General features: G+C 40.6%; 1 protein-coding gene across 2 annotated transcripts; it reads right to left on the bottom strand.

The window, feature by feature from the left end:
- Positions 1 to 56,772: 56,772 nt before the first annotated feature.
- LOC116730206 (leucine-rich repeat transmembrane neuronal protein 4) lies at positions 56,773 to 137,815 on the bottom strand. 2 transcript variants are annotated; one of them, XM_032579229.1, is made up of 3 exons: positions 136,990 to 137,815; positions 132,942 to 134,482; positions 56,773 to 58,166 (listed from the first exon to the last, which is right to left on the bottom strand). In XM_032579229.1, exons 1-3 carry the CDS (start codon positions 137,018 to 137,020, stop codon positions 57,948 to 57,950), a joined length of 1,791 nt encoding a protein of 596 aa, XP_032435120.1. In that variant the 5' UTR covers positions 137,021 to 137,815; the 3' UTR covers positions 56,773 to 57,947. The 2 variants fall into 2 exon arrangements, with proteins under 2 accessions (XP_032435120.1, XP_032435121.1); XM_032579230.1 differs by having other exon boundaries at positions 58,047 to 58,166; positions 132,893 to 134,482; positions 136,990 to 137,780.
- Positions 137,816 to 141,870: the final 4,055 nt, after the last annotated feature.

Genomic DNA, 141,870 nt, shown 5'->3' with positions numbered 1-141,870 from the left:
AAAAATTGTTTCGCTTTGGGGAGTCTTTTGCCTTTGTTTTCTCAAACTTGCCACTCACAGTATGGCGCCACCTGGACACTAATGCGCCTCTTTTATGTACATGAATATCTTAAGCAGACAGACATCAATAAGAAATAATAACTATTAGACTCATGAATGCTCTGTTCTGTTTACAGCTCATAAGATTGTACCCTCATCATGATGTTAAACTTTTCCTAAATTTTCTTTATCTGAGCAACTCGCTATTCATTAGTATATACTGCCCTCCAGTGGTTAAAATAAACACGCACCAATTTGAGATAATTACAAATTGTAACCGCTGGAGGGCGGTGTGGAGGCAACATAAGATTTCCCTTCAGATCACCTGAAACCCAACTTAAACAGCGGGGTTTGAATTTTCATCTTCAGAGCTGTACATTCAACAGACAACAATACCGAATCTTCTATTAATTTCAAGCATAACAAATACCGTTTCTATTACCAAGAGTGACACATGACCGATCTAATTGGAAATTGATGCGATGTGATATGTTTCTTTGGAAAAAAAGTGAATCTAGGTCAAAGGAGACGTCTGAAGGTATATAAAATTTTAATTGCATTCTTCATCTTTATGGTGGATCTGCCACTTTGAGGAAAAAAAAAAATTCTCTGCACATATTCATGGGATGCATATTATAGAACATAACTTAACCCATGACTTTCAGAACATGAACAGGGTTGCACTGACAATGTTAAACTTTATCTGATCAGACTTTAAGATTTGTACTTAGAAAGAAAAAAAAAAGTCTAAATACTCGTGCAGTTGTGTACGACAGACTCTCTGTCTAGCTTGGGCAGATTTAAGTGATTCAAAAGATCCCTGTTTATATCACAGTGTTGATGTTTTCTCATTTGACAGATGGCTTCGGCCGTCCTGGGAACACTGGAGCGGGCTATTGGCTCAATAGCCATGCAGCAGGCTTCTGTGCCTGTTGCTTCACACATGCTCCAACAATATGTTGGTCCTCGAGTACCGCTGGACTTGCTGGTAATTAAAAAGGACTCCGACTTCCATCAAGGTAAACGAGCATTTTTAATGTTGTCTTAGTTTTTCTTAAGAGGATAAACGTGTATTTTATGGGCCGAGAACCGTGTAAATAAACAGATGCGTGTTCGGCCTTGACTGCACATATGTTCCCATCAGCTGCATTTCTTTAGGTTTCATATTGCATCCATTCTCATTCGCATACCGATTTGTTATTCACTTTCATTATATGTTTCACCGTGAGACTCTCTCTTCCTTTTCCAAAGTCTTACATAAATCCACCTCATGCAGAAAAAAAAAAAGAAATTATGTTAAATTGACATTTGAGTAAGTTAGGGGGAAGAAAAAAAAAGTGACGTGACTTTACCCAGAAGATGGCACTATTTGATTTTCATACATTGCAGGCGGGTTCCTGTTGCCCCTCGTGAGGAGGCAGCACCAGGAATCCTCTCATCTCTCTCTGTCACGTTCTTGCTGGTGTGAAGTCAGCAGACAGACAGACAATAATTCCCATCTTAGCTGATATTTTTCTGAAAAGCTTCAATAAATTTACCATGAATGCCTCTGTCAAGACATGAGTCATCGTGAGCTAACATTACCAGCTGAATGACTTTGGAGTTTTCGGGGGATGTTTGATGTTCGGGGAAAGCACAAACCCAATAGCGATTTTTCACATCCACTTTTGCATAAATCTGTCAATCTGTTACCCGCCTAAAAAAAGAAAAAACGTGTTTGTTCGTTCCGTTTATAATTGCCTTTAATACATGCAAAGCCATACAGTCGTTGTGTCTTCATGACACAAACTGATGACCCTGTTTTGGGCTTTTACACAGCAACAGCAAGGTTTTCATGGTGATGCTTATTCAAATCTAATGGTGATGAAGGTGAATGCAGCCAATGGCTCTGAAATGTGAAGGTCACAAGGGAGGGCTCTGATGTGCAGTCCCACTGATGGCCTCCAAAATGGCTCCAACATTCACTCAAAAACCCACATTTCTCAGGAAACAGACTATAGTTTTACAGTATATCCCTCCGGTGCTGTTGGACATTTAAACATGTGTACATGCAGAGTTTTGATGTTCTACCAACAGGATGTCAAGCTGGAAGAAGAATCTGATTTTTGCTGCCTTTGCTGTGTGTGCATTCAGTTTTTATTTGCATTTTCTGAAGCACATAAATGGTATGGGGTTTGATGGTTTTCCCACAATTCCCACATATTCCGCATTTAATCCTTATTAGTCTTTTATATCCATCAGTCCCAGCTGAATCAATTGATCAATCAAGAATTTCCTTTTTGCACTTGGGATTCATTACTTTATTTAGGGATACTTTTCTATGTTTTGTTCATGAAATTATACATTTTCTGTATATTGTTCCATATCGTGTCTGAAAAACTCTGTGTTTTTTTGACAGTTTTCTGGCCGACTGGTGACTACCGACCTGTCAAAAGCCTGACCAGCTGATTCCAATTTTAGCTGATACAATTTTATTTTTTATCTGAAATGTTGCTAAGCAAGAAAATTGCTGAGTTGACAACAGTGGGTTGACTGTTGTAAACTGTAACTGTGCAGACATGACCTGTTGGGGTGGTGTATCAGCCAAACCTTCCTCACTGCAGAGCAAAAGAGGACAGTGGCTGATCTCTGGACCTCTAGACCCGAGGAAGATAAGATCGGTGGATAAGATCGGCTTCACATGTACTGTAAGTATCGGCCGATCTCCCAAAATCTCCCAAGCAATTACATTTTGTTGCCAAATTCCCTGTCATGTCTCAGTGCAATGACAATAAAGTAAGTCTAAATCTGCAAGTGTAAGTCTATGTATAAGTCTGACTTGAAATAAATTAAACTTTGAAATTTGGCGCCTTCAAATAGGGCGTCTGTCTCTTTAAGAAGCTCCTACTCTTTCCGACACCCCGCCTCCAGCTCGTCGGCGCGACAATGTTTCTCCATTATGCCGTCACTCAGAAGTAGAGTAGATTGTATGATGAGCTCAGACCTGCGGTTCCACCAGCTGTTTCATACCATTATAAAACATAAAATAAAGCTAAAACAAAATCAAACTATTGCTATTCACTTTCATTATATGTTTCACCATATAATGTTAGACCTCTTTAGAATTGAACAGATTCTAACAGAGGTCCTCTTCAGTTTCTCTGTTGAATCAGACCGTATGGGGGGAGTTTTTCCTGAATGTTGTCTGTTTCTGACTCTTAAAAGTCTGTGGAATATGGATTGCCAAAGATAAACTTATTGCCCCCGAGAAATGACAGACCTCTGTGTATGCTGACCCTGAGTCAGCCTCCTGCTGCTTACTTAGTGACTCTAAATGGATTAAGTTGTCAGCTGGACGGCTCATCCGAGATTTTTAATATCCAGGCTGAGGTATATCAAGCCACCGTCTGCCAAGTGGTATCAGAGGGATTTACTTTGGCTTTATTGCTACTTTCTCCCTCCACCTTTCTTATCGGCAGTAAGGTATGGTCGTGCCCTCTGCGATTCCTTCAGGATGTTTCCACTGTACGTCAATAAGACTCTGAGAGGAGAGAATAAAATCCTGAAACTCTAGAGGGAGGATGATGTGTTTTAATTTCAGCTCATAAGTGCAGAAAGTAAAAAAAAAAAAAAAAAGAAGAAGCCACTCCTGGATTTATTACGTTCTAATCCAGTTAATCCAGTTTTCCGTAAGGTACACCATCACCTCCACCAAAGATCCCAACCCAGAACAAATTCTGCAGCAGAGGTCGCGTTAACAGAATATTTTCCGTATTTGACCGGTTATTTTTTTAAACGACGGGAAAATGTCATTTGAAAGGTTATAATTAACACCTTGACTGGTGCACAGACAGTATAGACTTTACGCAAAGAGTTCATCGCAGAGGCAGCTAAACTCAATTACTAAAAAAAATCATTTCTGAATATCATCTCATGGACTCTGAACTAAATGCGTCTTTCCGACCGCGAGCTGACGGCGCGGACCGGACGCTTTGGCGCGCGTCCGGTTCAGAAGCGCAATCCAAACCTTTGGTAGAAATGGCGCGTTTAATTCAAGTCTAAATTACATACAGACCAGAGAAAACTTAAAAAAAAATGCAACATTGAGTTAATCCATTTATAGTCTAAACAGAGGATCCGTTTATCTTGAGGAAATAAATAAAGGTGCAGAAGTTAATTAGACCGTAACATGCGCAGTGAGCTGCGCAACCAATGCGAAGAATTAAACTGAACTCATCCTGCGGTTTTAACAAATGGAGCCGGAAGACGTTACCCTGCCGGCCCAGAAGGAGAGCGGCGCTCAGAAGCGCGGCAAACGTAACATCTGTCGTTTCGGGGAAGCGAAACCACGCAACAACAAAAAAATCCTCGTAAAAGCTCATGCCCGGACCGCGCAGTGGGTAAAAAAAAAAAGAAAAAAAAGTTGAGTTTGGATGAGACAGATCCAACTGACCGAAGAACAAGCGCAGATTTCTCTGCAGTGGACCAGGATGAATTTGTGAGGTAGGCTACTGTGCATTCAGACCCCAGCAGGTGAAGTGCTGGTCATTTAAGTGGATTCGTTTAATTTAATTTATTATAAATTATTGGGGCCTCAGTCAGTGGTTGTTGTCACTAGAAAAAGTTAATGCGTTCATCTGCTTTATGTGTGATGGGATCTGGATTCACGGTGAATATTAACTAAACCGCATAAAAACGCGGCTAAATGGCCCAATGTTAATGTGATTATAATTTGACGGGTAAAAATAATACATAACCGATTTTATTTCATGCTGCCGGTCAAAATGACTGAGAACAACAACAAAAAAAGTCTAGCGCGACCTCTGCTCTGCAGTCTTACAGAAAGTGATCCAGATACCAAAACATTGATGTTTTTTATTTTAGTTTCTTCCTTTTTCTCCGGCGGGTTTCTCGAGGTTTGCCTAGGGACGGCTGTGTATTCAACAAGCAGACAAACAAACTGTTGGATCTCTGATCTCAGCCTGCTCCCCGTCTTGGCCGAGCCAAGAAGGCAAACACAAACACAGACGAATCAAGACGGTTTAATGGCTTTCCGAAGAGCCACAAAACTGGTCAGAATATTGCCAACCTTATGCGAGAGAACATATTACACCATAAATGACCCACACATCTCTACCTAACCATTCATTTCAACCCCAGATTCCCAGATTTCGGGGCTATTCCTCTCTCATTTTGTTCAAGAATCGAAGGGAAGAGTTGAAATGTGGGAGGAGTGTGTGTGTGTGTGTGTGTGTGTTCTCCACAGAGAGAAACATGTCTGGGTGTGCTTGTGCATTATTGCTCTCCAGCCAAATGTGTTTGGTTTGTTCAGCCTGTTTTGTTTGTGCCTGTGTGTGTGTGTGGGTGTGTGTCTGAGCCGCCGCTGAAATATCTTCTTTTTCTTTTGGAAGCATAAAAACATAATTAGGCTTTTAATAGCCAGTTATTGGTTTCTTTTTTTTTTTACACAGTTTATTATTATTATTATTATTATTATTATTATTATTTTTGTAAATGTAGAGAAACAAACCACACATTCCCAAAACACTTTATCACCAGAGAGAGGAGGGGAGGATTCCTGATGCCGAGTGGAAACGCATGAATTAATTTGAGGTTTAATGTCCGGAAGTGTCGAGAGAAATCTGTAAATCCAGACTTTTATGTTTTTAACATGCCTACAAAAAGTCTTCACATCCCTCGAACTCTATCAAAGCGCGACAGATTTGAACCCACAAATGTCAAATGCGTGTTTTTCTTTTAGGTGTGATGGATCAAAACAGAATAAAACTAATAAATTCACGCCCTGGCAGATTTAGGGTTAAAGTAATGTTTAGATTTAACCAATATTTTTCTCCCTACTGAAGGTCATACTAGCTTTTCTAAGCGAGTCCCAACCTGAATCTGAAAGAGAATCTGTGGAGGAAGCCAAAAATCAGGGCGATGGCAACCAGCGACACTCTTCAGTCAGAGGTCTGCACGGGCTTGTTGCGAGACTGACTGCTACCGGAGATCCTTCTTGGTAGGAACAATTTTGGGTTTTAACAGTACCTGTGAAGTGGAAGAAAATATATTTTTTCTAAAAATGTTGAACAAATATATAAATATATTCTTTTCATATATGATTCTGACTTAATAGTTTGTGAAAACAGTCTTTTGCCACAATTACAGCTTTAATTCTTCACCTAGATAGTGACATTTTTATCTTTTCTTCTTTGCAGAAAAGCTCGAGCTCAGTCAGATTCAATAGGCTCTGTCTGAGATCATCAATTTACAAGTTTTACCACAGATTCCCAAATATTACTGGGCTTTGACTGGGCCTTTCGCGTACATAAGTATGCGTTTATCTGAACCTGGGGTCCCCAGCCGTTGCCCTTTAACCTTTATACATGTCCCTGCTTCAACACCTGCATCAGATAACTAGCCCGTTAGCAGAACTATAGAAGTAGTCCCACCATTTCAGTCGGGTCAAGGTGGGTCAGGGACACATTTAAAAGTCGCATCGGCACACAAGGACTAGATTTTGAGACGCCTGATTGAAACCAGTCCACTACTCTGGCTGTGTGTTTTAATCTCCTGCTGGAAGGAAAACCTGAGCTTCAGTCTGAAGCTGTTTGGCGTCTCTAACAGATTTTTTTTTCATTATTGTTCACCTCTTCAAGTCCAACAACTCTGACCCTATCCCCAATAAATAAATGCATCACGATAGCATGATGCTGCCACCACCGTATTTCACCCTGTGTTCCACCGATGTTTAGTCTTTAGGGGTTTGAATACTTTTTCAAGGCACTATAAGCTTTGTACTAATTTATCCATTTCATGATATATCTCAGGTGTTCAAACAACTTCAAAAATATGTCATCCGAAAGATAACCCTTTTTTTTTCTTGACCAATCAGCAGCTGACACCAAAGCGCTTTAGTGTTGAAATTGATTCAACAAGGCGTGTCAGTTTTAACTACACACACGTGGTGTGAAGACGCAGCGGGCAACCGATCCAGAGCAACGCCATTTCAACGAATCCATCTCCGTTTTTGTGAACATTTCCTCTCACGAAACATCTCAAGGATATCTGTTGCCGGCTCCCACGCACAGATCCTCTCTCTCCCTGTCTCACAGAAATCAAGGTAATTCATTTCATACATCACAAAGTCATTTATCACCTTAAAAGAGTGACAGGAACAAGGCGGCGGCAGGAGCACAGGCTGACGGATTCTACGCTGAAAACAAAGATTGGTCTGATTAGTTTCCGTCTTGCCACTTTTTACCGGGGCGAGTAAGCAGTAGAGCTGCTTGTTATGCAACGGCCGTCATCCCAGGCGTTGATGAAACACGCAGGACTGTTTTCAAAGCAACTGTTAAAGGTGCAGTCTGTCAAAGTTTAACAAGCAGCGATGCGGAGTTGTAAAGATGGTGGCTGCCATCTTAAACGTCGTCCACCCACGGCGTGGAATCGGCGGATCTTGTGAGCGAGAGGGACGATTCATCTGTGCTGGCGGAAGATGCTGACTGCTCTGCATGGACACCTTGCAGAACAAATAAGCCGCCTCCTAAATGGTCAGGACCCAAACCCAGAAGGGCCGACACAAGGCTAATCAGTCCGGCTCAGAGCAGGGGGCCAACAGGAGAGATATTCTGTGTAATTTAAAAACCTGCAAAATAAATGGCCGCTTCGGAGAAAGTAAGATGCCCCACTGTGAGCGTTTGGGTTTTTTACCTTCCCTGCTCATCCTCCTCAGTCTGTCCGGTGGATTAAATTTAATGTCCTTGCCCTTGTTTGTCACACTTAAAAAAAAACAACAAAAAAAACATTTCAACTATAGCCAAGTCAAGTCAGGGTGAGTACCTATTTCTTTAAAAACTGATGTCCATCCTGACTGGAGATCAGGTATGAAATACTTCAATGACTTGTCTTTATCTTTGAAGGCTGGCTAACAGAAATAGGCCTCAGTGTGACATCATGGTCACATTCAAGGACCACCAGAATGGATCACTAATTAAAAGTTCACAAACAAACTTCAAATAATAATAATAAAAAAATCTGTTTCTGTAAATTTTCTGAAGTGCCAATAAGTAAAACAATTCTCTTCTTGACATCGATGATGATTTTTTCCCCTCCACTATATAAATGCACCAAAGTTAGAGGTTTCGTATTTTCTGAAGCTTTTACCCAATTTTCAGTGTCAGTCATACTCCTTTAACAAAACCTCAATTATTAAAGGCTTTAAATGAAAAGGACACATTATGAATGTTATTAAATGGGCAGCGTTATGCATTCTCCAGGCCCATAGTGCCATTTTATAGCAAAATCAAACAACTGTGTCACATTCGGTTGCTATAAAAATGCAGTACATGCCAAACATGACTTAAACGAAAATCGACTTGGCAATTTGACGCCTCTGTCTCTTTAAGAAGCTCCTGTTCTTTCCGACACTCTGCCTTCGGCGCGTCGTCTCAATAAAGCCTTTTATTTATGGCGTTTACAAACATCCTGGAGTGAGAAAATGGTTGGCATGATGAACTCAGCAGATGTGCAGCTCAATCAGGTGTTTGCTGCTGCTAGTCTGGAGGAGCTGAGTGAGGAATGGTTGCCACGAGAGATTAAAAAACTTCTCAACACGCACGAAAGAAAGAGAAGCAACACTCCAGCTCTGTTTTTGATGTAACATTGTTGCATGATGTAAAGCTAAAAAAAAGTCAACTTTACATAACACCGCCCCTTTAAGTAACAGTTTCTAACGGATGTTGCTTAATTTAGTTTCCAAGACGATTACTTTTTCTTGTTCAAGAATATCTAGGCTCTTGGTTAAAAAATGTCCACAACTGTCTCCTCCATACGAACGCGCAGGAACGCGTTTCTTTCATCAGACAATTTTTCTTTTCCTTTTTCTTCTTCTCCTGTTCAAAATGCTGGTAAAAGAAATGCCCCATAAATATAGCTTCTTATCCGAACAGTGTTTCCATTGTCCTTATGTCAAGATGACATACCGTCTCACCTGTCCAATTTCAGCTTGACCCATCAGATATCATTACTAGTGAAAGTGTCAAAGAGTAAATGATGTCGGGTGTTGCCGAAGCTATACATCACAGGATCTCGACCACCTCGCCCCGCGGTAAAACTACATCATTACACATTACAATGAAGCAGCAGAAATGCTGGAAACCAAGAGAAGCTTGCTGAAAAAGCATAAAGAAATCCGGACGAGAGAACGTTTGAGGTACTTTTTTTTTTTTTATCGACAAAATAGAAAACAAACGGACTAATTGATATTCAGTTTTTCTATTTGAATGTTTTCATACATCAGTTTTTTTTTAAGAGGGATTGCTCAGTGAAGGGGTTTTATGTAAATTATACATCCACATCTTATTAGGAGCTGTTTATGGTTTTAAATGTCACCAGTTCCCCGATACACACTCTTATTCTGCTGCGCCAGCATCCCAGGGACGGTCATTAAACCGGGCCGAGCTGCTGGAAACGATCTCCTCTTTCTGCTGATGAACTAATTGTGCTCGTGCACAGTAATAACACCATTAAAATGTAATACCCCCGGGGTCATTACTTCAGATTTCGTACAGTTGCGTGTTGCTGGACCAAAGGAGGAAAACAAGTGCTTTGGCTACAGTAGCGTTAACGCTCAGGATTAATGATTAATCCACTTGACCAAAGAGAAAAACTCTCAGAAGAGCAAGTGATGGTGACAGTGAAAGGAGGGCTGTTTTATTCCCGTGTTTACTAGTAATTGTGCTCAAAGGGCACACTAAATGATTAAATTAGGTTCAAAGAGAAACAAAAAAACCCTTGCCCCCCAAGTTGTAATGGCTCACTCTATTAATGAGTTAGGTGTGGGCAACTACTGTAGCGTTTATTGTTACCATTTATTCAGAGCGGATAGAGAAGGTTTGAGTTATTGGGAAGCACCATGCAAAGATAACATCAACTGGGTTGAGAACCGCATTAAAAACCGTTAGCGGGGAATATCGTCCTCCACAAAATGTGGTTGGGAGACGTTTTTTTAAAAATCGTGATTGCCGAACATTTAGTGAAATCAAAACATGAAAAAGGAGCAGAATCAGGCTGCGTTCAATGATCAATACACGATCTCTTTCGATGTTACCTTTGTGTAATGCTTCCCAATAATTTTACCGTTCTGAGTAGACGGTAACAATAAACGTCACAATAGTTTCCCACACGATTAATTCATCTACTCTGTGTATATTCATACGGTGTAAGTTAATATCTGAGTGTTGCTTCGGATGGAGCTTGTAGAGTGAGCCAATACAACCTGGGGGGTAAGTTTTTTGTTTTTTTTACCTAATTTAATCATTTAGTGTGCATTTCCACAAGCACAATGTAAAGAAGAAATACAGGGTTGGAACTGAACAGCTATGCAGCCTCAAGAAAAAGGCTTCAATTGCCTGCAATCTTTGACCTGCTCCTTCCTGTAAAGTTTCTACTGTAGGTTTTCATTATTTTACCAAAGCATTCAGTTTTACCACAATCTGTTTTTGCACTTGGGTTCTCTTCACACCTCAAACATGACAGATCTAGTCTTCTTCTTTAAATAGGGATGAGATTCAGTCAGACAGATCATATTCTGTCCAGTTGCCTCTCAAATACAGTTTAAAGCTTTTCTCATCACATCCACCACAACATCTGATTTTCCTATTACACCAAAAAAACACTTTTGAATTTGCATTGAACTGAATATGAAGGTGCTGGTAGCAAATCATCATCGTGTACGAAACTCATCGTACGTAGATATAATCCCAGTGGGGACCTTCACCCTCAGACTGCAGCTTCTAAAACGCAGAGAAGGAAAGTGATGAAGAACCTCTTGTTGTCTTCAGACGGTCTCATGGAACCAGTTTACAGATATTATTAGGGAGGTAGCCATCTACAAAAACTGAATGTCGATTTTTTTTTCAGTTAAATGATATTGCATTACAGAGTGCTTGGGAGTCTTCCACAATGCAAAGGGCTCCTTTCTTAACTCCTCTGCGTTCATTGGCTGGATTGTATCCTTACATTTTCTTCCTGCATCCCAGGCCATCTGTGTTGTGCATGTGTGCCTCTTCTCTCCTGTCCTCGCACTCCAAACAGACCCGGCAGATGGTTGACCTTCAACAGTCTGGTTCTCCTCTCCCCTGTCACCAGCGGCCCTGCGCCTGGCAGAAGGATGGAAGAGTTCATTGGTGTTGTTAGCATAAACCATCTGCGATCAACCGCTCTCGATGTACGGAACAAGAGCACCCGGTTTTCTTTAACGGGGTAGCTCTATATTGAGCTCTACCTGAGCTATATATCATCTGATGATGTTGTTCCTTCATGATGTTGAAGCATTCCTGGAGTGTTGCCTTGATTCTCCCTTGGCAACCATTCAGCTGTGCAGGATGCTCGGTGGGACTGAGCACTACCATCGACGACGTAGTTTCTCCTCATAGCTAAAGTTTCCAAGCTCCCGCCTCACAGAGCTTGGACTTCCCCACTCAGCTCCTTCAGACTAGCAGCAGCAATTAGCAACACCTGGAGTAACTGCGCTTCTGCTGAACTCATTATGCGAGCTACTTCTCAGTGGTAAAAGCGCAGTTGAAGGGTTAATAGAGGAGCGATGTCGTGAAGATTTCCTGAAGGTAGAGTTTCAGAAAGAGCTGGAGTTTTAAAGAGACAGAGGCCCAAATTCAAGGCGTTAAATTATATAGTCAAATATTTTTTGAGTCATATTTGATGCATACAGCATTTTTATAACAAGTGAAGGAAGCAGAGCTACATGATTGTGCTGTAAAATGTCACTATTTTGGAACAATGAAGGTTTTACTTCACCAAAACGTTCATTTTAGTGACACGAGCGTATACCCTTATGTGTTAGCATTCCAACACGCAGACTGACCGTGCCATAAAAATAAACCTCTGCTTGATGGATGCAGACTGTGGGACCCATATTTTGGCCGGCTGAACAGACAAGCAGACAAAAACTTCCAGTAACTCCAGCAGAGTTACTGGAAGCCTACAAGTTGCATGGATCTTCAGGACAAACTTTCCGGATGTTTCTGATCCAAGCGTCACTTCATTTGTTGTCACGAGTTGGAATCCTGCAGAAACTCCATCAACTGAGGGACATTTTGCTGTTTTATACAATTATTATTGTCATTATTCTGCCTGCAGCAGATCGTCTCTGACAAAAGTACGTCCTCGTGCTTTTGTCTATCAGGTGAAAATATAAACCAGTTGGCTGGTTTCCATAGTTTAACCAGTTAAATCCTATGAATGCAGAGATATTACATTTTATTCTATAACTAAATTGGAGGAATGAATTAAAGTTATATGGATTTGTTTAATTGGTGATTTAATTTCATTCACTGCAGTGCAGGCAAATTAAAATTATTGTAAAACTATATGCATCAAGTCTACGTCTTTAGCAAACCTGCAGCAAATTAAGTTTGTATTATTGTTTGTTTTTTCTGTTTTTCAAAGTAGTTTAACTTTTACAGCCAAGTCGCAATTGTCTATATAGACACAAAACATTAGCTGTAATCAAATAGTAAAATCTATGCCGAAGCCTGTTGCCCACATGCTGGTAAATATCGAGGTTTTAGATTCAGAAAGTTAAACCATGGGGAGTAATTGTTGGTCCCAGTTAACAGAGTTACACTCGATTTGTTTAAAACAGCGTTTTGCTACTTCATTTAGTTTTGTGTAACTGAGTTTGCATGCAAAGACCACTAAATTACAAATTTTAAAGTGGAGCGAGGAAAAAAAAAAAAATAGACCTAATCAAATGCAATTTTGGTGCAATTTATTTAGAGGCTCTTATCAGTTAAATTATACAATTTTTGTGTTTAGAGAATCCAGGTGCAGTCACTGAGGGGGTGGAGGGGGGTGGAAGTGAATCTGTTTCCTAATTCATTTATGTAAGCTTGGCCTCTCTCCAGTTGCAGCAGATGATTTCATTTGTCTGAGCAGAGTGCTTGATATAATAGGATTACAATCTGGCTGTTGGAAAATCGTCTGTGGACCTCTGTGTCTGAAGGCTTGAGCAGGTCTATTAGCCCATGATGGCATCTTTCTGCTTTTTTCTTCCTCGGCTTCGTCTGACAATAAAGCAAATTGTATCGTTCATGTTGAGACTGAAGGAGTTTAGTACTTACTTTCATGGTGAGGGATACAGAACGTAAGGGAACATGTTTGGACTTTTGCAGGAGAAAAAGTCAACTTATAATTTTTTGGGGAGGGTTCTAGGGAGCTAAATCCTCCACTTGTGTTTTCTCAGACTAGACTCTCGTATTCCTGTCACATTACCGCTCATCTACCTTGAGCTTATTGTCTTCCTATGCAGTTGTCGTACATAAGCCGGGCGAACGCACGTGTTTCGTAACACTGGATTCACAACTTTGAGAAGAGCCCATGAGGTCAAGGGAGAAAAAATTAGGACATCCAATGAAAACCTTTTGCAGTTTTGTAATATTTGGATTTGTCAACATTTTAATTTTAAAAATAACTACAAATTCAAGTAATATGCACAAACTGGTACAAACGAAAACATAAAAAATGCACCATCTTTTAAATTTTTGTTTGAAACAGAGGGGGGAACAAAAGCAATTTCTTATGAGGAATAAATGATAACAAAAGCAGATTTATTCCTACTCAAAATGGCTAAAATCCCACATACCGTAGCTGTATTGTATCAGTCTTGCATAATTAGAAGATCAATATTCATTAAGCATTTCAAAACCCTCAAGCGTTTAGTTTGGTTGAAATTCAACAAATGGGAGGATTTAACTCATCGCTTTCTCACTGGTATGACAACAAGCTTCTTCACCAAGGGAGCTATCGTGTACGTTTGGTTTTAAATAGATAATTATATGAATGAAAATAGTTCTTATATTGTTCTGAAGTAAAATGATAGTTGGTTTTAAAATGGTCTTTTATTGAACCTACAGATACTTGCAGAAACCCGAACGTCTGCACTCGTCATCCCAGCGAACATGAACTATGCGAAACGTGAGTTCGCCAAAAAGCGAAGCAAAACTTCAAAGAGTTTACATCCACAAAAATATGCATATTTTCTTTCATTTAATACACGTTTTTTGATTCACCAAAATTAATGCCATGAAGGGAGGCCGTATGCCAGAAGCTTTAAGTTTCTCCTCATCAAAGGTTTATGGGTAATTGGCGCGTGTGTGTGTGTGTGTAGGTGTGTGTGTGTTTCTTCTTCATCTCATGTCAAATGAGTCCATGTGTTGAGTCTATATGTGATAATGATGATGATTTATGTCTGATGTGCATGAACAGTGTGTTTAATTAGTCTGGTTTGGGACTTTATACATTTATTTCTAATCGTTGTCATTTATAGTTGATTCAATCTTTTCATGGCAATTTATTTTAAAATTCATTATTCAGTTTACAGAACGTTGAGCTTACGGGTAATGAAAGATGCAAACAAGCTGTCATTTTCCGCCGGGTAGACTGCACTTTTTGTTTTGCTTTAAACAAATGCCTGCTGCTCTTGGACTAACAAATATTGTTGATGATACCTAATGAGGTATCCATAAAACATTTGGAAAGATGTTTTAGAATTATTTTTAAATATTTAACAACAGAAAATCCTTCTTTCTTTTTTTTTAGCATTCAGCGACAGCTTAATCATTTTAAACCATGCAGAGTAATCTGTGAAACCAACATTAAAAACTTTAATCACTTAATTAACATTTGAATAAGAACTTATACCCAAATAAAACAAATATTTATATAGAACTGACAACTATATGTTTTTTCATCTGTGACTTGTTTACCACCCTCACTTTGGTAGCCTTAATAAATTAGACCATCCTCTTTTTAACCAGTTTTTGAGATTGAAATCAGCCGCATGTTTAGTGAATGATTTAATGACTATATTTAAAGGGGTGGTATTATTTTCCAGGCGCACAGTGTCATTTTAAAACACAGTCAAACTGTGTGACCTTCGTTTGTTCTAAAAATGCTGCATATATCAAACATAATTTGAAAGAAATTTGACTTTGGAATTTGACACCTTGGAATTTGGTCTCTGTCTCTTTAAGAAGCTCCTACTCTTTCCGACAGCAAGACATCGCAACGATGCTCCCCCATTAAGCCGTTTACAGCCGTTCTTAAGAGCGTTGGGCTTAGAAGCAGTTTGTATTTTGAGCTCAGCAGTCTCACAGTTTCACCAGGTGTTTTGCTGAGTGCTGCTGCCGCTAGTCTAGAGGAGCCGCACGGGGAAGGGAAGGGCGCTCCGAGAGGCCGGAGACTACAAAACAGTGTACAGAGTTACTCTGATGCCCATTTCTCTCGGTGCAATTTAAAAATGCCATTTGTTAATGTAACTCTGTGCTCCAAAAATCTTTCTGGAAGTAGTTCTATTTTTATTACATTAGCCACTGATAAATGTGGATCCTTGTTGTTCTGCTTTGTCTCCTAATTTATGCCTTTTATTCATGAAAGCTCCTAGATTCCTCCAGTCTTTTTAAATCAACACAGGGAGAGATATGCAGATCCCTTTAAGCAATCCCTTTTCTGAACTGCTTAGTAGTTCTTTTGTTGACATCATTCATTTGTTGCAGTTTTACTTACTAATTCTAAAAGGCCTCTCTTTCATTTTACTTCTATGCAGTAAGAAAAAAAAATACAAAAAGAAATGTTGTTTGAAGGCTAATTAATAAATACTTTCATTAGTTCAGTAAGTTGAGATTGGATTGTTACTTAAACATCTTAAATTAAAACATGTGGGACTCTTTATCTAGAAAACAGCTTAAATGTTTTCACAGTGCAAACCAGAAAACCTCCTTCCAGCTTCACCAAGCCGACTGAAAGCAGACGTATTTCCAGTCTCTTACGGACTTCCTGGTGCATTTTAATTAGGGATTCATCCTGACTTCCTTACGTCTGCAACAGGGTGAAGATGCACCAGCATGACCGGGTTTTACCACATCATCACCATCTGGCTTCCAACCTGTTTAAATTCACCATCACCAGGGAAGTGAACTCAGCAGAGGGAATGTAGCGAAGCCCAAACTCGTGTCTCTGAGGCGCATTCAGATGAAGGCTTCCCTTGAGACATGCAGCTGCTTCAGGGATGCCCTTAAGGTGGGATTTAGTAAAAAAAAAAAAAAGATTTTCTCTTTTCACACCAGGGAGCCAAATACAGTACAGAGGGAACCACAAGTTCTGCTGTGGCAATGACTGACACTGTTCTATTACTGAATATATATTTGACTGGATTTTCTTACATACCGTATTTCACTCAGCTGTCTTAATGCCCATATGAGGAAAGTTCAACATGTGCATTGAAACAGCTTTCTTTCTCTGACAGTTTTCTTACGCAGATATTTTAAAACATTAGTGCTTAGTCTTTTGTTTGCTGTGTTCTTATTCATTAAGGGTACATTCACACCAGGCCTGTTTAGTCCGCTTTGATCGAACTCTGGTTTGTTTGCCTAGAAAGTCCGTGTGAATGCGCAATGCGAACTCTGAACTCTGTTTTTTTTCCATGCCTGATAGTCCGGTGGACTCGGCAACATTTGTTGGATTTTCAACTCGTGCAGTTCGCGTCAAACGAACCAAACCCTTTGGAAAACCTGCTCACTCCTCACCTGTGGAGGCGCTGCATCAAGGTCTGCAGAAGGAAGCAGCATAAAAACCTCTGAGGAAGAAATGAGTGCAGCTTCCGTCCTCAAAAGGTAAATGAATAATTCACTCATTCAAAGGGAGGTGATTCTGCTTTAAAGGTATAATTCATCAAGAACACCTGACATTTTGTTTTTGTGAAAACAAACTCAGTGCACACCATGTGCAGCTCAACTATTACAAACTGTTTGAGATAGAAAATGTGCTGTCTTCCTCTGCCAGCAAAGTAAAACAAAAAAATATTCATGTATGTCATTGTTCTCTCAATTTGTAGCTCTTAAATAAACAAAAATAATCTTTTTTCACATAATGAAAAATCACAAAATATCCACAAAAGGAAATTTGTTTAATTTTGTTTTTGCTCCTTTGGCTTTTCTGGGGGGATTTAATGTCGATGTAGTCCTTATTATATATTATAGTTTATTGTGAATGTTATGTAAATGAACCAAATGTGACCCAGTTGTTGCTCGTTATTTATTTCCTGTTGAAAACACGTGAACAGTTTGTAAATTGTCCACAGACATCCGGATGACACTTAAACTCGGCGGTTCTCGATCGTAAACATGCATTTCCTCCCCTTTCCTTTAATAAGCGAGATGCTAATCAGCACAATGAATTATGAGCAAAAAAGGGGGATTAATTGAAGGATAAAAACCAAAACACAAAGAAAGCAAATAATTATATGCAAATGATATGTAAGGCCAGGGCGCTTTCTGTCACATTTGTATGGTTTCTACTCTAAAATTAATGCTTTTTAAAACGCTAATTAAGTCTGTGTTCCTCACCTGCGTTGGATAAAAAATGGATGCTGTCTCCATCCATTGCAGTTAAAATATGAGAACATCGCTTTATTTTTTACCCCCATTCCATCGCGTTTTAGCTACAAAACAAACAAAAGAAGAAGTTTTTGGCAAACGGATGTTGCTACTGCATTGACATAACCAACCAAGGGGTGAATTTGATTCATTTTGCTTTCAGAATCCGTTGGCTTATTCTTGGACTTTATAGGCTTTTGTTTCCGTCTCTTACCTCCGACCACTTTGAGGCTTTGCTCGGTCTGCACTACTGTGACGGTGGACGTGTCGGTCCGTTTCCAAGAATTGCTTCCTGATTTTTGTCAGTAAAACTGCATCGTCATTTTGATTGTGTCAGAGCAGGAGAGTCGAACTCGGTTTCATTTTGGGTCAGTTCAAGATCACGACTGTCCTCACAGGGCCAGTGGTGGTAGAATCTATAAATAAAGCTGCATATTAAAGTATCAAATTATTATAGCTTTCTCTGTATTTGAAAATTAAATAATATTCAACGTCTTTTCACATTAATGTAGTTTGGCATTATACAGATAATAAATTGATTTGACTGCTAGAACAATAAGCATAATAACGATACAGACATGACAACGCTCCTCCTTCCGCCCCTCAGATCCCCTCTGCCCTGCAACGCCACCGCTCAGCCCCTTCAGACTAGCCAGGGTCAATTAGCAAACACCTGGTGGAGCTGCGCATCTGCTGAGCTTGTTATACGAGCCATTTCTCAGTGCAACGCTGGTAAAAACGTTGCTAAAAGGTTAACAGAGGAGCCATGTTGTGACACCTCCTGAAGGCGGAGTTTCAAAAAGAGCAGGAGATTTTTAAAGAGACATAGGCCCAGTTTCAAGCTGTCAAATTACGAAGTCAAATTTCTTTTAAGTTGATGTATAAATCGCTTTTATAGCAACTTAAGTTAACATAGGTATATGATTGTGCTATAAAATAGTACTTTGTACCTGGAAAACGCATAACACTGCCCCTTCTCCCTCCAGATCATGTCATGAAGCACAATGACAAATATTCTATAAGCAGCAGCAAAAGCCAGAGAGCTTCTGGAGGGATCTGGCACGTACCTGTATGAACAAAATTAACCACTGATGTCATCTTACACAGACCTGGCTCCTGCGCCGAGTCGTGCCTGAGTGAGCGCACCGAGAACTGAAGGAGACAGGGATCTGCATTTTATTCCCCAGGCTACCTGCTCTGAAACACGAGCTCGGATGCTCATACAGGGCGAGACACTGAGAAGCGACGAGGCTACGGACGTCTTGCAGGCGGAAGATATGACATGACAGATGCACCACAAACAGGAATGAGGTGAAAGTAGAGGTAAACAGCATGTAAGCTCCCGTCCCTAAATAGACCGAGGAGCTCGTTTTCTATTTTCTGTTTTGCTGCCACGCAAACTGACGCGATGGCATGAAAGTTTGTTCTGTTCTCATGCCAGGCGACACAAATCCAGGACGGCGCAGAAAAACGCCGCGTTGCTCCTTTGACTTCAGACCTTCAGACCCCCGGAAGGGGCTCTGCGTTTCTGAGGGCGCCTCGCGAGAGCTCCCCAAGCACTACTTCATCTGCGAGGATGTCGACTATAATGTTGACAGTTAATGTGGTCATTTGGTGCATGGCTGGAAGTGATGGCTTTTCAATTAATACAACCCAAATGGCAAATACGCTCAATTAGCTTTAATGCGATCCACTTTCTGACAAATGCTGCGTAAGTGGGCGAGGGCGAAATAATTCATTCCGTTGCATTGTGCATAACGACGTCACTTAAAGCTGCGTGTGTTCAGCAATGCGAAAAGACCAAGATTTGTCTTCTCTTTTTTTTTTTTTTTTTTGCCGTTTTTGTGTCAACCTGAGCATGATGGGCGCCGGTTGTCTGGGAGACTTAATGCTTCCCCTGTGGGCAGCGGAATGGACAGCACAGATACGAAAGACATGTTGGCAAGAGGCGGTTAGAGGGAAAAGTGAATTTTGAGCCGCTGCACGAAACCATCCAATACCGGCGCAGGGAAGTGTAGCAGATGTAAACATTGGGGGTAAGTATCAAACGCAGACTGTCTGCAGGCCCCCAGAGTGTTGACGACAATAGGACTGTACGTGTTGCTGGTGCCGCACCGAGTTCATTGAGTGGCTGTTCTTCTTCACCCTTTCATCATTTTCAGCTCTCAGTGTGTGTGTGTGTGTGGGTGTGTGTGTAGGTGTGTGTGTGTGTGTGTGTGTGTGTGGTTGGAACAAGAGAGACGATATAGTTTGACGATGCCACTGACCGCAGCTGGTTTTCTTTCATGTTCAGACTGACATGTTTTTCCTTCCCTCTGTGTGAAATTCTCCGTCAAGCCATGGCAACCGCAGAGTCTGGTGCCTGTAAACTGGGTAATCCTCAGACTGCCTCTGAGACGACTCTGCCAATCTGAGTGGGATTAGACAGCGCTAAAAGGATTGCCTTGGAAACATAATATTAATTTCAGCCCTCACAAACACGACAGCTAGCTAGCAGCGCTGCAGAACCGGTCGGTGGGTTCCTTCCCTCCACTGCTTTTATTTTATTTTATTTTATTTTTTGAAGTATTCTCTGAATAGAGTCCTTCTGAAAAAGGTGGATAATTCAATAAAATGTGTGTGGGGAAAAAATCCCCTCTCCTAGAGCATTAGTTCCAGTTGTTTGGGCTCAGATGCTGGGATTTACGCTGACAGTTCGTCTGCGCGCGTAACTGAGCGTCTGCGCGCCCGGATTTGGGTCCTGGTCCGTGAGATTTATCTGCCAAGCGCGCTTGAGCGAAAGCAACAGCAGGTGTGAGATTATAGTTTATTCTTATTTTTGAGGTGAGCAGATGTGATGCCGCTTCAGCTTTTCCAGATACAAAGCGGCTTTTTTTTTATTTTTTTGTATCCTTCTTCATCATCCTTTGATAGGGTTTCATCATAAAACCAGCCAGCTGGTTTGATGGCTTTTTAGATAGATCGTAAAAATGGGAGCATTCGCAGGTAGGCTGGTATTTAGGGGAATTCTTTTAAAGTGTGTGAAAGTTATTTGGAGAGGGCAGTAAAAATCCGTGGCATTCACAGCGGGAAGACTTTAAAGTTTTAGGACATTTTTATTGCAATTTTTACTCTTCTCGTTTGCATGCTTTTAATTTGGAATGTTTGTGTTTCCTTTGTTTTTTGTTCACTTTGTGTGAATTAACTCGGAAGAAATGCACATGAGGCGCAGGGGGTCGGCTTGTTCCAAAAAAGGTGACAGCAGCAGATTTACACAAAAGACCAGTGAGTGGACGGCAGGAAGTGGAGAACAGCATCTCTTGAGGAAAAACTAATGGCAGGATAAACCATTTTCGGGGTTTGTGTGTCCTGTTGTGAAAGCAGAACTGCAGTAAGAGTGAAAACAGTGGCTCCTGCAGCAACACTCGTGCTGATGCCTGGACTCGTTAAACTAACCAACCTCACTGACCCAGTATATATCCAAACTTTAATACCACATTCTGCTTTAGGTAAATAACTCTCCAGCAGGAAACTGTTGTTTCCTGAGCCTCACAACTCTGAGAAGGCAAAACACAAACATGTATCGCTGCTTTACAATTGGGACATGTGCTGCAACAGTGAGCCGATAAGATGATTTACTGTCAGGCTACGCGATGCAGACGCTCTGTCTACACAGGTGAAAAATTATTAGGGTTGGCACGACGCATCCTCTGAGAAATTTCTAGTTACAGTCTGACCTAATTTCTGATTATTTCAGGTAGAATAAGTTGTGACGGCTTACGGATAAAATATTAATTTCTGAATTCTCGGTTGATCCTAAAATATAGTGTGGGGAATTTAAACAGCAAAAGCACAACGGCCTGCCTTCCTAAAGCAGTAAAACACCAAGAGTTTGACATAAACAAAACAGGCACTATTACTTTATACACTTGACAAGATTTGATGTTCAACAAAATGCGCTTCATTTCCACACATTTTCATTTATGCAACGCCTCTTTTTCAATATGCCACTATATGTGGGACTATAGGAAGCAGCATGACAGCAGCTTTATAGCAGCTACGCAGAACCTCCAGCAGCAGTAAAAATGCTAATTCAGTGGGCCGACCTCAGAGGAGCAGCAGCAGCAGCAGAAGAAGCAAGCATCTGAGCAGAATCTGGAGCAGAAGCACCAGCAGGAGGGCAAAAAAGGAAAGAAAAAAGAAAGTGACTTTCTGGGAGAGGGTAGAGTCTAGCACTCTGCCCTCAAAGGTAGGCCTGCTGCAGTTGGATGTCTGAGACTTGATGAGAAGCAGAAAGACCCTGAGGGCCTCGCTGATTGCCTCTAACCTGGTCTTGATTTTTAGTTTTACCTTGGACTTTCAGAGGAACGAATTTTAACTTGGGTTTTTCTGACCTGTTTGGAGCTCTGCGCTCGTTTAACCCGGGTTGTTATTTGGTTCTGCGCAGAGGTGGGTAGAGTGGTCAGGAAACCGAACTCAAGTAAGAACCGTCAACGTATTTTTACTCAAGGAGAAAAAGCAGCTATCCAAAAAATGACTTGAGAGTAAAAAAAAAAACGTATGTGGTAACAATGCTACTTATGCTCTGAGTAACTGTTCATAGCATCTGAATTTATTTGTAAACAAAACATTTTTAATCAGACGGACAACAAATCTTTGTGCAATGTTGTTTTGAAGGTTGCAATAAAAAAATAAATAGCAAATAAATAAAAATGATGACAAAGCAACAGATTAAGGCAGAAGGAACAGATTTCCAAATTGATTTTGTTTCACTACATAAAACAGCGAATGCAGCAGATCATTTGTAGATGTTGGATCAAATCACTTTTCATCGGCAATATATGTTCCTTACTTCATATTAACTTGACCTGGAAATGGTTCAGCCACTGCAGCAGATAGAAATCAACATTAAAACATTAAATGTGGAGGACAAGTCTCACTTTAACCCAAACTGTAGACGTGTTTCAGTGCGTGGTGCATTTTGGCTAAAACATGTTTGTCCTTCATTCAGTGGAGCAACTGGAGGTGGGTAGAAAATGTAGTCAAACGGAGCTACTGCAATAACATTATTCATTAAAAAAAAAAAAAAAACCTGGAAGTACGTTTTTATCCAAACTGTTACTCATTTAAATGTTACTTTGTAAATGTAATTAGTTAAACTGCAAAAGCCCAAAACATAACCATGCATTTTTGGGTCTAGTGCAAATATCTTAGTGAACTTGAAATGAGACGAAACTCACTCATAAGTAAACTTTCATCTAGATATGGGAGATGGTTTTTTAGTAAATAATTCCTTACAATTGATAAAAAGTACTAGTTCAACTGGCATATTATTTCTCTTAAAACATGGGGAAGATACTGTATATTGTTATAAGTTAAATAATCTGCCAATGGTTCTAATAATAAAAAAAAAAATCAATATTAAGGAATTATTGACTAAAACAAGCTGTAATAACTTGCTGAACCATTTCTTGATGGTTAGTTTTGCTTTATTTGCTTTATGTACTAAGATATTTTCACTATCTAAACCAAAGATTATTGGTAAGATTTTTGCCATCATTACTGCCCACACCTGGCTCCTATTCTATACATTTCCAATCCATTTTATTTTATATTCCTCTTTGTCATCACAATGATTCAAAGGAAAACAACACTACTAACAATTGCTAACATCTGCATTGTAACCAGGCCAATGAAATTATATTTGTGTAACAAGCAAAGGTGGATTTTTGTAACAGCGCATTATGTGAATCATTATCCATACTATGTAGTGATTTCCTTGAGTGTGCAGACTGGGAGCTGCACAGTGAGGGGCTAGGTGCTCGCTAGCTGTGCATGCATGGGCTACTGAGCAATGCATACATGTTTAGCTCACTGGACACTCTAATGAGCGTCTCGCTGCGATTGCACATGGTGCATGCCTCTTTAATTCATGTGCCTGTTGAACCTGTGATGGATTGGCGGCCTGTCCCAGTCCCAGCCTCGCTGAACACCAGTAGAGGCTTCAGCTTCGCATTACCATGAACAGGATTAAACGGGCAGGAGAGGCAGATCTGCAGATAATTACCCTCAGCTTCAGAAAGGCAAAGTCAGAAGCATGCTCCACATAAACCGTTGATTGATCTTTACTTGAAGTCTGGAGCTTAACGACTAATTTGTATGCCCCTGTGGGGGAACCAAGGAAATGAGAGCTAGCAAGCCAGAGGAGATATTGATACAGGCCAAGTAGAGGACAAAGCAGGATCGTTGTTCTCTGCTGGTAGGGGTCATAAACTGGAGGCTATCGGATGGACAAATGATAACCAAGCTAACGCTAAATTGAGCCAGAAGCTGACAGCGGTGTGAATCTGCCCCACTTCTGGAGATCAAAAGTGTCTTGATTCTGAATCTGTCATGTTTTATTGGAGCGTAAACGGCAGCAGACAGGTGGCAGCTGCCGGTGAATTGAGATGTGGACCAGATCAAACATTTGCATGATCACCACCAGGCTGCTCTATAAAGACAAAGACATCGATCTGATATTTCCAAAACCATTTTAAAGGAATTATGGATTCATGAATTTAAAAATGTAAAATACAAAGTTCCTAAAAGAGCGAGACTTTAAAAGATAGAAATGCTGAGAGGTGGGAATTCGTTATTTTATGTCTTAGAGTATTGAGGTTAAATGTAAAAAAATATTTTCCCCACAACTTTGGCAGATAAAATGTTCTAGAAACAGATTTGCAGCACATTGTTCTATTTTATAACCTGTAACATGTTATGAGTAGAAAATGCACTTTAAAATGTTGGGTTTGATCTTCGTCATCAGTTTCTTCAAACACCTTGTTTTTGCTTGTTGTGTACTTTATATTTAGAGCAGATAGGATTGCTTCATACTTAGCTTTCTTTGGGTCCAAAGGGGCGATTCATACTTTGGCAACCACAGCAGTAAATAAATAACGCCTACCAAGCGGAGGTCGTCTGGGATTGTTTTGGTTCAATCAAAAGTCACAATTGCTCAGAGTCCACAAGAAGTGACCAAATAAAAGTGGATTAAAACTGGAACCTGGTGTAATATAACACTGTCAGGAAACAGTATGCAGGTAATTTAAACTGTGCGTAAGGGTTGAGTAGTTTTATGAGTATTAGTACATGTGTATGAAATGGAAGTAGGTTATCATGAAACTGCAACGTGTGGGTATGAAATGGAAGTAGAGATCGGCAAAGCGGCAAATTAACCCAGAGGCCAGCACATCTGCTTGTTTACTTTTTCTGTTTTGTTTTTTTTTGCTCTAACACAAAGTACTAAAGTACTTATAAATTGATTGTCTGCAGTGTGAGCCGGATGGACCTGTAAAGTGATGCGATTATTCATTTACAACAAGTAGGAGAAACAATGTGGGGTTTTATTCTGGGTTTAGTGGCGTTAAATATCAAGAAATAATCAGAAAGAATAGAAATCAGCTGACATTTAGCACTTCTTACAGCTACTGTTTACAAAGCAAATCAAACGTGGAACTTCGAATCGTTTCTACCAACAGGACGTGACCTTTTGCCTTCTGCTATTTTAAATACCGCTCGTTTATTTCCAGTCAGAATGGCGGAGGACGGGCTCCCTGTGGCAGACAGACACTTCCTGTGCCGCTAAGGCGCAGAGCAGCCTGCCGGGGTCCGGGCTCCATGTTCTGGTCATTAGTTCAAGATCATTGACTTGATAATCTCACCTGGGAAGGACAGGTAATAGTTCCTATCGGTGCAATTACGGCCACTCTCGCAAACAGCAATCTGTACTTGTCAGCTTCCTACCTGCTCAATTTCTCTGAGCCGAGGCGCTAAGTGATGGAGCCTGACGTGAGGCGCAGACCGGCTGCCCAGAGTCACGAACCTCCGCTACATTCGTTCAGGCTGCAAGCAAACCTGCACCTCGAAAGTAATAACCCACTTTAATTAAATATAAATTAAAGCCTAACGGTGCTTGCTACGTGGCAACGTTAATTTTATTTGACATCTTGTCAAAATAAGAATACAAACCCAGCTTTGTATTCCAGGTTGTACCGTATAGTGAAGTGTGGCTTTTTGGACGCAAAATGATTTGAAGGGTAAAGAGACATCGCATAAACTTTATTGATAAAACAAGATCCCCTCCCTGTTCGACATAAGCAAATGAACAAAAGAAATATCCCACCATTAAATGAAGTATTTTAAGTAGTATTTAAGGAATCGATAGCAGAAAACGACTTTTATTTGTTCTATAATAAAAGAAAACAAACAAAAAAACCGTGAGAATCCTCTTGAAAAGAACAACCCGACTGATCACTGAACAAAGTGTCTCTTAAAGAAGTATAGTGGTGAAAAAAGCAGAAACATCCTATTTGTTTATAACAGAGCGATCAGACACATGGGAAACAATCAGTATCTTCTGTTAGGGGTTGTTGGCCGGTCAGGACAAAAAGAACCAAATAGGCGTCGAGCCCCGTGAGTTGTGGGGGCCGGGCTCTTGTGAATTACATTCGCATCCTGAAGATTTGTTCAGATTATATCAGGTTAGATTGATATCAGAGGATTTAGGAGGACGGACACTCTGAGCCCGTTTGAAGCGGTTCTGAAAGCGACTCACAGGTCTCAGACAGAGAACAGTTTTCACAATCATGAAGAGTAATTAGCTTTTAACATGGGATTTCTTTCAAATGAATAAAGGCACGTGGATTGACTTTCATTGCTTATTGTACTGCAATAATAAAAGAAATATGTTCCAGGGGTGCCAATAAACTGCCATTGAACTTTGGGGGGGAAATGCTGCATGTAAACCCAGAAACAAGTCCAATGAGAATTTATTTTTTTCAGTTTACCTTGCTTTATTACCTTCGGCTGTCCTGTGTGTGTTTTTTATCCTCCCCAGATGTAATTATAAACATATCCAAGACGGTTCTGTGACTTTTCACAAGTAAGCATTAGTGTTTTTCCCCAAACAACCGAAAGGTCACACAGAGCGGTGACGGAAAGCAAGTCGTCGTAGGGTAGCTATTATTCTTTGTTAAGGAAAAAAAACAAACCAAAAGAATAAAAGGGGAAAAGCAATCTGGCTTAATTCTTAAAGATAAAAGAAAAGGACAAAACTTTCCAAAACACGTCTTTGTGCAAAATGTGTCTGTTTTGCATAAAAAGAAAGCCACATTTCTTTATGTGAAGAGAGTGACTGCGGATTATTCTTAAAAGCTTTTCTTCTACGCTGAAGAGGTGACGGAAAGGTCCGACGTCAGGAGCCGAGCAGAACCCTCAGCCCTCTGAAATCTCCTCCTGCTCACTTGGCCGCCCCACATTTCCCGCCGTTCAGATGAAATGTTTCAGATTTGATTGATCTCCGACTTGATCCATCTCTGCTCCTGAGCTCAACCACCTCCATCAACCTGGCAGACATGCGACCGGAAAGCTATCGATTTCTGTGGCCCCGAAATCACTCGGATGGAGGAAATACACTTTGCTTTCACTATTCTGAAATAATTTTAGCTTTCAAAAACGCTTTCCTATATTCTCCATTTTGGAAAAAAACAACAACAACAACATTAATTCAGGGGGACATTACAGTCGAAGGGAAATTGAACATGGGGTTGCCCGCTCCAAAGCCAATGAAATCTTAAGATATAGAGCCCACATTTATAGTGTGCGGCGCTCCGGCGCAGTCCGCTGACATCAGCGGCTCTTCTGAAGTATAGCAGGTATTATGGGCTCCGGTGTTCATTTAGCAAACCTCCGCAGATAAAAGAAACGAGGTTCAAGACACTGAACTCTAATAATCTGCGTAATAGGACCCACTCGGTGTTGGTTTCAGAGTCCAAGGTTACATTAAAGGATTTGAAAACGGCAATTAATCCACCGAGTCAACGACAAACGTCGCGGTTTGCGTTTATCGCCCCCCAAGCGACATCCCAGCGACAGGGTTTGCAGGTGTTTAGAAAGTCCCCCGTCGCTGTGCTGCATTCGGAAAAGAAAAAGACTCGCACAGACATGACGGCGTGTCATGTGAAGCCCCGGCTCCTCATGTCAAGGTCACCTCTTGTGTCACGGCTTCATGGAAAGCTGCCCGACGACGGGCTGCCAGGTATTAAGCATTTTAAATCTCACTTAATCTCCCCCTCTGAGTTTCGTCCAGCCTTTCACTTTCAAGAAATTGAAACTTTTATCGTTTGGAATTTGTTTCCACTCTGCTCTGCTGGCGTCTTTCTTTCACGGACGGACCGCTTTGTGACACAAAAGCAAAACGGACAAAAGACACATTCTTGGTTATTGGATTTTGGCTCTTATGCAACACTTTTGTGCAAAAAAGAAAATGGATTAGAGAAAATTAGGCTGAGAAAAATCCCTTCTTTATAGGATGTTATTGTGTCTTTTGTTGCTACTAATTCTTGCGTCACCAGTTCCACGACCTTTTCCTCCAGACTGTGTTTCTCATCCGGGTGAGTGGGCTTCTGTGGGTGTTTGTTTTTATGACCCTGAAGATGTATACTAGACACAATACTGAGAGGTAATATTGTCCTGTGTTTTATTCTTATGCTCTACTAAGTGATTTCATGTGTTTCAGAGATGCCAACTTTGGGTTTTCCCTTTACTCAAGAGAAAACTCCAAGATTACAAATCGTTCATGTTTCTAAAACCAGCTCAGATTTGGTTCTGTTTGATTCGAGCTTCTTCCTGATTCACCTGCCGTCTCTTCTTCAAGTCTCCAAGTCCAAAAAATATGTACTTTTCACCTCCATTAAAGAACTGGAAATGTCTCAGAGCTTTAGTTCCCCTCCCAGTCAATCTTCTGGACCTGTGTAGTAAGAAATGGATTATAATGCTCACCTTAAACCAACCAGTACAGAACATTTTAACACCTGTCCCTTCATTCCTAGAGCGCCTCTTGAAATGTTGCTCAGATTTGGTTCTTTTCTGCAAATTAAACCAACCTGTTGTTTCCTCTGAGTGATTCTGGGTTTGAGTCAAAACAAAACTGCTGAAACCGTGACACTTGTCACACATTCTCATTTGCATTTGAGCCTGAGTTTTGGGATATTTCAACACAAGCTTTGATCTGTTGTGAGTTCAGCATCACATCTCTGCTAGAAAGGTGAATGTCTGCAGTCCTCAAGGAGCTACTTTTAATTCTGCAGAGCTGCAGAGTCTCGTCTCGTATTCCCAACAGGATTGAGATCTGGGCTTTGATTTGGCCCCTCCAGAACTTTTACCTTGTTGTCTTGGAACTGTGTTGCTTTTTCTGATAAATCCTTGCCCAAGTCATGCTTGCTCGACTTACCGATCTTTATTTATCATCCTCCAGGATTTGGCATGAACTTTTTGCTTTAGTCTTCCTCTGCTGAGAGGCCTCCCTAGAGAATGATGCTGCCACCACCGTGTCTCTGCTGACGTGCAACGCTTGGTGTTCACCTAGCATAGCATCTCGTCTGTAAATAGCAATATTTTTGTCTCAACAGACTGAAGAACTTTCTTCTTGCAGTTCCCCACATATGGATTTCAGTCAAGCCCTCGTATGAGTTTTTTGTTTGTTGCCACTCTCTCGTACACCGCTGCTTGTGAGGAACAAGGTTGAGGAACAGCTGTTGTATGAACAGCGCCTCTGATCTGAGCCACTGAAGCTTTTAGCTCCTGCAGAGAGGCTGTCGGTGTCTTTGAGCCTCACCGGTCTTCTTCCTGCCCGGTTGATCACTTTGGCCAGTTCTAAGCAGGTACATTAAGGAATGTGTTTTGAAATTCACGCCAGAAATGTCTAATTTTATCGAACATAATTTGATTCATAAAAGAACTAAAAGTCAGAGGAGGGCAGATCGATACAAACTATCGACAATATTGATAACGAGCTGGTATCAGTATCGGATCAATACCAGAGCGGTAAGATCGATACTTTAGTTTCAAATTCCCTCTTGAAATTAATTTTTTGGTATACTGTTTCTAAAATCACTTATAGCAAAGATTTTGTTTTGATTTGCTCTCAAATGATAATTTTTTTGCTCTGTGTTTTAGAAAAATGCACACAAATTTGTTTTCTTATTGTATCTGTTTATCATATTAATATGCTGTTAAAGTATTTGGTTGACACCTATAGACTTTGTTCAAATTTTGTCCTATTTTTTAACAAAAATAATTCAAAGAAAAAACACAAAAACACCTCCAGGTCAGAAGTCTGATGATATATTGAACCTAAATAATGAAAAGTATCGTATCGGTATCAATATATCAGTGACACTGACACTGTATTTACTTGGTTTCGGAACGATGCCAAAATATGCGGTGTCGCACACCTCTGCTGAAAGCATGAAACATCCACATGGTGTGAATATTTTTTTTTTCTCTGGATGAAACAAAACAACAACAAAAAATCATTCACACTCAACCAGCAGCACAAATTGGAGAGGCTCTCAAAACAGCCGGGTAAGATGAAGCTGTGAAGCTTGTAAATCAAATCATTTGTTTGTTTTCAGTTCAAACAATATTACAAGAGGATATAGTTAAGTAAATGGGCCAATGAAACGGAGGCTTGCAGGGAGAGCCGAGGCTGTATTTTCTGCACAGGAATGCTGGATCACGATTGACTTTTTTTTCCCTTTATCTGTTGTTTCTTTGTTTCTTACCTCTAACCTGTGTTACGTACTCCCTCTGTGAGCCCACGCAAACCTGCGTGGCACCGATAGAGATTTATGTACACAGCCCAAAGGTCATCTCGGTCCCAGATGTAATTGAGAGAGGGGGATGTGATGCTAGCAGGGAAGCACAGCTCACAGCTGCTGTGCATACAAGTGGAAATTGTCACGAAAAAAAAAAAAGGAAAGAAAAAAAAACAATACGGTTTATCCCACTCAGTTCTCTGTAAACACACAGCAGCAGCCAGAGACACATCTGATACCTCCGAGTCCAGCAAATATTGTTATGAGACAGAACCTCGTCAACAAGCAGAACCAAAGCAGATTTTTAAACTTCTCCGTTTTTGTTTGTGAATTGGCGGAAAATCGGTTCCTCGGCTCTGAACTCGCAAGTGCAGCTTTAAACTCCTTCCTGCTGCACATAAGTGTGATGGATTTGCACACGGCTGAGTGGCAGTGGGGGCGGCGGGTCCTCGTGCGGTTTGAGGTGTAGTGGCTTGTCCACGGAGGCCGGCAGTCGATGAGCTGTTCCTCGGGTCAGACAGGCAAACACTGTCATGGCGCGCGTGTGTGTGTGTGTGTGTGTGTGTGGGCGATCTCTGAAGCTGACAGGTAGGCCGGGTGTCTGTGCGCGGCCGTGCAGAGAGCCGGCTCGCACGAAGGCCCGGCCATTTTCTTGCCGTTTCCCCAACAGAAAGGGGGAAACGACCGTCTTACCAGACATACATTTAATAGCTTGAAATTTGATTGTGCTTTACGAGGCATGCCGCCCCGCTGTGTGAGTCACACGAACATGGCTTTGCTTTTTGATTTAACATGTTGTGATATTTCATTTGACACAGACGTCGTTCCCGGAAAGCAGTGAAGTCAGGAGGCTCTAATTGGATTTTTAGTTAAAAAAAATAAATAAATAGAATAAGAAAAGGTAATAAATTTTGTTGGATTTGTTACAGTATATTGACTACGTGGTTGGACTAAGTATTTTTTTTTTACAAACATCTGTTTGTGCAGAGCCGATAGAAGATGATGAATGCAGGAATGGTACTCGTCCCCGTCCGAACCACTAAGGTTAGTGTGTTTTACTGGTGTTTTGGGTGATAGATGTGTTTTCAACCACACAATATTTGTCTTTACAATTACATTTTTGAAAAGTGCAACTCACTGTCTCAATGCACGACAGGAACTCTTAATGCATCTTTTTCCTGCTTTGCACATCCGGAGGCCGTTTTCATCCACTCTTCTTTCCAAAAACGTTCAAGTTCGGTTAGAGAGAAGAGCAATATGACGTCCTGCCCACTGATTCTGAACGGGATTTAGGTCTGGACTTTGACTGGGCCACTCTAAAACATGAATCTGCTTAGCTCTGAACCATTCCATTGGGTCTCAAACTGTATGTTTGCTAATCTTGAGTTTTTATAGAGGTTTTCTACTGAAATGACGCTGAGAAGTATAACCACAGCATGATAAAGAGGAGAGGGTTTATTTTTCTTAGGATGGACTTTGTTTAAAGGCATCACAGTAAATAGAACTAAATGCACTTCACAGGTTTTTATTTGTTTCTTGCAAATATACATATATTTTAAAAAGCTTGTATTAATTTTCTTTTATGTCACAAGTATGAACTTTGTTATGTGATCATCACTTCAACTCCCAATAAAATACACAGATGTTAGCATTTAAAACAAAAACACTTTCATAAGGTACTAAGTTACAGCTTATAAAAAAAAACAAACACTGCTGAAAATGTGTGCATAATATTACGTACAATCTTTTTAGTAGCGATTGTAAAGTATCTGGCCACCAGATGCACCTGCACAGCGTAAATGGTGCATTGCAAGCTCGTTATCTGCAACCACGGCAACCTGGACGCCTCGCAGTCGCCGAATAAGCCGTGAACGTCGGTGCGTACCAAAGTAGTCAAGCTCCAAATGTGCGGCCATCTGTCCAGCTTTGAAACTTTGGCTGAAATCGGGTCATGCAGCAGGACAAAGATCCCGAGCACGGGAAGTAAAAGGTCCGTGTGATGAAATGGCCTGACGGACGCCAAGACAGCTGCGATAAGTCAGAGAGCTGAATCTACGACCGAAAAGAAGAGAGAGTGAACCAAGTTGCTCACAAACAATGAGAGAAATTGACATTGCTAAAAATATAAATATCTTTGTGTATTTCTGTCAAAGTTATTTGATTGGTGAGTGTACACAATTTTGCTTTAATTTATTTTGATTTAATATTTAAAGCTCCAGATAATGAAACGTTGGGACTGAAACTCACTTCTACCGTGGATCCACTTATGCATCAAAACAAAGTGCATTCTGTGAACTTTTCTATTTGGTCACTGCGGCTTCATTATAGTTAAATGTGACTTCTTACAAAAAAAACCCCTAAAAAAACAAACTAGAAATCCGAGGAGAGAAATGTGAGGCTGTGGTGAGGTTACAGCCCAGCTTGTGGTCGGCTGAATCTGCCGGATGTCTCTAATCTATCAACACTACAAAGGATTCCACCGTTACTTCCTGAGCTGCTGCTAAATTGGCTCAAAGGAGGTTTAGAAGATAATGAACCTGTGTATCTGGCCTTACAATCTAAAAGCAAAAATGATTGTCCTCCAGTTTTTGTTCAATCAGACCGAGTATATAGAAATGTAGCAATCTGAGTCTGAAATCTCTGAGAATATGTAAATTCAGACGACGCTATTAAAAAAAAACAAACAAAAAAAACAGATCCAGGTGGGTAAAGCTGAAACTGAAAAGCTTTTTCAACCTAAAAGTAAAAGGGACTGTGAGTCTGTTGGGGTCATTTTTAATTACCAGCAGATCTTGCAGATTGAAATTAGACTCAACCAACGTTAACTCCAAATGAAAACACGACAAAAAGAACCTTAACTACCAATATCACCTAACACTGCATTCATACAGACACTATCAGACGATTTCAACTAAAGACGGTAATTTAAGATAACAAGATATTAATATATGTATTGATCTCGATGTTGAACAAAGATTCTAGATCACAAGTCGGTGAGAATGTTCCTGATCCGTAAGCGCAGATCTATTCAGACTGAGTTTCAGTTGCTTTATTATTTATTTTTGCGTGAGCTTTTATACTGCTAGTTGCACAGACTGAACAAATGAAAAGTGTGTTTACATGTTTGACCAAGCTTGTGAATCTATTGGTGCATTTAAGTGGTGCAGAGTTATCACATACATTTGTAATTCAGGACATTTATGTCTGTGTTTAAAAACAAAAGAAGAAACGTTTCAGGCCAGTTCAGTTCTGTTCTTCTGTATTGGTACCGGCCGATACTAAACATCAGATATCTGTATCGGTATCGGTAGTGAAAAAAGTGGATCGGTCCGTCCGTAACTGAACTTTTTGGGTTTTATTTAAGGTTTATTTATTTTTCCATACTGTAATAATGGCAGTAAAATGTACAACTGCAATTGAAAAAAACCCAAAATTAATTCCAACTTGAATCCTACCAGATCATTTAAACAAGCAAACCAGACTAAAACATATAACCGATTCTTTATAGAACAAAATAAATCTGTTTTTCCAATTTGTTTTAGCTATTTCTTTGTAAATTATACTTTAACTGGATATTATTTACTTGTTACAACCTGCCAATGTACATCTTGCAAGTATTTTGAGTTCAGTTTATAGTCAAAGTCTCTGATACCAACAATTTTAAAAGGCCCAGATTATTAAAATAAACTAGAACATTCACTGAAAAAAGAAAACAGGTGATCCAACTTTAAAAAAAATAAATAATTTGTTACAAGTAATCAAATTAAGTTTATACAGGTAAATATGTTAAGTTTATTAAGTTGTCATGTTAAACATTTTTTAAAAGCTGAAGCTCCATTTTTTTCAGTGTTACAAAGAACATTAACAAAATTCAGAGGAATAATTTTACTTGATCTTATGGTCGTGTTCGTCATTCGTTGGACACATTTTGAATCTTTCAGACTTACTGGAAGCCCAGACCAATCCTGTGTGTTTACACGTTGTGGATCTTTGCGAGCCGTGGCCGCCTGACATATCTGATACACTCTGATGTGATGACTTCTGCATCCGTCTCCGTCTGCAGCTACGCAGAGCCGGGTGCCGGTTTAGCCGTAAGCATCTGGAGATACACGACCCACCCAGGCAGGCTAGCAAATGTTTAAATTACACTTATAAAATGAATTAAAAATGAAACATGAAAACTTGCGTGCTCTGTTGATGGAGATGAGTCAACAACATTTCCCCCTGTGGACGGTCTGATGTTTTTCTGTAGAATCTCGATGTAATCCTCTTTCCCTAAGACGCCATATGACACACTTCTCTGGTCAAAATGCAGCAACGTAAAGAAAGCAGTGGCTCCTCCAACCTCAAAGAACTGGAAATGGTTGTAGAACATAAATGTGCCAAATTCAAGGAGAAATGCAGAATAAGCAATTAAAAATATATATTAAGAACTTATTCAAAGGTAAATAAATGCAAGCCTCTTGAAGTATGAACAGAGCAAGAAAACTTGAGTTCAGATGATTTTAAACAGCCATCACTTTTTTCATGGACTATTTCTTCTTGTTATTCAGCCTAAGAAATTATATTGGCTTGTTCACTTACAAACTGCTGTTTTTCTTTTTTTATTATTATTATTATTTATTTATTTATGTTTTTATGCTTCAGATAAATAAGTTGAAAGATGCAGTCTGCAGTAGATATATATATAAAAAACAAACAAACAGCTTCAGTTTAAATGTGAATTTAGCAGCTGATGACAAACTGAGAGCGGGCTTCGAGCAATTCATCATTTTTAGCCTTCAGACGCAGAAGCGATGGCTCCACATATGGGATGAGGAAACACATGGATACGTTCCGTCTGGTCGCTCGCTGAGGTCACTCAACCAGCGTTTATTCTAATGTCGCGTTTGCCACGTTATTTAGCCCCTCTCTGGAATTTGAATTGTTATTTTTTCCTTCTAAATAATATTTCTTCTTTAGCCAAACTCTCCAGCAGTCTTCACGTCCTTCAGCTGCCACGACCTGCATACGGAACGAATATCATTTTCTTGTAATAGACAGTAACAATGTAATGTCGTGCACGATATAAATTGTTTTAAGTGGTCATTTACAATAGCAGAAGAAAAGGTGGGTGATTTAATTACATCAAGAAACTATTGTCTTTATCAAAATCATTAAGAAAAAACAAACATAAAAATCTTTCTATGAGGTAATTTTCTTTATGTCACTTATGAGAGGAAGACATTGAGAATATATATTTATTCCCAGAATCACAACAGCAACACTTCACCTGTAAACCGGATGATCTTATTAGATTTAGTCACTAAAATAATGAACGAAACAGTAACCACTCTAATAATTACTCATCAGGGGCGGCCCAAGGTTGTGCGGGGCCTTGAGCAGAATTAGATGTGGGGCCCCTCTTCCTGTTAGGAACATCAGCACCACGAACAGCAAAATCTGGTGGAATCTGGGTGGGTCAGGGTTTAATTAGTTGAGCATAAATGCAATCATTAATCATTTCTACTTATTGAGACATAAAATATTTATTAACAAACTGAGTACACATATGTTAACTTTATCACCGGTAAATGAAAATTGCCATCGTCCCTTAACATAATAAACTTTTGCTTCTGTTAGTTTCTCATTGTTCCTCTCAGTTATGTTTCTGAGTTCTCTTGCTGTGCAACATTAGACATTTGTAATAATAGATTGTAGCACTATCATATTCATTAAGCTAGAATGTTATTTAAAAGTTCATTCGTCTCATTAACTCAATTCACTAAGTAAAACTTCTGTATATTAATTGCAATCAGATGTCTTCAAAAATATGTCTATATTTTCGTCTTGCAGCGAATGAAAACCTAAATTTAATATTAGAATATTATAACACACTCCTAAAAAAGCATTTTTATTTCAGAAATGTGGGCTTAATAAAAAAAAAATAAAGTGTGCTTCTTCTCTGCGTGGAGAACGTTATTTTCAAGTGTTTTTCTCAAATCCCGTTGCAGAAGTTTTCAGGGAGAGAGCGAGTTCCAAAAACACCTTTCTGGCTTAAAGCTGTTAACTCAAGGTCGAAGACGAGCGCCGAAATGTTCTCAGCAGAAACAAAACAAGGACGCGTTCATTTCAAAAGAAGTTCGGCGCAATCTGAGAGAGATTGTCACAGAGATGGATGTAAACAAAAACTCGGTCAATGGTTGAGTCTCATTCACAGAAATAACAGGAGTGCAGAAATGTCTGATCTTTAAGACTTAGCCAAAAAAAAACTCCTTATTGTGCCCACATCTACAAATATCTAACTTAATTCACACAACTGATTAAAAAAACAATCCAATTACTAGATAATATTATCACTACTATATTATGTGATATATTTTGATTAGCTTTAGAAGAAAATTCAGATACTCTGAGACGTCCCATACCATACTAACCTTAAATTACTAAGCACCAAAAAAAAAAAAAAAACACGACAAATGCCTAATCATAACTGACACGTTATCGCGTCATCTGATTTGTTTCTTCATCACTGTGAATCAGTCCGATTAGTAGAGATGCCAAACTAAATCCCCAGTGCAAGCTGTTCCCAGATCTGCAGCTCAGTCTAAAATACGTGTGTTTCTCACTAACAGATTCATATAAAACAGATGCAGGAAGGCAGTTCTGAAGCTACTTTATAAAGAATTTGGATTTTTTTTTTAAACTTCTACATGTGGTGCTATGACAAACTTTCCTTTTTGCCTGATGCTCACATGGGTGCTGTGAACATCTCTGGTAACTTTCAGTCTTCTTTCAGAACTTTAAATAGCCCAAAGGAAGGTTTTGTGACAAGTGCCTGTTTTTCTGCAACAAAAAGTGAGAGTCGCTTTCTTGTTTTTTCCAGACCTGCATCCAGCTGTTGCAGTCGGCCATTCGGTGCTTTTACAGCTTGTTGATTTGTAGAGGTTTGCTTCAAAAATGTAAAACCTTCTGACTTCTATCGGTGCAAAATCCTTTCAGACGTCTTACCATATAAACTAGCTGTAAAATATGATGGTCATCAAAAAGAAAATTCAGTGAATTCATACCATCTTCAGGAGATAAACAGAATCTGAGTAGTTTAACTCCCTCCCAAGAATCTATTGAGACATTTAGTAATTTTCCTCATATTTGGGTAATGGAACATCAATTCCAGCAAGAATATTCAGTTTTCCATTTTTTAATATGATGGCCTTCAATAGTTTTTATTTCCATCACATTTTATTTATGTTCTGTAAACAGCCTTCAAATATGAACAGGCCAACTTGGTTGTAAACTGGATTTTGGTAACAGAAGCTGGTTGAAAGCATCCCCCAAAAATAGTTTCCAAAGTCCATTCATCCGAGAAACATTTATCGAGATTCGTGTGGTCAGAGTTATTTCAACAAGAAGTTGAGTAATTTTAACAGTTACAAATAGTTATAACTACTCAAACTACCGTTGCAATAACTCTGCAAGAGTTAAATTAATGCCAGTTCTGAAAAGGACCCAATAGACTCGGCATCGTGTTGATTTAACTCTGCAGAGTTTGTTGTGTACAACATCCTGCGTTTTTATTCCTACGGAAATTTGTCAAAATTACAGACAGACATGGCTGCTTGTGAAGCTGGCGAGGGGTTTAAAGAGAGCTAAAATACAAAAGATTACAAATTTACAAAATACCCTTAATTGTTACCACAGGATCTACAATAGGTTGTTGCTACTAATTTTTCATAGATGTACAACGAGAAAGAGATTGAATTCATGGGATATGTGCAAAGAGGAAGCCATTGCTCTCTAACAGAAGGACACAAGAACATTAAAACTATGAACCTTTGACGGGCAGTCGGTATGGTTTGGGGATGTTTCGCTTCATCTGGATCTGGACAGCTCAACATCATACAATCCACCATGAAATGTGCAGGATATCAGAGGCACTTTATTAAAATATGTATGAAAAAAAAATAAAATAAAGCTTATGACAATGACATGACAATGACCTAATGAGCAACTCATTCCTGCAACATGACAAAAAAGCACCAATAGATCCACCAAGGCCTTGTTGAGAGAGTTAGGGAATGGAAAACCCAGGGCGTCCTAATTTGTTGCTTAGAATGCAAATGGGCTAAGTTCAGCTTTAAATTAATTTAAAGTTAATTTTGGTTGATTACCTGCAATCAAACTTCTTTTTTCCTGAGATAGAAAAAATAGACATCAATGTTTCTTAATAAACTGCACCTTAAATGGGATATCCTGATTTGTTATTTGACTGTAGTTATGTAAAGTGTCGGGTTATGCGTCTAAACTTAAATTTGTTCAAAAGTGTAATGTTGCTCAATTTAACCCAATACATGAATTTGCTGGGAAACAATTTCAGTTTGCGTCTCAGCTTTACATCAAACTGTGAACAGATGATTCATATCAGATTTTCATCAAGGTGTCTCTGCAGGTCTTTCTACAGAGGGAATATTTCTATACATACATGCTTCCCTGCAAAACAAAAGAATCAACCAAGTACGTTAGAAACGAGGTCATTCGTTTAGTCTTGTTTGACCACTTTTACTGGTCAGCAGTGAGAGATGAAATGACAGAGAAAGCTCCATTCAAAAGACTTACGAAAGTATACATTTACTATAAACATTTACCGTCATGAATACCATCTGCACTTTTCAACGCTGAAGGATTTTATTGATCTGTTTCATTGCTAGGGTGGAATAATCTAACACCTTTAGTGATTTAAAAACACAAAGTACAATGGTCTGGCTCCACTATGGGAAAATGAATAAACAGTTGGTCAGTAATATTTAATTCAATGGTTGAGTTAATAGTCCAGGTCTGCAACAGAGAGAAGCAAAGAAGAATTGCGCAAATTGAAAATTACAAAAATAAATTTGCTTAATGGAAAAATGTCAATTTCAAAGCAAACTCACGCTTTTTATTAATCAGTTTTGGCAGGGGTTTTTTTTTTTAGCCTTACTGAAATATATGTATTTGGCAAAACTGTAATGGAAACACTTCTTTCGCATCATATGAGTCACATGATCAACAGCTGGATGTTACTACTGACCAAAACGTCAAAAAAGACGACAGAAAGTGGTAGGAGGACGATGGTTTGTTTTTCTTGTTTTTCAGACAATGTGCAGCTGGTTCCCTCAGAGCTTCACACAGTTCATGAAAAGTTGTGTGTCATTGAAGTTGTGTGTAACTGTTTCATCGAAGTCATGATTCATAATGACTTATCGCGTGAACAAGCTCGTTCACGAGTGATTTTTATTTCATTTCTTATTTAATGGAAACACTGCAATTAAAAAATAATGATTTTTGTTTTATATTATCAAAGTTTTACGTACATTTGTAATGGAAACTCGGCTAGTGACGGCTCTAATGGCTCCAATCTCAACACTGCTGAAAACGTATAAAGTGCATTTAAAAGTTACAGAAGTGATTGGAAAAGGACTTGTTCCACCAATTCAGATAAGAACAGTGATCAAATATCCAAACACGTTTGTGATCGAAGCTTCTTTTGTTACTACAAAAAAAGAAGGTGTGATCAACTTGCAGCTTGATAGCTGGCATTTAACCAAATAACTGGGATGCATGACGTAATGTGGATTAGAAAAAATCCACGGTAAATGAAACTCGCACACCCAGCTGTTGTAGGCTATTATTCCACAAAGTGAAATGCACCAGTCATAAATCATTAGAACCCCCCATATTGTAATGACATTCATGCCCATAATGGGTGAACGTGAACTCCTGACCGCAACTGTAAGTACAGGTGTAGCGAACAAAGCGGCTCCTGTGCCAGATGTGCGAGGCCTCTCTCTTTCTTGGCCGCTCTTGAAGCGATTTGTCATTGTGTGGCACTGATGTACCATCAACAGTCTCCTGCTCCCGTGTATTACAGAGGGGGGATATTTGTGGCTGCTGTGAAGCAAACAATTTAATAAATCAGTTCATTGCAGCGTACACGATGCCCCGGGGCTTTACGAGCAACAAACATGCTACGGCATCTAAAGGCCCTGAAAAGACAGACGAGAAAACGACGACAACAGAGTCTAAGAAACGGTGAGTTAGCCATTATTAAAGCGGCTCTGTCGTGCTTGTTCTCTCAACACGGAAAGCGCCGTGTTCCTGGAAGACTGCTGAAGATATAATAAGCAATGGATGTAATGACACGTTTCCTGGAGATTAAAGAGTAATTTCACCAACAGCTGCTGGTTCCCAGTCCGCTTTGTGAAACAAGGTAACAGGACAGAAATGGGAGATATGTTTTAGATCATTTAATCAGCATAACAAATGGAAAATGGTGAAAAATTTACCCTATTAATGAAATATTTAATATGGTATAGTAATTAATAGCAATTCAGGGATCAAAATTAAACTTTTTTAAATAAGATTTTTATAAAGCAACTATGTCTACATTCTAACTTGCCATGTTCTGAGATATCTCTGTCCATGTCAGAGGAAAATGGGGAGACAGACTTAAGACAATGAGAAAAGGCAAAAGCAGCTAAAAATCAAAACCCTGTTACCAATACAATATGTTGAATATGACCACAGTGTATCTAACTTCTGATGGCTTCATCAACGAGGACAGCGCACCAGTTCTCAAAGCTGAAATAATCTCAGCCTGGCGTTTGCCTCCGCAGTCACCAGATCTCCATCCAGCAGAGCATCTTTGATACTTAGTGGGACGGAAGATTTGCGTCACAGACGTGCAGCCAACTTATCAGCAGCAACCGTGTGACGCCGTCCCGTCTGTGCAGACCGAAATCTCTGACGAATGTCTCTGACATCTTGGTAAAATCTGAGCCATGAATAATTAAGGCACATCTGAAGGCAAAAGGGAGTCCAAACTGGAACTAGCCAGGTATATCTAATAAGTGGGTCAGTGGGTGAGTGTGTGTGCGTGCGCGACAGCTTGGATTATGAAAGATACCGTAAATATAATACATTTTCCATATTTGACAGTTTATTCGTCTAGAGAGGGCTTAGGAAACGTGCTATTGCCCCTTTGTAAATACACAATGAGCTTAAAAATGGATGTCATTTCAAAGGATTAAGCAGACTGGGATAAAACGACGGTGTCCTCAGAGACCCTTTAATGGATTTCACTCCTGCGAGGTGTTTGAGTCCATTCCAGACAGACAGAATAACCCAAAAGGCTTTTAAGGTGAAGACCTCCCGATCCCAAACCCACCAAGGCAGACGTTACAACTTCCAAACAAAGTCAAACTGTCAGGAAGTGGTGCGGGTGAGGTGGTGAGGCAGACGCTGTAGACCCAGATGAGATGAATAAGGGATGTTTAATGATAAATAAGTCCGGGAACAAGCAGCAGGCACAAGGAAACACAGAACGACGAAGAAGCTAACATTGACGTAACAATGACGAGGACCCGACGAGGAACAAGGAACACAGGTGGAGTTAAATACACGGGAGGGTAATCACAGAGACGAGACACACCTGGGAACAATCAAGGGGAGGACAGGACAACGAAGAGACTTAAGGACACAAAAAACTCTAAATGAACACAGAAAACACAGATCCTGACACAAACTGGCACAACCTCGCTAATTAAAAACGCGATCAAAAATGAATCCTTGCATCCATTTCGGGTTGTTGATTGGAGCTGCTGTGATAGATGCCCAGTCATGTGGGGCAGGGGAAAAAAATGGGAGGAAAACGGCAAATTCCACAAGCCATGAATTGCCTTCTGCTGGTGAGATGTAAATCAGCGAGGCGCTCTAAAATTGATGGAGCATCCTCTGGTTTTCTTCCTGACTCCCGAGATCACTCTGAATGCCCTACCCTGTACGTACGTACCAGGCACTGCAAGATGGATTACAGGGAAAACAGGGGAGGTGCGAAACAAAGAATTTCAATATCAAAGTTATCAATCACATCCAGTTCATACTGCTTTTCTTGGCACTCAAAATGTAATTATGGAGTATGCTGAGTATGAGGCTTGTATCCGTTTTCATCCCAAATGACAGTGCTTATGTTAAGTTAATTGAGCTCATATCCCAGGATACATGGCGAAGGAGGCTGTAACATTAGCCATTTCCTGCATGCAGCTCATTGGGATGCAAGGCTGGTGCTGGCAGAGTAAACTGCGCCTTGGCAGAGATGCTGAGCAGCGGTGGTTGGTGCTGCTGCGGGGACATGACAGCTACAGTCTTCCCAGCCATAAATCCCCGCACACTCCACAGGGCGCACAGCCACACCTGTGTATTAAGATGAAAGACATCTAAACTCCAGATGCCCCTCGGTGCCGTGTCACCGGGTGAACTTATACGGCTGGAAGACTTTCCACCAATGGCCCGTTATTTTATTCTTGGTGGGATTTTTCTTTTTTTTTTTTTTCCTTTTCAGATGCTTATGAGACAGGGGAAGAAGGGCGGGAGGAGTTGGGAATCACTCCGTCTCCACAGAGTGTGAACCTATTTATGCCACCTCCTTCACTTGTCCCACTCAGAATCAAAGCGGCTTGCTCAGAGCCACATCCAAAGCTTTTCTGACTGTGTCACTCTTGAACATGAGCATGTAATATCATGAATAGGGCATAATAACCACTGAGCCTTTCCTCCTCGTTTCTAAACAAAATGATCACCCACAGACTAATTTATGAAGTGCACTTAATTGTTCATGTTGGTGATGGCTTCGAGCGTCTGCCTGCGGCACGTCGTTGGGGAACGGGGAGCGGGGGCAGGGAGGACGGCATTGTTGCTCCTCTTGTTCTGCACCCGAGCTCAGTATGATATGACTTTGATTGTCTACTTGTAATTTACCCGGCAACTGCCAGCCCCTGTGTCTTCGCCACATCTCATACAGACCTTTCCTTAGATCTCGGAGGATTGCCTAGCAACCTTTTTCCTCCGTACAAATACCAATCTGTGCCCTGAGCTGCTGATGTTGACCGGCATAATTACTACGTATTGGAGAGCAGCCAGAAATGGAACGGATTTAGGAACAATATAGGTCTGAAAGTCAGCCTAATGAAGCGCCGACTAAACCTTAGCACAGTGTGTGCGTCACATTAAACACGACGATGCAGTTGGCAGCGTTGTAAAGGGTGAAAGTACAAAGGAGCAGCTTCTGACAGGAGTTAGCATTCGGCTCGCAGACTGTGACAAGTTTTTTGTGTTTCTTGGCGACTGCACTATCAAGAAAATAAATAAATTAATAAATAAATGTGCCAGGCTCTGCACTGCATCTGGTTAAAACAGACGTTACTGATGCTTCCTTTTTATATTTTTCCAGGGGGAAGAAGTCTGTTATTTCATGTTCCTCCTCCCTGGGCAGAGCTATAAGTTGAATCAAATTGTTTGAGGTCCCAGTTCTATTTGCCTTAAAAGCTAAAAACTCTTGAGATGCTTCATGTTTTGTTCCTATCTAACCACAAATGTCAATTAGACAGACAGACAGACAGACAGATAGATACTCTATCTATCCAGGATATTTAGGTAGCTAACTGCATAGTACTACCTAGCGAGCTAACAAAGGTAGCTAGAAACTAGACACCTAGCTGCCCTAGTTAGCTACCAAGCTACCCTAGTTATCTAGGTTTGTATCTAGTTAGCTACCTAGCTAACTACATGCAGGGTTATCTATCTAGTTAGCTAGGTATCTACGTAGTTAGCTACCATGCTACAATAGTTATATAGGTTTGTATCTAGTTAGTTACCTAGCTAACCCTAGGCAGGGTTATCTACCTAGTTAGCTAGCTCTAACTAGACTAGCTATTCAGTTAGCTAAGAAGCTATGTTTTAAGTAGCTATGTCTGATTCAGTGAGGAGATGCTTTTTAGATCAAAGCATGTTCTTGTGCTACTATGGCTCAGTCTATGTACTGGCATCCAAATGAAAATCTGTGGCAAGTCTTAATTAAGTCAGAGATCAGGGACATTCAAACTGCATGAGTTTGGGCTATTTTGCAAAGAAGAATGGGCAAAATGTCCACTCTTTAGACATAAAGGTATTAGTCATACCCCAAAGTATTGATTTAGGAGGAGCTAAATCTAAAGCCTTTTTCAGATTTATTTTATTGTCAAGAAAGTTTGAAAACTATTTCATTTTTCTTTAACTTCACAATCTTTCACTAATTTGTGTTGGTTTATCACAAAAGATCACACAGTTTATCTTAATTTCAAACTGTAGTGGAATGAAAGGCATTTATTTAATGCCCAGGATTACTTTTGCAAGGCCCTCTATACCCTGCAAGGAACTTTAAGCACACTGCCGACTCTCGCAAACACCAGGGTAGCTTTAACTTTTTAATGCAAGATCTATAGCTGCCTCTTCTTACTTTACTGCTTCAAAAAGGTTACTCAATAACCGAAGACCTACTTTTTCTACCTTTGAGGCAGCATTAACGTCATCATTAAAAAATGCATTCAAGAGAAATCTTAAACAAAAAAAAAGACCCAATTGCCTCTTGGCTAAATGTGAAAGTGGATTTCCTACATTTATAAGCTTTTATATGACGCATTCAACGTGTAACCCTGAAGGAAGCACGTATCTTGTAAAATGAGGCTTTAATGCCATGCATCTAGTGCAGGCTGGAGTATGTTTTCAGCACAGTTGAAGTTTTTATTTATTTATTTATTCATATCAAGTGCAGCACTGATCAGGAGCGATCCTGTGCATCAGTGAAATCAAGTGGCATTCAATTATCCCGGCTTTCTGTGGCTCAAACAGCTGTGGCACCAGCTTGAGATTTTAAATCCAACTTCGGTGTTGAACTGCATTTAATCCAAACAGTTCAATCACCGCTGCCGCCAAATGTGCATACTTTCAGCCTTCATCAGCCCCGTCTTTAGGACGCCACAGTCGTTTTCCCAGCTGGGCTTGCCGAAGCTCTGTTCAGTGCTGCACAGGAAATCTGTGGAATCAAGCCTGTGCCTTCATATTGGATTTAGATATTAAACCTTCATCCTGTAAAAAAATAAAATATCATCCTCGTGGGAATTGCTTATTATTTTGAGTGAAGAAAAAGCATTTTTCCTGGGATTTTGTTCCTCATCTATTCACAACAGGCAATAGATTGGATGATAAAAAAAAAAATCATTTAGGCTGGGCAGAAGAGTCTTAGTTTGTTTAAAACCACAGAATTGGTCTAAAGCTGTGTTTTTCTCCTCTTTCCACCACAGATAATGCACACAGATTGTTGAGATTTGGTTGGTTTTTATCTTATTTCTTTATGGTTTTATTCAACAGGGATCCATTTTAGAAATAAAAGTACTTTCTCTCAGAGATTTTTTTCTGCGTTTTTGGCCACACTTCACAGGTTTCAGATAATCAAACAGACATTAAAACGCATCAAACATTACACCAGAAAATTCAAGATGCAGTTTTTCTTTCCTTTTTGGGATCCACCTCAAGAGATTTTCTGGTTTCTACCGGTCTGGCAGCAATCAAGCCTGATTAAATTGAACTAAGATCTAATTAAAATGGATTTAATCCCAGTTAATTGTTAATTGTTGATTTAACAGACTTCAAATCAAAATTTTGAAATGGTTCCACAGGTTATCCACTATTTGTCAGATGACCTAAAATGCCATAAAGGACATCTACAATGGGTGAAATACTTTTTCACAACACTGCATATTGCGCGTTTTTTCAAATGTTGCATTTCAAAAGCCTGTCTGCCAGCCTGTTGCGTACGTTCACTCCAATTTATAAGTTGACAAAACAGCAAAAGGTTCTGTTTTACTTCTAAAGCCGCACACTGCAGTTACATAATCCTTTCAGAGCGGCTCGGTCTGACTCGGAGGTCTCTGTTAGGGAAGTGGCACATCCAAATCTTTTTATTGTCTGAGTTGTACTGGCTGCATTTCCTCCCAGTCCTCTTTCCTTTCTACCAGAGATGTCTCTCAGATGACTCAGGCCGCCAGCTTCACGAAGGATAACATCATTTCACTTGTTTCCTCTTCCTCCTGTTAACCAATTTGAACATCTGGATTAAATCAGATACGATTTATGTATGTATATAAAAACAAAAAAAAAACAAGACAAAGCTCTTTGAGGCTCTTTTTGTCTGTTTTCTTACTACTGGGCCAAACAATCCATCAGTCGGAGACAATGAAACGGTAGTAGAACCATGCACACTCACACAAGCAGTGCATTAGTACACATACAAATACAACGGTTGATCTATTCTAGTGGTAGGTCAATGCAAAAATAAATAATATAAAATAGGGCTGATGTAAACAGACTAACTTAAGTCCGGGGACCGGTAGACCAGGGGACGAACATAAGAACTGGGGGGGGCAATACGGGATATTTACGGCACCTTCGTTCGTCACACTCAGAAACTCATCTACCAGCCATGTACCGCCACAATGATTTCCGCCACCAGTTTGTTCAGACCGGGGTAATATGAAATTTATTGTGCGGTTCATCCGTAAAGCTACACTTACACTGTAACCATTAGCCGCCCGCCGTGTTCAGTCTATCTGCTTACCTGTATAAATATGCCTGCAGCGCTCTTCCCACCGTTTGCTTTCAGACAGTAGCTCCCAGAGGAGAAAGGCTGCCGTATTCCAGGCATCACGCCAGTCATTTTAAGGATGCTTATTGGTCCTCCAAAAACGATGAAAACCCGGGCATTATCATCAATCAATAAAATCCCCACGGGCCGAACTTGAAGATTGGACATTATGCCGCTAACACTTAGCTTTCGTCATCAACTCAGAGGCGGAAGTCAGAACCCCGCGCAACGCAATTAATGTTCCGGCCAGAACACGGTGCGCTAAATAATAAAACATAAAGTAACGAAGCTTTGAGGCAGGTAAATTTTCCACGAGGAATTTTAATAATCGAGGTACTCGAATCATTCGAGGAATCGTTTCAGCCCTAACATAAAATACATTTTCTGCCCAGGCTTCAAATTCTTGCAATATGCTACAATTAGGACAAAGAAATATTAAATCACTGAACTATTTGAACCAGACGATCACCAATTGTACTCGTGTCTTGAGTAATTGGTAAATTAACTGATGCTTTTAAGTGCTTTTTCCACTTCTGGATGTGACTTGTTTTTATTATTATAAATGTTTACACTACTTTTAGCCATACATTAAAATCTGTTGTTATTGATAGGTCTTGTCTGTTGCCGTCGATTGTCATTTCTTTTAAACCGTTCCATCGACCTGCAAGGGAATTACAGATGAAAACCAGCCTGTTTGGCTAAATCTGGCATATTTATGTGACATGTTTATATCGATTAATATTTGTCACCCCACCTTTATGAAGTACAGAAAAATAAAATTCATAAACATCTCGTGAAACACTGCTCAACACAGCCTCTCAAAAATGAAAATCAAATAAAATTTTATTTATGTTGCACATTTCAGCAACAAGACAGTTCAAAGTGCTTCACATCATAAAAACACAAAAATCAACAATTTAAACATTACATTTTTCCAAGTGCCGTTATGTTTGCAAACCTACACAGACTCTACTGTGCAGGTCAAAGGTCACTCTGGAGGAGCTGCAGCGATAAGCAGCCCAGGTGAGAGTCTGTTGACGAGCTAAATGTTAGTTGTAAACCTGGTCTTTATGGAATAGTGGCAAGAAAACAAAAGTCGGTCGTGAGAAGTTTTGTTTGCAGGAGAAACATGTAAAAGAAGGAGCTCTCAACAAGCGAGAACAAAATGGACGTTCTTCTCTTCAGATCACGGTGGTGAGAGAAGAAAACCACAGGGACGCTTATCTTCAGTAGGAACTGGGAAAGGTTGGATGGTGCTAAATGCAAAGCAACCAGAGTAAATTACTAAATGCTGTAAAACTGGAGCAGAGGCTCGCCTTCCAGTCGGACATCGACACTTAAACAGCCAGAGCTACAGTGGAGCGGCTTAGATCAGGGATCTGCAACCTTTACAGCTCAAAGTGCCATTTTTACCCTCAACGCAGCCAAAAAAAAAAAAAAAAAACTTGTTTGGAGCCAAAAATGCTACATGACATTTAAAAAAAAACAAAAAAACGTCTCAATTTTTGATGAATATCTTCTGTAGGAAAATGTGTTGTAATTTTTAAAGAGCCAACATTTTATTTGATCAAATAAAATCTTGTATCCAAAAAGAGGACGGATACATTTTGTTCCACGGGATGTTAATATTGGTGGAAAATGGTGTAAAAAACCCAAAACAAAAACATTTTGTTTGAAACCTGTTGAGAAAAGATACGTTTTAGTAGCAAATGCAAAACCTGAATTTCATTGCCATTTCAATGAAGAGGAGAACGACATGAAAGGGATTTTAGGAGGGCAGATTTAGCAGTGGTTTTGTCAGAGGCCGGTGTTGGATCGCTTCACTGACTGGAACGTGTTTCCCATTTCCACTGCATGAGAATGTCCAGCTGCTGGACAATAGCTTTGTCTTCACACTGTTTCAGTGTCCAACCAGGAAGTAACTTGCTCTGATATACGAATAAATAAATTCATATTCAGTCCTTCGTTCTGTCTGAATCCTGCCACTGGACGGTTAAAAGTGAACGTTTTTCTTTTTTTAAAGTGTGATCATACTTCTGACCCTGAAACTGATCAGGGTAGCAGTCTATTGCCCTGCGATTTGAGAGGCAGTCACATAATCAACAAGCAGCACTGCTGGGGTGTCGGGCCTGTGAGATGGTGAAGGTAATCTCAAAGTGTGGCCATAGCTGCTGTGGAAGTCCCCAGGGAAATCAAGAGCCTTCACAGCTGCCCTGCCCGGCAGCAGCTCGCAGCACAACTTTAAAATGACAGACCGGCGGGCGCGCGGACGACCAGGAGGAGGAACAGAAAGTTCAGTTTGACCTTAAAGTAAAATACTTCAAAAACACCAGCAGACTCAAAAGAGGAAGCAGCAGCAGTGAGACAAAACGTGGGTTTTCCGCACCAACACACAGTCGGCAGATTCCACCTCGCAAATTTGAGGTGAACCGTACATCTGTTCAGTTTCCCAGTTTAGCTTCCTCGTAATTGTTTTTTTCTTTTAATCCACTTTTTCTGCATCTGGAGGGGAAAACGTGGGTCTCAAGATGCGAAGAGCACAAACATCTGGACCAAACGGATTTGGATCATTTTCCCTAAACGCAATTATCAATCATTATCCGCGGGCGAGAGACGGAGGAGCTCGGCGTCCCGCAGGAGTGAGACGTAGGCTAGAGATCGATGCAACCGGATGAGGGATGAGTGCGTTTCGAGCCGACGCACGGCGAACCGTTGCATTGTCTAGCTTCCTCTTTGACAGCTCCGCGGAGAAGGAAAATTACTTGGCTCGTGCTTTCCAAGAAAATGCCAGCACGCTCGCCAGACAGACCCAATATGTTGTCCAAATAAATAAAATGTCAAGCGAATAACAAACCAAGAAGCATCTGTTGCCATTACCTCGACACTTTTCATTCCTGCAAATTAAGCCTGTGACAGAATAGGATATGAGTAACAGTCAGTCAGCCTCTGGAAGAAGCCGTGAGTACGGCGCGCTGCAGATAGGAGAGTTTTTCTTATTAAGCCGTTGGCATGAAATTCATTTCAGTTAGTTTTTGTTTTTCTATCACGTTTAATTGGTTGAATAAATGTTAATTGGGTGCTGCATTGCAAATGTTTTCCTGTTTCCCAGAAGTGCTTTCATGACCTGTTGAAATCATCTATCAACAGCCTCCAGAGTGCGAGAAAAAAAAAGAAAAAACATGTTGTACTTGCGTTTGTATGAGTCACTCACTGGATTTTGAAAATAAAATGAGGATGATCGATTTCCCAGTTTGCGGGTAGATTTGAAAGAAAAAGGAGGGCTTTCAGAAGACGGCATTAATTGAAAAGAAAATAAGAAAAAAAAAAGGCATGAATCATCCGCCTTTTAGAGTACAACCGATGCAAATACGTCTAGATTGAACCCTTTCTGTCACCATGTTGTTCTGAGTCCCTGAATGCCTTTCTGAGCACTCGAGGTGAGAGCACTGTACAATCTATCAGTGTCGTTAAACTGTTTTATGCTTGCGGCTATGGAGCAGTAAATCCTGCAGCGTGAATCTGTCATGTGTCAGAACATGTTGTCATTAGCAGATTTATCTCGTGTGCGGCCGATTTTTCTTTTTTAAAGTGGAACACATGGCGGAGCGTTTACAAAACGCCTCACATGGAGGAAAATTTTAATTCTGGCACACAGGAGAGCCAGTGTAGTTAAGCGGTGCTTCATGTGAGTGGGACTTATATAAGACTTTTAGGCATGGTACATTCTGAATAACGTATGAGATCTGCATCAGTGATGCACCCATCCATCTTCCCATCAACTCAGACCAGTTTGACCCCCGCTGATAGATTTCCCCCCTGCATTCATTGCATTCTAGGTTTAGGCCAAAAGGTTCCGTTTTGGAGTCGGAGAACCTTCTTCTGCGTGTTTGCGGTTTCCCCCACATGGATTACAACAGACTGTTTTGGGGAATTTTTTTATTTTGTTTTCTTCAGGGAAGCAGCAATCCACTTTTTCCACTTCTTTTTTTTTTTTTTTTACTTCCGATACAGATATCTGAGATTCCATATCGGCCAATACCGATCCGATATAGAAGAACAGAGCTGAGGTTGACTTAAAATGTTTCGTCTTTTTCAACAGACACAAAATGTACTGAAATACAAATGTATGTGATAACTTTGTGCTAGTACAGCACACTTAAGTACACCAATAGCTTCACACGTTACATGTTTCTAATGGATGTTAACAAGTGCGACAAATGATGTTTGATTGTGACGTCTCCGCTTCACCTTTCCTCTGGATGAAACATCTGGAAACGTGAATAAATTGCCTCAGCGTATGAAGGCGCGGCTGCCGTCTTCTTACCCAAACTCTGTCTCTGCATTACAAATTCTCAAAATCATGAAGTAATGCAATAAACATTCCTCAGTGTAATCATCTCCAGTGTCCTTTTATTACTAAAGAACAACCATAAAGCTTCCACTTTAGTAAACAGCATCAAAGGTTAAATCGCAACACTTTCAACACAAAATTTAAATCTCACAGATTTAAGGCTACCAATTCCCTTGAATTGTAATAGTACTAGAAGAGTTAATCACGTTACCGCATATATAATTAAATATGTACGTATTTAAGCTCTCATAGGCTTTGAATAACTGTATGACTGACTGTAGAATTAAACAGTGAAATTGATTACACAGTGAGGAAGATTGTAACACCTATAAACTCTGATTCAAACTGATTATATGTAGCTGAGAGTAACCTTAAAACCTCTACACATTAAACACTCTTGATTTTAATAGATAACCACAAAACACATGTGAGGATACCACCGTAACCTTAATAAAAGTTGGATAGGAGAGTGTAACACTGCTTGCAGATACACTTAGCCATTTCTAAAATGGCCGCCGGAGCTAAAAGGTCTCTAACCGCGATTATGAAAGAAATCGCTCTCTTTTTAACATCTAGACATGTTGTCGCGAAATCATTACTGAAATAACTTATCACTTTACACTTTAGGGGGGACAGTTTTCACCAGCGTCACACATTACTAACCTGGAAAGATGAATACATTGCCTCAGTGAATGAAGGAGCGGCTGCCGTCTTCTTCCCCAGAATCTGTCTAAGGAGCGAAGGGGCGGGACTCCTCGCTTTATGCGTCCTGGTGAAACACTGTCTGTATTTTGGTTCCGCCTTTTAACCTTTTGATTTTACATTGTATTTCGGTCAGTTTCAGTCTAAAAAAATATACAAAATATTGGAATTGTGTTTTCCTGTTGCTAGTAGTACTAATAAAATTTATACTCTTTTAAGAGTATAAATTAAGCAGATTTTCTGGACTATATCAACAAGCAATGATTAAAATCTGCCACTTTATGGCGTATCACACAAGGTTGGTCAAACACGTATAAACAACTTCAATTTGTTCAGTCAGTGCAATTAGGAGTAGAACAGCCAATAAAGAAAGTAAAAGTAAACAATAGATTGATTACTTTTGTCAAACATGTAAAAAATAAACTGCAACAAACCTTTGTTCAAATGGTTCAGAAAGTGCGATTAGGAATTCTTAATATGATGTAAAATAAACAATAAAACATGACGTCTGCTGTTATTGTCACCTGGTACTCGATGCAGAATTTCTTCTAAATGTCAGGATCGATACAGATGTTAATCTCGGATCTGTGCATCCGATCCGAACATTGCTTTTCTTACGGCAATGTTCGCCACTCTCACCATAAATAGTAGATTTACACATGTGAGTGTGCAACTAATTCCAGTTCTGTTGACATATTCCCCAACCTGAAAATATCTCTGCTGCTGAGTTAGCATAAGCCGTGAGGTCGGGTGACATTTTTCCATCTTTAGAGGATGAACTGAACAAAGTTTTGTGAGGTCTTTGCATATGGTTTTATAACCCAATCCTGCTTGAAACGTCTCCACGTATTTTTTCGTGCAAATACCATGCACATACCCCTGAATATTTGATTTAGGGGTATCAGAGTAAATGCCCTTTACACTTTTTAGATTTATAGTTGCAAAAAAACTAAAACTAAAAATATTGATAATGTTGTTACTTCCCCCTCAAATTTTGAATTAAATAGTAAAACTTTGTGATTGTTTATTATGTTTCAATAAAATACATTCATGGTTGCAGATGTTTTAGCATAATTCTCTGAACACATAAATATTGATCCTCAAGAATGACCAAGACAAGTCATTCAGAAACGAGCAAGACAACCATCTGGAGATTTCAGATCACATTTCTTATTGTTGCAGGGTTTTTTTTTGCTTGTTTTGTGATGCGTCAGAGTTAAAACTCGTGGGTTTTGCATTCTTGATTTCAGACAAAAGCACATGAAAGAAGCTTATCCTTTCTGCAGGGCTTATCCCCTGAAAATGAGCTAATTAAGGGGAAACGTAAAGGCCAGATCAATGAAGTGGTTGAGTCAGCTGAAAGCACAAAGGAGAAGCATCCAAAAGACGAATGCTTTGGCCAGAACCTGGTAAAGAGGAGAGACACTAAAAGTATAAGCCCCAAACTAACTGTGGTAGCAGCAGCAGCAGCAGCAGCAGCTGATGAATGAGGGAGAAATAAGAGCAGCGAGGCTTGTGGTGTTTGGTGTGATGTAACACAGTAACATGCACAAATCTGGTGGGCAATTATAAGATTATGAGAAGTTTATGATTATTGTAAACGTGGACTCTCTTTGCTCCAACCTTGCAGCGACTCAGAGCTTTTATTGGCAAAAGGTATTTATAATAGCAGATGCACCAATTATTTATTTATTTTTTATTTTTTACATGGGATGTCTTTTCTAACCGAATAAGAAGTTTTCTCACCTTCAAAATCTCTGTGAAATGGCTGATTGAGAGCCCCTTCTTTAGGATTATAAGATGCTGAATCTCTGTGGAAGTAAATTACAGAAGAATTAAGCTTGGATTCAGCTTACAGCACTGCAAAATGTTCCCACTATTTCATGATGGTATTTATTTATTTATTTGAGTTAAAATAGCATATTTAAACCAATGTCTCTAGTGACACACAAAAAAATTAAATTTATGTCACAAAACAATGAGTCAAAACTGTTCTAGTCCATTGAGTATAGTCTAAAGTTTGGAGGATGTTGTGCAGGAAGTGATCAAGAATGACAAATTTTACATGGTTTGCTTTAAATGCACCACTGGGTTCCCTGGCATATTGAGCCAGAGTTTCAACATATTTGAAAAGTGGAAGTACAAAGGAAGTCACTTCCTCAGAATAAGGTGGGATGTTTTGCTCTATTTCTCTCAGAGACGGGATGACACTGGGGACTGACTACGAATGTGGAGAAAGGTGAAAGTGACAAATCTTCACAGAGGTCTCAGGTTATCTGTGACACAACCTTCAGCTGTATGTTTGTAAAAAAAAAAAAAAAATGCAATTGAAAACGTGCTTTGTAAACGACGGTAGAGGTAAAAAAAAAAAAAAAAGTTTGGCTATCTGCTTTTACTCCTAGTAAAGCAAAATGCCTTCAGCTTGATCTGCCCCACTCATCGTATCGATGTAAACCCTCTGAGATGGCTGATAATTTAAATCTTTGGAACATCTTCTTTCATAAACTGACTGATTAACCCTGGATAAATGCAGTAACTATAACAATCGACGCTGCAGTCGTTGTGATGACTCCTACCTGTCCCTCTCCAGAAGTGTTTGTTTCGTGGAGGAAGTGTTCTCCTCAAATTACTTGGAACTCTGCCCAGTGCGTTTCTTGACATCATTGGGAAACGTGTCAAAAGTTTCAAAAAATTACATTTATTTTGCATTGCAGTAAAAAAGAAAAAAAAAAAAAAAAACGTAACTAAAATGACACAAAAATCCAACCACTAACGCATTTAGTCAGTGGGGGTAAAACTGCACAAAAAGAAATGTTTTTTTTCCACCATAATCAAAGTTGTTGTAGTCACTGCTATCCCTGTGACATCAATATTGGACCAGTCTTGTTTGTCACATCTTAAGGTTCAGGTAAACATCTATTTTCTTATCACCATTACTTAGTCTAGATCACCTTGCTTTTTTTTTAATGCCATTTCTTCCTCCCTTTCCCATTTTGAAGAGAAACTAAGTGAAATGGGCCAGTAAAGCAGGAAGTAATGGATTTCTAACTAAAAGTGCTCAGCTACTTTGTGCATCCTAAACATCTGAAACTTAAACGTATCCGTTACATTTGTTATAAAGGAAGAAATTGCAGGAATGCCAATAACTGTGGCACTGCTAAATTGTGTTTAAAAAATAATTTCTTAACATTTAGACATTAACGATTGGATTCAAAAATAAAAACCTGTGTTAGATTGTGTTACTGCAGCAAAAGAAGGAAATGATTTGTAAATAGGCTTTATCGGCGGCCCTGATAACAGTCGAGGCTGCCGGATTCAACAGTTTACTTAAAACACGACCGTCCCTGGCATATCAAACTGCTTTTGTTGCCTTCCACACAGCAAGCGGTCCTGTGTTGTTTTTGTTTCATTTTGTTTGATTATTTTACAAGGCGTCACTCACACACTTCCCTATTTATATACGTGACAACTCTACACCACGGATGTTCTGGCGTTCGCATGCTCCACGTTCACTTGTTCTATTAAAATATTGCATATGGCAGATTACGGAAAAAAAAAAAAAAAGCAACAGCCACAACCAAAAATGAAAATGGGGACTTGTCTTTCTTCTGGATTAATTCGTTTAGATCCAGCAAAACCACAACTTACCTGGAGCAACACATCCGACAACAGATGAAGACGTAATTGAACACAACACTGAAATATTTACTCTTGTGTGGGTTGACAAAGATCACATCTATGTAACAATTAAACCTCCATCATTTTTACATAGCGTAATGTGAAAATGTGAAGAGCATGGAGCCGCTACGGTGCCTGCCAAGAATGTTCGCCCTACTTGAGCCTCTCCATATTTTGTTACAATCATGAAGATAAATTTGATGGGATTTCAGGTGATAGCTGTACCGCAAAAATTGTTTTTTTTCTTTTTGCATATTTGTGAAGGGGAAAGAATTCAATACATTGTTTCCAAACACTTTTCCAAAGAAATTTGAAAATGTGGCATCTATTTGCACACAGCCAAATTTACTCCGATATCCCTAAATAAAAACCCAGTACAGTCAACCATCTAAAGAAGTCACCTAACGAAAACGCATCCATCCATTGTTGTCTCTTCCTTCTTATCTTGTAACATTACGTTGTTTCTTTCACAGCGCCTACACAAGTGTGATTGACAGCGCTAAGAGCCTCCTCCTGACTCTGATTGGTTGTTTTCCACCAGGAGAGGAGCTTTCCTGCAAATATCTGCCTCATACTTTACTGACAGCATTAACAAATGTGCAAACATCAGATTTTTTGTAAAAGTTACATATCATAGTTCTAAAAAAGAATGAAAGTATTAAGACATACAGTACAGACCAAAAGTTTGGACACACCTTTCTAATTCAATGGGTTTTCTTTATTTTCATGACTATTTATAAGGCAATAAATCCCACTTATTAACCTGACAGGGCACACCTATGAAGTGAAAACCATTTCAGGTGACTACCTCTTGAAGCTCATCAAGAAAATGCAGAGTGTGTGCAAAGCAGTAATCACAGCAAAAGGTTGCTACTTTGAAGAAACTAGAATATAAGGGGTATTTTCAGTTGTTTTACACTTTTTTAGTGCATATTTCCACATGTGTTATTCATAGTTTTGATGCCTTCAGTGTGAATCTACAATGTCATTAATCATGAAAATAAAGGAAACTCGTTGAATTAAAAGGTGTGTCCAAACTTTTGGTCTGTACTGTACGTAAGCGAAAGAAGACCAGGAAATGTCCAGTTTAACGTTTGCCACAAGACAGATGGGAGACTAAACTAACACGTAAAACTTTGCGCTCATTACCCTGAACACATTATCCACAATGTGAAACATGGTGGTGGCAGTGTCATGCTGTGGGGATTCTATTTTAAGAATGTGGACGGAGCTGACGGGAAGATGTATGGAGCTAAATGAGAGACAAGAAAACATGAGCGTTGAAAACAAATCCATGCCACAGTTTAATTTGTAAAAATAAAATAAAAAGTTGAAAACTGATTGATTGTTTTCTTTCCACTTCACAGATACAGATATGTTCTGTTGGTTTATTATAAAACGCCAATCAAGACATTAGTGGTCGTAAGGTGACAAAATCGTTCAAATACAGTACGTCATACTTTGACAGAAAAGCCTTGAAGCTCGGAGAGTCCCAGTTTACTTTATTACATCAGAAAACGGTCACACAGTCACAGGAGAGGAAAAGCAAGAGAGAGTTACCATTTGGGTAACTGGGAGGCCAGTTACTAATGCATAAAACAAGACATTTTCTTGTTCGACAGCCTTGCCTCCAGCGCGCCGCTCCTTTTGTGTCATCCGCCTCCGCAGTCGTCTAAATACAGCAGACAGTTGTTTGGGTCGAAGCCACCGATCTCGACGAGCGACACTGTTACCGATCATTTACCACAGTTTTATTTACCACTTATTATATTGCAACATCTTGTAATGAAAGAAAAAAAAAAAAAGAAGCACACATGTAGCTTTACGAGCGCACAGTCAGATAATTGGTTTAATAACGCATTATGAAATCAGAAACCATTAACCACGAGAGTGATTCCAATGAGGGATGGAAAGTAAATATCAAAGTGCCGCAGTGTTGCTTCCTGGTGGGTAGTTTCTCTCCGCTGTGATAAACTAATGTGAGAGGGATCAACATCACACATCATAAGTCACCATAAAAATTAGACTTAGTGCCAACAAATCAGTGGAGGCTGTACAATTTATATGGCACTTACTGTCTGCTATATTCAGACTTGTTTTTGTTGATTTCTTTGCCTTGAACTAAAGAGAAAATACTGTCAGTCAGTCAAAGAGGGAGCTGAGAGAGAGAGCAGAAAAAACTTTGTTTGGACACTCTTTCATTTGTTCTGCGACTCATCTTCGCGTATGGCGTTAATCGCTTGATTACTCGCACAGCAGAGAGGTTCCGAGATCCCGGCAAGTCGAGGAAATGTGTTTAATAAGATTAACAAATCATTAAAAATGCCATCCGGGGACGAAGGACACGCGGGGAGTCGTGTTACTCGTTAGCCTCCTTCGCTTAATTGAGGACATGTGGGGCCGTGGACGTCAGACTCTCACTGATCGATACTGCTGCACCCCTTTATATTCCTGCTGGGGACAAAACTTTCATTCCCATTTACCCTGGATCCTGGATGCTCCGCGGTAGATTAGCTGTCTCCTTTGCTCCGTTAGCAGTCCCAGTTTCCTCCCACGCAACCTTTTTATTTATGTATTTTTTAAAATTTCCTCTGAGCAGTTCGCTGACTTGTGTTGCACAAATACGGGGAGTTCAGGGGCCTGTCGGTGCGCGCAGCTCACCGGCATTGGGAGCGAGTCCGGGGGCGAGGCGGCGCCAGCTCGGAGGGGAGGGCGGCCATCAGGCCCGGGTGGTACGGGGCCGGCCCCGGACCTCCCGGCGCCCGGGCCGAGGGCTCCATGCCCACGTTGTGGTGCAGCGACAGGTGGGCATGGCAGTGATCCAGCACCGACTGCTCACACCTGTACAGAGCCAGGGGGTTCAGCTGCCGTGGTATCTGGACAGAACAGAGCAGAAAGGGTAGGAGAGAGACAAAATAAAAAATAAAGGAAAAAAAAAAACATGGCGTCACATATAAGGCTTCCAGAAAGAGCCAGAGAAGCCTTCATGCCAACATTTATCAGCTCTCAGAATATTAAGAATTGGCTTAATTTACATCATGCTGTCAAGGCACAGCTCCGTCATTAATGGAGACTTGGCCGGTGATGCAGCGTTGCGCCCCAAGACCTGAAATCTGCGCCGCTCAAACACCCACTTTGAGCTGGAATGATTTATATGCAAGATGAAAGCCTTAAGCAAGAGTGCACACATATTTTCTGCCCTCTTTTAAATGGAGTCAAGGCTCCATTTAGAAGAGACCGCTTATTACATTACAAGCTCTTTGCCGATTCAAAGCGCCATGTTCATTTCATATGCTAGCGTGGTCCGAATTATGTCAATTAAGGAGAACAAAGCTGCATCATGGCTTGTGGAATACAGATATTAATAGATTGATGCATATTAATGGGTTCGCGCAGTGTTCACCCATACATTCCGGAGTGAACAAAGGCAACAAGATGCAAAAATATTCAACTTCTCCGATTGGATTTTTTTTTTTTACTGAACCCTGCGGGAGACGGTGAAAGAAAAATAGGAATGAAGAAGTTCAGCAGCAAGCCTTTCTCAGGTCTCACAAAAGGGTTTTTGAGATCCACCAGAGTTACTTTTAGGAGTTACCCCATTACAAATAATTTCGTGTCGCAACCAAATTACTTTTGGAGAAAATTCACAAAAGCTTCTCAAGATCCCAGGTTACTTTTGTTGAGACACTGGAAAGGTTTTGCAATAACAGCTTAAAGCAGAAAATATGCAACCTTGTCCTCAACAAACCAAAGATAATTAAGTTCCATCAGTGGAGGTTTTCTGTAAAGTTCTAGGATTGGTATTTATTGTTATTTGTCACTGTACACATGTACAGTGCGATAAAGTGTAAGGGAGTTTTGGTAACATTTCTTGTTAAATTGACCAGAACTGCTTTGCCGTTGCCTTTCCGGTGCATTTCCACTCATTTCTCATCTCCCTTCATGGCTCATTCCAGGCTTTCTCCCATTGACTCAGATTCTCTCAGGTAGATTTTCTACCGGGCCAATCAGTGAACAGATGGAGAAGTTGTGAACAAATGACGTCAATTTTCTTTGCTGCTTTAGAGTCGTAGTCTGCCTGTGGTTTTAGAAAATGGCAGCAGTGGTAGTGCTTCCAAGTTTTGAGTTAACACTGACAGTCATCTTTTTCGGTGAAATTTAAAACTTCAACAGAGTCCAAATCCAGGAAGCAATCGTTTTTCAATAACTGAGGGCCCAGACTGTCTGTACGAGGCAAAGCGCAGAACAAGGGGCTGTATTTTTACTGGGCTATGTCAGAGCTAACAAATGATTAAAATTACTTTTTTCAGCAGACATTTTCTTTTCACCTTCACGTCCCAAAAGAAGCTTATGGTGTCTGGCAAGGCTACCTAAGATCTCACATGACTTTTGCTGATTTTTTTTTCGTGAGACAACGGACGTCTTTTTCATTCCGTCAAAGAAACTTACAAAGGACTACGTCTTTTTCCAGTTCGTATCCCTACAGGAAAAAGACTGAGTGTATACTCTCAAGTGATTGTGAGTAAAAGCAACAAGTCATGGACAAAACATTTATTATAAAACACTGCATGTTGCCGATGTTTAGTCAAATGGATCACGAAGGCTTTGGACAAAACCAAATCCGTCCGAAGCGCGCTTTGTGTCGACTCTTCGTCCGATGTTGTCACTTTTCCAGAGCTCTGAATTTCGAGCCCACCTCGTTTTAAAGGTTACATTCTCGTCTTTCGATTACGGCGCCGCTCAGTTTATTCTCCCCTCTAATAAGAAGATTAGTGGAAAACACCATTGTCTAATTCAACGGCTGAACTTTGCACACTACTTGAGAGGACTTCATAAAAATTCATGAGCAACAATCCCTTGGAATGCACAATGAGCCGGCTGAGGGAGGGGCGCTCTGCTTCTGGGGGTTCTTGGTGCAGATTGTCGATGGGGGTGGGGGTTCACAGAGGACTTGTTTCTCCAATTATTGCGACAGACGGAGTCAAACACGGAAACAGTAGAGTCGACTTGAATTTAGGCCTCGCTTTTTTCCCTCCCGTCTACATGTGGCGGCAGCTGGAGGGGCATCACCGACCTTTGCCTCCTCGACACTTTCTTCCTCCGCTTAACGTTTCTAATCGTGCTACAGAATAAGCCGAGTTGCCCAGGCAATAAAGGGCTGAGTTTGCCCATCAATGCTAAGCTTTATAGATCTAACTCAGATCTTTAAAAGTAATAAGATTTTTTAAAAAAAAAGCATCCTCAGAGAGGCGTAGAGGTGTTGGTGTATGGATCTTCAAGCTAAACAATATTCAGTCCAGACTGTACAAAAACAGTTTTAAACTCTACATTCTGGAACGGATGTGAAATCGTAAAAAGCCTGCGAGTTCATTTCTGCAGAGCTTACATTCAAGTGAATTTCAGATTCCCTCAGGATTCATTTAAACCTTCTACAGAGACACAACAGGAGCTGCTTCCCATTTATTATCGCTATCTTCAGTCTTGGGTGGCAACATCAGCATTTAAGATTGTGTCTGCTACCTTGAGTTTACACTCAGAACAATTCTTTATATATATATATATATATATATACAAATGAATGCAGGTGTTGCTTTTATTTGACACGCACGCTTCTAATTCAGAAATGATAAAAGTATGAAGATAAACAAGCTGTAGATGTAGGAAACATACATTTTTAGCTCCAAGATTTGCTGAAAAGCAGTCGCTCTGCATCACCACCTCCCTCTCTCTCTCTCTGTCCTCAACCACTTTTGTCAGGTTTCTGCTTTTTTCCCAGCTCCTGGCTTGAACTGTCACCTACTTCAGCTTGCATAAAGTGCACCCTCAGCCCACATCTCCCCCAACCTCCCCCCTCCAACCCTCACGCGGAGCTGCTGCTTACCATGAAATAAAATGTAATTTCCTTTTCGAGGGGGTCTTTAATTTTTCGCAAGTTGCTGCACGGTATTTTTTTTTTTCTCCCTTTGACAGCTGCAGGTGGATTACGCGCAGAGCTTCTCTCATAGCTGTTGTTAAGCGGAGCTAAAACGGAAACATTGAAGCTCTTCTTCCGAGCTTTCAGACCGGCTCTGGAGAGTCTCTCCTCATAATTCGTTGTGCGATTTTGTTGAAGCGAGGGAGAGGAAGGCAGAACTATTTGTTAATTTAAAAGTGTTGCTGAGGGAGTGAGGTGTGACACAACATGGGGTGGAAAGTTGGATTTCACACTTAGGGTAGGAGTTATTCTAATGCACCTCTGCTTAATAATTTGCACTCTGCTGAATGTTTAGGCACCACTAAAGAGCCAAACAAGGCAGCGGGGAATATTAACGCACCCAGCGCCCAACGTGATTGTGTTTACCTGTAGCACTTCGTGCTTTATCGGATGTGCCATAACCACACCCTCAAACTCTAGAAAAAGCATCAGGTCTGCAATTAATTTTTTTAATTTTTTTTCTACCAGATTAAAAATTTATAGCAATTAAATGTAGCTTTATCTGATTTGAACCCATGCCTCATGTTTTTAAATTGACGGCAGCGTTAATGAATACACAACTTCCTGTTTCCTAAGATCACATGACGACTAAAGTATAACCTGTCACCGCAAACTGTAAGCAGGAGGATGAAGACAGAAAAGCACACTGTCTTCATGGCAGCCATTTCTTTTTAGAGCTTTTGTTCACATAGCGCCAGTTTATTTAATGCTACATTTAAAATGTGTCATTTTGGGCCGGATTGATGTTTTAGAAAACTTCTATTATTAAAAACTAGAATTACATGTTTAGCCTTATTGATTATTTGATCAAATGAGCACGTTATGATATACAGGAAGTTCGTCCCTCTGTGTTAATATGTATGTATACCTTTCATTGAAGTTATTCACAACCCCAACAGAAACTTTTCAACCAAGAAGTTTGTTCCTGACTGTCTAAAGATAACAATGATTACTTAAACTCTTTATAAAGAGTATAATGTAAAATCTTTGTTGATATTACGACGCTAAATCCTATTACATGGGACCCTGGTATTTATGGGAGTTATAGATCACAAACATACATAGCTAAAATCTGTTATGAATAGTAATGAAAACACTTATAACTAGGCCTGTCACGATAACAAATTTTGCTGAGCGATTGTCTCAAAAATTATTGCGATAAACGATAATATTGTTTGAAGACCTTTTTACACTGATTTAATGGAAATGACATAATAATGCATGCGATTTCCTGCCAAAGATAGATACACTTTATTTAAAAAAAACACTTAACACTTGAACTGATAAACAAAACAACCAAAAACAAAATGGATTCTCAGTCTCCATTAACAAAAAACACACTTGAATAAAAACTAAACAACATAAAGCAAAAGTGGAAATAAATACTGCATTCAACCAAAAGATTATGAAGTCTGTATATTATGTTGCCCTTCAGTAATAATTAGATTTAAATAGAGAAGATGGGCACATCGACTACCTGATGCAATAGTTCACACTACATGATTTTTTGCCCCGATTTTCCCCATACAACAATCTTAAAACGTTGGTCTTTCTAAGATTGTTGCTTACGATTTCATAACCGATCATCCTGTAGTGTGTGCTGTGTTACGGTAGATCGTCGTGGCTCCGATCTAAATCAGTAGTTTTCCCCTTTAACGCAGCCTGTTGAATGTGACAGGTAGCCAATCAGAAAGAGCGGATTCTCCTCCGTGAATCCCAAACAGCTGACACGGCGCAACCCGAAGTCCAGCGGACATTGGAGATAATATGTGGAAACAACATTAATGTTTATTCAACATGCAAAGAATATAGAAATGACAAGGGGAGGAGTTGGAGCGAAATTGCTACCGCAGTTGATAAACCCGGTAACTTTTCAGCTGTTCTTCGTTAACTTCGTAAATAGGTTATAATGATTTTCATTCAGTCAGGACTTTACGCTGACACTAGCCACATGCATTGCAGGTAGATTGTAGTAAAGCATTGATTAATGCCTGGTTTTAAAATTAGTTCACTGGACTTGTAGCCATTATTTGGTGCCCATTGTTGGACACCACACGGCAGGAACGAACCCGATCGAACCGTTATACCTAGGATTTCTGTCGGGTAATGTGTGGTCTGTCAGGTTTTGAAAATGGGCCGACAATCGGCCGACAGATCTAAGATCGTGTCTTGTGCGCTGGGCTTTACACTAAGTAAAATGAGGAAGGGGGGGTCAGTGGAGAGCACCGGAGTTGAGCTTTTTTTCATTCGGTGTCATCAACAGAAAGAGAAAAAGGCCGGAAGAGACGATAATGCCGATAATTAAAATGACGTCGATAGTTTTAATTTATCGTACGATTAATTGATTTACCGTTTATCGCAACAGGCCTACTAATAACTGCCTGTTTTAATAGTTCAAATGTCAACTATTAAACTGCTTTAATACACATAGTGGAAACTGTCTCAGCGCTACAGTAGAAACCATAGGCATAACTTCCTGAAGGACTGGTGTGGACATGTTCCCACCAATATTGTTTAATAACGTTTTGATTGTTACAAAATCTCATGTTGTTGATGTTTTTAGCACTTGATAAAATCAGACAATAAAAGGTAACTATGTGGTAATAAGACATGTTTACAACCTTTGACTGGCTTAAGCTAAAAGGTAATCTGAAGTTGAATATCGATAACAAATTCTTCCCGCTTCATGTTCGACTGAAGGCTTCGGTTTGTTACAAACTCTGCGAGGTCAAAGTTAAACTAGATGCAAGCCTCGGGCGGCTGCGAGGTTACTAAGCTGTCACTGAGCTTTGTTCGACACAGCGACAAACTGCCAGGACGCCCGCAGAAATAATGGCTATGAGAACACAGCGGGCCGGTTGTTATGTCTTCCACGACCAGCGGCCTTCTGCTCGTCTCTATGACGATTCTGATACACACTGGAGCCTGGCAGAGGAAAAGCAAATTAGGTGAAGCAATAAAAATATACTCTGTCACATTATTACTGAACCAAAGTACCGTCACATACTGCGCCTTGAAATCCTTTGGACATTGTATACACTGTATATATGTATATATATAATATATACATATATACAGTATATATACATATATATATATGTTTCTATATCAATATTTCTCTAATTCATGGTAAAAAACCGGCAGCTGTGGTTGCCAGGTAAAATCCAGCAACCACAGCTGTTGGTATTTTACCACAAATTAGAGAAATAGCTTTTTTAAGAAAGTGTAGCTTATTGGTGTTATAGGTCAACAAAACAGTATTTCATAATTGCTAAATGGAAATGAAAAGATACTTGGTTTTCAACATTTTTTACAAAGAAACTCTGCTGTTGCATTCAGCCTAGCCGCCTTTCTATTGCCTTATTAAATAATATCTTTATAAAACGCACTCAAGTTTGTATTTGACAAAAGAAAAAAATTCAAAAAGATGTAAATTCTAACTCTACCAGGCTGTTTTTCTCATTTAAAAACATAACTGATTGAAATCAGTCTGGCAGGATGGCTCCACCTAGCTGTGTGTCACACTGAATTTAGTTTAGAAAGGTGTCAAAAAGTTCTGGCCCGTCTTACTCATCAGTGGGCATCAGCATCCACCGATGACTAAATAACGAAATGTCAAAGCAATTACTTTATGTCGTCTTCCCCTATAAGTGTGACAAACTCTTAACACAGACAAACCATCGCATTAAAACCTGCAACATTTAAAATGCGTCATTCACATTATTGTAAAAAAAAAAAAGAAAGAAAATTGAACGGGATTACTAACCCGTTCCCCACCGCCTCACGTCTGCAGTGCAGAAGCAGTAAACTTGAAACAGGACCGGTTTCATGCCTCAGCTTAGAGGAGAGGAGGAATAAAAGCCTTTTTGGCATACAAAACTGAGCGAGCGCTCAAGTTTAATCAGGAATATTGGGGAGAAGCTGGCTGTTATGCTTGGAGCTCTTAAAGAGGTGACTCACTGGCTCGCCCGGATTGGCCGACTGCCAGCAGATCTACTCCGGCCTGGATGCTCCACGGAGTCGGACTCTGCAGGAAGCGGCGACCGTCGCCCTTCCTCGGCTTCCAGCGGCTCAGGAAATCTCCTACCAATCTGGCCTCGAAACACGAGACTGGATAAATACAAAACAAATCTGTCGATCGCGGAAGCTGCTTGAGAATAAGTCTCGCTTGCTCCTGATAGGCGTCAGTTCCTGTTCAGTGAGTCGCTGGACGTCATCCAGAGTAAAAGAGGAGGCATCTGGCATCAGCCTGATCTCGTCTTCACTCTGTTAACTGTTAGCTTGACCTATTTACACTGAACTGAATTTTAAGAGAGGGGAAACCAAACAAAAAACACAGCAGGCCCTGAATAAAACAGGTTGATGTTGAAATAATAAATCCAAACTATGTTTTTATTCTCTTTCTCACTCATTTCTCTTGGACATAATAACTCATTATTACTGTAACCATCTGCATTACTCCATCAAGTGTGAGAAAACTTTCTGTTCAACAGGTTTTGGAACTGGTTTAAACAGAACATATGTAACAACAAGTCTAATTTAATCCTGTTTTATTTGATTTAGAGCTAAGAGTTGTTGTTTTTTGTAGGGTATGACTATTTAAGCGTGAAGCCTCACTTGCAATTATCTTGCTTGGAGTTGTTAAATTATTGGTTTTATTACTACTTACACATATCGGTCAGAAATGGGAGCACAGTGTCAGTTCATTTCAACTATTTACATTTTAATATAACTCAAACCAGAAGACGGAGAGGAAGTGCGCCAGTGACTATCTGTCTGTCTGGTTCATTAACTTGTCCTAGGGAAATTATTGGTCATATTTTTTTTAATAAATAAAATGAATACTAATTTTTCACATTTTAATTGCAAAGAATAAAAAAACTCTTCTGTTCAGCATTTTAGATTGTACATCAGGACCTTACTGTGAATAATTCTTTTGACCAGTTGTGATTTCTGATGTGATTTAGTCTTTCATACTGATAAAGTTACATCATAAACTCTAAATGTTTACAGAACTACTCACTCTTGCCAACTCTTATTGATCTCTTGTATCAATTATGGCAATGAGCGTCCACAAATTACAATACTTCCTCATAACTCTAACCCTGTTACTTTAATCTAGCTGATTATTGATGCTTATTTGAGCTGCATATGTCCCCGGTCTGTTTGTAGTCTTGAGATATTTGGTGCCGTTTAGATGAACGACAAAAATAAATAAAAAAAACTGATTTCAGCTGTTGTCCACTGACTAAAGTAGCTGAGTAATGAGCAGGGTGGCAAGCATCAACACTGTTATGTGATTCATTTAGCATTTTTTCTTTTATGGAAAATGAGCATTGCTTAATTGTTAGATTTGTGTTTTTTTTTTTTTTAGGAGAAACGGTGAGACGTCCAGAGCACTTTTTTCTCAGTTGCAAACGGTGTGGCGCTCCCGTGACACGCGGCGCACTGCAATTAATTTTAATTTCCTAGCGGTTGGCCTCCGATTGCTAATGAGAGAGCGTTCACGTGGGTGGTCCCCCACCGTCGCAATGGCGGGAATGCCGGTCAAGCCGCCGCTAAACGATTCCCAATTAGGTGGCAGGCGGCCGCGTCGAGCCGGCGTGCCTCAGACTCGCACAGAAGATGTGAGCTCTCATTGGCATATTAACAACATCCTCCGCCTGAGCTGCGCGGCTGCTCCCTGTCAGCTGGATGATTCACTCAGCGGTCAACGTTGCAGCACAGACAGGCCTCTATTATCATGGCTGTGTGCTAGGCAACACACCCGTGGATGCAGAATGGCCACATGACCCTCCTCTTCGAGATTGTTGCCTGGCACAGAGAGACTGAAGAATGGTTTCTGGGAGGGAGACATAAGAATGAAGCCGATAACAAGTGGGCAGCAAAGCTTAATTAAGTAGAGTAAGTAAGATTCACTGTAGAGATTCCTCTTGATATCAGTTTGGAGCAGAATTTCTGGAAGTTAAATCATTCATCAAGATAGAGAAATAATAAAAAATAAAGGCTACCAACCACATCTTCCACTGTTCACCTCAGAAAGTTAATTAGTGAAAGCGCATTTGAAATCACATGAAATCTCTAGTCAGAGCAGACGTCACTTCTGAGGAGCAGTTCCTCCTTCAGTTCCTCTCAAAAAACCGATTGTCAGAAATATCCGTTCCACGTCTGAACACAACAGAAGCCTCCTCAAGGTTTCAAATGCAGATTCGCATCGAAAACACAAACAGCCTCGGCGGGAGAAGCGATAATGCCAGGTGCATCTGAATATTGATTAAACAATATATGACAGACATCTATGAGTCACTGTTCCTCTCTCTTAGCCCGTGGGAGACGCAGACTGGAAGAAATGCAGATCAGGAGATTAGTCCTAGCATAGCAAACAAACACCAAGAAAACTAAGAGTCAACTTCGCAGTCCTGGATTTATTTATGTCTTTTTTTAATTTTCAGTGACATTGTATAGAATGCTATAGAATGCAGTATACTGCAACTTTAATGTGTTTGTTTTTTCAAAGGGACATGTAGCTGTAGTCGTTTTAAAGACGCACCGTCACTTAATTATGCGGGAATGAAGTGTATAGTCTCTTTACAGAGAGAGCTCTTCTTTAAAATAAAACACATCGTAGCGATGCCTGAACGGTGCATAAATGTCTAGGCTACATTTGGTAGATATTTTAACGTTTTTTTTCAACATGTGAATCGTAATGTGGATCGGTTTTAGCCAAGCCTGACACACAACAAAACAACAAAAACTTGTGACTCTACCACTTATGTAAGTTTCTACTTGTGGAAGCAACTATATAAAACTAACTTCACCTCCTTTTTTACTTAGACGTGTTATTCATATGCACACGTGCCACATATTTTCATCTCCCGACACACACACATTGCATCCTAATCCTAGCCAAGGACTTTATTTCCTAGACTTTACCAATCTGCGCTGGTTGGAGCTGCGATCACGTCCCAGGTAAAGCAGAGAGAGAAGCGTATTTCCTGGTGGAGCTGAACCGGGTCCGTCAGCTGAATGCACGTTAGACACTTTTAACAGCTCAGCTCGCCCCGTAGCACGACTTCAATTGAAGGTAAATGGCCCTGGCTTGTGATCCCACAGGTAGTGTGTGCTTGTCTGGGACTGTGAAAAGGGCTTAAGGTTTTCGTTATTGCCATCTTTGGCATCAAATTGTGTCCATGGGAGATTGCAAGAAAGTGCCGGGAGATCCAATTTAAAGTTGATTCCTCTCCTCAGGCCTTCAGGACACAAAACTGGTTTGTCCGTTGAGTTTGGGAACCTTTCTGTGCCGACTGACTTATCGACGTGAGTTACAGCAGTGGGCTAACAGAAAAATGTCGATCATAATACAGAGGGAAGTCACAGGAAGAAGCTAAAAAAATATTGTTTCGTGGCTGATTTTTAATCTCTGCTATTTTTAAAACTATCATAAATTCTGGGTTACTCTTAATGATTAATAGATTCAGGTTTAAAGTCAAGTTTTAATGTTTTGGCAGATCATCAGCAAAGATAAATCATTAGAATAGAGAAACATGCCAATCGGTGGTCAGAAGTTACCGGTACGGTAAGATTAATTGTATATGTGTTATTTTTCTTGAATTGTAATAAATAAATAAAAAAAATTTGTTAATCTATACTCATTTCGAAAAACATCTCATTCATTTGCTCTCTGAAACAAACGTCTTGATTGAATGAAAACAATTTAAAAAATTTTAAACCAATTTTAAAAATTGGTTTAAAAATTTTTAATAGCACAACTATTAAAAACAAAAGCATTCTTAATATGCTACAATGCATAAAGCATTAAGAACAGCATTGAAATATTTAGACCTTTTTTTTGCCTCCCTGCAGTGATGGATCATTAATTATTTATTTTAGAAGCAGAATCCAATCAACAAGTTTGGCTTCTTGAGATTCTTTAAGAGAAAAAATAAATAAATATCGTAGGGTAAGGCATATTCAGGCTATAAATGTAAAAAAAACAGAAACAGTAGCTACAAACAGATCAAATAAATACACAGGCTATTGAAAAATGTATACAAATGCTGGTATACTTTACTGATCGTCTCTTCCAGTGTTATTACTTTGTGTGTCGGACACTTAGACATGAAAACTCCTGTCCTGAACAATGCGGGTTGCTCATTTTATGAAGGGATTTTCAAAAGCCAGAGAAAATTTCCAAACCAAGCATGTTCCACGAGAGACGTTGAAACAACAAAACAACTTTCCACAACATGTTCAGTCTTCCTGTTGTCTGCCAACGTCTCGCTTCCTGCTCAAAAGTAAAAGCCCGAATGAACAATAACTCAATAAGACTTTAAATAGCTAACGCTAAGTGGCCTTGTTGATGCCTGCGGGGCATTCGCCAGACAGAACTATATCAGATTTTTTAGTTTCTGAGTGGCCCAGTCAGGACTCAACAAGCTAAAATAAAGGATCATCTGACTGAGGTCAACGAAACAAATCACAACGCTTGAAGAGTAATTGATCAAGATCACAAGAATTAGAAGAAAGTCTGACGCTCTGGAAACAAAATGTAAAAAAAAGAAGACATGTTAAAGATGCATGATGTAAAAAAAGTGAGAGTAGTTCATTTATGAGCATGCCTGTGTGAGATTCCGTTCTCCATCACCTGCTCGTACCGCAGCCTTCGTTTTCAGCGGCCAGGCGGTCAAACAGGTCATGGACCCTGTTTTCATCCTTTACTATTTCCAAAGCACCAAAATAAACAACCAAAACGGACAATTTGATCAATAATCAAACGCATCACCGCCAATATCAGGCAATCTAGCGAAGTGAACGGGGCAAAGAGGCAATCCTTTCTCAAGATAATATTCAATAACTCACACAGCGTGAGTCACACGAGACGGCAGGATGTTTTCCCTCTTCTTAGAGGTTTTCAGTCCAGTGAGAACAAATTATTACAGTGTGCGGTAAAATTTCCGAAAGATCATCTTTTGCTAACTTTAATATTCGCCATGTAATTACATTTCTATGTGAAAAGCATTCCAGATTTGTCAAAATAACCATAATCCTTCAGATGTGGGGGATTTATCTCCTCCTAATGCTGTTCATCCCATTTTCTGCTCATCAACGTTGGCGATGCAGGCCAGGATTTGCTGTTATTTACTAGATGGACGGCGTGTGAGTCACTGCCTGGTCTTTTCTGATCTGTGCAGATGCAGGTAACCCGAATATGGAGGCCAGGAAATATAGATGTTGCACTCGGCGTTGACGCGCGATTTATCGTTTGGTTCATTCTCTCTCGCCGACCGCTTTCCTCTCCCTTTACACTCCCACACACCGCTTCCCCGCACGCATCTGTCCTCACACGCTACGTGCTGCTGCTGCTGCTGCCTGTCAAACGCAGCCATTAAAAAGCTCTGTTTCAGGAAAATCAAATAATACAAAACGAAAGAGAATATGTTGCCCACAAGGTCAGGGGTGTTTACTCGGAAACTAATGTACATGTTAGACACAGTAGGACGGCCTTTAAAATTTATGCGCAGGTTCATTGTTAATTAATGCACAACAGACAGACACCCACAAACACGAAGCTGCTTTCATTCTGCAACATGCAGAATTACTGGGGTCTAATTACTGCTGCCGTTCAGGCCCAAAATAATACATTTCAATTCTGAATCGCTGACATAACTGATTAGACGCATGGATGTGTTCGCCCGCTCCTTGTCATTATTGGGGTGCGTTTTGTTTTTTTTTATAAGCTCTTTGTTATTATTATCATTAATGTTACTGTTATGGCTTTAATAGTTCTTAATGATCTAGGGACGCCATCTGCCTTGACCCAGGAGGATGATCCGAGGCGTTTTAGGATGATCCTTGAGTCTTTCTTAAAACAGCATGTGGTTCAAGGAAGGGTCAGCGCTTAATCCTCTGATTTCATTGTAATTTTCTTTTTTTTTTTTTTTTTCTACTACTGTTATTAATATTATTTTTATGCAGATTGCAGCCAAGAGTCATTTGGTTGGTTTGCATTCCAGATTATTGTTCCAGAGCAAAAAAAATGGTACGGTTACTATAGCGACGCACAATTCGTAATACTAACCTGTTGTCTCCAGAGAGCGTTTACTGTCTTCCCCGGTTCAGCTTGAATTTATAATCTAGCCAAAATGATTATAAATCACTTTGATCAAGATCACAAGATCTTGAGAGCTGAGCTCTCAAATAATATAATGGTTTCTTGAAATAAGGATTGTTTTTCTGACGTTCAACACTGTTGCAAGCCTTTGTTTAGATAAAAAAAAAATGCTAACAATTTAACTAAGGTCATTGTAGTTGTTAGGTCTCTCAGATGCTGTAAAGAAAGCCGACATTTGTTAATGTAAATTTGTTTGGCCGTAGTTGACTCCAAATCAACAGAATGCCTTTCCAATTGACTATTTGTTTTGTCAATTTGTTGTTGTAAAAAAATACTATCAATCAATCGATTTGTTTTAAAGGGGCACTGTTATATATATTCCATCCACACAATACCATTTCATAACACAATCAAACTAAGTATAAGTTACCTCCAGCTGCATCAAACATAACTTACAAATTAATTTAACTTTGCAACCTGATGCCTTGAAATTGGGCTGCTGTCTCTTTAAGAAGCTCCCGCTCTTTCCGACGCTGGAATGTACAAGAAATGTAATTTGGTACGACAACATTTTGTCGCTGAAGATCTTTCAGTCTAAACATTTCGATACGGCGGAGATGCAAGAATGACAAACGGCTTGAGTTCGCTTCTTCTCTGCTGTGATAGTTGAGTTGTTAGTTCAGCTCCTCACATGCAGCTGCAGTTTTTCCTCCAGCATGTCGAAGACACAGGAGATCTCTGTGTCTTCGACATCAAATTGACCGGCAGTTCATGTCCATTGCTGCCCCCTATAGGTCACTAAACATTCTTTTTCTGTTCAAATTGCAAACCTATCCCTTTGGCATGTAAGTTCATTAAATTTACCCCCATTTAACCAGTGATGGGTGCTAATTTCCACATTTTATGATATGTGGTTGTCTGTGTTTGACTGAAGTGGATCGGTGATAATGTAAAAGAGAATAATAAAACCGAGCACAATTGCATAAGCATCTGCCATTTACTGAAACTTGCTTTTTTTTTTTTTTTTTTTGGTGGCCATTTTCATTTTTCTTGTTTCCTTGCTAAAAAGATGTCATCCCATTCTCCTCCCATCACTCAGTCTTTATCCCATCAGTCTTTATATCGACTGGTGCTGTTTACGTAAACGGTTCTCAGAAAACACTTTCAGTTCTAAGAGAGGGGGAAGAGGTCGGCTGCGGGACACGTTGAAACGGCACACTGTTCTGTCTGCTAAAAAGCAAAACCAAAAAAAAAGAGCACGTACCGTAGGAAATCAAGTGAATTAGAGCGTTACTCTATGCAACTTTAATGTGAAAGGTTGACTACTGTTTGCAAACAGTTTAACCCTATCCTTCACAAACGACGCCTGCATTAAATTCGCAGCCGCCGTCACCCAAGTACGCAACAGATGAAAGTAACCGAGAGATGCCTTCAGGCGACTGACGAACATTTTGCATTCTGCAAGAAAAAAAAAGAAAAGAATATTTCTCAAGTTATGTACAGTGCTGTGCAAAAGAGCTAAGCCACTTCAGTTTATTTTTTATTTTCATTTTGCCATCATGCAATCTTTCTTTCTAATTTTTATTTTATTTTTTGCTGTCACTGTTTACCCATCTCCATTTCCACAGTATCTACTGGACAGAAATAGTCGACATGGTGGCAGTTTTGTTTTTTGACCTGATGTTTCAGTTATTTCTGTGTAAACTGATCTCATTCAATCTTGTAATAATAACTGTAATTGATTCAGCATCGCAGACTTCATGAAGGACTGAATTCTTCGAGCAAAGTTTTTCTCCGCTAGCGTTTTTGGACACAAATTCAAACAACTATAACTCCTAAGGATTGCTAACAGACCTTAAGGTTAAAATAAGTCACCCTGACGAAGTCTGTGCAATGCTTTCTTTATTCATTAACGTCAATTAGCGTTATACTGCAAAAACACAAAATCTTACCAAGCATGGTCTAGTTTCTAGGGCAAAATCTTAGCACACTTTAAATACGACAAAACAAATTTACAAGTAACTTTAGAGTAAGATGTGGGAGTTCGTTTAAGTGAATAATTCTTTAATATTGCTGAAAAAGATACTAGTTCTACTGGCAAATTAAGTCTCATTTTTCCCATGCCATAAGTGAAATAATGTTGAGAAAATATTAAAACAAGCTTCTATATCTCGCTGAAAAGTTACTTCTAAGTAAGTTTAGTCTTTTTTCAAGTTTACTACAACATGCCAAAAATACTTGGTAAGATTTTGTGTTTTTGCCATCTACCCCATTTTCTTGAAGGTTAACGGGACATTAATTATGTTTGAGTGCAACAACTGTAAAAAAAAAAAAAAAAGAAAAGTTTCTATTTGTGACCACAAACATCAAGTTGTTATGACAGCTGGAGGTCTACTTCGTGTGCTTTGCTTCAAAAATACGAAAACCTCATCCTTTCCATGGAGTTTGAAGACTCACAATAACACAGAGAGTCGTTGCTGTGACATTTCTTGGCCCCGCACATATTCAGAATTTTAAATCCAATAAATTAATATCCATCCTGGTTCTGAATCTCTATCAAGCTTGGAATGACTTTGTTTTAAAGTGTAACCGCTAGCAAAGAGTCTGAAAATAATGCTGGATTTTAATAAACTTCTGGACTTTTTCGCTGCTGTAGGTGAAAAAAAAAATTACGTTTTGGGGGATAAAATGGTCTGAACAGATGCTAAATAAAAGCTTTGTGAACGCCTTCAGTACAGTGGTGTTAAGAACAGCTTTCCTGGTTCTTCTTTATTTGGACGTCCACTACTTTTTCAGTCTAAGCCTGTTCTGGAATAAATGTGTGAGTATTAAAAGGTTTCCTTCGACCTTCATCTGTAGACCTACTCAAAAGTGGAACAAACTTTGTGTTTATTTGGGGCCTGATGTGCGGACACAACACCGGTCCACCACTTGAGGCAGGATCTTGACCAACAAGCAAACAACTCAAAACAATTCTCAAGAAAATGGAGATGATTAAGATGACTGAAATGAACACAGGACTGGAAAAACTTTAATCCTTCAGAAAGACTCAAAAATTCAGGGTCAAAACCATGTTAATGGTTATGAAAAGGTTTTGCCTTGACAAGCAAAATATCGCGAGGGAGTAGGGAAAGATTTATTTATTTAGCGCAGCAGTGTGGTGTGCTGTCAGTTTGGCTGAAAAAAAGAAAGATTTAAAAGGAATCAGTACAGCATGTCCGAGCTATTTCATTGTTTAACGGAACCCTGCAGTTTATCAGCCTTGTTTGGTCCAGATGAGACGCAGACCTAATGTTCCGAATCGCAGATAAATCATTCAATTCAGAAAACAGCATGAAAGTCAACACAGACAGAGGTGTGTGTGTGTGTGTGTGTGGGTGGGGGTGTGTGTGCGTGTGTGTTCAGTAGGATGAGGCCAAAATGTATAATCACCTTTTGTTAAGGGGAATCGCAGACGGCTGCTCCACGGGTGATGGACGAAACAGAACATTTTACGGCCACTCAAGATATCTGACTCTGCTGGCCCGCTCACACTGGAAACACCTGAACTCTGCGGGAAACTCGCTGAAGTGCAGCTGGATGCTTTCAGGGAAGCGAGAGTTGTTTGACAGTTTGCCATTACGGACGCTCTCGGTCAATGCTAAACGTAACGCAGAAGGATAAGACAAAAAGCTCTGGCTCGAGGTTGATTTGGGGATTGCTGCTGCCGCCTGTACAAACACAAAGGAGATAAAAGTTGGGGTTTAGTTTAAAAAAAAGTGGTGATTGAGGTGAACTAAAACTGATTCGTGGAGGCCGCCTCATCTATCCGACTCAAGCGATCCAACTAACGTTGCCAACCGGTTTCATTTATTTCTCGAAAACATTGCTTCCTCTGCTCTGCTCTGGACCCTCTTGCCATTGTTAGTGAGAAGCAGCTTCAGGAATCCGAGCAAAATAAGCAAACTGCTTATCATGGAAAACCCTGAGAAACACCAAACCTGCGCATCAGGCAGGTAATTAGTCCTCCGCAAACTGTTTCTGTCACTTTTATCCTCCGGTGCTATATTTAGAAAAGAAGTGCTGCACAGAAAGTTCTGCGTCGGTGCATTCTGATCTTCTGAGAGTCGTCTCCCGACGTGACATCCTGTATTTAACTAGCTGGTTTTGGTTAGACTATAGGAACAGATTGACGCCAGGCGTGTGTGTCAGACAGCACGCTTGCATCAAAACCTAATTAACGAATATTTGTTGCCCCCTCACAACTGCAACAAAAAAAAACTAATATGCCAAACTGTTTGCTTGATTTTTGACTCCCAAGCTTCCACTTTGGTTTATTTTGCTAACCTGTCCATTGTCCATTGAATGGTAAAATGGGCAGGTTTTACTACTCATAAGTTTTACTACCATAATTCAACCTATTTGAATAGGGCAGGTTGAATTATGGTGGCACGCTTCACCATAATTCAATAATCCGAAAAGGCAGCTTTCTGCCTTATAACCTTCCTTGCCCCTGGATTATGTAAGCGGAAATTGCGAGGTCATATATTTAAATTGATTTGAAATGTATAATTTACTTTTATAATTTTACTTCTGCATGAATTCTCTTCCGCCTCTGCTGCTCTTTTGCTGCCGGTGCTTAAAACCCCCTGGAGGGTTTCTAGGTTTTTCCCAGCGGCGTCAGAGGTTTTGAACTGAAACCTGCCTTTCACAGGCTGCAGAGACGGCGGAGGAAGCGAACGGGCGAAGAGCGAGCGCTCCACATCCAGGAAGGAGTCAGGTGAGGGCGTGAGTTTGTCTCTGCGAGGGAAATTTTTCACCAGGCATTTAAGTGTTTGTTTAAATGCTCGTTCGCAGCTTTGTGATTTAGTTCCTAAAATAAAAAAAATTAAAAAAACTGAACCATCGTTTTGTGGTATTACACTTTTAAATCTAAAAATGTAAAAGAAAATGATCTAATTGCTGCTGATAGTCTATGACTTTTTTATTTTGATACGTAGGCACTAGATAGAGAACATGAGTGTTGACAGTCATTTTGATTTATGTACTCAAGACGATTTTTTTTTTCATTTGAATATATTACGTATTACAGTGATAGGTAACATAATAAACTTAAAGTTAGTGTCGGTTAAAACTGTAGCATCTGACTTTTACAGAAATATGTCGTGACAGTGCGACACGAGACAGATAATCCTTGAAAATGTCCTCCACTTCCTCCCAGTGCTCCTCTTAAGACATGAACCACCCCTAATCTAAAACAGCCAATCAGAGCCCGGGGGAGGGTTTTAGCGCTGTCAATCACTGTCGTTTATGCACTGCTGAATGTGCTAACGGCAGAGAAACAACTTATTGTTACAGGAATACTGCCGTTTATGCTAGCTAGCCTGAGCATTTTTGGCAGGAGAGTGACTGACAACCCTAAGACTGACTGGTTGTTTCTGACTGAGTGTTTCTGCAGTTAGTACTGGGAGAACTGGGAGAAGGCACAGGAGATTCATCTTTTTCTCAAGCAAATATGTTTCTTCCAAATTGCTTTTCTTTTATCTCTGAAAATGCTTTAGACATTTGATAAATATGGCATTATTGTGATTAGAATAATTATGAACATTCAATTATTGCCTTTTGCTTGAAATGTGTAGGAGTCAGTGGGAGGGCATGAAAACAAGAACACAAGGGGCAGTAGTCCAAATCTGTTCCATAAAGCCAGAGCAAACTTTGCTCCCTCCAAAGCTTTCTCTGGCATCTTACTAAATTGACTTTAAACTGTAAATACGGTCTGACAGAAAACGTGAGTGGTTTGAAACTGCACCTTTTTAAAATCGTGTTACCGTAACCCAACACGAGCCCAGCGCTCGCTGGTGCAGCACAGAGGAACTCGGATGTGGGTGATACAGAGAGGAGCACAGGTGTAGATGCGTGACCATTTAACAACAATTGCATGTCACCCTTGAAAAAAGATATATTACATTTAGTTTATTTAGTTTGTTCAACCAAAGGGCAAAGTATAAACCTCTATGACAGAAAACAGAGCCGTAAGTGGTTTCTGAAAATAAAACTGATCCAAACGTACAAGACGGGGTGCCGTCTTACCGTGCCGACGGTATGATACAAAAACCTAAAAATAGCAACAGTAGTGCAGATTTCAATTTCATGTTATTCTGACAAAAAGCTCCATGTTTGTCTATATTTGTCAGGTCAATACAATATTAGATCAAATGTTAGATTCACCTCTTTAATCATTTAGGAACCAAAGATCCAAATGCTTTTAGACATTTGGATCTGGTGCAGATGGCTTGCTGAAGTTCAAATCAAGAATTCAAAATGAAGAAAATAAAAAATTATTTTGAACGCATCGTGCTTGATGGGGTACGCTTAGATCCACAGAAAACTACTGATCTGCTGGACTTTCACACGCAATCATTTCTTGGGTTTACAGAGAATGGTCCAAAAACGACAAAAATGTCCAGTGAATAACATCTGTGAGGAAAGAAATGCCTTGTGGATTCGACAAGTCAGAGGAGAATGAGCAAACTGGATGGAGGAGATGAGACGGCAACAGCGGCTGAAATAACCATTAAGTATTCACAATGCAATAATCTCCGACTTCTCAACTCAAAGCGGACGAACCACAGCAGGGGAAGACCACACGCGGTACCAGTCCCGTCACCTGAGAACTGAAAGCTGAGGCTTTGCCAAATGAAACAACCACAGATTGCAAACATGTTGCCTGGTTCCCTGGCTCTTCGTTCCAGCTGCTTCTGTGGCCGGGCCGGAAACTTGGTGTAAACACGATGAAAGCATGGATCCGTTGTTCAGTAGTTCAGGTTGGTGGGGCAACAATAGTGCACGGAAGATTTTCACGGCACGATTTGGAGCCCTAAGCACCAATAGAGACTCCACAGCTTGATTATTATGGCTGATTATGTCCATCCCTTTACGACCGTAGTATTTCCATCTTCTTCTAGCAGGATAATAAGGCTGCTCGTTTATGGGATAAACCATACTATTTGTTTTGGTCAGCACTGAAATGACTATCATTTAAAATAATGACTCATTAAGTTTGGAAAAGCAAAAATAACTATTGCAGCAGAAGAACCACGAATTGCCTTCAAACACGTTCCAGTTGAATATTTCCAAAAAGATAACATAATAGAAGTATTCCTCCAAATGTCGGCTACTCGATACAAAATAAAGGCAAATAAAATCCGCGATTAAGTCCCCTTTAACATTCTGGGGGGAAAACACGGCATGTTCCTTTATTTAAGTGAACTTCAGTAATTGCATTAAAAGCATTAGCAAATGATAAATCCCACAAGAACATGAAGAATTTTCACAACTGACAATAAATAAGTTATTTCAACTGAACCAGTTTGTTCACAGTTTAGTGGCGCTACTGAAACGCGTTCCACAAATTTCAGTCACTTTCTAATTAGCAGCTCAAAGATCAATCCATGTTCCAGGTGACCTGAACGGCTAATTGTGCAGCAAGCAGTGGAGACGCCATTATCTCCCAAATCCTGTGTGTTTGATCAACGTCTGCGTCTTAGAGTCTGAAGAGTTGCCAAACAAATGAAATGACTCAACCATTTTTTCTTTTGCTGCCGCTGTAACAGGTCCTTCTTTTTGCTCCGTTGCCATTTCATGTCTTTGCGTGTTTGGTGAAAGTCGTCACAGGACATTTTGCACTGACCATGAGTCTGTTGATACTCCCCTCTCCTCTCTCGGCCATCCTACAAAGAGTTTTCAAAACAAGACTGCAAATCAGCACCAGCAAAGTAATTATGTAAATAAATCTAATTTTTTGATAATTATGTTGCTTAAAGCTGAAATTGATTATAGGGTAATGTGCCATGTCATGAGGTCAGAATTGCCTCCAGCTGGTCTCTCCAGGAAGGTCACTGAGTTCTCTGTACTCAGTTGGGATGTCGTCATGGCCTACAAAGTGAAGATGTGGTTCAAAAGTAAACGTCAAAAAGTCGTTGAGCATAAAGACGCTGATGTCTAACTGTGGTTAGTAGAAACGAAAGCAGTGAACAGGAAGAGGAGTTGTGAACAATAATGTTGAGTTGTTTCTGCGTCATTTTAGAATTGCCGTCTGCTCAGGGCTGTAGCTTGGCAATGCCAGGCGAGGGTGTGAACAAAGTCCTTCCAAATATTGAGCAGTAGAAGTTGGAGCAAGAGGAATGTGCAAGACATTTTATTGCTGACAACGATACACTTCTGTCTTCATAGTGGGAGATGGTTGTTTACAGAAAACACGATTTTTGATGAGCTTCATAGCCTGGCTTCCTTCATAATCAAATTGACACGTCATTTACATCACAGCCAAACATTGACAATTGGGTAAAACAAAATCCAAATTCCAGGTGTGGACTTCAACAGAGTCCACGCCTCTAGCAAGCCGTTGTTTCTCAATAGGCAAGGATTCAGACTCTCTGGACGAAGCAGAGCGGAGGGCCAGAGGCCGGTTTTTCCCAGCTGAAATAGCTGTAAACAAGATGGCCGTTGATGTTGACTGAAAGGCTTCGTAGCCTGCATGGCTCAAAAGCAAAGTGGTTTGAGTAGGCAACATGTTTTTAACAGCAGTTTTCCATTGGCTTAACACAAGGTTCCAATAATTTGAGAATGCCAAACACTTAGAAAGCTGACCATGAAACATTGATTATGCGACTACCTGACTCAAGGCAAACAGGGAGCCGGTTGAGAGCTGACGCATTTTCTTTGAAAATCCCTGTCAGGTTTGCCTTTACTGTACTGCTGTTCTTACTCCGTCTCCCAACTCCAGTTGAGCTGCACTGACTCAGCCTTGATGAAAGTGCTTCACATGAATGAAGACGGGCAACTGTTGCACGTTTATGCATTGCAGACAAGTTTACACAGTGTTTATGCAGCGTGGTAACACGTTTTCGAGAAATGTCACGATCTGCTGTAGGACCTGAGATGTTGTGTTGCCATTGTTCCATCCACCATCGTACAGGCTTTTCACTCCTGTCCAGTTTCCATGGTGATAACTCTACAAAATGGGCTGTACGTCTAACTCTTAATACAGTGGAACACTGTGTGTGTGGGGGTGTGTGTGCGTGCCATTACACATGCGTGTGTGCGTCTGTGTACAGCAGCCGATAGTTTATGTACTGCGTCATTTCGTGAACACCCACTGACATTAAATCTTTACAGACACTGAAACAGGAGCACACACGCAAAAACCTGAGCAGAATTTACAGCCTGGTTCTGACTTCTCTGCTTCTCTCTGTGTGTGCAAATTCTTCAACACAAGAAAAAATAAAAATAAAAATGTTTGTTCAGTTTTGTTTGTTCCTTTCTTCAAAGAGGCCCAGAGGAGAGCCATCTGTCTAAGATCCTGAACAGACTTGTCCGGTACTGATGTGAGCGAAACCGGGAGGCGACAAGAGATTAACCGCGGCCAGCTGTTGGCCTCGTGTGATATTTCCACAGAGGGAACAATCTTCACTGTGGGAGGATGGGGGGGGAACACAGAATACGGGGGGTTGAGGTTTGCGGACGAGGCGCGGCGGCAAAGACTCATCGACGGTGATGAGATGTGAGAATTGCAGAAGGATATTAATGCAACTCAAGCGAAATGGCGTGAAGCCGGTGCTCTGACACAGTAGCTGCGGCGCGGAATCGCATTATCTTGTCATTCTTCCCCCTGTCAAACAGAGGGACTGTGCGGCTCCACTCTCACCGGTCCCAAGCTGGCATCTTCAGGATCAATTGTTTTGGTTTCATTTCACAGTGGCTGGTCCCGAGCATGTCGCTTCGCTTCAAGGCCGAGTATACAAGCAGCGGCTTTAATCATGCTGTCCTTACATGAAGCTTCACCCCCATAACAGTGGATAATTGCACTGTCATTAAACTGTCTTCACCTGCTCAGCGTGTGTGACTGTGCACTGAAGGAGTGAAAAACATTTTAGAGGGATATCGCACGGCCTTGGATGTTCGCAGCGGCGTCCGTCACATTCAGCTCATGTACTCCCGGTCTTGCTTTTAGCTAAAGGAAGACATCCGCCGACACATTTTACACGTCAGAGTGAGTATCCTGGTCTTTGGATGCACTAAGTCACATGTGAGACGGAAAGAAAAGGAGAAAGTTTAGAAAGCCTTTTTGTGGCTCCGGAGGCATTTGACCAAAAGCGAATAAATCCCAAGTGGTGTGACTTGCATTACTGTCAGTTTGGGGTTTCAAGTTTGGAAATTAACAAGAAAAGAAGTGTGAAGATACATTCACAAAGAATAATAATAATAAAAAAAACTTTCTGTTTCTTCTAAATCTTTCCTTGAACTAAGCTATATTAGTTTCTACACGCATAATATATTTTCTAATAAAACTAATGGAAATTCCGGACGACGTATTGATGCCACATTCTTATTCGGGGGTTTAATGGTGCAAGAGTTCATACTGAATATTTTCAGTAGAGACCATTGGCTTCACCAGTATGGGTATTGAACGAATGCAGTGTTGTTATAAACCCGCACTGATACACAGTGTTTGCGTGCAGAACCAAAGTGCACTACTCCAGATTCCTCTGTGGAGTTTTTAGGAGGTCGCGCATGATGAAACGGCGAAACCAAACAGCACCGAGAGCACCGTGTAGCAGTATGATTAAAGTCTGCAGTTTGGGAACATTATGGCTTCAAATGCTCCATTTGATTTGTCTCAGAAGCTGGAGCTCAGATCTGGAAATGATGTCACACCTGAGTTGACTTCATTGCATTTTCCAAGCTGGAAAACCAGAGGGAACTGTTATTAACTATGCAAGTCGACGGCACTTTAGTTCTCTTCATTTTATGCATTCAAAAGCTAGAACGTTTTTTGTTTTTTTTCCCCAAACAGTGGTTGTGCAGCACTACGCCTGCTGCTGGCTTAAAAGAAAGACACGCAGTTTGCAACATTTTGGCTTTGTTGCTAAGTCTGTGCTCAGCAACAAGAAAAGGTAGCAACCATTTTTAATTTTACAAAGATTTTTATTTTGCTTGAAATTGTATAATAGTGAACTTTTTTAATTTTTTCTGCATTTTCTGATGTGCAAGTGGCCACACAAAATCATTTCATGAGCTCCAAGTGGCCCCTGAACCAGACTTTGGACAGCCCCTCTAGCCAAAACATGTACATCATTTAGTTTCATTGTTATTACTATTAAATATAATATACTGTTAATGAAGATTAATTATCTAAACATCTGTTAACACTGATTTCTTTAGCTAAAATTTGAAGCTGAAGCGTTTTCTGTTTATCTCCATGTCTAGTTTTTAAATGTTTTATGAAACACAAACATTCATCATGAATCATAACAGTTTCTCCAGATCGTGTTTTTTAGCCGTGTAAGCCACCGCTGCTGCACATGGTGGTTATCTCACCAATGGGAGCACAAACAAGCCTGGATCTTGTGGGCGTCTCTTATTATGCACTTCACATCCAGTGGTACTGAAAAACAAAATCGGAATATTATTGGAAAGTTTATTGAATTCAGTAGCTCAGTTTGCTGAGTCACATGTTGGAAATTACTCAGTGGCTGACGTTTTCAAGCATTTATTTCTATGATAATGTGTATGTGTGAATATATATATATATATACATACATACACTGTGTTCCAAATAATTATGCAAGTGATATTTTCTCAGATTTTTTTAAATGGTCAATGCAAATGATGGTCAGTATAATTTTCAAGTCATGAACTATTACAGTATAAATCTAATTTGACTGAACAAAGCTCCCCAGGAGAACAGTATTTTTTTCAAAAATAAAAAACTAGAAATGCACTGTTCCAAATTATTATGCACAGCAGATTTTCTAAATATTTTAAGGATTATAAAGAACTGCAAACAGTCATTCTTTGAATGTGCAGCATTAAGTGGTCACATGTACTAAAATCAAAAGCTATTTCAATCAAAAACATCTTAACAGACCGAGTTACATGTTAACATGGGACCTTCTTTGATATCACAGCACAATTCTTGATCCATTGAACTTGTGAGTTTGTGGAAAGTTTCTACTTGAATTTCTTTGCAGGATGTCAGAAAACCTTCCCAGAGCTGCTGGTTGGATATGAACTGCAATCCACCCTCAGATCTTCTGCTTGAGGAAACTCCAAAGGTTCTCAATAGGTCAGAGGTCAGAGGAGGATGGTGACCACACCATGAGTTTCTCCTCTTTTATGCCCATAGCAGCCAATGAAACAGTGGTATTCCTTGCAGCATTCATTGTCATGCATGAAGATGATTTTGCTACTGAAGGTACAGCTCTTCTTTTTGAACCATGAAAGAAAGTGATCAGTCAGAAAGTTCATATACTTTGCTGAGGTCATTTTCACACCTCCAGGGTCTCTGAAGGGGCCGACCAATGATTCTCTCCCCATGATTTCAGCCCACAGCATGACTCCACCACCTCCTTGCTGACATCACAGCCGTGTTGGGACGTGGTGGCCATCCACCACCAATCCACTACTGCGTCCATCTGGACCATCCAGGGTTGCACAGCAGTCATCAGTGAACAAGTCTGTTTGAAAATGAATCTTCATGTACGGCTGGGCCCACTGCGACCGTTTCTGCTTGTGATCTCTGGTTAGGGGCCCAATAGTAGGTTGATGCACCACAAGCCTCTGAAGGATCCTCCACCTTGAGGTTCCAGAGGCTCCAACAGCTTCAAATAACTGTTTGCTGCTTTGTAAGGGCATTTTAACAGCTGCTCTCTTAATCCAATGAATTTGTCTAACAGAAACCTTCCTCATTTTGCCTTTATCTGTACAAACCCATCTTTGTTCTGAATCAGCCACAAATCTCTTCACAGTACGATAACGCTTCAGTTTTTGTTAAATATCTAATGTTTTCATACCGTGTCATACGGCACTACACTATCTGATGATTTTGGTCAGTTTCTCTTTCCCATATTGCTTGAAACCTGTGGCCTGCTTAACAATGTGGAACATCCTTCTTAAGTAGATTTCCTTTAATTGAGCTCACCAGACAAACTAATCAACCCAGCTCTCTGAAATTAATTATAGTGATTCAAAGAGCCCTGACACACAATACCATCTATAAATTTAATAGCACAACAAAAACCGTAATCTTTATGACACTTAAATTCAATTTGCATAATAATTTGGAACACGGTATAAATATATGTGGGGGTGGGCGTGTGTGTGTGTGTGTGTGTGTACATCATGTATGTATTCTCTCAACAGCTGTGTGTGCGGCCCAAGGGTCTACAAAGCGGCTCTCGCCCTCCGGATCTTCTAAGCGAAAACATTCAAGGTACTTCACTGTCGTTTCTAACAGAAGGTGTCAAAAAGTCTCTGGTGTCTTTCTGTGTTTTTACTCAGGTTACCTTCCCTGTATTTACTGAAAACAGAACATCTGACAGACGCTTGCTCCCTGCGAGAACGACCAGGTTTGGAAGATGCGGCTCTGATGCCACTGCTCTTTGAATCGTTGCGTTAAAGTGTGTCAACTCACGATGACGTTGAGTCGCACAAACATTCATCTGTGTGAAACCGAGGCAGAATTTTTTTTTTTCGCTTGAAAGTTTTACTGTTCTGCCAGGTGGGGAATTTCTTTTTTTCCCCTGCTGTTTTTAATTAAAATATGTTTTGCAGCACTGGTATGAATTGTTGCACACAGACAGACAGACAGACAGACGGGTGGTGTTCTGTTCAAAGGAATGACTAATGCTGGGAAAAAAAGAGACTTGGTCTTCAGCTGGAAAGCTGAATCCCACATGTTTGCTTCTGTCTCTCTCTTCCTCTCTGTCTCTGTGTCTTCCAGGATCTCTTTCCCTGCCTAACTAGCAGCTCTGCAGCCACATCACTTTGATGGTCCACTTTATTAAGATGAATGAATCTCATCCGCGTGATGCCCTCCTTGATTTCGCTGCGTTCCTTCTCCGTGTGCGCGGCGCGCGTCATGTGCTCAGCTGTCACCTTGGCTAGCCTGACAGGTTCCCCCTCCTGAAAGTCACCTTGGCGACTGCGAGTTCACAGCCCCACCGCAAACATTTACTTTCTCTGACAAAAAGAAGAGGAAAAAAACTGCTGCAGCATGACTCAGTTAGACTGTGGGCTCTTTTGAACGGGCTGCAGAAAAAAAAATATCACACAAGGAAAGCGAGCACCGGAGCCAGGGAGAAGAGGTCGCCGACCTCCATGTTTTCTGAGCTGCATGCATTTAAATGCACTGATAAGCTGAAGGAGAGGAGGTTTGTTGAGAATGTGCAGCGCAGTTTGGCTAATATTCTTTCCTTCCACTGTAACACTGTACAAAACGATGTTGCACAAAAGCGCAGCCCTGCATCCGTTCTTTCTGCCCCGGAGGATCGGAGGCAGTAAAATGTAATTAATTACATGATCAAGTAGTTCAGTAAGGTCTCGGTTGCGCTAACACTGGGAAGTAAACAACAAGCAAGTTAAGGGATTGCTGTTAATTCACTAAGCTAAGTGATCAGTGTAACACAGAAATGTCCTGCACTCCAGTGAGATCCCCCGAGGTTTATCCACGCCAGTGACCAGATGGCATGCAGGCAGAACTGGAGACAGATATATATACAGTATATACTGTATATATATATATATATATATATATATATGTATATATGAGCAGCTGAATGAGCAGCTGATATCTTGAGTCTCTCAGAGGGTTCAGCTTAATGAATTTATTAGTTTATTTTAAACTAATAATGGCTATCGGCCAATTTCAGTTAGATGGGTTTTAATATAGACGGGCAGACATTCAATCAATCAGAACTTAGTTATTTCAGTAACTAAGTTCAATGAGTGAATTATTTTAAAGATTAACTATGCACAGATGTTTTTAAGCCCTTATTTCTGTTAATGATGATTTTCTACTTTCAGTCGATGAACGCACACATTTAAGATTAGAACATAACATCAGGCTAATAAAAAAATAAGAATTTATTATACAGTAATGTAAGCTTATTGAAACTTGACTGCATATGATTATTTACAGTGAATATCATGGCAGTCTTACACTGTTGTAAGACTATAATCAATAGAATAGAATAGATCTATTACAAATTAAAGATATTTTTAGAAGAATCCCAGTAGAACAGCTCAGCCCACGTTCAACACACCCATACATTGTAAATCACATTTGTCTCAGTCCAAAGTGGTATAAATGTGAAAAAAAGGGAGTGGTAAATTCCCATTTTGGTGTTTTCACAAATATAACAGAGGATTTATACATTTTAAACTTTGCTTTGAAGAATATCTCTTTAGTATAAAACAAGGCATTGTCCACTTCTCAACAGCCAGTGTCACACATGTCTTAGATTTGTCTTTGCCCCAACAGAAGCTACTCACATGGCTGAAATACCTCCTCGCCATGGCAACAAGCCCTGCAGAAGCCCGCTAACGAAGCGTTCCTTCATTTCACAAGTGTTGGATCAGGAAAACGTTTAGAACTTGCACCTATTGGGCTTCAGAGTTTGTCACTTCTGACAAATGCAGTCCAAATAACTTAGAAACACTGTTAAAGAGGAGAACCCTCTTCCCACTGCAAGAAGCAGGGAGCGGCTACCTAAACAAAATACATTTTTTGCTAGTTTTTTTAAAGCTGCCCTCTGATGTTACGGTGCCCTGGTTGGTGAGCCACATCCTCTACTTCCAAAATTCAACACTAAAATTTGACTTTTTTGGACTACATGTTTCAAAAGGAACGGTCACTGTTACAGATCACAAACCGATGCAAACAGGGCAGTGTCTTAGAGGTTCATGTATTACTGTCTGCATGAGCCACATAGACATTTTAAAGGTTGGAGTTGATTTACCGTGGCAGACACCCACTTTGAGTTTGGCCCTGTTCTGACCAGCTGTTATGATTAACACTAATCTATTTTATTAAAGTGACACTAAGAGTTACCTAGTGCGGGCAAGGAGTTGGCTGCTCAAAACATCTTAGGGAAATCACAACTGTTCCTTTAAGATGCTGCTCCAAATGCAGCTGAGTTGGATCAATTTAAGATGCTTTTAACAGAAACCCAACAAATCTCCCCTAAACTTTTTTTTTTGTCCCACCCTGTCTGATGACCTGAACCCTGCAGGCTGTAAACAGCTCCAAATGCTCTGGGGCAGCTATCGAACGCCATTAACATAAAAATAATACACGCCCGTTATCAATTTGGTCGGCATTAGTTTGTGGAGGCATAGGACGGTGGGAGGCTTCTGTTTGGAACTCAGTTGGCATAATAAAGCGCAGTTAAGGCCTCATTTATTCCCATCTCCTTGTACTAATAAAGACGGAGCGGTTTGAGTGGAGACTATCAATCCTCTGCTCTCATAACCCTCAGCACATCTCCGCGGTTTCTCTCATCCTGCCCAGAGAGAAATGCCCGCAGTGACCGGGGGGAAGACGCAACCTCCGTTTCACTCCGGATTCCGAGTCTAGCAACGGGAAGACGAGTTGGACTAGACTAGCGCCGCCGCCCGGTTCAAATGACAGATTTAGAAATTATGTGGCATGTCATGCAGCGTGAGCCTGGCTCCACCGGCGTGAGGAAAAGGACAGCAGGAAAAATGTTAGAAGCGTCTCAGCCTGACGACACGGCCATCGGGTTCCATCGAGACTTTCAGCCCGATGAAAACAGGCACATGAGAGCGACCACCGTTTAGCCAGCGTCTAAACTCTCTGTGAATACGCCATTAATCACAGACACACAACGCCCGTCACTGCGCGCGAAGATCTGAGGAGAATGTAACATGACAGAGATTGTCCAAACGGATGTAGCCGAACATGCGGCTCGATGTCTGTTATGTCCTAAAATAACGAGCAATTCATCTTAAGTAGCTACTCCGGCGTCACTGTGCCAAAACGGACGAGAGGAGAAGGCCTGAGTCGTTCTCACTCCAAAGCGAGGAGAGGAGACCATATATCGCCCTGGAAAAGAAACTGTCATCTGTTTTTCCATTTCCACAACTCCTGGCTCCGCCTGTGTCTTTGTCCACTGTCAGACACAGCTGACATTAGTATTCTGATACAGCCTCCTTCAAGCAGTGTTCGGTGGCAGCCACTTAATTTGTCATTTATTGCTCCATGACAACTGAAGTAATTGAACCCCTAGCCCATGGATGTGATCCGCCAGCCTTTCGACCATTTTCTCTCATTGTAGCGGAGACACGGATCTCATTTTACGGAGCAATGAGATGGTCGGTGAAAAACCTTTTCCACAAGGGCTTCTGAAATGTTTGCTGCGCGGCTCAGAAATGGACTGGAGGTTGAAAAAAAGAAAAGAAAAAGAAAATCAGAGTAAAAGTATGAGGAACCATGCTCAACCAGTGAAGGAGCACCGAAGTACAGGTACAAATGGAAATCAATACATGCTTTTAGTAAATAAATATTTAATTAATTACAGAAGACATCTATGATAATTATTTGTATTAAAATTTCAGTCACACTGTTTCGTATCTCGTCGTCTGTGCTACGTGTTACGTGGATCTAAGCGTGAGGTTGTCTTTAAAGTCTGTGTGCTGATTTTGACGTGCTCCCATTTTGAATAGAGCGTGTACACTGAGATCAGATGTGTGGACTTCACAGATTCACAAACTGTGTTGTTTTATAAATGTATTTTTCATATTAAACCATGAACTCATCTGAGAATGACGTCCGAGGCTCTACATGTGCCCTCAAGTTGATTACTGCAGTGATGAAAAGGGGAATAAGGCAGTGTTAAATGCAAAGGAAGTTATGTTTTTTATTTCCTAACGCCATTGGGACAAATGTTTATATGCTACAGTGTGACGGTAGTATGAGAGAGAATCACACATTTAAAGAAATCACAACTAAAAGCCTGCATGGGTGTCAAATAAAGGTACAGTAAAACAAGGAAGGGCCGTACCTGGCAGAGTAACTGTAAACGTGTGTACCGAACATATCCCGTGCAGCTCTGTCACAGATGTGTCCAGTAAACACAGTGTTATTCAACACCTAAACATGCAGAATGCCCGTGTGTTGAACAGAGTGCACAAAACGCACCTCTGATCATCTCAGATCTGCTCATTTGCATACACACACCATGCTTGAGCGCTAATAAGTCACGCTAGCCACCACGCTGCAGGGCATGGGAGCCCTTACTGCTCGAAGAGGACTCGGTGTTAGCCATTTCCAGTATCAGTCAGGCGTTTAAACATGAAGTCAAAGGAACCACGAGACGTTTTGGAGGCATTTTAACATGTTTCTTTAGTTTGCCACTTCAGCTAAACAGGAAGTTAGACGCCAGCAGACAACCGAGCGTATCACAGCCAGGTTGCTCTGTTTTAAGCAACTCTTAAACACACAGAAGAACTAATACTAACACCAACACTGTTAGCATATTAAGAGCTAGAATAAAATGTAATACCTACAATCATAGTTGTTTTCAACAAACAGTAAACCCTGTTTAACTGCAGAGCCGTGAACACACACATACCTGCTTTACATCGCCTGCTCTCCACAATGTGCTACCGATCATTAATAATCACTGAATCACAGGAAGAGTCCCCAAGGTTCCTCCATTGTTACAATAAGTGCTCTAAAAATTTAACATGTCTGACAGTAAGACAAACGCTTTTCCTCTTAAATAATTTTTGTTCCGAACGGATCTTGTAGAAGGGAAGAATATATTGCGATATAAAGTTCTTTCATTTTAAGGCGTGCACAAAAGAAGTTATTACAAGGACTATAACCTGCATTGTAAAAGAGTAAATGAGATACGCTGTGATTCTTTTTAGTCGGGTTATACTGGTGCAGACACTACAGTACTATCCCATAACCAGAAGGGTTTTACTGCACCAGTCGATTTTCACCGATGCAGAGGAAGCTCAGTAGCCTGAACAAAGACCAGAGAAATCCCGCCTTGTTTATTTTGCAATAAAGATTTTATGATGAAACGTAGCCAGAAAACAGAAAAACATTACGTCAACGTTGCTGTCACGGAAATCAGAAGAGACAAGAAAACCTGATGAGTACATCTTCGTTGTTTATTAGCGTTTCATCGCTATTTTTGGTAAAACATTATTTCACAAAAAGAAGAGTGGTTTGGGAGTGGATCTGAAATGATCGGTTTGCTTATCCATCAAACGGCGTTAGAAACCACCTGACATTTTATCGAGCAACAACTCATATTGACGCGCGCACATAAAGTCCAGACCCATCTAAATCATCAGAGATTGTCAGAGCAGCCAGCAAGCAAAGAGACTCACTTTAAAGTGAACATCTTTAGCAGAGGTGAAGCAGGTGGATGAAAACACCATAGTTTGGCATTCTTTCATTATTTTCCAGGCACATGGTGCCATTTTATACCACAATACAGTAACTATGTTGCTTCGGTTGTTATGAAAATACCGTATATATCAAATATGTCTTAAAAGAAAATTGACTTTGTAATTTAACGCTTTAAAATTGGGCTTCTGTCCCTTTAAAAACTCCTGTCCTTTCTGAAGCTCCGCCTTCAGGAAGTCATCACAACATGGCTCCTCTATTAACCCTTTAACAACATTTTTACCAGCGTTGCATTGAGAAGCAGCTCCTATAATCAGCTCAGCCGAGGCGCAGCTACGCCCAGTGTTTGCTAATTGCCACTTGCTAGTCTGAAGGAGCTGAGTGGGTGAGGGTTGCTCTGTGAGGCAAAAGCTTTGCAGATTTGAAGCTGCAGGTGCCAGGTCCACCCAGGCGTTTTGCACAGCTGAATGGTTGCCACGGGAGACTAAAGGAATCAAGAAACAATCGAAGCAACTCTCCAGGTATGTTTATGATGAGGGGATAACATCATAACATGACATAAAGCTCAAAAAAACATCAGTTTTGCAAAAATACTGCCTCTTTAAGGGTGTGAGCTAGTGGCAATTCATCAGAAGAAACTGATCAGATTACCGTTAATAAATGATTTATTGACACCTGAAACTGAAACCAAACCACAACAACTGTGTGACTTAAAAGATAAAACACATTTTAAAGTAAAGTTCTATATTTACAGCAGCGACATACTGGACATGCCATATGACATAACCTAAGGTTAAATGTTTAAATATCAGTAACTTCCGTCTAGCTTCACTCCCCTGGTGAGTTATAATCGAAGCGAAAGATTTCGGCGAAAGATTCCACCGGCAAACGGCTCCGTCTAAAAAAATGACCAAAACTACAAAAAGGTCTGAGACGGTGAAATGACCAGAATCTCCCCTCCTCTCCTTTTTGTCTCAGTTCGCTCGTAAAAGGACGCAAATCGGTACGGATAGTAATAAAATGAGCAGTGCGGGAGAAAACATTACGTCCTGCACATTTCACCGTCAACTCGGAGGATAGCATTCAAGAATTTTTGTCTGAAAACAATTTGGTGCCCTGTTTTTGCAGACCCACATTAAAGCTGGCAGATCAACCAGATCCCGGTCCGCTGCCTGCGGCGGCCCACGCTGCTAACTCCACTTGATCACCACAGAAATGTGAGATTGAACAGGGCTGCTGCTGAATACGTTTACATTGACCAGAACCTCGCTTTGCAATTACTTTTCCAGCCGAGTCCAAGGTCCAGACATTGTAACACTCCTATCCTGTCTGCTTTGCTTTGCGAATTTCAAATTTCTTTTATGACTGCTAGGTCGTCTGCTGCTTTTTAGTTTTGGCCTAACTGAGACAATGAGAAGATTGTCACACAGTTTTTATGTTTTTTAGCTCTTTATTAGAAATTAGCCTATCATTTCTAAAAAGAAAAGAAATAATAATTCCTCAGTTTTCAGAAATCAAAAATAGACATATTGGTTTTCTTCATTTTCGTCTCATGCATACGGCAGTGGTGCAGCATGAAGGTGGTCAACTGATACTGCCGTTTACAGTAATTAAATGTCCTCATTGCTTATAGAACAAAGATAAATAGTGGAACAGTAGTTCCTGACAGCAAAAAATATGTTATTAAATACTATTGAGCGGAAAGGTGACCGTTAAAAAGTCTAGTGTTCTTTTTTATTATTATTTTAAATATAAAACAATCAATATTCCCGCACAAACTCCGCTTTAGATGCACGGACCAAATTAGAGGCAGGACGGTGTCATGAAGCGGTGTGAGGTGGAGTGGTGAGGCAGATGCAGCGGACCCAGGTATGATGAATATGATGATTTTTAATTATAAATAAGTCCAGGAACAAGCAGCAGGCACAAGGAAACACTGACCACACAGAAGCTAACATGGACGACGACAATGACGAGGACCCGACGAGGAACAAGGAACACAGGTGGAGTTAAATACACGGGAGGGTAATCACAGAAACGAGACACACCTGGGAACAATCAAGGGGAGGACAGGACAACGAAGAGACTAAGGACACAGAAAACTCTAAATAAACACAGAAAAACACAGATCCTGACAGTACCCCCCCCTCAAGGGCGGCTACTAGACGCCCAAAAAACAAAAACACAACAAGGGTGGGCGGAGGGGCGCTGGACGGCGGGCCAGAGTCCAAAATAACAAAAAACAACCCACCATTGCGGGCGGAAACACGGGAAGGGCCAAGAGTCCAAAAAGAAACAAAAAACTACCCACAGGGTGGGCGGAGGCAAAGGAGGCGGGAACCACGGAGGTGGTCCGGCGGTGGTCCGGCGGTCGTCCGCGGCGGCGGGAACCACGGAGGTGGTCCGGCGGCCGTCCGCGGCGCTGGAGGCGGGAACCACAGAGGCGGTCCGGCGGCCGTCCGCGGCGCTGGAGGCGGGAACCACAGAGGCGGTCCGGCGGCCGTCCGCGGCGCTGGAGGCGGGAACCACGGAGGCGGTCCGGCGGCCGTCCGCGGCGCTGGAGGCGGGAACCACGGAGGCGGTCCGGCGGCCGTCCGCGGCGCTGGAGGCGGCGATGATGAGTCCCGGGGGCCGCCCACAGACGGCGACGACGAGCCCCCCGAGGCAGGGTCTCGGTCGGAGCACAGGGGGTCTCGGTCTCAGGTGGAACACTGGGGGTCTCGGTCTCGGGTGGAACACTGGGGGTCTCGGTCTCGGGTGGAACGCAGGGAGTCTCGGTCTCGGGTGGAACACTGGGAGTCTCGGTCTCGGGTGGAACACTGGGAGTCTCGGTCTCGGGTGGAACGCAGGGAGTCTCGGTCTCGGGTGGAACGCAGGGAGTCTCGGTCTCGGGTGGAACGCTGGAGGTCAGGGTCTCAGGAGGAACGCAGGAGGTCAGGGTCTCAGGAGGAACGCAGGAGGTCAGGGTCTCAGGAGGAACGCAGGAGGTCAGGGTCTCAGGAGGAACGCAGGAGGTCAGGGTCTCTGGAGGAACGCTGGGAGTCTCGGTAGGAACACTGGGAGTCTCGGTCGGAACACTGGGAGTCTCGGTCTCGGTCGGAACACTGGGGGTCTCGGAGGGAACGTAGAGGGTCTCGGGAGTCGGGGTCTCGGAAGGAACGTAGAGGGTCTGGGTCTCGGTAGGAACACAGGGAGTCTCTGGAGGAACACAGGGAGTCTGAGTCGGAGCGCTGGGGGTCTGGGTCTCGGAAGGAACACTGGGAGTCTCGGAAGGAACACTGGGAGTCTCGGAAGGAACGCCGGCTGGAACGCCGGCTGATTCGGCCTCGGGTGCACCGGCTGGAACGCCGGCTGATTCGGCCTCGGGTGCGCCGGCTGGAACGCCGGCTGACTCGGCCTCGGGTGCGCCGGAGCGAAGCCTTGGAACCGGCCGCGTAGGCGAGCCGCAGCGAAGCCTTGGAACCGGCCGCGGAGGCGAGCCGCAGCGAAGCCTTGGAACCGGCCGCGGGGGCGAGCCGCAGCGAAGCCTTGGAACCGGCCGCGGGGGCGAGCCGCAGCGAAGCCTTGGAACCGGCCGCGGGGGCGAGCCGCAGCGAAGCCTTGGAACTGGCCGCGGGGGCGAGCCGCAGCGAAGCCTTGGAACCGGCTGCGGGGGTGACAGCTCCGGAAGGCGACGAGGGGCCGGGTCCACCGGCGGCTCACGTCGCTGTCTCCGGGCTGACCGTGGAGGTGGCGGCTCCGGAAAGCGACGAGGGGCCGGGTCTGCCGGCGGCTCACGTCGCTGTCTCCGGGCTGACCGTGGAGGTGGCGGCTCCGGAAAGCGACGAGGGGCCGGGTTCACCGGCGGCTCACGTCGCTGTCTCGGGGCAGACAGCGGAGGTGACAGCTCCGGAAGGCGACGAGGGGCCGGCTCCACCGGCGGCTCACGTCGCTGGCTTCCCGGACGAAGGAATCGGCGGGGGCCATATCCGGGGGGTGCTAACACCAGCCTTGTTCCCCGGAAAAGCTCCCGCTGCAGGTCGGCGAGAGCCTCCGCCAGCTCCCTGTCCTCCCTGCCGGACCTCCGCCACAGGCCGCTCTGCCCTTTAGGGGGAAACCCCACTCCTGCTGGGTCCATAATTGGGCAGCCTCACCGTTCGGTTTGGTCGGGTCCTACTGTCATGAAGCGGTGTGAGGTGGAGTGGTGAGGCAGATGCAGCGGACCCAGGTATGATGAATATGATGATTTTTAATTATAAATAAGTCCAGGAACAAGCAGCAGGCACAAGGAAACACTGACCACACAGAAGCTAACATGGACGACGACAATGACGAGGACCCGACGAGGAACAAGGAACACAGGTGGAGTTAAATACACGGGAGGGTAATCACAGAAACGAGACACACCTGGGAACAATCAAGGGGAGGACAGGACAACGAAGAGACTAAGGACACAGAAAACTCTAAATAAACACAGAAAAACACAGATCCTGACAGACGGAGCAATTTCTTCTGGCATTATCTTTCATCCCGCGATTTCTATCAATGCTGTTTGATGTCTTGAGATTCAAATGGCGACAACAGGAATGAAAGAGCTGGGAACTTGTCAACACCTTAAACGCAAGATTTACAGGGAGGAGAGGCGACTCTTCAAACGAGCCTTTGGAGATTGCACTTTCTGCTTCGGTGAATGCGGATAATAAACGCATGAATAATTTGACACACTTCAGGTATAAAAGATCCATTACAAAAGGAGCATGACTTGATTAGTCGCTGAGATTTCTTTCTTTCTTTCTTTCTTTTTTTTTAAGGTTGGGAAAGTTATTTAATTAGGGCTTTGTGTTGCTCCGGCTTGTTTAGTTTACTTTAAAATGTGAAGAAGGAGAATTTCCCCAGGGAAATTGTTTGGCTGCGCATATATGAAGACAGAGTTTGACAGCCAGCAACTACATGAATCTAACTCCAACTTGTTGCTCTATTATAGTTAGAATATTACCTGCTTTCCAGGACATTTCAGATAAGGTCATTAAAAGTTGGGGTTTGTCTTTATAGCAGTCACATTTTGTACGGTTTTAATGCTAATTGATTTAAATGTTGATGTAATCGCGTCGTCTCTGGTGTTTAGACACATAATATAGTATGTTTGTTTCACGAGGCAACATTTTAGCGATATTTGTTAGGCAAATCGGAGAAAACGTATCATAAATCTAGAAACGGCTCAGCGTTGAATCGCCTCAATGAAGACGCTTCTTGAAATCTAAAGTGGTCATTAATGCTTAAAAAAAAGAACTGAAACAATCCCTTTTTTTATTTTGTTTTCACAAAATCTTTTATAAATTTCAAATTTTTACGCATCTTCACTCCAGAACAAGGTCATTAAAAAAATAAAATGTCCAAGGAGGAAACGGCGACGGCTGCAGCACTGCTTTGGGCTAATAATTACCCAGTGCTGGTATTCTCTCAGTGTTCTTCGTTCTTTATTTCTGTTTCTCATCCAGAATGCTGCCAGACAAACGCTGCCGAAGTCACGGATCCTCGTTCGGAGCTTTGCAGCCGAGCGTTTAAATGGACCGTCTTTATTAGTCTGCTCTGTCAACGCAGCAGGTTGACTCGAGTCAAGAGCCACTTTTCTTCTTTAACTTGAAAATAAGCGTGAAATACGGCTGCCTGGTGTCAAACTTAAAGCTGACATGATAATATCCAGCGCTTCACATGATGTCGCTTATTTCACAAGAAGAAGCCACAAGCTAACAGGAAGTGGACGGTGCTGTGCGCCTTTCACTCCGACGAGCTTTTAGTATGACGAGATGCTGCACCAGAAGACCTGAGGCTGGTTACCGAGGTTTAAACCAAATGGATTTTAATGAAACGCCAGAGAAACGTCGCCAGAAGTGACCAAAATCACAGCACCAACCCAGCAACTTGTTGCCGCTCCAATCAGCTACCTCGCTTTCCCATGACCAATAAGACAAACAACCTGCAATCTGGAAATATGTCTGGCCGCATACATACATAAAGTTGAAACTTAAGTACCGCTGTGCTAAAGCTGCAGCGTGTCAGCTACACTGTGGAGAGCAAAGCAACAGAAAGGATTTTTCTCAATAAACTCTATGAAACTTGGTGCGTGATTAGTCTCTATTTTACCTATTTATAAAAATCAACGTAAATGACGGTAAATAAGTGTTTTAGATAAGATGATCTCAACTAAATAATTGTATTATTTTATCAGAAGCAGGAATTATTGCTGGTTTTCAGTTTCACAATTTATCAGGCTGTGTTGCACTTTTTTGTGTTCATACTGTGATATTGTGGGATTATCAAAAATAAGTTCAGAAACGCACACGATTAGTAGCAGGTCCTGCAAGGCGTAGACGTATCCATTTTAAGTAGGGGTGCACCAATTTATCGGTCGGCCAATTTATCGGCGCCGGTTTCCTTAATTTTGGGAGATCGGTGATCAGCCGATACTTATATGTGAAGCCGATCTTATCCCCTCATCTTATCCACCTCAGCAAAGGTCTAGAAATCAGCCACTGTTCTCTTCTGCTCTCCCATGTGGGAGGTACGACTGACAGACTGAAACATCAGGTCATGTTTGCAGTTAACAATAGTCACCCCACTGTTGCCAACTCAGCCGCTTTCTTGTTATATTTAGCAACATTTCAGACAAAGAAAAAAAAAAAGGTATCGTCCAAAATTGGAACTGGCAGGTCCGTTTTTTTTAAAGATCGGTAATCGCTGATCGGCCAGAAAACTGCAATCGGTGCAGTTTTCTAATCTAATTCTAGGGGATCTGCACAAAATCTTACCAAGTATTTTTGGTGTAGTTCTAGTGCAAATGTCTTGGTACACTTGAAATAAGACAAAACTGAGTTACTAGTAAGTCTTCAGCAAGGAACATGAGCTTGTTTAAAGGTAATAATTCCTTAATATTGATTAAGACAAGGTACTAAATCTACTGACGGATTATTTCACTTATAACAAGATATTTTCCCGTAAGTGAAATAATCTGCCAGTGGAACTAGTACTTTTTATGAATAACAATGAATTATTGGCTTAAAACAAGCTCTCATATATTGCTGAAAAGTTACTTCTAAGTTAATCTTATATTATTTCAACTAAGATATTTTTTAAACAGAAACCATATCAAAATTACTGGGTAAGATTTTGCGTGTTTTTTTGCAGTGAGAGGAGCTCCTAGCACATTTAAGAGAGAGAGAGAGAAAAAAAACACTACAGAAAGCAACAGCAGGAACTTGAATTATCCCAGGATTTCCTTCCATGCAGAGTATTTTTACAACTGGAGACAATGGTTAATATTTCAGGAACTACAGGCTGCACATGAGGATTGATAAAGACGATGCAAACAGCTCCCGTCAGAAACCTACCCTTGAGCAAACTGCTGCCTCTCTTGAACCAGCGTGCAAGTTTAAAGGAATTCATCAAACCACCTGACACATCTGCTAAATCCTTAATATGTAAATGTATATCTTTCTTTCTTGTTCTTTTTTTTTTTTTAAATCACTCAAAATAAACAGATCAAACTCAGACGTTTGGAGTAGAATAGCTCCCACTTAGTATTAGCGAGTTTCTGTCCGAAACACACAAATCACGCGCTCAGTTAAAAGCCCTTTCATCTTTCGGGGGGAGCTTTGTCATAACAGCAGCTCTGTGAGAAAAAAAAAAAAGACTCTGTGCAAAGAGAGATTGTGCATGTCCAAAGGAATATAAGCTGAAGCTAAAATACGCGACTGAAACAAAACCTTTGATGTTTTCTTTCACAATAAAACGCACTGCACACGCTCAAGCACAATATAGCTCAGGTAACAATAGGGTGACAAAAGAAGCCCTTGCTTTCATTTGCCAAAGTGAGAAAGAAAAAAAGAAATATTCTGTTTACGCCTTTGTGTCTCAAGGACTGCTATTTGCAATGTTAGCAAAAACTGTCCTGAGATGTTATTTTGTTTCTTTCTTTCTTTTTTGAGACCTTTCAACTCTTGCCACTACCACTTATCTACCCCCCACTTTTGCACATTCATGACAAAGGCTGAGAGGCTCCTTGATTCTTTTTGTGACCAATACAGAAGGCAACTCGCTGAAGCTGTTAGGCACAATAAGACATTTTCTTAGAAGTACAAACTTTTTACGAAGATTTCTATTGAATATTTGTGCACTCAATAAATGTCTCCTAGTGTGGCTAACTACAGCAGTCCATTATAACCCACTGAACAGGATTAGCTAAATATCCAATATATCTACACAGCAAATTTACTTAAAGACATCCAGGCAAAAATAAGGCTAAATGTAGTTAAAACCCTTTACATTCTACAGACATCAAATAGACAACATTTAAAGTTAGCTGACATTAATTATAGATTAACTATATATATATATTTTTTCTTTCATGTCCTTTCTGACAGCATATATACAGTATACTGTATATATATATATATATATATATATATATATATATATATATATATATATATATATATATATATAAATAAATCACTTAAAATGATCAGGCTTCTCTGATTTTACTCTTAACAGGTATATGTTTGAGTAAAATGAACATTGTGCTTTTATTCTATGAACTACTGACATCATGTCTCTGAAATTCCAATCAAAGATTTTGTATTTATTTGCAGAAAATGAAAAATGGAAAACAAACAACAAAATTTCAGGCCTCAAATAATGCAAAGAAAACAAGTTCATATTCAATGACAACGTTTTAACTCAGGAAGAGATCAGAAATCAATATTTGGTGGAATATTTTTTTTCCCCAGAGCTGTCTGTAAGAATCTGCTTCTACACTTGCAAAAAGAGAGAAAAATGAATAGAGAACAGAGAAACCACAGCACCAAACAACATGTGCTTTTGTCACTGAAAATCACAATAATAATAATTATAATAATAATTAAATTAGGGCTGAAATGATTCCTCGAGTGATTTCCTCGAGGAAAATTTATCTGCCTCGAAGCTACGTTAAATTATATTTTGTTATTTAGCGCACCGTGTTCCGGCCGGGTTATTATTTGCGTTGCGCGGCGCTCTGACTTCCGCCTGAGTTGTTGACGGAAGCTAAGTGTTAGCGGCATGACGTCCAGTTTTCAAGTTCGGTCTGAGAGGATTTTATTGATCGATGATAATGTCTGGGTCTTTGTTGTTTTTCGGGGAACCAAAAAAACATCCTTAAAATGACTGGCGCGATGCCTGGAGTACGGCAGCTTTTCTCGTCCCGGAGCTGCTGCCTGGTGGCGGTTCAGAGCGAACAGCGGGGAAGAGCTGCAGGTGTATTTATACAGGTGAGCAGATAAATTGAACACTGCGGGCGGCTGCGCATTAGATAATTAACGCAAGTGTAGCTTTACGTACGAATCGGAAAATTTATTTCATATCATCCCGGTCTCAACAAATGGGTGGCGGAGCTCATCGTGGCGGGACGTAGCTGGTAGATGTTTCTGTGTGTGACCCACAGAGGTGTCAAATCCCGTCGCTAACATAAACACAAAAGCTATAAATGTCTGGGAAAGTGAGAGTTCATTTATTAAATTGACTGAAGATGAATATAGAAACCAAAAGCTGGAGTATAGACATTTTTTAGCATTTGTGAGCCTGCGTTTTATTATTACACTGAATATAATTTCAAATTTTTTGTATAACTTTTCTTCAGGTTAACTTACAAAGTGAGCCATTATTGTTACAGGTTAATTTTCTAAACTACAGAAAAGTTATTGTTAGGGAAGCTCAACTGTGAAAAATTGGACTGATGTTGATATGTGATAGTAATACTGCTGTTATGTTAGATTTACCAATGTTTTACTTTATCTTGTTTTTTTATCCGATTACTCGATTAATCGTAAGAATAATCAATAAATTACTCGATTACTAAAATATTCGTTTACAACAGCTCTAAATTAAATACTAAATATATTTAGTGGCAACCACAGCCTAAGGTAGATTATATGTTATGAGGTTTGGAGATTCAACTTTTCAACTCTGAGCTGTAGGCATAATGTACCATAATGCTCCTGCAATGTGAAACACTGGTTCATGTGTTTGCATAAAAAGTGGTGATGTCAACTAGGTATTGATATTTTGGGTTACATTTTGGATGCTAATGTTCTCTCTCTTGTTACTAAGTCAGGGCTTCATTCACTCTAAAGGTGAGTTTCAGGTAAAGACAAGAAAACGGCACTTGGTCACAAAATCAGTTCCACTATGACATGCTTATTTTCAGTGTGGTGTCTTTAAAAAATAATTAAAAAACTGAAAAAGCAGAGGCTACTTTTCTCCTGACAGCTAAAACAGAGTTTGCTCAAATGAATTTCATCAGGTTTCTCACCTTGTTTCATTAAAATCGGGCCAGCCTCTCCTAGGACTTAATCACAGTTTTCTTACTGAAAGAACAAAAAAATTAAATAATAATCTGACATCCCTGTTCCGCACAAACAATACTGAGACTTCAAAGCTCGGCACCAACACACGAGTCATCACGAGGCTTTACTCGTTTGGAACGCGCCAACATCCCTGATATCAGTCATTTCACAACCGCAAATTATCGCTGCGGTCTTGGCTCTTGCTCTCAACGGACTATGGCGAAATCAGCAAAGGTGAAAGGCACAAAGGATGCCAACTCATTTTGTCTTTCTTCAAGTCGCGGCGCGGGAAGTCAAGGTCCGAGTCGTCGCTGTCATTAGCTGCGAAGAAATCAAAGTGACCGGAGTTGGTGCGGCTTTTGTCAAATTAATTACCTGTGTGTGTGCGTGAGGGGGAGTTTGTTAGTAATTCCTGCAAAAGTGGAGACAGCAGTACCCAGATTACTATCGACAATGCGATATGTCTTGGATGTACTTTGCTTAGTGCTAATGAGGAAGCAGGAAGTCAGGCTGCATCGTTTGACTCTCCTAACATACACACACGGCAACTCATGGTGGTGAAGATTACCCGGGACCTAGTCACACACTTGATTCCAACAAATCCACCTTCTGTGCTCGAAGGAGAGCCTCGGTTAATGAAGAGACGCAGTGTGTGTGTGTGTGTGTGTTCTTTTTAAAGATTACTGTCCTGTGTGTGTGAGTCACTTTCTCCACTGCGCTTTGAGACGAAGTGTGGGCTCAACAGGAGGTGACGGACACGGCACACTGCTGCCAACTTCTAATCCAGATATTACTTCGACAGCCCAGACTCCAGAAGAAAGAGAAATCCATGTACAAAACAAAAGGCAACACATCATGATGTGTTTTGTTTTTGGCTGTGGTAGGCAATTATAAAGGCAAGAATAAAGATTCATTTCTATGCCATCCTAACCTGCCTGTGCTTTATTTCCCCGACATTTATCTGCATTTGGACATGGCTTCCTCTCTAAAAGGGACAGTAATTATCTGTTCGCTGTCCTGAAAGGTAATTCTCATCTCCGACCGAAGTCTGGACCCAGTCCCAGGCAGCCTGTTATAATGGGAAGTCCTGCAGTCTGCCGCAAACACTCTTAAACACAGAAAATTACATTTCCCCTCACATTTGAAGCGTGTGCTTCATTATTCCGGAGTGCGTTTGACTCTGGTTTAATGTCTGAATGAATCCAGTTAGTACTTGCAACGGCTTTTTATCTAGGTGTTACAGCTAAAGTCAAAAGCATTACATATCCGTGGCGAGCGTGAATATCATATTTATTAGCTGCATATATGTGACTTAATTGAACCATAATTTTTCCGGGGTGCGTGGGGAATGATGTGCTACCTTCTGCTGGATTGTCATGACCTTCTTCTGGCGACGAATCTGGTCTCAAAAGGAACATGTCTGAGAAACAAAGTGTAAAGACCTGGTTGAGGGCAAATTTTATATATGCTATACGAAAGAAATCGTTGAATTGTCCTCAAATTATTTGGAGTTTTGTTCCACAGAAAAATCTGCAATTAGGTGAATCCACAAATACTGAACCACCAATATGTTGGGTCCAGGGTATAGAGATTTGAATGTACCCAATTATATAAACAACAATTTGGTGAAAATGTTTTTAATTTATTGTCAATTTTCTTTTGTCTACATAAAGTGTGACTTGTTGCCACTCTTCATAAAGACGTGTGAAAATCACGTTTCTAAAGTGATTCAAGTGAGCTGCTGAAGAAAAACAGGCCCACAGCATGACAGATTTTCCAGCATAATTATCCCTCCCATGGTCTTAAGAGATGGGGGTTGTTTGGACCCCATGAGATTTTTACTCTGTGCGCGTTCCAGTGGCGTCACACCGATGATGCGCTTTTACAGGGATTTTTCTCTGTGTGTGGTTTTGGGAACTGACAATCCTGCGCAAAACGCCCCTGGATCCCTGCTGTCCGGCCGTGACATGTGCCGCGCTCCTCCTGAGCGTCGTGCTGAAAATTGCATGCTAAAACGTGTGCTAACAGTGGACGGGGAGTTGCTTTCCCACTAATTCATCCTCTGTTTAACAGCGAAAAAGCTTCCATCTTCAGTGTCTGTTTTCAACAAGCTAGATGTTAGTTTTAGTTAAAGCTCAGCAGAATTTAGTGAACTTCAATATGCAGGTTTTTATTTGGCAGAAAAGGATTTTATTTAGGTATGGCTCCCAAATAACTTGCTTATATTTAGATGGTTCTGTGTAGACAGTGACCAGCACCACTCCTGACCCCTCTAAGGGACAAGGGTGTACAGAAAATGGATGGACGGATGTGTAGATAGTGACTGATGGACATTATAGATACTTAGTTGACCCAAACACATCCCTGTTCAGTGAGAATTTGATATATTTTTTAATTTAAACTGTCCTGATCACTTTGCACAGTGGTAAGATAACAGGCCCTTGACTAGCATAGCACCCAATAACATACTATCTGTGCCACATCGTGTGTATATCTAGGATAAACCCAAGATTTATCTGATTACTAATTAGAAATCAAATTTCTCAGTTACATTTGTCTTCAGTTAATTACTATGGGTGCCAGCAATTGTCCCACTGCTGATGGCTTTAAACGTCTGTTTCTTAACACTAGATTTTTTTTCTCCCCAGTCTGAATAAACGTGCTGAAAGTGAAAAGGTTTTTCCAATGCTACTTGCTGGCATATAAATATAATTCACTAAAATCTTAGTTTATCCTTAAAGTTGTGTTTTCTACTCAACTGCCAACAAGTTTACTCACGTCTGTTCATACGCCCCCAGGAAAATTTGGTTTAATTGGCTGCACCGCAACCACACACTGTTTTGTAGCCATCCACAAGTTAATGGCATCATTTTGTCCAGATACTTGACCACTCTTCTTGGCAGAATTGGTACATTTTTATAAATATAAACTGGTTTGTTTTCTGATAGGAATTCAGTTTTTTTGGTGTGATTTTAACAGGGTGAAAGTCAGGGATCTACGAAGGCGAGTCTTCTTGGTATGAGGGATAAGTACATTAGTAAGACCTGATGATGCACAATGTATATGTGAGACAGCATTTCACTAATAAGTATTTCATTAACTGAATCCAACAGTTTTGTTGGGGTGTAGCAGGCGATTGCTAACGCCGGTCACACCTGTGGATCTCATCCCCGACGGAAGATCAACGCTGAGCTACACGGTCTGTGTCATCTCCAGCAACTAGCCAGAGCCAAAACGCAAAAAAACGTACCAATTTTCCTTCAAGAAAACCCAAGTAAGTTGAGTAATGGTGCTGCATGCAGATAATGTTAGCTAGATGGTGGTAATTCATGCTAGTTTATCACATGAATCTTGTTAACAAGAATACTAATGTCGTTGTTTCCTGTTTTACATCCTTGCTTGTTAGTTAATGCCAGGAATAAACCCAATCCTCTTTACTTTCTGTTCACAAGTTGTGCTCATTGTTGTCTTCCATATAGTTAAAAGAATTATTTATTGTCACAATAGGAAGAGCAAACGGCCAGAGAGGAGACATTAGAGCAGAGGCCAGCAGCAGGACGATGATGCAGGGTTTTCTCAGGTAAGGAGAGATTATAACTTGATGAGAAAAAGAGAAAGAAAGGGAAGGTTATGTGCAGCAATTTCAACTTTTTTCAAGGCCATGTCATGACTAAAAATAAAGCTTAAAAAACTGCAACTTTGACCACAACGTTTTGAAAAAGGTGCCGTAAAATCAGCGATTTTAGGGGACAGCAACCACAAAAATAATACTGCGACATCCTGGAGTGAGCGCTCATTGGCTTTCTCTCTTCCTTTCTCTGTTGTACACTGTCGTTCTTTTTGTTTCCTCCATACAAATTCACTTAATTGTCATACAGAGCCCAAAGCCACGACTCTTTGTCTGGCTTTAGGTTAGCCCTGACCACACGGTCGCCTTTTATGACTCTTTGCTCCAAAGTGGCAGGGAGGACTGAATCTGGACAGCGTCCCCAGACATCAGCCGTCTCCAGCCCCCGTTGGCCTCTGCCCCATTCTAAACACAGTATTTGTGATTGTAGCTGCAATGTGGTTCTGCTGTTATTTCTCTTCCCCTGTTTTCTTGTTTCAATTAGTTTTGAAGTTACTTTTAAGCATTCCCTTTGAATTTGTCATATTTCATTCATTAATCCGATTCGATCCCCATGTTATCATTAAATATATATGTATTTCTTTTTTTCTTTTCTATCAGTAGCTAGATTGCATGTCGGTTGTTAGACAAACAGGATAATTCAGCTGTAAATTTGGACTATTTTGTTTATAAATTCTCATACTTTCACACAAAATAAGCCAGTCAGCGATGGTATCTTGTTGTGTGAAGTTTTGTTATTGTTGGTAGTTTTGAATTCCTTTCTTAACGAGAGTTTGACGAGTTTGACTTATGATTTCAAAGATGCTGGAATCATAAGTAAAACTTGAAAACCTTAACTGTCTTAATATTTTCATTAATTATCATAACTACGAATAATTGCATAAGCCAAACATTGATGTAAATATTGATACCCAACGCTATAAAACTTTTGTCCAGAAGCCACTTGGCTTGTGCATATTTGCAGCTAGAAATTTCTGTCAGACTGAAAAATATTAACTTTGGAGGATGGACTTCTTTCTTGCTTGACTGTAGACAGAAACACGGCATTTCGGCATTTCCTAGTTTGTGCCAGAGGGCAGTTCCTGAACATCATCAATAATTTCTTAAGGGCTTGGGCCTTGTCCAGCCCGATGTGGATAAATATCTGAACAACAAAGGTACAGATATGGAACTGATTATCTTGGGAATTATAGTTTCTTTATTAAAAAAAAAAAAAGACTTTACATATAATCCTTTTTCAACTTTTGTATCTTCCTCAATAGAGGAAAATACAAAACAAATTCTACCTTAGATTATTGTAGCTGAATGTTGCATTTTCCATCCACCCCTTAATGTTCAGAACAGTTTAAACCTCAGAAACTCTGATAGCATCCATGTCCATGACGGGTCTATTTAATATGTAAACTTTTATAAACAACTGTGTCATATGCAGTGATATATGCTGAACACACATTATGACTTATGTGTAGGGATTTTCATTTTGAAAAGAGAAAAAGAGATGGCGTTGTTGTTGCTATTCATGCTGTCACGCAGCTGAATGTTAAAGCCGGAATAAAAACTGAAGAAAAGCACATCACATGGATGTGAATTTAAAATCTTTGTTTTCACATTTACTCTAAATGTCCAACATATAAGACAGCTGCAGACTGACTGGGTCGCACAAACGGGAGGCCTAAAATACCCCGGTGCTCTTGCTGTGCCAATACAATGTGGACATTTAAACTCTAATTAAATCTTAGGATCCAAGACAGGATGTTATTTGTTGCAGCGCCGCATGAGTCAGTCCTTTTTTTTTTTTTTTAACCATTCAGACGAGCTTGTTTCGAGTTAACCACTTTCCGTTTTTTTTTTATTTTTTATTTTTTAAATTTCAGGTCAAGTAGATTAACAAAGTTCTGTGTTTTGGGAGCAGAAAGAAAGCTTTTTGGCATCGTGCTGCAACCTTGCTGTAGTCGGCCTCATTGTGCACTTTTTTTGTTGTGTATTTTGAAAAAGAGAAAAAAAAGAAAAGGGGGTCAGAATGACCTAAAGATCACACAAGGGTTAATAAGTTGAGCCGTGGCTCAGCTGGTGGAGTGAGCTGTCCACTGATCACTACTGAAACCCAAATTGCTCCTGATGGCAGGCCAGAGCTTTACAGGCCCACAACCATGGTGGGTGTGTGTGTGTGTGTGTGTGGGTGTGTGTGGGTGTGAGTGAGAGAGAGAGAGAGAAATTTAAACACATTATAAGACTCTTTGGAAAAATAAATAAATACATTACACAAGATTAAATTAGGCGATCTGAATCTTTGTTTAAACAAATATGCTTGTTGCCTCTAACAAGCATTACCAGTTAGCTACTGATATTATGTTAAGCTATTTTTGACTCATTGGTTGAACTTACTCGTTGTTATTATTATTATTCTTCTCATTTTTGCCTTCATACGTGACTAAACAACAGCAACAGTGCAAAATATTACAAAACAATGCAAGCAGAAGCAGCGAAGAGTCAGCTTTCACTGAGTGGGCTCAGGGTTTGGAGCCTACTCAGGCTTGGAAAGGGGCCATACGTATCTCTAACATCCCAGCTCCCCCTCGAGGGTCTGACTTGATGCCCCAAAGCAGATTACTCATGAATGATTTTATCACTGGCAAGCCCAAGCTAGCTGACCTCTGCCTGAGACCGATCCCCGTGGTGCCACCGATTGTGTTGTGTTATGTAAAATGAATAATCTATGAGGAAACAAGAGAATGATTTTAGGACGGGGGATGCTGCTTTTTTTTGTTAAATGGTTTTTCTGCAGCTTCGAAGAATATTTCAAATTATAAAACGTCACAAAAAATAAAACATCGGGCTTTTTTTTTTTTTCTTTTTACGAAACATGAGAAAGATAAACTTGTCAAAAGCAGTCCACGTTACTGCTTCATTTTATGACTAACAGTGCAAGAAAGGCAAATGCATGCAAATCTGAACGTATCTCTCACTCGCTGACTGCTGGAGACAGGCACCGACAAAACCAAGTGACCCTGCAAGGCACAGAAAACGGATGGACGGACATTACCATAACGGTAATTTAAATAAAAATGAAGTCGAAAAGCGTTGAGTCACAGTTGCAATACGACCCACAAACAGAGCTCAGACGTCAGTGTTTGCTCTTTACTCTGGCTCCCAGCTATGAAGGACTTAAAGCTCGTCTTTACTGACACAAGCAGCCAAATGGAATTTCACTGCAGAGCAACTGGCTCGCTTTGCATAATGGGGTGAGGAGTTCAATGATGTGAGCACAGCTCAGTGTCCTGCTGCTCCTCTGCTAAGAGAACCGGTTGAGTTTTTTTTTTTCTTTTTTTCTATAAATATAAAGGAACCTGATAAACTGCGCCATTGATTCTAGTAAATAGAGCCCATGGTTGTTGGCTTATGATAAATGGAAGTAATTTAGAGATGTCAGGAAGTTCAACTTTAGGATTTTCTTCCCCCCTTAGTCATACTGGCATAGTTAGATTTCCCATTTCTGAAAAATGCAGGATGCTGTAAGCTGAAAATGACACAACAGAATGGCTGAATGAGAGTCGGCGGGGGAAATAAATTGTATTCACAGTTTTCAAAAAAGAAAAAAAAAAGAAAGCGTAAAACGTCCCCCAGACGCTTCATTACCTCCTGCGAGCGGCAGAAGAAAGAAGATGCGGCTAAGTTGAGATAATTACGGTTACAATCACGATTGATCTTTGTGAGTAAAATATGTTAGTTTAAAAGTGCCTCATCATATTCAGAATATTATTCTTTTATTTTTATGTGAAAAATAAAAATGTTCACACATTTGTTGAAACTGTCACCATGTTGTGAGAGTATGGTATGAGACAATCTGAAAAAATTAGCTCCTCTTCTTTCTCACAGTGCTCCCAGTGCTAACTAGAAATAACCAATCAGAGCTCAGAGGCAGGTCTTCGCGCTGTTAATCTCAATCTACTGTTAATCACCTTTGCTCTCTGCTATAGTGCACTTAGCACAGCCTGTCGTGAATGCGAAAGGTAAGTTGTTTCTCCGCCATTAGCATATTTAGCAGCGAGTCCATGGGATTGATTGACAGCGCTAAGACCCTCCTCCTGACTCTTATTGGTTGTTTTTGCATTTCTTCAGATGGCAGTAGTACCTCAGGGAGGAGATGGAGGCAATTGATCTTTTCACAGATTATCTGTCTCCTAACTAGTGACAGTTTTACCAAATATGTAAAAAATCCAACAAAACATATTGTCAGTAAAAGTTGGATACTGCAGTTTTAATTCTCATACCAAAAACTTGAGTTACTCTGACACATTACACAAAAAAAGGCTTTAACTTCTAAGAATAACATTTGAAAGCAAGACTTTTTAAAGCCCCAGCCTATACTGAATGTGCCAAAAATATATTGAGTGACTCGGAAGTAGCAACTGATGAAGGTTTTGATTCATAAAACACATAATTTCCTCCCTCTACGGTTGGATGCTACTGCCACCAGATTACTGGTGAAATGATGTCACCCTGAACGATGTAGGTGTGTTGTGTGCCTGCGTGTGTCTGTGTGCCTACGCTCCTGAGGGAAGCGAAGGCACGCATGACTCCAGCAATATCTGTAGCGTTGCAGCTCCATGCCTTGTAGGTTGTAGAGAAGCGGCAGGTTGGAGTGAAAGCTGCAGCTTATGACAAATTCATATCGCCAAACGCGTTTTGGATCCCAGGCTGAACAGTTCGAAAGCGAGTCGTGGCACCGAAATGTCAAAGCAAAGGCTCGTGGATGTTTTATGGAACGCAATGCCGCGTGCGTCTCACAGATTAGACGTGGCCGGAAAACATTACAGCTGCGACATATTGCAGGCAATAAAAACGCTTCTGCGGGATAATAGTTTCCATCGCTCCAGGATATCCCGAGAAGACATTACGGTTTGAATGAAGCTGACTTAATATGAAGAGGAACATATTCCATTTGAAAGGGTCCCGTTTTCTCCCATTAGGATTGACAGCTTATCCAATTTAGTTTGAAAAGAAGAAAGCATAGGCTCGTCAAAATCCAAAGTATTCTTCATGTCACTTCATGTCATGTGTTTGGTGGATGGGGAAGGGTAACAGAAGCTGCAGGAGTTTAAAAGCATTAGCGAGTGACCCCCCCCAACCCTCCCTAACCCTCCTCAGTTCTGTCCCTGATGGTAAACCGAACACTCTGTGCCTTTTAGAAACAGGGATTGACTCAAAGTGACACAAAACAGTAACGCTGGGCACGCATGGGCCCCGAAATCTATGCAAATTCTCGCTCTCAAATTGATGAAAAGCCTTTTCCGCGTGGCGGCACGGAAAATCTCGCTCGCTGAATTATCTCGGGCAAGAAAGCTCTGGCGGGTACACGTATGTACTTCTTTCGACATCCTTTTCTTTACCGAGGTGTTTCAAATCCATTTGTTGGAATAAAATCAAATTAGGGGGGGAAAAAACTGAAATCTGGAAGGCTCCTCTTCGCGGGAATAACAGCCACATCGGTTGCTAAAAAAATCCAACAAACAGACTTGTGACCTGCCTCTCGTTTCATATGAGCAAACAGAGCCCTTCCTTAATTAACCACGAAAGTAGTTTTCTACTAGAGCACTGAGTGGTTATTTTAACACACATTCTCCCTCTCAGACTGGACATGCCTAAGCAGCTCCGGGTTTTGAATAACCTCAAAAAAAACACGTCACAATGAACAGCCATCCCATAATAAGAGAGACATCCAGCTCTGGTAATATGGTAGCTGCACCCAGCAACCATCATTGCTCATGTTGCTCTCAGACACAATTGTAACCGAGACAACATTTTAAAGATATCCTTCAGTTGTGCGTATTCTCATTACCACAGTAAAAAAAACTGGAAATGAAGCTTTGGTTTCCTTTCCTAAAGCTCAAAGAATCAGGGATGTGCACAGACAGACACTAGGGGGTGCTATAGAATCCACCTGTTTTCCTCTGAGCAACTAAGTGCCCTTCTGAAATCATTTTTTTTTTATTTTTTATTTTTTTTTTACAGTGACTAGAGTGCAAAAGTGCAATGAATAAAAATAACACCAATTATCCAATATGGGTATTTGGGTTGATGACATCACAAGAGGTGCAAGAACGGAGCCAATCATCTGGCTTTAGATGATTGATCATAGTAAACACAATGAAGGTGAGAAACTTTTGACAGATCTGAACGTCGATTCTGAAGCATCCGAGTTAGAAAAGGTTCAAATTGACATGTTTGACACAGTTTGACTCCAATAACCCCCAACTCTGCAGAGCAAACAGTGCTGATGAAAATGCTCGTCCTCAGAACTTTAATTAGCACAAATCTCTTTCCGTTCTTCTGTTGGATTTTTTTTTTTTTTTTTTTTTGCACTCTGTAATTATAGAACCTCAGCTTACCTAAACAGCTTCTCTCTTGTTTTTTTTTTGTTTTTTTGACAGCAGATTAGTGAGAGTTGCCTGAACTGATTTACTGCAGAGGCATGTGGTAGCTTACTGGGAGAACTGGACTCAATACATTAGACGAAGTAGTTGGTGCACCAATTATGCAGAAGTATAACTGGGACTTCAAAAATATCTTAAAGAAACGCATCAACTCAATCATTTAGTTGTCATAGCAATTTGGATTTAAATTATTACTGAAGATCTTCGATAATGGAATATGTGTATCTAAGTCCATCAAAAACTGATTTGGTTGAGTCTATTTAGTGCGGCACAATATTGGGAAAACATATAATTGCAATATTAGGTAACACTTTATTTGGCGGTTTGTGAATAAGAATGTCATGACATAAACAGGACATAACACCTGTCATGAACATGAGTAAGTCAACTTTAAAAATGATGTAGCTTTATGTTATTAAAGCTAAAGTTTAATCAGTAATACTTTTATAACAAATTTATCATGATTTCTTGGTTAATGTCATGTTGTCATAACAAAGACATTTTGAATAATTTCAACTTTGTATTAAAAGTGTCATGAGTTACCGAATGACACTTTATGACAATATTCATAAATATTCATGAAGACTTACTCATGTTCATGACAGGCGTTATGTCATGTTTATGACGGTGTCATGGCAGTCTTATTCACAACCAGTCAAATAAAGTGTTACCCAATATTATTGTTCAATGTTGCAGTGACAATATTAGATTTTTAAGAAAATGTATTTTCTTCTCATTTCTTTTCCATCATCAAAACATTTCCACCACTCAGGGAGAACATCACAGAGTTATTGTCAGCCAATAACTAATATCCACAAATACTTGAGACTTCTTCTTAAAATGCTCATCACTGCCTATTTTAATAGTACAAACACTAAATATACTCTACTGTGCATTAATGCACACAGTGAAAACTGTCTTGGCACTACTGCAGATGTGAGCATCCACAGGAATATAAAAGCTGCAATTGGTTTGGCTGTTTTGCAAACACCCGGGAATAGCATGTCAAGGAGCATTTCTCCTAGGTTTCAACTTCCAAAGCTGCATTTTCTCTCAGGCATTTTAGATATGCACCTAAAAAATAGGCAAATTTGTGCAAATAACATGGAGTTATGTTCCGTAGAATACATTGAACTTCACCGAATATTGAATTCAATAACAGCAAGTTATGCTTTTGTTATTTTGATATGGCTGACATTACTTTTACAGTGATTGGATATTTTTTACCAACTCTAGCTTTGTTGTTGCCAAATTTTCCTTTAATCCATGCAGTGATATGGTTACTTTCTCTCGCTACAGCCATAAAAAATACATGCAAATCCCCTGAGCGTGCTAATTTGATTAAAAGAAATAAAGTAAAATTTTCTGTCTGCGCAAAGAAGCTTGTTTTTCACTTATTTCGTCTTGACAAGATACATTCACAACTAAATAGCAAAATGAATGGATAAACAGACGGATAAACAAACCGTCAGCTGACAAACTATATCCAAAGTGAGTTTGACGGCTTTTGCAGAAAAGTCCGGCTGATAGGTTTCACAATTTGCCGAACCGACACGAGGTTTCGCGGGAGTTGCGTCTAAGGTGGAACTTATGTTCTCTGTAAGAATAAGAGATCCGGAAGGATGGTTTTCACACTGAGAGGCAGAGCAAAGCACAAACCACCAAGTGTTTCTGGCATGCACATGAATCCTTCACTGTTACCAGCCCCGTTCACAGTCTGGTTCACAGTGTTCATCGCATTCATGTTCGACTGAGTCAGACTCCTGTACTCGGAGTCCAAACACAAGAGATTTGAAAAAAGTTTCGGGATCGCAGAGCACGTGTGAAAACACATTTTGGGGGCGAGAATCCGAGGAGAGGGCTCCTCAGAACGCTTCATAATGAGGACGCTAATGTAGCGTTTGCATTCACTCCCAAACCCTACGCCGTCTTATTTAAAGGCGCTGACTTCCAACAGAAGCCAATGGGAAGCTCACTAACTAATGTGCTTTCCACAATAAAACCACGTCTAACTGGTTTTATGTTTTTTTTGGATGGGTGCGGGGTTTACGGCTCTATGAATGGTGAGATATCTGCATGTAATAGGCTGTGCCGTTCAACATGCCTCATTTGACTAAAGTGAATTTACTCCCCCTATTTCATCATTGTGTTGACTGCCTGGTATGAAAGATGAAAAAAAGCTCCGGATTTTCAGCGTTTAACATGTATTCTTCTGAAGTCGCCAACAATCACATCCAAAACTAAATTTTATGTAAAAGAAAACAACAACAACAAAGAAAAAAACAGGCAATTCTGTCACTCTGACTCCGTTTTGGTCCCTCATTAAGATTTCATGCGAATCGCCTGGTACTTTTAAACTCTTCCTTTCTGACAGACACAAGATCAAATTTACAAACAGCCCAGTCAATAGTGTTCCCAGATATAAAATTCTGCTGGAAGCACGCCTCTGCCAGCGTGTCAACCTCCTGCACGTTGGCCCTGTTTGTTTTCTCACTGTCTGAGGAAGTACAGCCGGGGGAAGAAGCAGCTGAGAAGACGCGGCACTGAAGACGCGGCGCTGCGTACCTGGGGGAAACGGGAGGAACGAATAGAAAGAAAGTCCAAAATCAGTCGAGGTCCATTTAAATTCTGCTAAGACAGAGCAAAGGATAATCCTAAGAGGATGACGCGCCCCACATACTGTTTTGTGCAGATAGTGTTGTTTTTCTTTCTCTTGAACGGCCAAATTAGGTGTAATTTTTCCCAACGCGAGGTGATTTGTTTTCCGGTGGATAATTGCTTGCTGTATAGTCACGGGGAATCCAGAAAGCATTTTAAATGTGGTTGCTAAAAAAAAAAAACCCCGTGCTGATCACAGTGTATTATATGCCACTTAGGTAGGGCAGGTTTTTTTTTTTAAAAAAAAGCTGACACAACAAAGAGCTGACCCACTTGTTAGATTTGAAAATATGAAATGGCACCGAGAGTGAAAACAAAGCGATGAATCCCTTCTCTTCCTCCCGTCTGTGCCTGATGCACCCTGGACATTATACAGCAGCGAATGTTTAAACATTTCACACAGATACGAGGATGTGGTCAAATCCCGTCCCTCGTGTCAATTTGTTGAGAGTAGCTGCATTTCCATTGACCATATAATTGCGCAATTTGGAATTATGAAAATAAACTTGCTTAATGGCAACGCACCTACTTAGAAAAACTCGCTTTTAAAAATAAAAAATAAAAAATTGCGCTAGGATGAGGTGGTTTTTGGGCCGTAACAAAATTAGTGCTTCGCAAAACTGCAATAGAAACACTTTTTTTGGCATCACACGAGTCACATGATGCGCACCCGGATCTTACTACTGAAGGAAAGGAGGAAGAAGACGACAGGAAGTGGTAGGAGGACGATGGCACAGCTTGTTCTTTAGTGACTTATCGCGTGAACAAATTTATTTATGTGTGATTTTTATTTATTTTCTCATTTATTGGAAAGAGAGCATTTGCGAAATTGTGTTCTTTTCAACGTTAGCGGAATAACTACACATTTGTAACGGAAACGTTGCTACTGCGAAGTCAATTAGGCATTAGTCAAAATCTAGTGATAGAATTCAGATCAAATATTGATAAGATTGATAAGAACTGTGACACCCATACAAACCCCAAAACGGGATCAGTAGAGAACAACACAACACTGACTACACATTCAAATATGAATGGAAGTGCAGTCAACATGTTTTTTTGCAGTTAACTCTGACTGGGCTCCATCTGAATCCATCCATTTTAATAGATTCAGACTTTTGCACTCCATCCCCAGAGGTAGCATTAATGGACTGGTCTGTCAACTGTTTAGTTTGCTTAGCTGAAATGATTTCTTGCCACCTATTTAGTGTAATATTTCTGTCCTTGTTGCCTCTGAATGATAAATTGTCTAAATGTGGAATAACAGCAATCCCATCTCACCGTCTTTCTCTAAAACAAGCATCCTTGCTGTTTGCCTCCCCGCACTGGCGGTTTGACCTTGTTGTCTTTTTTTCTTCGCTGTTTATAGCACTCACCTTTTTAAATCGGTGGTATAATTGGGGAGGAAAGGAGACCTACCTACTTTAGAAAATGTTGAAAAAAAAAATGATACAAGTATAACAAGATCCATAGCTTCAATTTGAGTTGCTGCTCTGTTGTCACTTTACCTCTTCTTTGAAATACCGCCATTGCTGCGTCACATACAGTCTGCGTTTTACTAGGAAGTCAGGGGTTTGTTTTTAAGCTCTTGATCACAGTTGTCTGTCGTTTGCTGCTCTCTGAGGCAGGCATTCGTTCACATGTTTGTTTCTAAAGTTTTTTTAAATTTTAGTCCCTAAGAAGCACGCCTCATCAGAACCCATTATTCACCAACGATCACATTGAGATCAAAGATTCTGTTTTTCCACCTTCACTTTCCAAACAGCGAGTTGGTCGGGTGCCATCCACACAAAATATCTGTTGCTTGTTGGAAAATTAGGATTTCAAAATCTAAAACACAGATCAAGTCTGAACTGGATAAGGAAATACTACACACTGTAAAACAAGCTTTAGATTTGTCAAATGTTAATTTTAATTTTTTAACCCCACAGGCTCCTTTAGAGCAATCACAGCGTTACAACCGCCTAAGAATTAGACGCATCAGATATGGGAGCTGGTGGCATCACTACATCCCCACTGTCTGTGCATAACTTGAATAAAAAAATTAGCTGTACAAGTGTTTTCTCTGTGAAGTCCCAGCTGAAAACCAAATAATGAAATCTTCTGATACAAAACTTATATCCACCTGTTGCATTGTTGCACATCCATATTGACTATAGAGTTGACCATGGAGCAGCATGGCAAAAACATGCAGTCTAGTAGAGATTTTAAAAATTCACATGAAGCCACTAATATTGGAAAATGAATTAGGATCCAACCTTAGACAATTGTCTGTTTATCTCATAATTAAATTAAGCTTTAATCCCCAAAATGTTACATGTTTATTAGGATGGAAAGTAGTGGTGGTCGCTGGGGATTTTGCGAATACCTCTTGGTAATATTTACCCAGGATTCATTAAGCTGCTAATAGGCAAGTTTGAGCCTGATTGGGACTTGATTTGGACTCCAGGTTTGAGACTTGAGTCTCATCAGTGGTTCTAATCTCTTGCAATGTAGAGAGAATGGAGGCCGAATGTTAGCAATGGTTAGGCAGGCAGCTGTTGCTCATGTTTTGCAGTGAAAGGATGATTACGAACCGGTGTTGTTGGTGGATTATGGGAAGTTAATGTCTCATAACAATCTGTTTGTGTTAGCCGTTGCTTCATTATTATCACACGGGCATCTCTTCAAATTAACGCTGTATTTCATGACTTTGGATCATTTCAGAACAAATCAAATGTAATTTACCTCTCGCCCTTAAGCTAATTGTGTTATTACAAGGATACGTCCGGTTAACAATACAAAAATACAAGCACTTACTGTTGTTTGTTGTGTTATTTATACCTTAAATTTGAACATTTTAACTATTTGGAATTGACAACAAAGGCTTTAAATGTGGGTTTAGAAAATGATTTCCAACTCAAGGTGAAGAGAAGAAAAGCCTCCGAGCCACATTCAGTACAATATATAATGGAGTAGACAATATAAATAGTGATAAAGAGTTGTTAACTTAGTCATTATAAAGGTACAAAAGCACTTTGATTTATTCAGAAATTACATTTTAAGAGGTATAAATCTCTTTCTATAATTTTTTTACTAGAGCTTAAACGCCTATTTACACTTCGAATGGGTAAAATATTACATTTGATCAATTTTCAAAATAATGTAAAATGGCATTCAGCAGATGTTTAGTTGGTAAATAAAATTTTATATGATAAAAAAATAACTGTTAATAAATATTACAAGACTGGGAAATAACTAGGCCTGTCACAATAAACAATAAATCAATTAATCGCATGATAAATTAAAAGAAACTCAATCATTTTCATGTGCTTGATTGATCATTTTTACCAAAAACTGAATGATAAAAGTCTTCAGTCTGGAGCTTTGCTCTCAACTGTCCCATTTTTTGAGTGATAATTTTGTTTACAGTGACTACATAATTAATTTTATTTGTTGTTTCTGTGGTTTTCTTTATTTATTTTGGATATTTTAAATGTCTTCCAGTTTCAGTGTTTAAATGTTCATTAGAATTTAAGGTTTATTGCTCTTTGAGAACGTGTTCTTGCATTATTATGCCATTGTTACTCGAAAATGATCACAAAACAACCATATTACCATTTATCGCAATAAATGGCAATATTTATTACTGGACATAAAGTCCAGCAACATTTGTTATGGTGACAGGTCTAGAAATAATTTTTAAAAATGTTATCTTGGTCATTTAAGGACAAACAGTACATGTACATGCAAAGTTAGATGTGCATAATCCCGGTCCTTGCATGTTCTAGATGTTTCCCTGCCTGGACCAGGGTTGGGAACTCTACAGGCCAGTCAAAAAATAAACTACATTTGTGACATACTACACAATGTCACATGAGATGGAAATGTCATGCAGAGATGGTGGGCATGGGGAACCCTGGTGACAGATTAGCATTTTCCCTAGGAGCAACTCTGTGTTTTGACGCTCATATTTTGCATTAACTCATAGTGACGGTGGCAGAGAAGCAACATCATTCCTGCTTCTGCTGACTGACTCGACCATTTCATCTCCTCGGAGTGACCAAGGTGTTTTGCTAAATGATAAAGGACTTCTTTTCTTCCACCGCTGGCGAGACACTAGTCTGCAGGTAGACAGGAAAGCAGAAAAGAAATATCACTGTCTCGCTAGACATGCTAACGTTCCGAGACATAGAAACGGGCCTGGTCGACGTTTCGTTCTAATTTAAGCATCGCTTTCGAGCCTTCGTTCAGATTCAGTCGACATAGTCTAATTAACTGAATTATGATATAATGAAAGGCTAAATAGACAGTAACTGCTTCAAGCTTAGTCAGACTGCTGCAACCAGAAAACAGAATAAATTGTTGTGTCTAATATTTTCATGTGCTATCATTCATTCTGTCTGCAGTGCCTGGATTTTTTTTTTTTTTTTTCATAAAGTGCTAGATAAGCTGTCAAATCCCATAAAAGCACAAGTGTCGCTGACGGAGAGAACAGAAGCTTAAAAGGAGGAAATCCGGGCCATGTGATTACTGATTGATATGCTATAGTAATAGGACACTCAAGATGGGATTTCAGATTTTTGTCAAAGTTATTACAAATTCATTAATATCTGCAATAGTTTTTAAAGAAGAAGCTGATTTGGACTCTGGACAAATTTAAATGGTTTTCCCTTTTTTTTTTATCTACAAGTTTAAGTCAGGCTGAAGATTTAATGGAAAAAAATCCACCCAAAGATAAACTTACACTATAATTTATTATTAATCAGGGGTGTGTGGGTGTATGCCAGGTCTGGTTTAGCTGTGATGTGACATATCGGGGTTTTTTTTGTTTTTTTTTTTAGAGATATAACTTTCCCTTTACTTGCCACATTTGCTTTGGGTTCACTTAAGGATTCCCTAAATGCCTTTCAACACCGAGCCAGAACGTTTAGGTCGGCACGCTGCGCTTTCATCTGCCTGAGTTACCAATCCGCCTGCACCGCCGGCGCAACAGTGAGTGTGAAAGTCAAAAAAGTCGTATCCCTCACTCAAACCACCACATATCAAGAGGCTGCATTGGACTGTGGTCCATTGAGGCTGCTGTCAGCGCAGAAATTGGTTTCTGCGCCTCTTCCAAAATGCATTCCTCCTCTATGATGGATTGTTGAATGCCTGTGTGAAATTGTGGGCCAATTTGTCAGGACGTCTGACAGCGAGGCTTGATGTTCTCCCCCCGCCCCGGAGTTACAGTGGAGAGGAAATGTTGCAGCACGTGACAAATTACTTCTTCAAACAATAAAATCAATCCACCACCCCCCCCAAAAAATTCAAAGAACATCAGTAAATCGTCGCCCGATAAAACAGCTCAAAGATGTTAAAACTGGATTGAAATTTAATGAAAGCTCATGTTTGCTTGTTTTTTCCTGTCCTTCAGCAGAAATCAGAGTAAACGATGCACTGTGGTAACCAAAAAGTTGTGAATGTAGGAAAGTATCTGGTGGCCCCACGTAATCTGAAGTGTAAAGACTCTCCATTTATTGAACTGCTTTCCAAAGCATATACAGGATGAGGATAGAGGGCCTGGAGCCTCGTTTGCAGTGAAGTGGGAGCTGAGGTGAGGACAGCGCTGCCCCGAAGCGTCAACGTTCTGACCGTCACCTTAGGTTATGAGATGCAGACCATGACCGAAAGGACAAGATTCTGGACAGAAGCCATTAAAATGAGCTTCCTTCCATGTGTGGCTCAATCTTTTGATATTTCCCTGGCAAGTCCTGGCAAGTGAGACAAACAACCCCCCTGAGGGCTTATGTATCCGTTCTAGCCAGTGAATCCCATGGGATTCTCTGAAAGCAGAGAGGAGGGAAGGCCTGATGAATAATTCCTCTGGACCCGTTACCCGAACAGCTGGATCTCAGACGGACCGGCGCGGGTTCGGGTTCCACTTTTACACGAGCGATATTTACAGTATTAATGTCTATTCACTCTCATGCTGAAACGAGTGAGGGAATATCAGATCTTTATTATTTGGAGCCTGAGATGTTATTGATCAAATTAACCTGGCCACTGAAACAATCCTTTATAAAGATCTACTTTGCTTTCAGCAATCAATTAGCTTTGGTACACTTGGATGAATTCTAGCGGACAGAACATCCCTATACACGTAAGATTTTTTATTTGTCTTTCATCACAGTCAATAATCAACAAGTTTCCAGAACTCTTTGGAAACCACATGTGTCCATGTCATCAGTCAGATTGAGCCTCGCTATGTTTAAAGAGGCAGTATTATGTGTTTTCCAGGCATATAGTGCCCTTTTACAGCACATTCTAGTAACTATGTTGCCATCAGTTGTTATAAAAATGCTGCATGTATAAAATATGACTTAAAAGAATTTTAACACAGGGTTATAATGCCTTAAAATTGGGCCTTTGTCTCTTTAAAAACACCTACTCTTTCTGAAACTCCGCCTACAGGAAGTCATCACAACATGGCTCCTCTACGAACCCTTCAACAACGTTTCTACCAGCGTTACACTCAGAAGTAGCTCCTATAATGAACTCAGCAGATGCACAGCAGCTCCACCAGGTGTTTGCTAATTGCTCCTGGCTAGTCTGAAGGAGCGGAGTGGGGGAGGGCTGCTCTATGAGGCGGAAGCCTGGAAAATCCAGCCCTGAGGAGCAGCGTTGTCCTTGAAGGTGGCTCTAGTTCCAACATGACCTTTTCTACAGCTAAATGGTTGCCATGGAGATTAAAGGATTTCTCAAACATGCATGAAAGAATCAAAGCAACACTCCAGGTGTGTTTTTGATGAGGAAATGACACTGCAACATGATGTAAAGCTCACAAACATCAATTTGTTTGTGAGCTTGATACTGCCTGCCCCTTTAAGAATGTTCTTGACCTCATTATCCATTAGCTCTTCAGCTTCCTCTTTGCAATATTTGTTTCCCCTGCCTGAGGACAACCATTTTCACTTGAAATAAATGCACAAATGAAAGAATAATGAAGGTCATCTTATTTCTGTCCATTAAGAAACAACTGAATGAATTGACCAGTTATAGTTAATCACCTAAAAGTTAGGATTTAGCTCTGGTTGTTAGTGTTGTATGGGAGTCTGCTGTTCAGGCATATATACAGTTATTGTCAGAAACTGCAGTGAGTCCTAGGATAGATGCACAATTTTGAACTTATTCTGGATTTTCACCAGCTTTTAAAGGTAGTGCGACTTATTTTTAACATGTTTCAGGTTGGGACTGAGAATGCTGTTCTACCAGCTTAATGCTACTTTTGTTCATCCGATTCCAAAAGCAGTCTGCTTGGAACTATTGGAACAACCAAGTTTCCATCATGTAGCCGTTAAGTTGCAGTAAGTTAAAGAATGTGGAAGTAGTCATTTTTCTTCCACCCACTTTATGTGACACAGCAGTACAAATGGAAACTAATCAGCTCCTGCTATGACGCTGATGCTCTTAGGTGCTAAGGAATCTCCCAGACTCCTTGTCATTGTTGTCTAACATCTCATCTCTTTGAAACTCTCTCTTCCCGTTTGTCTTGTGGGACCATTTTTCTTTTTCTCCAGAAAGCGTCTGGCTTCACCATGTGGGCAGCAAAACGTTTCAGCTGAGCTTGAATGCGTCACATTCGAAGCAGGGGCTGAAACTCTCTCTCTCTCTGTTCATAGTGATGTAAAACTTGCTTCACTCTGACCCATCTAAACAACGTGTACTTATGCGCCGTTGTTTGAACTGTTGATCAATAAACAGTTGGTTGTTTAGAAGTGACTCTGAAAGACTTTCCCAACTTGTGTAAATCTACAATTTTCCTTTTGAGTTCCTTTGACTTCCTCTGTGTTCTCTGTACTTGTCAAATGTCAAAAAGATAAAAATAAAAAATTTTTATGCAGTAGAAAAAAAAAAAAAAGAAAGAGACCAGAGATCTTCTAGAAGCATCAGCCTCAAGTTTTAAAAGATTTAGGCAAATGAATAAATCCGTTTGGGCTTATGTGTGTCAAATTCATCCTGTGTGAATTTGGAAAAAGACCCAAAATAAATTCAAACACAGGGTTACGATTCATGCAGTTTTACTCTACAAGAATTGCACCATAGGAAATATGGTTCAGATCAATCAGGAAGCAGGGAATTGATGAAATGAAATGACCTATCTATCTATCTATCTATCTATCTATCTATCTATCTATCTATCTATCTATCTATCTATCTATCTATCTATCTATCTATCTATCTATCTGTCAAAATTAATAATAAATGAGACCAAATCTTTAAGCCAAATTACTTTGCTCCAAATGTAGTCCAGCTACTGAATATATTTGATAAACTTCAGGTTGTTTCCTATGAACAGAATTTGTTCCAGTCAGCGCCTGGAGTGGTAATTGATTTAATTAGGCTTAAAGGGCACACAAAGTACACAAAAGCTTTTAAAAAGTTAAAGTTAATGCTCTTTAAAGCCGCTTTAATGAGAATCAGAGCAAAGTGCCAAAGTCTCAGCTGTACGAAGCATAAAGTAATTCCAGCTTCCGCTGCACACTGCCAGTCAGCTGGCTGAAGGAAGGCTACTATGTCTCTCTCATTATCTTAGATCATGTCATTTATTTCAGTTTTGAATCGTTGTGTCAACTCTGTGATTTAACACCAAGCACGTCCTCCCTTTAGGAAACATTGCGCGGCTTCGTTTTATCTCCGCACAAACAGAACACCTTCCGTTTCTTTTCACTCCCAACTTTTCCCATCACACTGTAAGTGAATACGCCCGCCACGCTAAAAAGTAAACTTTCCGCTCATTGCTATCGACACGTACTTCAAATAAACTGCTTTTAGTCGATCCGAAGCTCAGCCGATAAAACCGCCTTGAGGTAAAAGCGGAGGAGAGTTTTCAAACACCATTAAATATGCTCTCCTTGCTGATATGCAGGATGCTGGAGATTCTGTGGTGATAATAAAGACCCATTAGCCTTACTTGTCTTTGGGGTCTTCCTCCCCATCCCCCCATAATATAGTAAGTATATAAGGCAAAATAAAAAGTATTTTATAACTTCTTCTTTGTTCCAGAACATTTTCCAACATTACTGCAAAACATCACGTCCATATCGAAGCTAATTACGCTGTAAACCTCAAATTAAAGCTGATGTCTGGAGGTCAACGAAGCCTTGACTTTTACTGATTTTCCCCTCAGCGACGCGGCGCTCCTGCAGCGATCCCCCTCCTCGGCCGGCTCTTCAACAATCTGCAAGCTAATGATCAGTGATCAGAGACCCAAACAGCACTTCATCACATGTGCTCTGTAAATAAGCACTTGTAACCTCGAGTGAAATTCAATATTGTCTTTGCTGGAGCTCGGAGGAACAACATCATATTTTCCGCCTGTGCCAGATTAAGCTATTAGCTGGCCGCAACATGTGCCATTAGCACATCATAATGAGAATAATGAAATCACGAAAACATCAGCCGGGCTGAGGAAGAGATGCCAAGAATGCTCACTCCGAAAACAAAGGAATTGTCACATTCCCTTTAACAGGCAACGCAAGACTACAAGCCATTATTAAAAAGATACCCTGTTGCCTCTTTTGCTGTTAAGTTTTGTATTTATTTGTATTTTTTTTTTTTTTATGGTTCCCACCTCCTCACTAGAACCGACATCACATTCCCCGAGAGAAACATCTGTCAAAAGTCTGAATCATACACACTGCCGAATATGTTTTTGGAGGAGATCTCACCCCACGCACACAGCAGCCAGAGAGGTGCTTAACTAAAGATAGGTCTGCAGTCTGATTATGTGCATTTGTGCAAATGAATCCCACTGGAGCCTTTTAACGCAGTGTGAAATCGCTGCATTTTCCGAAGAGTGCTGAAACATAGACAGCACGGGTTAGGGGCGACGCATGCTTTCCATACCCAGCAGCGTTTGGAAACTAATACGGTGGGGTCTTAAAGTATTCGGTTTGTAGAATAAGTCGGTGCCGTTTTGCTTATCCACTGAGCGGTGGACGCAATTTGCTGTGAATGACAACGAACTGGATTTAAACCATTAGAAGATGACCAAGAATTGTCCGTATAAGTGACAAATTATTTTTCACATTTTGTAGTGCCACAAACCACAAAGTTGAATCTTTCTGTTGGGGTTTTATGTAACAGGCTCTAATGAGGATTCTCCGAGGCACCCGGGAGACTAGCAGCAGACACCAGGCTTTGTTTGAGGGGCTGTTAAATTGAATTCGTGTTGAACAATCAGGCCAAGCCGAGCTATCTGTTCTAGTTTCAGCTGCTCTATACCACGCATGACGGAAACTATTTCTACATTTATGTGCCGCAACCAATACCGATGCAGAGCCATCGATTATCATCCTCAGTCCTTTAGTTGTATATAAAGTAGTAAAAACCGGATAGGGACAAGAGAGGGGAATGATAGATGGAGCCCGGTTAAAACCGTCATCTAAAATGGAAAGTGGATAAAACCAATGAAAACCTTCCTAGAGACTCTTAGTCTGAGTATCTTCTTCTTTTAATGACGGTTAGCAAGCTATATTTTGTAGCTTTACCGCCACATACGTGAATGGAGTGTGAAACAAGATGCTAAATATGTACCAAAAAGGTTTACAAACTAAACAAAACAAAAGAAAAACTAAATGAAAATAATAAAAATGCTACATTCTCTCCATTAATTTTGTCTTCTTAAGGCACCTCTACAAAAACAAAAAGATTCAGAACCAGAAACTCGCAGGTCTTGTACGTCCAGCTGAGATTTGTTGTCCGGTAAATTGTGAACTAATTCCCCTCTTTCAACTGCATACTTGGGGGGGGGGGGAAACAACAAAACATTTTTATCTTCTTCACGTCAGAAGCTTCTTAGGATCTGTTGCCATAACGTTACAGTTTCTAATCTAAAATCAGCATCTGGAGTCAGTCTTTGCAGAAGAAACTAAATGGTAACATTTATTGCAAGATTTAATTACTCTGGAAGTAATAAAAGAATGTTTGGATTTAATTGAATATAAATTTGTGTAAACAAGCATAGCCAATCAGATGATTAAGCAAAGTTAGTCAGAAAACCACCATTTATTGATTTCTACAGACAAACATACAACACGGTCAAAAGAAATGTGTAATGTTGATCTTAAGCCACAAAAGAGTAAACTATTTTTGATGCATCTCTGATGGACTTATGGTCTGGACCTTCAACCTGCTGCCCTAATCTAACTAAATGAAAATGTATGGGGGGTATTTTGTACAATTTTTTTGTGTGTGTTTATTCTCCATAAAAAAAGCTTTTTGGAAGAAGCCTTGACCTTTGAACACTCATATTCCAATTCATATTCCAATGGTGAAACAAGGAGCCAATTGCAGAATTCCTGCAACAAACACGGGGAAGTTGTAAGTTGATGGAAAGGTAAATGGAGCTAAATACAAGGCAATCCTTGAAATGTGGACTTGAGAAAATAGCACTAAGGTCCTAAATATACATCCAAGAGTTACTAGAAGGGTTTGGACCAGAGCAATCAAAGTTCAGATCTACATCCCAATGCACAGCATATGTATAGCTCTTCTTTTTTTCACATTCGTCATTTTCTTTCTCCTTCATCCCTATTCACTACTTTGTTTTCACCCATCTGCAAAAGATCTACATAAAGCAGAATAAAAATGTGAAAGATTTTAACTGAACACTTTTCGAAGGTTGTGTGTACTGCTGGGGCGCTAAAAGCCTCGCTGAGCTGCTTGCAGCGGGGCTGCGGCCGTAGTGCTATCCCCGAAATCTCGTTGTAAATTGGGCTGCCACTCAGTGGTCTGATAGAGACTGAGGGCATAAAAAGTCTTCATATGGTTGTTAAGCTGATGGCTCTGAGCGTAGCAAAACAACTGAAGGTGACCTGGACGCACGTGCCAGCATTTTATCAGACCTGCTCCGTTATGTACTCTGGCGAGAGGAAAGCATCGGAACTTGTAAAACCGAGCTAAGATGTCATTTACGGCGGAGGCGGCGGCGTTTTACGGGTTGGACGCAGGGCTTGATGTAAAAAGCGTGTCACTGAATCCTAGCCCTGGAGATCCACTGTCCTGCATGTTTGAGTTGCGTTTCTGCTTCAGGAAAACTGAATGAATCACATCCTCAGCAGGCCGTCAAGTTCAGCAGAAGTCTGTTAATGACCCTCCATTAGCAAGCTACACTTGCTGAAACACGCAGGACTACGGTTCCCGTGGAGCAAGACTCAGAAACACACACTTAGCCTACAAAACAAAGCAAAAAGCAAACAGGATTACCAAGCTGAGTGTAAGGGTCGGAGACGTTCCTACAGATACGACCACTTATGATCTTACGTCTGGCTTAGAGACACAGCTGGTTCCATTGGCCCACAGAAAAAGCTACTGAAGGCTTAAGCTTAAATCTGAAATGAGAAAAACAAAAGTCGAAGAGAGCTTTATTCAAAAGACAAACCAGCATTGCATACGAACAGACAAACGCTTATCACAACCACAGCGACAAAGACTGGCCCGGTTCTGTAGGTTCACTTGCACCAGGATCATTCAGCCAATCAAAAACTGACTTTTGAGCATCATGATAACTGTGTCATGTTGTTTATCCGATGAGTTTAAGGGAGTTGAAATTAGCCAGACCAGAAGAGTTTTGTCCTGTATGACACTTTAACAGACAATGTGGCAAAGGTGAAAATCCAACATAAATTTACAAAATGGCTTCCAGAATATTTTTGTACACATAGTGTATCACTTTTCACTGACGACTTTAATAGTTCAAACACCAATAACAACCTTACTATGAATTAATTCACAGAGCGGATCAAAGTTTAAAGTTCAAAGGTCGACTCCCGCAAAAATATTAAAGTTCATTCTTTAAACATGTAAGTTCTCTGTGCATTTTCATGCATCCGGGTTAGCAGAGAGTTGACCAGAGCTCATTTCACACAGAGCCATCAGGTGACCAGTCTTCTTCTGCGCAGCCGTGGATCACCGACAGCCAGTCTCGCAATAACGGCGATTTTCAATCCCTCTAAACAAGAAGACAAGCAATCAAACTGGGAATTAATAGCAGGGGTTAGAGCTTTTTCAGGTCCAAGAACAAAGATGCCCCATTTGTCAGTCTGGGCGCTTATTATGTTCATCACTCACTTCGTGTTACTGAATGGCACCTTTTAATAAACGTGTCAGCATTTCATCAATGAACGCTGTCCCATACAACATGTCCAAAGTGAAGTTAAGGGGGAAAAAAAGCCTAAAAACGTCCCTTTCTAACAAGCTCTTCCACTTAAATGGTGAGCATTAATTTGGCAACAAATATTGCAACCTGTCAAAACTCCCCGCGCTTGATGGCAGCCTCCCTTCTGTGAATTTACGCACAGCTGAAGTGCAAGCTGTCATTTTGGCAGGCGAAGACAGCGTGGTTTGATCATCCATCATCTTTCTTATTCCTGACACTTTAAAACCAGGGCTCATTTCCCAGTGCCTCCAAATTAGACAAATGTTTGGTAAATAAAAAAAGAGCCCCCCGCGGTGTTTTCAGGGTCTGTCCAAGGCGACGCGGTGAAGATTTTCCTATTTAATAAGACCTGCCGGAGGGACAGATTGCAGCATTCTGCACGTAAATCGAAAGGGAAAGTGGAAACTTTACGAACATGCCTCATCCTGGCTTGAACTCATCTGAACATGGAGAGAGAAAACACACACACACACACACACACACCAACGCTTTTCGCACAATTCCAGCCTGAAAATCGGTCGAGTTTAAATCTAATTATTTTAGACAGGATTTGTGCAGCTAGGTGCATGCAGCAGCGGCATGACTTCCTCCTCACATCATCTGTGTTCACACGGCCCACTTTAATTATCTGTGAGCAGGAACTCCTCACCTTATTAATGCCTGCACATTTTGTCCGGGCACAAAGCTTTCGCCTGCGGCTCCGGTGCTGGGATTTTCACCTTTTTACATTTTCTGAAGTTACTTCACAGGAAGTGGTTTGTGGGGTTGACAGAAACCACCGAGGCCACCCTATGAGCAGCCTCTATATGAGCACAGAAGTGGCGAGAATATATGTTTTTTTGTCCCCCCCCCTGTCCTCCTTCAAATAACGCGCTCTAGGAAGACCTCGCAAAAGAAGAGTTCAAAGTGTTCATCAAAATTCCCACCCCGAGAGTTTCAGTCTGCGGCGGCGAAACCGACCTGCTGAGCTGTGCTGGAGGAAATCTATAGAAACAAATTAACTCCACGTCTGTTGGTCTGGGCATGTGCACAAGATAACGGGCTTCAATTACAAAGCTCTCTCTCCTAATTGAAAATGCAGCTAATAGCTTAAGTGCTTTCTATCTTGGAAAGCTAAAAAGATGTGCGCGCGTGTGTGTGTGTGCGCGCGCGCGCGCGTGTGTGTGTATGCTGCGGGGGCGCGTTGGATTCCAGCGTTTACTGAACGCCCTCCTAAGTGTGGCTTTTGGCCCCGGAGCCGCTCTTTTCAATGCAGCGTCTCTCCCACTTTCATCTTTCTGCAGACTGTGTTTACCCGTCGTTGCAATCAGAAAAGGCTTTCTCGCATGTCAAAAGAGACTAAAGAGAATACGGCGACTCTCAGGACTGTGAAGGGGAAGAAGTAGTTAAAGGCATGCCGGGTTGCAAAAATTAATCCAACACTTTTTGGTGGACATAAAATGTTTTTTTTTTTTTTGTGAACTCTGGAGGTGTAGTCCGCCTTATTTTGCGGAGTTGGATTATGCCAACTGTTATGAAACAAAGCTAATAAATACAACAACTGAAAATAAATGCTTATTTAAATGGATTTCAGACATAACAGTGTGAGGTATGGCCGTAGTGTTGCACTCATCATGGGGAAGAATGCCATGGAAATTTAGAGTTTATAATGAATCACTTCACCTGTTCTTTTTTTCATGGTATACTGATGGATTGGTATGGTATACATGGATTTTTAAAAACGCCATTTCAAAAATGTCCCCACAGGGTGAAATTTAAACAAATAAACCTAAATAAATGCACATTATTTTCCATTTAATGTCTTTTACCACGTTGCTCCTCCACCCAAATGCCTTTTGTGCACACCAACAGGATCCATTTCTTCTCTTTTTGCAATGTTGGTGTCTTAGTCCTAGGTCAAACGTTTTCAGTGGGGCTGAGGATATTAACTTCATTTCAGCCAGTTTTATTAATTCCAAAATCAGTTTTGATGTGTTTTGGATCGTCGTCTTGTTAGAATACCCAAATCTGACCATCTGGCCCAAACTGACAACAATATTTGACAAGAAATTAGTTTAAATGTTCAGGAACTGAGCTAAGATTGGCTCAAGTCAGTCTTAAAGGGGCAGTATTATGTAAAATCAACTTTTTTGAGCTCTACATCATGTTATGACGTTATTCCCTCATCAAAAATGTAACTAGTGTTAGGCCTGTCACAATAATCAATAAATCAATGAATCGTATGATAAATTAAAACAAACTCAATAATTTCTTTTAGCATGATTTATTGTTTCTCTTTTTTTCTCTCTTTCTAAGAATAACTGGATGATAAAATTATTCATTTTGGTGTTTTGGTCTCAAAACACCTTTTGAAGGACATTTTTTTTACAAAGACTTCAAAATTCCTTTTATTTGTTGTCTTGTTTAATTATTTCGTATATTTAAAATGTTCCAGTTCCAGCGTTAAATGTTTATTAAAGTTTATTGATCTTTTAGAAGGTGCCCATGCATTATTATTATGCCATTATACCATCATATTACTTAAAAATGGTTTCAAAACAACAATATTATTGTTTATCGCAATAACGTCTGGAGCAATTCATCGTCCAGCAGAATTTATCGAGACAGGCCTACCGAGAGTGTTGCTGTGATTTTTACATGAATGTTTGAGAAATTCTTTAATCTCCCATGGCAACCATTCAAGGTTAATAGAGGAGCGATGTTGCGATGACTTCCTGATGGCAGAATGTCTGAAAGAACAAGAGTTTCTTAAAGAGACAGATTCCCAATTTCAAGGCATTAAATGACAAAGGTAACATAGTTACTTGATTGGGCTATAAATTGGCTCTATTTGTCTGGAAAACACATAATACTTTCCCTTTAAGATGGAATCTGCTGGCACAACACCGTTACTGTCCACAGAATAGTGAGGTTTACATTTCTCAGTTAAAATCCAAGATGGATAAAGGTGTAATTACACTCTGAGAAAGTTTTAAGGGGACAGTTTTAAACACCTGCACATTTCAAGATTATCAATTCAAACTATTTTAAACAAATACACCAAACTAAGAAGGCATCTGAGCCACAACTTTATGGAAAATCTATGGACCATGCTTAAGCGCTGCATATATGCGAGTGAATTAATATGTTTAACCAATCTCATGTGTTTCTGCTGGGAGTAGTTGTCAAATATCCAAATATAACCAAATGCTAGTTGGGAAGCATGTATGTACTTGATCATATACATGCATTTTTAATTGTGCGCTGGATAGAGAAAATCCCCCTGAAACTCAAACATGTGCGCCGTATTCTTTCCAAGGCTTTGCAGTTGCGTAATCCTTCCACTGTGTAAAACCAAAAGAACAAGTTCCCATTAAACATTAACGCTCATGATGAATGTATGTAAATTTCTAATCGCAGCGCAAAATGTTCCAACTTCACTTCAATATGAATAAGAAGAAAAAAAATTTAATGGTTTGAAATTTCTGAGTTCTCCTTTTCGAATCTTGGAGATTGGCATGAAGCGGGAAAAAAAAACAAAAAAAAAACCCATTACAGTTTTTAACAGCACAAGCCGCTCCCCTGAGCTGCAGAGGGCACGGAATAACAAAGCTGAGGGACGACTCGGCTCCTTACCTCTGATGGGCTATTAGTTATTCTAGCTAGCAAAAGCCCCATTAGGTCTGCCGTTTAATGCTCCCACGCCACATTCTCACATGAAAGCCGCTAGATTGATAAGGTGAGCATCTCACCTCAAGCTTTCCTCTTGCTTGAGGAACGTTCTGCCACAGACAATCTGACAAGAGCTGATTTACCTGAGCACGCTTCTTGTAGAACCTAACAGGAAACAAGCAAACGTTTTGGTTTTTTTTCTTTTCTGTGTGTGTGTAACGACGTCTCTCTGGTGACTTTAGTTGAAAACGCAAGATCCAAAGCAAGAAACCTCTGAATATTCTACAGTTATTTATAGGCTGCATGTAGAATATAGGGGATGAGCTGTGTGGCAAGGAGGGAGATTAAAGTCTGTCTTTTGAGCTGCACAGACAGATACAGTTGAAAAAAGAAGCGGCTTTTTATACTCGGCAGCATGTCTGTTTTGTAAAACAGAAGGGTCCAGTGACATTACGGCTTTCCCTCCACAACATGTCCTGTTAATCAGACTGAACCAGAGAGCACGAGGCAAGAAACAGGAGACAGATCCGGAACATTGGGGTTACAAGGCCATAAAAGTGTCCAATTAAGCATTAGCAAATTGATGCTTTTCTTTTTTTTTTTTTTTACAAAGAATGAGAACTCAATGTTCAAAACTGACCAGGGGCTTCACATCCACTTGAAACCAGACATATACACACAATGTACAGAAAGACACAACCTTTTTTCTCTCTGTCTGATATTAAATCAGACTAAATCTTTCCTGTATCAAGTCAGGATTACCAAAACCATATCTGTTCACAACATACCAGAGAGGACTTTTGCTGTTCTTCCTTTTCTTCAAATTCAAAGGCTGGATAAGATCGACATTTTAGTTTCAGATTCTCTCTTGAAATGTTATTTTATTCTTTTGTTGTACTTTCTCGGATGTATCACAGAAAAAAAAGGTTGTTTTGATTTGTTCTGAAACACCAATTTTTTTGCACTTTTTAAGAAAAGAAAACATGCATACAAATTTGTTTTGTTTCTTCTGTTGTTTCTGTTTAGCATGTTGAAATATTATTTAGGCATTTTGTAGACATCTATACACTTTGTCACAAATCTGTGTAGCAAAAGAGTTCATAGAACAAATCACAAAAACGCCTAAAGGTCAGAAGTTTGATTATATATCAAATATAAATAACAAAAAGTATTGGTATTGGTATCAGCGATATTGGCCCTGTATTTACTTGGAATCTGACCGATACCAAAATATGCAGGATCGCACCCCTCTAGCTTGAGCCAGCATCTTCACAAGATCTTTTGCTTTGTTCTTGCATAAATGCATACATTTTGTATTAAAATACATTTATTTCTTGCCAGACAGAACCCATATCCTTCCTGAAGAGATGGCTTGACAATCCCTGATGCTTACACTTGCTAATAATTGTTTGAACAGATGAATGTATTACCTTCAGGCATCTGGAAATTGTACTCTAAGATGAACCAGACTGCCAGAATGCCATGACATCATCATCTGAGGTTTCCCAGACTGTCAAAAATTCATAGTAAGTTTAACATATGCAATATGCTGGCTTTAAAGGAAGTATTTAAGAAACTTTCTCTAACTAGTTTTGGCTTTTAGCAAACAGAAGTAGCTTTTGTAATTCCTAACTGACTTAAATTAAATCAGACTAAACTAAAATAGTTTGAGGGAAAAGAAGAGGCATCAGTCCTGTGTGTGTCTCGTGTTTATGAACTTAAACAAAAGCAGCATAATGCAGTTTCCCACTGCAGCAGCACGCCATAGCCCAGCAGAAACCAAGCCCAAATGCATAATTTATCTTTTATTTGGCTACAGGCCGTTATGGTGTTCTCCAGCGCGCAACGACTGTTTGAACTTTGTAAATGGAACCAATGAGGAAAATGCTAAACACACAATCGCTGGAGGCAGAGAGAAGGGGGTGAAATATGTGATCATCAGCAGGTAGGTTTGCAAAGACTTTATACGACAGACAACAAATATCAAGACTCACACAGCTCGCGTGCGTTTGTTACCACACCTCTTGTAGCAAACACACGGGATAGGAGAGAAACACCTGCACAGTGACTCGAGCTAATACACTGTTTTTATTCCAAAAGGCTGGCCGCTAATGCGCAGATTAAACAAACAGGGAGTCTTTCGTGTAAGTAATGAAAAATAGACCTGCTTTATGTACAATGCATTGCAGTTCACTCCAAAATAAGACTCATATTTGAGCATTTATCATTACATGATTGTGGCCGAACAGCAGGTTGGTCATATGGAACTGAGACAATCAGCATATTGGAAATCAAGTCACTGTGCACTGACCTTTGTTTCCTCATCCCAAAGCAGACAAGAGCAGAGAAGAAAACAGCTTGTTTTTTTTATATATATATCCAACAGAGTGTTAAGAAAATTTACCTCGCATGCCTCGCACTGGAAATGGATTTTTGGAGGGCAACGGTCATACCTCGCATTCCCTGGAGCCTGAGATGGTGTACGTGTAAGGTCCCGTCCCATTAACCAGCATATCCATAGTCTCTGAATGGGAGGGCTTGTAGTCCACATAGTACTCTTGCAGGGGGGAATTAAAGGAGCGCTCAGTCTGTCGTGCCTGTTTCTGGCGCTTTTTGACCGCCGAGCGCTGCTGGAGCTGTTTGAGACTGCTGGGATAGTGCTTCCATGACACATAGATAACCAGCAGAATTATAGCCACAGATAAGAAAAGTGCCACACTGCCGGCTATGATCTTGTGGAAGGACACATAGTCGGTGTCGGGCAATGGAGCAGGGGTGGGGGCCTCGGAAGGAGTTGGCGAGGCCGTCGTATTCCAGGTCAGCTTTTTATCCGCCACCAGCTGCGTGGGAAGAGGCGGGAAATCAGGCTGGAAAGGGGAAGTGAAAGGCAAAGTTGTTGAGGGGATTGGGGTCGGGGTTGCTGTACAGATGTTATAAGTCTCCACCACATCTGTCACTTTCTCTCCTTGGGCCTCCTTAGGGCTAGTACAAATCATAGTAGTCTCTTTGTTGCCCTTGAAGGCTTTGAGCCAGGACACCAGCGGGCATATGTTGGGGTTACAGTGCCACAAATTCCCGGCCAGACTGATGGTGGTTAGGGAAATCCAAGTCTCCGCTGTCCGCTGGGAGACGTTGCTGAGTTTGTTGGAGTCCAGATTCAGAGTCTGAAGGTTGGGCAGGCACTGAAACGTGCTGGCGTCCAGAACTTCCAGCTCGTTTCCCGAAAGGTCCAGCTTTTGCAAGGAGGTCCACATCCACGGCAGGCCCTGGGTTAGCAGCCTGATACGGTTCCACTGGAGGTAGAGGGCCCTCAGGTTAGTCAGGCGGGGGAAGTGAGCAAAGTTTATCTTTGAAAACTGGTTGTGCTCCAAGTGAAGCTCGACCAGCTTTAAGAGTCCTGCAAAAGCGTTGCGCGTCAGGCTCCTGAGCCTGTTGTAGCCGATATCAAGAAACTCCAGGTTGCGACAGTCGAGGAAAACCCGCATGGGGATCGTCTTTAAGGAGTTCGACCTCAAGTGCAAACTGAGCAGCTTCCGCAAACCCAAGAACTGATTGGGTTTCAGAACCTGCAGCTTGTTGTAGGACAAGTCGAGGTTTCGTAGATTTGGAACGTCATGGAACGTATTGTTCTTCAGCTGCGTCACCTTGTTGGAGCTGAGGATCAGCTCCTTGAGCCTCCGGATCCCGTGGAACGCCTGGCCATCCACTGCAGTGATGTAATTGTGGTCGAGGTAGAGCCACACCAGTTGACTGAGACCTGCGAATTGCCGGGCTCTGAGGTTCACCAGGCTGTTGTAACGGAGAGAGAGGCCCTGCGTGCTCACAGACACGTTGTTCGGTACGTCGCGGAAGGCGTTGGATTCACAGTATACTATTTTCCCATCGCATCTGCAGCTGGAGGGGCAGCGGCGCTCCCGGGTGCCGGTCGGCGCTGCAAGCAGCCAGGCGGGTATCGCCACCGTGAACATAAGCCATCTGAAAAGCACAGAAAGACCTAGAGACAGAGAAAATGACAAGTATAAAACAAAAGTAGGGTTCAGATTCAGGCAGACATATTCAGAAGCAACAAATGCTCTGGAATAGTGGTGCTGAAAGTTTGTGTAATCAGTAACATCTCAGTAAATACTAAGGTTTTTCCAACTAACATTACACTAAAGGATCCTTTAAAGGGACAGTATTATGTATTTTCCAGGCACATAGTGCCCTTTTATAGCACAATCAAGTAACTATGTTAAGTTCAGTTGTTGTAAAAAAAGAAATAGTGTATATATCAAATATGACTTAAAAGAAATATTATTTCGTAATTTAACATCTTTAAATTGGGCCTCTGTCTCTTTAAAAAATCCTCCTTCAGGAAGCCATCACAACATGGCTCCTCTATTAACTCTTTAACAATGTTTATACCAGCGTTGTAATCAGAAATAGCTCAGCAGACACACAGCTCCAACAGGAGTTTACTAATTGCTGCTGCTAGTCTGAAGGAGCCGAGTGGTGGAGCCATGTCGGAGGGCTGCTCTGTGAGGCACAGGCTCACAGATGAGGAGCTGCATCATGAAGGTGGAGCTGGGTTCAGCCTGGCATTTTGCACGGCTGAAATGTTGCCGTGGAAGATTAAAGGATTTCTCAAACATGCATGAGAGAATCAAGGCAACTCTCCAGGTGTGTTTTTGATGAGGGAATATCATTACAACATGGTGAAAAGCTCTAAAATGTCGATTTTACATAATAATGCTCCAATAAAACAAAAACCACAGGGCTTGGACTTTTCCAGTTGATTGTTTGTTTCATTAACAAACTTGTTAATGAAACACACTTGTTATGTATTGCAAATTTTTTGCTCAGGTCCCTCTTGAAAATGAGATGTAGATCTCAACGGGGTTTACCTGATTAAATAAAGGAATATATATATATATTAACAATATGTTCTTGTCCATTGGAACAGTGTGTTTGAAAGAAGCATTGGCGGTTCCATTGTGCATTATTAATTATTATTTATTTATTTATTTGTAAAAGCCCTAATGAGATAATTTTCCAAATACGGATTAGTTAACATAAGGTTTGACTGGTTTAATGTGAAAGAAACTGTCAAAGTTGCTAACTAATGACATTTCACTACATTTTCGATCCCTGGCAGCCATATTGGACACAAAATGCAACCTCAGTCTTTCTCAGTTAGATTTCTGACTTCAGGGCGGTTCCTGTTGTGGTTCTGACCAGGGAATCAATCTTCTGGGTATAAATAGAAAGCACCATTACCATACCTCACATGTTTGTTGACAAGCCACTGAAACAAGTAGGATTTAATGTTATTCCCGGATCCATCACATGATGTGAGAGGTAAAAGAAGTAGCCACAAGTGCTTGTTCAGCCTTGGTTTTCTCTTGTAAACTCAACTTTAAGTTTCAACAATGCTTCTCTTCCTTAGTTTCTGTTTGAAACAAAACTTTTTTTGCTTTAGCAACTTATTCTTCTTGTTTGTTATTTTTAAAGCTCTACAACACATTGCATTTTCTCTGAAAATAGTTATCAGACTGTATTTAGAGTACCGCTAAACGCAATAAAAGTACCACCAGTTGTTCTTGGATCAAGTGGAGATTTCTTTTTCTTTAACAAGGGCATTCTGGCTCTTTACTCAGGATGCCATTGTGTTGGAGGGCAGCACAAGAGCTTGATAAGAAGAAGAAAAAAAACTAAAGGTTTTTGTAATTTGTGCCGTAAACATTTTCTGTTTATTTGCAAGTCAAGCCTGCCTGTGTTGTGTTCAATGTAATAACTGTGGGAAAATATGGCAGAGGCCCACTAACAACACTGAAGTTAGTATCTGATCCAAGATCCCAATTTAGCAACAACTTAAAGGTGTAGTTCACAGTTTGTAAGGACTTTGAACTGCATTTGATTCACTCAAGTTCAAAATTCAAAAATGCTTAGCTTAGATAAACTCGTATGTATTGTTCTACTGAAAGGAGGCCACTTAACACAGTTTAGACTTTATGAAACCATCATATACTTGGGGGAGCAAAACAGGGCATTTGTAGGGTAACTAGGCCCCTGTTAGATTTAGTCCAGCATGAAAACCATGATTCACAGACCGATCAACCCTTTTCAGAATGATTCTACATTGATTACAGGTTCGTTAAATCAAACTTTGTTATCTGTGAAGCACATAATGGGAATGGGGAGGGGGGCAGGAGCATAGGAGGATCTCTCCCCAAGGCACCATTAACGCACAGTTTGGGATCCTTAATGGCTCCAGAATATGCATCACAGTGTTCTTCACTAATTTTCACACTCAAAGGTGATTCGATAACCACATTCATCAGGTATAATCTGACAGTTTGTTTTTTTTTTTCCACCCCCCAAAGAGAAAAGCCTCCTTGAAATTTCCCCAGCCTGCAGTCATCATTCAGACACCGCGTGATGTTAAGGGCACCACCACCGACACCTTTAATTAAAACTGTACTCAGTCGCACAGAGAGCAAGGCTCGGGAAGAGTGAACATACCCATACTTGTACGACGTCTTCCTTTCCTCATGTTCAGGGATGTCTTCCGGATGCGTTCCGGCTCCACATGTTAGACGCACTCGGCGCTTTGCCCAAACAGTTTGCACATGCAAGCACGGGAAATGCACGCACTTTGTGCCGAAGTCAAACCAGCCCCCCCACTCCCGCTGCGCTCACAGCCGCGCACCTGTCGGAGAGGTCCGCGGCTCCCTCAAGGTGCACATCAACCTCTCTGTCCGTGTAGTTTACCGCACCACATCAGCTCGGTCCCGCATTTTTTTCCCTTTTTTCCTTCCGCCTGCCGCCTCAACCAAGGGTGGGAAGGAAAGCGCTCAAGCTCGTAGAGCCATGATGATGATGAAGATGATGATGGCACTCTCCAGCGCACGCTGTGGGAGGCTGGAGGACGCTCTCCAATCACAGAGTCACCAATTGTTGATTCTAAGTTGCGGGAAAGACAGTCGGGGAGAGAGCGGAGCAGTTTGGAGAGGAACTGAACTGCGCGGTCCGAAGACGACAAGTTGCGGTATCCTGCTTCAGGCGTGGGGGAGGCGGCGAGGAAGGGGGAGGCGGAGGGGATGGAGAGAGAGAGAGGAAGGTGCAGGCGGCTTTGTGGATTAGACGCGTTGGCCGTGACACCGAGAATAAATCAGTTATATAGCAACAGGAATGATGTTCCTGCGTGTGGAAGAGGAGGACGGAGGCTGCTGGTTGGCTGGCGCTCAGTTTTCAGGACTTGAGATGCCCTCTCCTGGCCACTGAGTGACACTCCGCAGCCCACACCGAACTGGTCCCCATTGTTCCCATGAGCACAGCCTGCATATTAATTAAAGCCGGGGAATGGGAACACTGTTTGCTCTGCATTTAGATCGTCGGGAAGCTTCGCCTGAGAACAGACGTCTCCAGAAAGATCTCAAATCACAACCTTATTTATATATAGATGGAATCAAATGTTTCAGGAGCTGCATGGAATAGTTTATAACTTCTACATTTTAAAGGGAGGCCCACAAGAATACTTAACAAGACAAACTCTTTAATTAAGCCTTTTAAAAGAAAAAAAATATATATATATATAACAAGATATACATATTTTATTTGGACTGATTTTTAAAAGAATATATTTCAAATAATAATCAAATTGTAAAATACAAATGAAATAAATCAGAACACATTTTCAATTTTTTTTAATGTTAACACAATAGTTTTACTATAAATAATTTGTAACCTCATTTTAATTAAGTAATCAAAAGAATTAGTTACGCCCTAGTTATTCTGTTTTTACACTGACAGACCTGCAGTATTTGTCAGTTTAGGGTTTTTTTTTTAGTAATAAAACAGATTAATGTAGCCTATTGAGCACCGCAAGCAAACAACACTAAACAGAATAAGAGCATATATTTAATATGTATAAATTCAGAATTATTTTCCTCAATATGCATTTACAGCCTTATATCTCAGATCGATGATCGATACAATTAGTAACGCCACAGTTAAGAAACCTTGCTAGCAAGCAAGTTGGGTTTAGTCGTTAGAGTTGTGGCTACAGAAGCACAAACCTAATATGTTACTGAAATTGGAATGACGTTTTAAAATCTACATTAAAAAGGTTTAGAGTAAACCTTTTTTAATGCCAACAGCAGCTAAGATGTGCTGTTAATCAGTAACAGCTGCCTCAGGGTTGACGAGTTCAGCCAGTTAGCAAGTGTTAGCTTAGCATTAGCACCGTCAGGAAACAGTTAAATCTGGGGGGGGGGGGGGGGGGGGGGACTTTATTTTTGCTTTAACCCCAGAAATTTACCAACCACACGTCTCATATTCCCAACTTTTACTAAGTTCATAAGTTTGTTGATAATGCCACCCTTCCAGATGAGCCTTACTGTTTTCTGCTTGACACGACGATTGAGAACAACCTAACATCTTCAGGTAAATTCAATTATATTGATTTGTTCCCCAAATAAAGCGGCTAGGGTCAGAACTTAAGCACACTGTGTACAACTTGCTTTATAAATTTGAGGGAAAGGGATTTGTACTAGTATTAATCAAGGAGGCTGCTTGTAGTTATTCAGAAAATTAAACTTAATATGAATGTGGAATAATATGAAAAATCCCACTTAATGCTGTTCTTCTTTAATTACTGGCCAGGTGAGTTTATGATGGAGAGGTGAGGTTGTTAAGACCGTTTATGCGTAATGGAAATTTCAAATATGCCTTCATCTGTACACTGTGTTGGTAGACAAGTCAGAAACTCACATATAATAATATATTTGATCCGGTCTGTGTGGAGTAATCTGCAGCATGCATTTTCAGGGAACTTAAAACAGAAACTGGTGCACAAGTTTGAATCGATAATGTAATGCTCACTTGGTGAAAATGATTGACACAAGCTCAAATGCTTTCATCTCCAATAATGTTTGCTTTGTTATTTATTGGAAAGAAAAACAAGAACAACAGAGTTTTATTGTCCTTAGCTTTTGGCATAGTTCGTTTGACAACTTTTCTCATCAGAAATGATAGAATTAATTTACATTGTTTGCTTGTATGTCTCTGCCTCAACAAACCTGAATAAAATAACTAAGTCATTGGCAGGACTCTGCAGAACTTGATTGTATATTGAGGAAGAAATTTAAGTCTTTGAGTCAGGTGTGTTGGACCAAGAACTCATTTAAGGGTTGTAGGACACCATTAGCGACTGAAGCTCAAGAGCTCTGTTTAAGATCAAGTCCATAAAAGTTGAACCAGAGATGAGATCAGGGCCATTCCAGATTGTTTATATTAGCCCATTTTCCCTGTTTTTACGTTTGTTAGGGTATTACTATTATCCTGTTGTGTTTCGCTTTCAATATTCTAGCTATTGATTTGATGTCAAGCTTAAAAATTTGGAGGTATCCCTCACTTTTTATTACTGTACCCACTTTGTGTTGTACACCATCAGCACTGCTACCACAATCGACCTTCAACACAATGCTACCATCGCTGTGCTTGGCAAATGGGGTGTTTTGGGCTTGAAAGCCTCTTCTCGATTTCTCCAAACTATCATTCTCGTCACTCTAGTGACTAGTCAAATGGGTCAATCTTTGCCTCCTCTGACAATACATCTTACTTTTCTTTGCCACGTTTTGAGTAGCCGAAGGATAGTGGCAGAGGTATCTCAGCTTCCATTTTAAGGTAGACATGAGCCTCTGAGATTCCTAGCTTGTTTAGAAAAACCTAGTTAGCTTTATTTTTACAGAGGTGGCAGTTTGGATAAGATGGTTGAGAATTGGTCACATCTGAGTGCTCCAACAAGAAAAAGGCGCTAAACACATAAAAAGTGTTTTCGGGAAGGATAAAGCAGGTAATCCATAAAGAGAGCTAAAAGCTTTAAACAGCTGTGTTTGCATTGATCATGATTATGCTAAGTTTTTATTCAAAATGCGACAATGTTTTTTTTTTTTCACACTTTAATGTCTGTGGGCTCATCTTGTAGATGAATGGCCAGCCTTTTGCCGCTTCATGTCAGTGTTTAGTTCGTTTCGTTGTACACCGAGGGTGAGATGTATCGCACATAAACAAAGAGTTCCTCTAAAGGCTTCATAATGGGAGCCTGGGACGGGGTCAAAGTCATCATTTCTAATATGTCCCTTACCCCTTTGTACTTAATGAGTAGCATTAATTACCAGTAATGAACATTAATGAACATTTGAGCTCAAATCACAGATAGCGTGTCACAGAGACATTGCAGGAAACCAGACCAAAAGCGGATGCATCCATCACTTCAGTTCCAATCTCTGATTTAATTTCCATTGTTAGATCAATCAACTAACTGAGACTGAAGGGCAGGTCAGGAATCTACACACACACACACACACACACAAATTGCTTTCGCACACACTTATTCACAAACACACAAAAATCCACATCAAGGTGACTGTGAGCATGTCAGCGACATTAACTCGGCTCCGAATCTAACATCCTGCAGCACTCTAATCTGTTCCATCAAAAGGTCTGGTGACGCTCGCAATTGATTAGTCATGCATGTTTTCGTAAACTGAAATGTGACACGGTGGCTGAGTGGGAGGGTGGAATGAAACTGCTGCACATGCCACTGCCACTAGCACAAAGCTAAATCTACGGGAATGACTTTATCTGGAGATCTTTGGCATCTGTGGGGTGAACTTGTTTAGAGCGAATCCTTGTCATCCACTCATCTCCCAATGAACAGAATAAAAGTCCTCGGGTTCAGGATAACGTTAGTATCACGGTTAGTAAATACTTATTTTTCAAAAAAAAGACAGAAACAGTTTCCTTCGACATCTCATCATTTTGACTCTGCAGGTCTGCAGGTTATGTCTATTGGTCGGTGTCTCCGTCACCCGATAATTAATACAAGGTTGTATGAAAAAAGAAAAGGATGCAAATTGACTCTCATGCAGGAAAAAGGCTTCCCGTCCCTCTCTATCCCTGCTTCGTCCTTGCACCGTCACGAGGCCGGTGCCACTAAGTGAGAGATGAGGTAGACCTTGAACAGATCACTAGTCCATCACAGGGTAACACAAAATAGAAATCACGCTCAGGCACACACTCACACCTAAGGGCAATCTAGCCCAATTAACGTAACGCTCGTGCTTTTGGATGGCAGGAGGAAACGAGAATGCTTGGAGAGAAGCCAAGCATGCACAGGAAAAACAACACACAGAGATTCCTGGCTGGGATTCAAACCCAGGACCTTCTTGGTGTGAGACAGCAGTGCGAACAACTCCTCAGTTGTGCAGCTATAGTAAGCGTCTGACTTGTTGTGGATCACTTTCTATTTATGTTGTTGAACAAATCTGCTGTGACCCATTTTTCATGTTTCGTTTAGCTTTTCTGGTTATCAGGCATTCACAAGCCACACAGGATTGA

Source organism: Xiphophorus hellerii, chromosome 12, assembly GCF_003331165.1.
Source record: "Xiphophorus hellerii strain 12219 chromosome 12, Xiphophorus_hellerii-4.1, whole genome shotgun sequence".
In the NCBI taxonomy this organism is placed as follows: Eukaryota; Metazoa; Chordata; class Actinopteri; order Cyprinodontiformes; family Poeciliidae; genus Xiphophorus; species Xiphophorus hellerii.
This window is presented reverse-complemented; position numbering and strand designations above follow the sequence as displayed.

Bases quoted from the DNA above. Each gene is read 5' to 3' on its own strand.
- LOC116730206 (XM_032579229.1), bottom strand. From the start codon at position 137,020: ATGAGGAAAGGAAGACGTCGTACAAGTATGG. The intron at 134,483-136,989 runs GTATGTTCACTC...CTCTGTCTCTAG, and splicing joins AAGACGTCGTACAAGTATGG to GTCTTTCTGTGCTTTTCAGA. The intron at 58,167-132,941 runs GTATGACCGTTG...TGTTCTGTCCAG, and splicing joins CAGGCTCCAGGGAATGCGAG to ATACCACGGCAGCTGAACCC.